This window comes from Rosa rugosa, chromosome 4, assembly GCF_958449725.1.
Source record: "Rosa rugosa chromosome 4, drRosRugo1.1, whole genome shotgun sequence".
In the NCBI taxonomy this organism is placed as follows: Eukaryota; Viridiplantae; Streptophyta; class Magnoliopsida; order Rosales; family Rosaceae; genus Rosa; species Rosa rugosa.
Window position 1 is genome coordinate 33123560 of NC_084823.1, and position 140572 is coordinate 33264131.

General features: G+C 38.4%; 16 protein-coding genes and 2 long non-coding RNA genes across 36 annotated transcripts in view; 7 read left to right on the forward strand and 11 right to left on the reverse strand.

Annotated features, from left to right (window-relative positions):
• The first annotated feature begins 2105 nt into the window (after window positions 1–2105).
• On the forward strand, window positions 2106–11504 carry LOC133742773 (uncharacterized). 8 transcript variants are annotated; one of them, XM_062170450.1, is made up of 9 exons: window positions 2106–2229; window positions 3429–3557; window positions 3631–3776; window positions 3905–3982; window positions 7294–7593; window positions 7683–7734; window positions 9824–9882; window positions 10593–10638; window positions 11203–11504. In XM_062170450.1, the coding sequence occupies exons 5-9, from the start codon at window positions 7474–7476 to the stop codon at window positions 11328–11330; spliced, it is 405 nt and encodes a 134-aa protein (XP_062026434.1). In that variant the 5' UTR covers window positions 2106–2229; window positions 3429–3557; window positions 3631–3776; window positions 3905–3982; window positions 7294–7473; the 3' UTR covers window positions 11331–11504. The 8 variants fall into 8 exon arrangements, with proteins under 8 accessions (XP_062026434.1, XP_062026432.1, XP_062026436.1 ...); XM_062170448.1 differs by having other exon boundaries at window positions 3694–3776; XM_062170451.1 differs by having other exon boundaries at window positions 2108–2229; window positions 3471–3557.
• A 3832-nt stretch (window positions 11505–15336) lies between these two features.
• LOC133743778 (MOB kinase activator-like 1B) lies at window positions 15337–21174 on the forward strand. Its single transcript, XM_062171809.1, has 7 exons — window positions 15337–15510; window positions 18065–18113; window positions 18644–18752; window positions 19362–19455; window positions 19971–20104; window positions 20198–20361; window positions 20755–21174. Exons 1-7 carry the CDS (start codon window positions 15488–15490, stop codon window positions 20827–20829), a joined length of 648 nt encoding a protein of 215 aa, XP_062027793.1. The 5' UTR covers window positions 15337–15487; the 3' UTR covers window positions 20830–21174.
• A 5471-nt stretch (window positions 21175–26645) lies between these two features.
• LOC133744036 (uncharacterized) lies at window positions 26646–32444 on the reverse strand. Of its 2 annotated transcripts, none has more exons than XM_062172163.1 (4): window positions 32262–32444; window positions 31192–31551; window positions 27131–27624; window positions 26646–26986 (listed from the first exon to the last, which is right to left on the reverse strand). In XM_062172163.1, exons 2-4 carry the CDS (start codon window positions 31536–31538, stop codon window positions 26979–26981), a joined length of 849 nt encoding a protein of 282 aa, XP_062028147.1. In that variant the 5' UTR covers window positions 31539–31551; window positions 32262–32444; the 3' UTR covers window positions 26646–26978. The 2 variants fall into 2 exon arrangements, with proteins under 2 accessions (XP_062028147.1, XP_062028146.1); XM_062172162.1 differs by having other exon boundaries at window positions 31192–31827.
• Window positions 32445–36806: 4362 nt separating this feature from the next.
• Window positions 36807–49273, forward strand: LOC133706930 (protein ENHANCED DISEASE RESISTANCE 2). 3 transcript variants are annotated; one of them, XR_009844800.1, is made up of 23 exons: window positions 36809–37580; window positions 37697–37771; window positions 38210–38263; window positions 39684–39749; window positions 39902–40005; window positions 40566–40633; window positions 40724–40840; window positions 40988–41028; window positions 41124–41224; window positions 42033–42128; window positions 42434–42498; window positions 42576–42647; window positions 42773–42928; window positions 43397–43605; window positions 43689–43728; window positions 43826–43980; window positions 44096–44197; window positions 45020–45064; window positions 45140–45280; window positions 46754–46849; window positions 46933–47034; window positions 47742–48028; window positions 48848–49273. XR_009844800.1 is itself a non-coding variant. In XM_062132482.1 (22 exons), the coding sequence occupies exons 1-22, from the start codon at window positions 37440–37442 to the stop codon at window positions 47853–47855; spliced, it is 2154 nt and encodes a 717-aa protein (XP_061988466.1). In that variant the 5' UTR covers window positions 36807–37439; the 3' UTR covers window positions 47856–48507. The 3 variants fall into 3 exon arrangements, 2 of the variants coding, with proteins under 2 accessions (XP_061988466.1, XP_061988465.1); XM_062132482.1 differs by lacking the exon at window positions 48848–49273 and having other exon boundaries at window positions 36807–37580; window positions 40566–40626; window positions 40723–40840; window positions 47742–48507; XM_062132481.1 differs by lacking the exon at window positions 48848–49273 and having other exon boundaries at window positions 47742–48507.
• Window positions 49274–49546: 273 nt separating this feature from the next.
• Window positions 49547–51174, reverse strand: LOC133706931 (probable UDP-glucosyl transferase 73B6). The gene has a single exon (XM_062132484.1). The coding sequence runs from the start codon at window positions 51085–51087 to the stop codon at window positions 49630–49632; it is 1458 nt and encodes a 485-aa protein (XP_061988468.1). The 5' UTR covers window positions 51088–51174; the 3' UTR covers window positions 49547–49629.
• A 1056-nt stretch (window positions 51175–52230) lies between these two features.
• On the forward strand, window positions 52231–53138 carry LOC133741816 (21 kDa protein-like). Its single transcript, XM_062169533.1, has one exon. The coding sequence runs from the start codon at window positions 52298–52300 to the stop codon at window positions 52907–52909; it is 612 nt and encodes a 203-aa protein (XP_062025517.1). The 5' UTR covers window positions 52231–52297; the 3' UTR covers window positions 52910–53138.
• Window positions 53139–53867: 729 nt separating this feature from the next.
• LOC133741815 (scopoletin glucosyltransferase-like) lies at window positions 53868–55681 on the reverse strand. The gene has a single exon (XM_062169532.1). It carries the CDS (start codon window positions 55454–55456, stop codon window positions 53975–53977), a length of 1482 nt encoding a protein of 493 aa, XP_062025516.1. The 5' UTR covers window positions 55457–55681; the 3' UTR covers window positions 53868–53974.
• A 183-nt stretch (window positions 55682–55864) lies between these two features.
• Window positions 55865–58094, reverse strand: LOC133741814 (scopoletin glucosyltransferase-like). The gene has a single exon (XM_062169530.1). It carries the CDS (start codon window positions 57488–57490, stop codon window positions 55952–55954), a length of 1539 nt encoding a protein of 512 aa, XP_062025514.1. The 5' UTR covers window positions 57491–58094; the 3' UTR covers window positions 55865–55951.
• A 4649-nt stretch (window positions 58095–62743) lies between these two features.
• On the reverse strand, window positions 62744–64521 carry LOC133742970 (UDP-glucosyl transferase 73B2-like). Its single transcript, XM_062170701.1, has one exon. The coding sequence runs from the start codon at window positions 64396–64398 to the stop codon at window positions 62839–62841; it is 1560 nt and encodes a 519-aa protein (XP_062026685.1). The 5' UTR covers window positions 64399–64521; the 3' UTR covers window positions 62744–62838.
• Window positions 64522–66388: 1867 nt separating this feature from the next.
• On the reverse strand, window positions 66389–67753 carry LOC133707444 (uncharacterized). Its single transcript, XM_062133014.1, has 4 exons — window positions 67632–67753; window positions 67495–67534; window positions 67304–67404; window positions 66389–66691 (listed from the first exon to the last, which is right to left on the reverse strand). The coding sequence occupies exons 1-4, from the start codon at window positions 67632–67634 to the stop codon at window positions 66434–66436; spliced, it is 402 nt and encodes a 133-aa protein (XP_061988998.1). The 5' UTR covers window positions 67635–67753; the 3' UTR covers window positions 66389–66433.
• Window positions 67754–71446: 3693 nt separating this feature from the next.
• Window positions 71447–72495, reverse strand: LOC133744680 (zinc finger BED domain-containing protein RICESLEEPER 3-like). Its single transcript, XM_062172749.1, has 2 exons — window positions 72299–72495; window positions 71447–72137 (listed from the first exon to the last, which is right to left on the reverse strand). Exons 1-2 carry the CDS (start codon window positions 72493–72495, stop codon window positions 71447–71449), a joined length of 888 nt encoding a protein of 295 aa, XP_062028733.1.
• A 1483-nt stretch (window positions 72496–73978) lies between these two features.
• Window positions 73979–75852, reverse strand: LOC133743391 (scopoletin glucosyltransferase-like). The gene has a single exon (XM_062171316.1). The coding sequence runs from the start codon at window positions 75613–75615 to the stop codon at window positions 74083–74085; it is 1533 nt and encodes a 510-aa protein (XP_062027300.1). The 5' UTR covers window positions 75616–75852; the 3' UTR covers window positions 73979–74082.
• Window positions 75853–77596: 1744 nt separating this feature from the next.
• LOC133743781 (protein LPA3-like) lies at window positions 77597–81095 on the reverse strand. Its single transcript, XM_062171812.1, has 9 exons — window positions 80939–81095; window positions 80683–80862; window positions 80349–80396; window positions 80212–80251; window positions 80021–80121; window positions 79216–79408; window positions 78601–78699; window positions 78265–78382; window positions 77597–78148 (listed from the first exon to the last, which is right to left on the reverse strand). Exons 1-9 carry the CDS (start codon window positions 81005–81007, stop codon window positions 78025–78027), a joined length of 972 nt encoding a protein of 323 aa, XP_062027796.1. The 5' UTR covers window positions 81008–81095; the 3' UTR covers window positions 77597–78024.
• Window positions 81096–81799: 704 nt separating this feature from the next.
• Window positions 81800–86877, forward strand: LOC133706574 (uncharacterized). 9 transcript variants are annotated; one of them, XR_009844618.1, is made up of 8 exons: window positions 81800–81995; window positions 82097–82181; window positions 82266–82363; window positions 82677–82765; window positions 83700–83801; window positions 83996–84258; window positions 85749–85855; window positions 86557–86877. It is a non-coding gene; the product is annotated as an uncharacterized LOC133706574 (long non-coding RNA). The 9 variants fall into 9 exon arrangements; XR_009844612.1 differs by adding an exon at window positions 84355–84938 and having other exon boundaries at window positions 82682–83801; XR_009844614.1 differs by adding an exon at window positions 84355–84934 and having other exon boundaries at window positions 82682–83801.
• A 279-nt stretch (window positions 86878–87156) lies between these two features.
• On the forward strand, window positions 87157–88316 carry LOC133707308 (uncharacterized). Its single transcript, XM_062132867.1, has one exon. The coding sequence runs from the start codon at window positions 87212–87214 to the stop codon at window positions 88232–88234; it is 1023 nt and encodes a 340-aa protein (XP_061988851.1). The 5' UTR covers window positions 87157–87211; the 3' UTR covers window positions 88235–88316.
• Window positions 88317–120658: 32342 nt separating this feature from the next.
• On the forward strand, window positions 120659–124443 carry LOC133746320 (uncharacterized). The gene is made up of 6 exons (XM_062174504.1): window positions 120659–121047; window positions 122406–122711; window positions 122929–122962; window positions 123045–123327; window positions 123540–123618; window positions 123805–124443. The coding sequence occupies exons 1-6, from the start codon at window positions 120742–120744 to the stop codon at window positions 123985–123987; spliced, it is 1191 nt and encodes a 396-aa protein (XP_062030488.1). The 5' UTR covers window positions 120659–120741; the 3' UTR covers window positions 123988–124443.
• Window positions 124444–139218: 14775 nt separating this feature from the next.
• LOC133743177 (uncharacterized) lies at window positions 139219–139930 on the reverse strand. The gene is made up of 3 exons (XR_009862992.1): window positions 139913–139930; window positions 139550–139601; window positions 139219–139425 (listed from the first exon to the last, which is right to left on the reverse strand). It is a non-coding gene; the product is annotated as an uncharacterized LOC133743177 (long non-coding RNA).
• Window positions 139931–140030: 100 nt separating this feature from the next.
• The window catches only part of LOC133744682 (serine/threonine-protein kinase Nek3-like), a 1113-nt gene continuing 571 nt past the window's right edge, over window positions 140031–140572 (reverse strand). The window contains exons 3-6 of the mRNA XM_062172751.1: window positions 140548–140572; window positions 140398–140440; window positions 140232–140281; window positions 140031–140144 (exon numbers count right to left, since the gene is read on the reverse strand). The exon at window positions 140548–140572 is cut by the window's right edge and continues 70 nt beyond it. Of these exons, the coding sequence (XP_062028735.1) occupies window positions 140031–140144; window positions 140232–140281; window positions 140398–140440; window positions 140548–140572 (232 nt within the window). The remainder of the gene's footprint in view (window positions 140145–140231; window positions 140282–140397; window positions 140441–140547) is intronic.

A 140572-nucleotide genomic window follows, 5' to 3' on the forward strand; every position in this document is an offset into this window, starting at 1 on the left:
TCCTATAGCTCATGAGCATCCAGGGACCCATATCATCTTTTAATACAACATCATGAGCACTAGAGGCATCCTTAATTAAGTCATGGGACATGTTCACATCAGAATTGTCAGCACCATCACAATTAGGAGCAGAAGTCCTAGTCACATCAACCACATGGGTTTTCTGTGGAGAAGTCCCATTAGAGTTAACTTTCAGAGTAGGACACTTATCTTTAGGGTGCCCAAAACAGCCACATTCAAAGCAAATAAGAGAGATGCCTTCATAAACCACTTGAAAAGCAGTGGACTCAACTTCAACATAAGGCCTCAAAGGTTTACTTAGGTCCACCTCAATGCAAACTCTAGCAAACTTACCACTAGATTGACCAACAGTAAGCTTATCAACTTTCACAACATCCCCAAGGATTTTTCCAATCTTTGCCACAGTAAACTCCTTAAAATATTTCACAGGCAGTCCAAAAATTCTAACCCACAAAGCCATTTTGCCAATTTGTTTAGTCATGGGATCAAAATCCGGTTTCCACTTTTTCACAATAAGAGTTTGGCCAGCCCAAAATCCAAGGGCCACCACATAGAGCATAATTCATATCTTCTTCAAGAGTAAATTTCACAATGAAAAAAATCATTGGGGAGATCAATTAGCTGCCAGCCACCTTTAACTTGCCATTTTCTTCTCAGACCTCTCAACATGAAATCAAAGGTGTTGGTGGAATTCGGCTTACCCATGAGTTTGACCACAACAGCACAGCGCCATTCATAATCAAGCTTATTATGAATCTTCTCAGAGAATGAAACATTCAGGCCGTGTTTACCCAGAGAGTAGGAGCAGTCCTCATCAGTAAATTCGAAGTCCTCAACCATAGTTTGTCGGAAACGATCCACCGGATTCTTGAGTGTACTAGCATAGGTCATCTGAGGTTGTAAACGAGACGAGGTCTGAACAGAAGCGTCCAAATCCTCCATGCACATGGCCTCCAAATCGAAACTGATATCATCACTGTTCTTCGCACGTTTGCGTTGAGTCGGCATTGAAACTTTATCCCCGCCGCTTCCCGATGGAAGGGCGGAGAAAACGAAGGCCGGCGTAGCCACCAGGGAGATCCGGCAGCCAAGAAAGGTCAGGGAGGAGGAGATCAGCGAAGGCCAATCGGAGTGAAGGTTAGGTAACGGCAAGGAATTTGGGGAAAGCGCGTGAGGCGCGTTCCAGCAAAAGCAGAAGAAAAAAAAAGGGCTGACGTTGCAAGTTTTGAAACTATTGGTGCATGAAATTTATTTTATTTGTTTAAGTATAATTCTTTGGACTAAATACTGTTTAGTCCTTGAGCTTTTGATCATAAAACACTTCAGTACCTGACCTTCTAATTTCACACGTTTAGTCCCTGTACTTCAAAATTTCAGACCAATAGGTCATTGCCGTCTAAAAGTCGCGGTAAAATGTCTATTATGCCCTCAGTTCTTTTTTTTTAAATAAATTTATTCCTTTCTCTAAGGGCATAATAGACATTTCGCCGCGACTTTTAGACGGCAAGGACCTATTGGTCTGAAATTTTGAAGTACAGGGACTAAACGTGTGAAATTAGAAGGTCAGGGACTGAAGTGTTTTATGGTCAAAAGCTCAAGGACTAAACAATATTTAGTCCTAATTCTTTATAAAGTGACTGTGATGTGGATATTTTTATTGACACTAAAGAATGTTGCTTTAAACAAAGAAGAACAATCATGTTAACTACTTTACTTTGTTTATGAAAAATAATAACAAGAGCCAATAGTGTAAGGAATTAATACTCAATATACGATAGTTTCGGGTTATGCATGAAAAAGAAAATTAATCGCACGGGCATAAGCGCGTGTAGGAAGGCTAGGGCGTGCGTAAAGGACACGTGATAGGGCGTTCTTAGTAGGGGGTATTTCACTTTAAAAAACAGGGACAGTTTCGGAATACATGTAAAGTTTGGTGGGTTTTGATTGGACAACCGTATGTAAGGAATTACAAAAAATTATTACCCATAGTATCTCCCCGTGAACAGTAACTCCCATATTGATTTACCCATTTGCCCCTATATTTGTCTTTATTACGAAGCTGCCATCTGGCCTAAGTAATCATCTTATTATTCCCCTTTCTCTCGCTCTCCTCGCTTCTCGCTCGGAATTGTTCGCGGTTTTCAGCCGAAGTTTGAGACTCTAATCGATTTCCCAAGTTTGAGACTTTTGTATTCGCCTTGACTGCGGGTATATTATCATTTAATTTTCTCCATCATTCTTTAATTGTTGTATTGTGTTAGGATTGTTGCATAAATTATTGCTGTGCTTGATTTGGATTTCTACAATTGGGGTTCGTTACATCAATATGAAATTTATTGATTTTAATTTCTTCAATTGGAGTGTTCGATCAGTAGGATTTGGATTTGTATATATGCGTTGGTTTGATTTGGATTTTGAAAGATTGTTCTTTTTGCTACTGATATAAATGGGTTCATTACACTCCTACTGATATATAACTGGGTTTGTTTGATTTGGATTTTGATTTCGATTTCCTCATAACTTACGTGCTCAATAAGGCTGAGAGATGTAGATGAAGCAAAGACATTGTTCTTTTTGCTACTCACAATCTCCAGCAGTAAAACTCCGAAGCTGTAAACATGTGGTTCCTGTGCTTAATCATTATGTATTTTCATGTTACAGGGCAATTGATTGCTTTTTGACTCTACATGACACCATGATATTATCATCTATGGAAAGAATGTTTAATTGCTTGCTAAATTATCAAGAGGGAAAGAAATAGAATGAATCATGTAATGTACTAATGTGACCATGTTCTGTATGGTTATTTGAAGTAGGGAGATAGTTTGTTGCTGTTTACACCTGTTCATTCGTATCTGCAGTTGTATTAGACTATTATTAGATATATCGCCTGGAAGTGTCTCTTCTTAGAAAAAATGTAGAACAAGAAAAAGGCTGGAAAAGTGTTCTTTTACTGCATCAGGCCACAGTTTGTGACGATTACCTTGGTGTAAGGGCAGTTGAATCCTTTTTCTGCCTCGATAGCTCTCTTATCTTCTGTCGCCAAAGCAAACTCTCTCTTTCTTTGTTAACTTTGTAAGAAAAGAAATAGAAATATGTTTCCTGCTCAAAGTCTCAAACTTGCTACTGCTCAGTTTAATCTTTTGAGGTATAGTTGGTAAATCTGGAACTTTTCTGTGAAATAGATGTTGTGCTTGATTATTAGTATGCAATTGGGCTTGCAAATTGTGTGCTATTGCTTTGTGTATTTCTCCTATTTCAAGTCTTTAATGAAGTCAGTGCTTGCAAATCACTGCTGGTTATGTAAATATTTGTACAATGAATGTATAAAGTTTAGCAAGTAAACAAACCCGCGGCATCGCGCGGGAGGCATTACCTAGTTCTAACTATACTAAAACGCAAATCAGATGAGAACAAAGAAAATGAATAGTGGACGGACTTTCTTTCAGTCTGTTGATCGATAGAGAAAGAGAGAGGGAGGAAGAAAGCCTGCTAAATTGGACTCCTAGGCATCTTCCAGCTCCCCCGATTCTAAGGTAAACTATTTCATTTTTTTGGGCAATTGATTGTTGGGTTCTTCAAAATTGAATCTTCCATGTATCAAACTAGGTATTTGCAGAGGTGACCTACTGCTTCTAATCTCATTCCATGACTCTGTTTATTCTCCGACAGTAAGAAGCAGAAAGCAGGCGAGAGAAAAAGAGAGAGAGAGAGTGATCAACCCTCAATCAGTCCTCTTCAATCCAGGACATCTGGTTCGTTCACTCTCTCTCTCACTCACTGAATTCCCCGTCAATTCTCTCGAATTCCGAGCCTTACCGATCTTCAATTTTTTGTAATCGAGTTTCGATTTTCTGACTCCCGAGAGTGTTGGTCTTTGCAGCAACAGAGCCCTCTGTTATTGGAGTTGCACAAGAATGTGGTGAAGGATTGTGATGCTTCAAGCTTACATCCTCAAAAGGTTTTTCTCCCATCATTTTCTTCAAATTTGAGCTACTATTCTTCTGCAGATTTATTAATTTTTTTTATTCACCAAATTTGTATAATTAGCTGATGAGAAACGTGGATTATACAAATTTAAACTCCTTTGTTCTAAAAACAAAGAAACAATCAACCTAAATAAAAGTACACGTTTCTATTAATCTATTATTACAATAAAATTTGGGAACAAACCTTACCAATATGCTATTGCTACAGTGAGTTAAAACCAGCATGTCATCTTTCTGTTTGAATTATAACTAACTCAAGTAGCAAAGATGTGTAATCTGTAGGTGAATTAAAATTTGAGAAAACTGGGGTGTAGATAAAGAGACGATTAATAAGCTTAGTAAGAGAGATGATGATGTAAATTACTTGGCTTTTGTGGGAGCAATTCAAGTATTCTTTATTCAGTTTGACTGTTCAGTATCTGCTTTAACAAACATCCTATCTGTTCCAAGGAAGCTATAGATCTTATATATATACACACATTCAGTTTATGAGGTCCACTGCCAATTTTAGGCTTCTGCATCTTTTGTGAATATTGGTCATTAAAATAGTTAAAGAGTAATTCCCCTGTACCTTGATATTGCATATACTAGCTTCAATTTTTCCTAGACTGAGTTTATAAATGAGTAGAGGAGAAGGAGTTTATTTTGTCTTTGTTACTAAGAATATAAAGTTTCCTAAACTAAAGTGCCATATAGCTTAAACTGGAAATGAGATTTTTCTTTTCAAAAAAATCAATCTTTATGTGTATGAATGGCAAGTTTTGATCAATGTACTTGGACTCTCTGATTTGATTAAATTTTTATACTATTAATTATATATGACTTAAATAACTGTTACTGCAATTTGACAAATATGGACCATTCATATTGGCCTTCACTTTGGTTATCTTTTGGAAGCCAGCATAAGAGCTCCTGGGTCATTTAGATACTGCTATGGAGTAACATTTGTAACCATAAATTTGCAAGAAAACTTGGGATTATGAGTTCAATTCCAAGTATTGTATACTTTTACAATATAAAGGATATTCCTAATTATGTTATGTAGGGAGAAACAAACAGTTTTATCTCATTACATACTTGAGCAAAAAACTTTAGGTTCTGTCAAAGTATATGGCTGCCATGAATTAACTAAGGAGGTGATTAACTAGCTTAGTGAGAGAGATGGTGATGCGAATTACTTGGCTGTTCTTATTGCAGAGCTGCAATGAACTGTTCGAATATAACTATCTCATACTTAACACTCTTCAATATCAAATGTTTCTTAACAAACATCCTATATCATGTACTTTTCACTTTTCTCTTTTTTTAACATTGTATAATGTAGTTTCACTATATGTAGTATATCTATAACGTAGTTTCACGTAGTTTTGATGTAAATTCAACGATATCAATAGTATACCCACAGCACCGCGTGGGCTTTTTGCCTAGTCAGTAGTCACAACTCACAACTCACAACGAACGAATCCACGCCTCCCTCTGCCATCAAAACAAACCTCTCTCTCTCTCGCAAAAATTAAAAATATCAAAATCAAAATTTCGAGAAATTTGTTCAGTATTATTTCATCATCAAGGAACCACTGTAAGTTGTTGCTTCAATCCTTTAATCTCCATCAAATTTGTTCAATATTATTTCTTTTGCCTGCCAATAATCTAATTCCATCATTGGCTTATATTCTCTCTCGTAAATTTCCCAATTTGATTCTGATTCTAACGGTTTGGGTATCTATAATTTTGTATGCATAGCATTTGCTTCAATCGTTTTGACTTTTTCCAGTTGGCTTGTTCTGAGCTTTCGACTAAGGAATGTTAAAATTTCCTCGTTTCTCTGTTTTATAAAAGTTTGATTTAGGGTTTATAGTTATTATCTGTACCTTTGTATCAGATAAACTTGGCCGGGATTTGGTTTTCGCAGACAATTTAGGTAATAAGTTTGTGATTATTTCAATAAATGTGCTCAGATAAAACTAAAGCCGCTTCTAAGTCAATCTTATGGTCCAGTGATTCAGGTCTTGCTTATTTGTGTTGTCTTTCATATGGCTATAGCCTGAAATACATTGTGAAAAGTTAGTGTGAAGAATACTTATCATCACATATAGCAACTTTTGGTTCTTCTGAGTACCCAATTTGTATTTTATTAAAAATAAATTTACCTTAACCTTAGTAAGACCAAAGAAGAATGAATAATACTGTGGGTCGTCCTTGTGTTTCTATACTCAGCTTGGTTAGCTAAACAGTTCGTATGTAATCATTCACTGGTTCTGTCTTTACACAGATCAATTAGATATTATGTTTTTAACAAGTGTCGTTGTCCATGGTATTTGTCCACATATCAGCCATATTGTTTAGCCTTTGTATTCTTTATTATGAGAACCCAGATCATAACCCCTTTTTCGTGATCCTTGAAGATGATTAGTGCACACACATCCTCTGCACTAGTTTCTTCACTGAATTTGCACCCCACTCTTATGAAGATGGCTTGACTTGACTAAAAGGCAACAAGTGTCGTTGTAAAGTTTGATTTCAGGTCATAGGGACAGACACTCTTAGTGTAGGGTTAAAACTACTGAAAAAGGCTGTGTGGATCTCCAAATGTCAGAATGAGATGAGGATGAAATGTGGTGGCCAGTTGGATGGGACAAGGCGAGAAGGGGAACAAGAGTCAAAATAGGCATGGTGCTTAGGGCAGCCTCCTTCATTTATTTCTGGTTCATTCGGGAACAAGACAAGTTTCACTAGGAGCCTCATTCTTGGCCAGCCCCCTAGCTACCTACCTACTTGTTCAATCAGAGGTTAAGAGTGTGGTCCGGCGGGTTTCTCAAATGAAAGAAGGAAGACCTATTGCTTTATAGTATTGTTCAGTTTTGTTTCATGTGTACTCTAATACATAAGAATAAATAAGAAGATTTATAAAAATGAAAGCACCTCCTTTTGGCAAACAAACAGTTTATAAACCTTTAAAAAACTGCTGTGGAGACAGCTAAACATAATTTGATTCTGTGTAGAAGTGTTAGTGATAGGAAGTGTACAATGCAAACGTGCTTCCTATGAAGCAGTCTCGGACAAACCTTACTGGGTTATATATATATAACTTCTTTTTTTCTAATCCTTACAATAAGAAGGTCACAGGTTTAGTTTGAATTCCCATTTATTAGACACACACACACACACGCATATATACGTATGTAATAATATAAGGATAAATATTCATTATTAATGAAGTGGACATAGAGCATGTACAGAGAGAGGCTCGTGACTATAAATTGACAGATTTATCTTCTCACAGGCTTTAGTTGCTGAGATCTGGTGCCTTAAAGCTCGCCACTGAAACCTTTTTACGGTTCTTCGGCCTACTATGGGCACCTGTAGAGATTAGTACGTCAGACTGCGATCCCAAACTGCCTGCTATACCATACATCAGTATACTTGAGGTTTCTTCTGAAGACTTAACCCAGAGTGATAGGGGATGGCTGGTTCCACTCCTAAAAATACCATTAGATGTCATCATTGTGCCGGTCCTCTTTCTAAGGAGATGGAAACTAGTGCATGGACAGTTCCACCTCTTATCAGGGATAGCTTCTCTATGGTATTTTTTCTTCTTTTACCAACCGCTTACATGTATTCAGAAGTTTTTTTGTTATACTGAAATGTGGACTACTGATTATCTTGGTGCAGATTGGCTCTGCTGTTGGTGGTACAGTAAGTGCTTTTTATGGATTCAATTATGGTAATCTATTTTATATTTGCTTCTCTTGCTTTCTCTATGTAGCTTGTGCATGGTTATGTTTTCTTATTTTAAAATGTCATTTAATTTTCTTTCACACCATGAAATTTTTATAAGCTTTTTGCAATGGTAGAAGCTGTGGGATATAAATTTCTTTTCTTACCTTTCTTTAATTTTCAGTATCAATAGGTTTTGTTGCAAAAGAGTTCTTGTCAACTCCAACTAATTGGACAGAGCATTGGCACACTAATGCTATTATTTTGTAATAAAAAGAAGAGTGATATTACACATTAGGTTTGCCTTGTTGTCTCATTGTGTAAGCTTAGTCAACTGTGTAAGCTTAGTTAACATTTCCCAGGCTACCTACCTATTAAACTTGAAAACAATCTTCCATCTAATTAGGTGCAATATTCCTCTTCAAATTTGTTGCTTCGTGCCACGCATCTTGGAATCTTAACAAAGAAAGATAATAAGTCGGGTCACTGAAAAGTAGCTTATCCTAGTTTACTGCCCAACGGCTGTTATAGGCCATCATATACCCACTAATGAACATTTATCTTCATATGTTTTACCCTGAGTCAACAGAAAAAATTCCAAATTGGATAAAGATTGATCCAACTAAGATCATTCCCTGCCAAAATTAATTAGGTAAGGGAACCGAGGCCCTATGTGTCGTATGTTAATAGGATGCTTGTTTTTATATTTGTTTGACTGTGGAAGGAGTTAAGGTCCCATGATTGGTATGACAGTGGAGCAATGAAGAATGTTATTTTTGCAGGTTGCTTGTTCGAAAAACGTATGAAACTTTGTGGATTTTGTAGAATGACTTGAGCATAAGTTAGAACATCATTAAAATCTGACTACTCAGGGATTACTCCTAAGTATGGCTTCAACCACAAGTTGTAAAAGCCACCCCAAGTGTGAGCTTGTCAAATCAACGACGACGAGTGCACTATTGGTATTGGCCAATAATGTACATTTGGACTACTGTCTGATAGTGATGGTATTGAACTTCTACGACGCAATGGTGGGCGATATGAGACTTTTAAGGATAGATGATGTTATGATGTCTAACATTTGGAGTTGTATTGGATGGGGGAGGAGTGGGGGTGGTGTAGTAATTAGGTGTAGTAATTAGGCTTCAGTATTAGGAAGGTAAATGGCTAGTAAAACTGCCAATTTCAACTTATCATTGCTGCTCGCCATTGGCTAGGATATCTGAGCTTTCTACAGACTTGGGATATTTGATGAATCCATAGGTGGTGCACAACCTTTACTGTCGGTTAGGAGGGTTCTCATAAATTCAACAACATAAAGAAATTTTGTAGAGGTTGCTATATTCGGGAAGGGTGAAACGTGGTACTACATAGATTAGAAACCATGTCAGTCAAGCGTGTATTTCAAGTATTTTAATCTTAGAAATTGATATTAAATCGAAGGGGGAATGACCCCAAATTCTGGCGACCAGGTTTTAGCCACTGCTTGTCTAGGACAATGAAAATTAAGGGGTGTTAGGATTCACGTATTAGGAAAAGGGTTTATGACATAGAACTGGAGTCTAGAATTTCAAGGACAACTTTTCATAAGGAGGTGAAATACAATCTTCCCATTACTCTTATTTTATAAAACTATTTCTAGACATTTTCTGTTCAAGTATCGGTCAATCATCATTAGAGAAAGTGAACCAGACAAAAGCTTAAGAATACAAATAGGGTTAAACTTACTCCGCCCACAGAATTCTCCACTCTGCAGCAGCTCAGTTTTAGGGTTTGCCAACAGGAACTCTCTTATATTCATTAGGTGTAAAGTAAAACTGAAGAAGGGCAGTTGCATACAATGTTTTTGCACCCAGCTAGCTGAAAAGTTAATTGCATCTGTGTTTCTTATCACCTTTCTACATTTCCATCTATTGCACTCGTCCTAAGATACATCATACATATATGTCTCCCTGTGTGCATGCACGCACGCTAACCTTTGGCATTTGATCTTTCATGAGCTAGATAGTGCGATCCTTGTTCTCAGGTGTGGTAGTGAGATTTATGAGAAATACTAATAACTCATTTTATCTTTATTGTTTTGTTTTTGGGTGCAGTGATGCCTATTGTTCAGAGACGGGTAAAAGGACCTATGTGGTTACATTTTTTCATTGGTGTAAGTTTTGCAATACTTTTACTATTGTAGGAATGTCCTTTGCATATGAAAATTTCTTTAAAAAAAATATCAAAATGGGAAATAATTATCCACTTAATCTTATATCTATTGAACATGTAAATTTGTAAATTTGAATGTCAAGGAGAAACATATGACATGTATGGTTTAAGCTTAGAACTATACATTGAGGATTGAAGTTAGTCAAGTATTGAACAAAAAAATAATAATGTAACTTGAAGGTACTGAAGTTTATAGGTTGTTATATCTGGTACAAACCCGTACTATGCAATTGGGCATCAACTGTAGTGGTAGACACTACAATTTTGAATTGAAAGAGTAATTAAATGACTAGTAAGGCACTAAGGCTTTTATAGGTTTCTTGTCTACCTTAAATTAGGGTAGTAAATTTATACACACAACAAAATTCACCAAAAAGAAGAGTGACAACTTAGTCTTTCCCTAGCCTTTATTGCTGAAAAGGATTGAAAATAGATTATACTTTCCCTAGCCTTTATTTTAGCAGTTAGAGGATGAATTCAATGTTGGATTCTCCATGCATGGATATGTTGTCTCTGTACAAGCCCTGAAGCTGTAGAGGGCTTATGTTGTTTCTGCTTTTCATTTTTATTTTTTGTGTTATTGGTATGCACTGAATTTTTACCATATACTTAATATGGTGAATGACATCAATCTTCCTTTTGCAACTGAAGGCTCCTCCCGTCATTGTATTCTCTTCAGCTTGTGCTGGTTTGGCAGGTTAGTTTGTCATTCTATATTTCTTGTGATAATAATTGGTGCGCTTTGATTAGTTTTCACCTAAAGTTATGGATGTGAAATTTGTTGTAGAAGTTATTGTTATGTGATCAAAATGAACTTCAATTTTGACTTGTTATGGTATCATCGAGGTAAAAGGTTAAAATTCACTTCAGTCTGCTTACCTTGACACTTACCACTCTGAAATGTCAGTAGTAGCTCCAATCAGAAATAACATGTAAATTTCCCATTAAATCAGACCTGTGTTTTGCTCAATAGAAAATGCCAACACAAAAGCACGCTAAATATTCTGGAGGTCTTATGTTGAATGGTTGACATTATATGACACTAGTTATTCCAGGTAAAGTCACTAATTTCCATGTGATATTTCTCGTAGAATATCTGCAATGTAGTGGCGGTACTGCATATTACTGGTGTAATTGACATGTTGCTTTTCAGCTATTTGATTTGATTGAATATATGTCGAATGGGAGAAGGTTATATCTTTCCATTTATCATGTTTTTTCATCAACTATATGGCATTAATTCCATGTCGAAAATATACAGGTGGTGCAATTCCAGCTGTGGCCCAACTTGCTTCGTCATCTTATCATGCAGCTGTCTCATCCTCGTTGCCTCCTGCGACTTCTCAAGATGAGAAGATGCACAAGTCCAGAAATTCCTCTACTCTGTGATCCAGAGTCAATTGTGTGCTTGTGTGCGCACATGAGGGAAGTCAATTGTCCACATCAGTCATGTGCAGCATGGGTTTGGTCATAGAGAGTTGCTTACTTTGGATGTAAAAGTTCTTATATAATGATTTGAGCCAACTTATTCGTGCTATTAATAAAACTTTATGTTTTCAGTAACTTCTTGTTGTGTTGGTAATGACCTGGTTCAGTTACTTTGTTTTTATTTTATTTTATTTATAATTTTTTGGGAAAATTTTGTAAATAGTACATCAACTAAAGGCCACTAATAATTTCTATACATAAAGTTCCAAACCAAGCATTTTGGTACACGGACTCTCGAGCCCGACCCACTATGTAGACACGACGTCAATGACGCTGTTAGTTTCAGTGCCACCTAGCCTAATTTGAGGGATAATTTGGTCTCTTCAGGTTTTTACTCTGAGCACCCGGTTTTTTCTTTCTTACTTTGGGCACCCAGCTCTCTCTCTCTCTCTCTCTCTCTCTCTCTCTCTCTCTCTCTCTCTCTCTCTCTCTCTCTCTCTCTCTCTCTCTCTCACTATGGGCACCCATCTCTCTTCTCCCCTCCCAATACCGATCACCTCTGCAATTCCAACCATTACCATCAATCTACACCCTTCAATTCTCAAGCTTCTCCACCGAAACCATCTAATCCCAATCCTGGTGTTCAATAACAACAACAACTCCGAGTTCTCGCTGTGCACAGCAAATCCTTCAAAGGCCCAATCCAGGCTATGTTCCTGGTACACTCATCGGGGGGCGGCGCAATCACCCTGAACTTCTCCTCAGCCAAATCGAACCTCAGAATCACACACCTAGCTGTTTGATGATCCTCAACCAGCCAATACAGCCCACCATTCACCTTAGTAGCCTAAAAAATATGCTCAACGAAATAAGGAGATATGTCCTCATTTGAGCGGAGTGTTGGTTTTGAGACTGGATTGGAATAACGATCGGTTTCGCTCCAGATGAGATTTGATGAAGGCGGGATCTGTGAGCAGAGAGCCCCATGGCTTGCACACGCACCTGAATCGAAACAGAGACTTCGCCGGCAGCCGTTTCAGGATGTCGGTGATGATATCCTCCGGAATCTCCAGATTCATGTTCTGGGTTGTTATTGTTTCATCTTCTTCTCTTCCATCAAACATGTTTTGGTTTATCACTCGATTCGGGTTTTGGGTTTGGTTTAGGGTCGATACATCTCCATCTTCTTCTTCTTGCAGAGGCATCGGCTTCTGGGTCCTTGTTCTCTTCGATTAGACATGTTTTGGGTATGTGGAAAGAGAGGAAGAGTATTCAAACAGAGGAGTTTTTTTTTTTTTTTAAAGTAGTCACAGTGAGAAAGTACTAAAATCCTCTTTAACAAATGAATAATGACAAAAAAGTTAACGGCGTCATTAACGTCATGTACGGATAGTGGGTCAGACTTCACATTTCGTGTACCAAAATGCTCGGTTTGGAAATTTATGTATATAAATTACTAGTGGCATCTATTTGGTGTACTGTTTGCAAAATTTTCCCTAATTTTTTATAATCTAGATCACACGGTCCTCAAAGGCTTCTTAGATCCAGAGACTAATCTGTGCTTGGGGGGGGGGGTGGAGTACGCTTCCTCCCCTCTGGCCACTAATAATAGATTGGGATTTAATTTCAATTAATTTCGGCGGGATTCGAACTCGGATGTTGGGGTTTCACATCTGGAGGGTCTTACCAACTCAATCACCTGTGGTGGTTAATTATTTAGTTATTTTCACTCATCATGGCTTTGCGGGCTTATAGGCTCCAAATTTACTTTTTCACATTACTCTTGGTGGGTTACTCATCATTATATATGTCATTTGCGTTTTTAGATTAATTGAATCAGTGGAGACAACAATAAACGTGTCCACCATCATCAATTATTGGTGGATAATGTTGTAAATATTATTATTTAATTTGATAGTCTATATGAACGCTCATTAGTCATTTTTATATTTATATAAAAACACTGTACACTTTTATTTCTTTTCAATTATTTCATCTATATTCTATAACAAACGCGTTATAAAGTCAAATAAATTAAATTGTCCATGCTACTTTAATGTTCGAGATGGAATAACACATTATATTGCAAAGTTTGTTTCATTGTTGAAAATACCAATTCTCTTGTGCAATTTTTTATTTTGTCTCATAGTAGACGATGATTTATTAGTATCACCAGAGATTCTTTTATCTTTTTTTATAAGTACTAGCAATTCACTCAAACTTTGATATGGTCATCAGTGGTAAAGAGACAGGTAATTAAGCAAGATGAAGTTTCGGGAAAGAAAGAAGAAAATCAAAGAAATTAAAAATGTCCATGCTACTTTTCTTGTTTTAATTAATTCTCCTCTCTAGCTTTAATGTTTGAGATGGAGGAACACATTGTATTGTAAAGTTTGTTTTTTTTGTTGAAAATACCAAAGTTTGGGAAAGATAGAGAGTAGGGGATTGGGGTTTTTAAGAATAACAGCATTTGGTATTCACCTTAGTAGCCTAAAAAATATGCTCAACGAAATAAGGAGATATGTCCTCATTTGAGCGGAGTGTTGGTTTTGAGACTGGATTGGAATAACGATCGGTTTCGCTCCAGATGAGATTTGATGAAGGCGGGATCTGTGAGCAGAGAGCCCCATGGCTTGCACACGCACCTGAATCGAAACAGAGACTTCGCCGGCAGCCGTTTCAGGATGTCGGTGATGATATCCTCCGGAATCTCCAGATTCATGTTCTGGGTTGTTATTGTTTCATCTTCTTCTCTTCCATCAAACATGTTTTGGTTTATCACTCGATTCGGGTTTTGGGTTTGGTTTAGGGTCGATACATCTCCATCTTCTTCTTCTTGCAGAGGCATCGGCTTCTGGGTCCTTGTTCTCTTCGATTAGACATGTTTTGGGTATGTGGAAAGAGAGGAAGAGTATTCAAACAGAGGAGTTTTTTTTTTTTTTTTAAAGTAGTCACAGTGAGAAAGTACTAAAATCCTCTTTAACAAATGAATAATGACAAAAAAGTTAACGGCGTCATTAACGTCATGTACGGATAGTGGGTCAGACTTCACATTTCGTGTACCAAAATGCTCGGTTTGGAAATTTATGTATATAAATTACTAGTGGCATCTATTTGGTGTACTGTTTGCAAAATTTTCCCTAATTTTTTATAATCTAGATCACACGGTCCTCAAAGGCTTCTTAGATCCAGAGACTAATCTGTGCTTGGGGGGGGGGGGTGGAGTACGCTTCCTCCCCTCTGGCCACTAATAATAGATTGGGATTTAATTTCAATTAATTTCGGCGGGATTCGAACTCGGATGTTGGGGTTTCACATCTGGAGGGTCTTACCAACTCAATCACCTGTGGTGGTTAATTATTTAGTTATTTTCACTCATCATGGCTTTGCGGGCTTATAGGCTCCAAATTTACTTTTTCACATTACTCTTGGTGGGTTACTCATCATTATATATGTCATTTGCGTTTTTAGATTAATTGAATCAGTGGAGACAACAATAAACGTGTCCACCATCATCAATTATTGGTGGATAATGTTGTAAATATTATTATTTAATTTGATAGTCTATATGAACGCTCATTAGTCATTTTTATATTTATATAAAAACACTGTACACTTTTATTTCTTTTCAATTATTTCATCTATATTCTATAACAAACGCGTTATAAAGTACAGATACCAACTTACTAGAGACAGGCGTGTGCCGGAAGGCATGAATAAGTATTAAGTATTAACGTTTAGTTTGTTATCAACTTATTAGAGACAGGCGCGTGTTGGAAGACATGAATAATTATTAACGTTTAGTTTGTTATCAACTGTGACGCGTGTCGAAAGACTTGAATAAGTATTAACGTTTAATTTGTTATCAACTTACTAGAGACAGATGCGTGCTGGAAGGCTAGTAAAAAATAAAAATAAAAATAAAATAACAAGAGGAGAAGAAAACAAAAGGAATCTAAATAAAAACTGTGTTTACAAAAAGTAGAGAGATGCCTTTGTCTTTTCTTTCTTTGGAGCCCGAAGTCGCCTGAAGAAGGAAAGAAAGACCAGAGGAAGGAAATCTCGACCGAGACTCCAATCCCGTCGTTCTTCTTCTCTCTCTCTCTCTCGGAAAAGCCATGAGTCTCTTTGGTCTCGGCAGGTTCCTCACTCAATCCTTCTTCTTCTTCTCTCTTTCAAATTTCTGGTTTCCTTCCTTCCTTGCTGGCTTATTGCTGTAATTTGGTTTTGCATGATATGGTTCCAAGTTTCTGTATTTTCTTTGCCTTTTTATGATCAGTGGATTGAGCTTTCGCCTTTAGATCTATGAAATGAGTGATCTTGATGTGCCTTTGACTTTTTCGAAGATGGGGGAACTCTTATTTAAATCGACGATTGATTACTACTCCATCTTTGTTAATTATTGAATGCTAATAATGGTTGTGAAGATCAAATGCTCTAGTTATGCTTGCATTCGTGATTTAATTTTATTAGCGCAAGTGTTGTTGTTTCGGATCAGATGCGTCACGTGAGAGATAAAAGGTGACTGGTCTTGTGAAAACAATAATGGAAAACAAGTATTGGCAGTAACGTACACTGAAACTGGATACTGAAATGATTTTCATTCATGACATAGCGGGTTGTTTTTTTTTTTTTCCTTGAAATATGACATAGCGGGTTGTATATGGTCGTTGAGTTGCTTTGAAGAACTTTTTGTTTCTCCTTGCCTTGTTGTTCAAGATGATGATTCAGTCCGTGTTTGGAACCCGTGGAGAATAGTAGCTGTTTTTTTAACAGGTTATCTTTCAGTTGTGATGGCATGAGATTGACATGTAGTGGCTCCTTATCTTATGATTTTGTTATGCAAAAGACGAGGATGATATTTTTTTGCTAGATTATGTAAAATTCCTCTTCTTTTCCCTCCAGTTGGGACTTTGGTTTAGGAGGACTATAAATTATCAGGAGGTTGGGGAGCTTACTTCGTTGTTATCCTATTTAGAGAATATAGTGCCGCACTCATGTAGGTAGGAGTTGGAAATTGGAGTCATAAGTGGTTTTCTTCTAAATCCTAATCGCAGCAGCAGATGCCGCCCCTCCCTTTCTCCTTTTCTGTTCTTTTGTGATGCAAAACTGCCTCCTAAGGTTAGGGTATGCTCTTTGATTACAGCTCATGGTAGGGTTGACACTTGTTGACATGGTTCAGAGGAAAAGACGTTGTATTTGTCTCTCTCCACTTGTTTTCTTTTGTGCAGAAGTGGAGCAGCTTCTGCAGCAGGAAGTGTGGATGACCTTTTTATTTGTCTTATGGTGAAGGCTATTTAGGGAGTCAAATCTAAGTTGTGTTATTCCAACTTCATATGCCACATTACTTTATGAGAGGAATAGGTTTTTTGCTGGAAGAGGGGGGTGATGCTGAGGAGATGTGCTTTGAGGGCAGTCTATTAGGTGATTAATATGAGATGTAATATGGTGATTCTTAAGGTAGCTATGGATGAGGAGATGGATTATTGTGGGACAAGGTTTGTTGAGTCTTCATCTTCATATCATCAAAGTTTAAGGCAAATTAGTCATGTCTTTATGTATACTTGTAATTCAAGAAATCAAGCAAAAGACCAGAAAGTGGTGAACAGATGCTAGATTCAAGCAAATGATCATCTTTCCCTCAGTTAGTTAATCCAGTGGCCCTACTTTGTATGTAGGGGAAAAATGGCATTGCCCCCCGAACTCTGGCACGAACGACACTTGGCTCCCTAAAAGAGAAACTTTGTCTTCAATGCCCCCAAATTTTTCGATTTGATTGCAATCCAGGGCCTACTGTCTTATTTTCTGTTAAATTGGTCTTGTAGCTGGCAGATGACCCTTTTTCGAGGTTATGTTCGTCACTGTCATTCTCCTTTCTCTCTCATATCTCTCTTCCTCTTTCTCAGCCATTACATCATGTTGTGTTAGATCAAAATCATACTGCAATATTGTGTTACTTGGTACAGGAAACAAGTTGGTCAATTCCCCGTTTTTCTTGTCTTTTTTCTTCTTCTTAGCGCCTTTATTTTTGGATGGTTCTTGATATACTCGGGGCATTCAGCAATTACTATTTTGAACAATAGGATCTTAAGTTATGATCCTATTGATTCATAAGCTCTGAGAACTGCTCCTTTGTTGCTCATATATATATATATATATATAAACATTTACCGTTTCTAATAGAACATTGGAAGGACGGTGTGCATGGCTGAGATAGAGATAGAAAGGTGAGAGAAACAAGAGATGGGAGTGGAGCAAAGAAGTGGTGAAAAGACCCTTTAAAAATGGTCACGTGCACGTGATGTGTCCAACTTAACAGAAAATTGGTTGAATCTGACAGTAGGCCCTGTATTGCAAGAAATTTAAAATTTAAATGGAATCCTTTTTTTTCAGAGGAGGGTCGAAGTTCAGAAGACATTGCTAAATTTCTCTGCTATAGATAAGCGACTAGAAAATTTGGGAAATATTCCACCTAATTTAGAAATAAAGATTGAGGATGATAAAAATTTCATGTTTGTCTGAGCCTCTTGGCTCATAATTTGAAAATGTATGACTTTTTAGTCTTTCTCTTTATCCTCGTTTTCCTTTCTACACATGTGCATGCATGTAAATGCCCTTTTGTTTGTTCATTATTATTGTATTATATGAATTTTTCAAAATGCTTCTAATCCAACTTAAGTCTGGTATTGATGCAGAAACCAGAGGACATTCCGCCCAAAAAAGAGCGCTCCTTCTGGGAGTAAGGTTGTATCCCTTAAGTAACCTTTAAAGCTAGTCATCTTTTGTGTTATTGTCTGAACGTGCTAAGCTTTGTATTGGGTTTGTACTTTTAGTGGTGATATATACATGTATCATGCTTTCTGTTTATGTTAGAGATGCAATATCATGTACTTTTAATGGTATAATAACTCATTTCAAAATTGATTCATCATGTTTTCTGGATGAAGTGATAGGTTTTATTCTTATGCAATCTTTACTGCAGTGGTATAAACTCCTTGCTTTAGACGATATTCGTATTCCCATGGTTCATCTTTGAGAATCTATATAAAACAAATAATCTTTAGGAAATGGAGCGAAAGAAATGTAGCTCCCAATAGATTTGCAAGATGGCCTTTGCCTTTTCAAGGCACTCTGTTCAATTATCTAGTTTCAGTTTCCAGCTGAAATTTAATGAGCTCCTTTTGTTATGGTCTGTGTATCGACCTTTTTGGATTTCTACTACAAGATAGGTATAACCATGTGATTTTATTAATGTATATTTTATCTTGATGCAGGGGGCTCAGCTGAGAAAGCACATTGACGCAACACTAGGCAGTGGGAACCTAAGAGAAGCAGTAAAGCTTCCAACTGGAGAAGATTTAAATGAGTGGCTTGCTGTCAACAGTAAATATCTTTTTCATCAGAATTTGAATTGCCTTTTAATTTGTTAGTTTGTTTGGTTTGATGAACTAGTATTTAGAGGGGAAATATGTTGGAGGCATAAGCAAGAGATGGCGACCCTTATACTAGCTATTTTCATACAGCAGCAAATGGGAAGAGAAACTGATGTTTGAGTGGGAGGAGAGTAGTGATCAAGATCTGATTAAGCAGGAGATTATTGTTTGTTTAAAGAAGTTATACCTCCAACTGGGGGAGAAGCATTGAGAAGTTGAAGGGATGACCTGGTAGGATAAATGTGGTAACTAAGAAACTGATGTTTTTATGTCTTATACCAAAGAAGGTGCCGCTAAAGATTGGGGATTATAGAGTATGATGTTTCTATCAGATAGTCGCAGAAGTGTCGCCTTCATGATGCATTTTTAATGGCTAGATATATTTCAAACAATTTTATAGACGTTTAGTGGTCAATAAGTAGTGGAAGAGGTCAGAGGTGAGTAGGAAAACTATATAAGGTTCTCGTAAACAATAAAGCAAACTAAGACAAAAAGTTCAAGTACCTCTTTAACCTATTTCTGGCGTATATCTGAAATGTGGTTGACCTTTCAATTTCAGCTGTGGATTTCTTCAACCAAGTCAACTTGTTATTTGGTACCCTCACAGAGTTCTGCACTCCAGAGAACTGTCCTACAATGACTGCAGGCCCCAAGTATGGCAGTCTATCAGTTACACTGTTATTTTGTTTCTCTCTTTGATGTTAGTTTATGGTAGTCTAATTGTTTTAGCTTTTATTGCATTATGTACTCCAACTTCTTTCTCAAAGCATATTTGTCAAGTAATTCCGACATCTATCATCTATTAAAAGGTTTAGTGATGCCTGAAGAGAATATGGAAAGTTTACTGGCTTGCTGTCAATGCTGACGTGTTTGTTTATACAATTATTCATAACTACTGTGAAAGGCAAAAGGACATAAGATACAGCAAAATGAAGCATCAAGGTCCTCCCATTTGCCTACTCAAAATCCATTTGATATTTGTCAGCAAATCTTGATGCTTTTTTCAGTGAAATTGTGAAATAGTAATTTTTTCTTCCAAAGTTCTTTTTATCTGTTGGCTTAGAGACTACTTTGTTGATTGATCAATGTACCTTCTATGCCTGACTGTGCACTTAAGTCCAGCTTCTGGTTTTATCAACTTTCTTTGTTTTTATTTGTACCCTGACAGGTATGAGTATAGATGGGCAGATGGTGTACAAATTAAGAAACCTATTGAGGTTTCTGCTCCAAAATATGTTGAATATCTGATGGACTGGATTGAATCCCAACTTGATGATGAATCCATATTTCCTCAAAAGCTTGGTAATAATTACTAATGTTTTTTTTTTAGATAATGTAGTTCCCTTCATTTGATTATTATGTAATTTATTTCCTGTTGGTCTTGATCTTTTTCAGGCGCACCATTCCCCCCTAATTTCAGGGAGGTTGTGAAGACAATATTCAAAAGACTGTTCCGTGTATATGCTCACATATACCACTCTCATTTTCAGAAAATTGTGAGCCTTAAGGAGGAGGCCCATCTAAATACTTGCTTCAAGCATTTCATACTATTTACCTGTGTAAGTAGTTTTTCATGCAATGACTGATTCTTTTTTCCTTAATACTTAAAATAGAAAGGAGCTTCCCTAGGTATTTCATTATCTGGTTGGATTACCTATTAACAATTCAGGATGACACGGGACTGTTGGATCAAGTGTCTAATTATCAATATGCAAGCCAAGTAAGGCTATAAATATATTGCCCTAAAGTAGCCGATAAAGAGGTATTCAGATGCATCAATGAAAAAAATCAGTTGTCTAGGCAAATATACATAAAAAAGAATAAGACACAAACTGTTCAAACATTTGGTTTTATCACTTTATGTAAACTATCAAGACGAAGTCTTACTTGATGCACAAGGTTGCTAAATTACTATTAGTTGTTGGCTGAACCACTATACTGTGTTTTTGCAGGAATTTGCGCTAATCGACAAGAAGGAGCTAGCTCCACTTCAAGAGCTTATAGAATCCATCATTGTTCCTTATTGAACTGGGTATCGATATCCCAATAGGGATGCATACTTAATTGAATAAATCACTCTCTTCTTTACAGCGTTATACGTTGCATATTGTAAAAGCTTCTTGTGCATATGCTGTGTGCTTTAGATTTTAAGTTCTGTCAAATTTATATGGAACAAAAATCTGTGGAAAGCGAACGGGTTGCTGGGTTAATCGCTGTCAGCAGAAATAGCTGAAGTTTTACTGAGCTGGTTTAACATGTACAAACATATAATGAATATGGCATTTGTTTTTGTGTGCTGTATGTCAAAACTAGTGACACCAAATTCAGTTTCAAACTGGTTTGGAAATAAATTCTCAAGTGTTTTAAGGCCTCGTTTGGGATTGCTTTGCTTTTAAATGAAATCATCTTTTGTCTAAATTTTTAGATTTTATTGTGTTTGATAAATAAATAAAAGCAGTTTTAATTGAAAATTTAGGTAATTGGCAGCAGATTTTAGAAGCAATCCAAATGTTATTTTTAGGGCAAATGCTCATACACCCCAATTTCACTTAGGGGTCGTCAACGGGGCGGGCCGGGCCGAGCCCGGCCCATTCATAGCGGGCTTGGGCTGGGCCTTGCTATATTTTTAAATAATAGCGGGCCGGGCTTTATTAAAAATAGACGGATCCAAGCCCGTCCATATAAAGCGGGTTTTGCGGGCCTGGCCGGGCTTGGCCTTGCGGGCTTTTTTTGGCCGGGCCTTGCGGGTTTTATGTATAAATAAATATTTAAAGACACAAATATTTTTTTTTTTTAATCAAGCTTTGGAAATTCATTGGATAATGATCAAATACAATCAAAGATAACATATCTATAATTCTATATTGTACCAAAAAAAATCTTTATTTATATATAGATACTAATTTATTGATAAATAAATTTTTAAAGGCACTAATTTTTTATAAATCTATATTTATACATCATACACTCCAAAGAGCAACATATAGCAATTCAAAGAAAATGAGAAAACTGACCGTTGGATGTGATTATTACAATAAAATAAGAGTGTGGTTAAAAATTTAGTCAATTTCACCATAGTTTCAAACCCGATCGGATTGGTCAACTGTAGTCACTTGCATGTTTTCTTGGTTGACCGATAGCGTGATGAACACAAAACTTGCTTATTTTTTTACATCACGTTTGTAAATATTTCATCGATGGATGTGTGTGGACATAAGATAAAAATTTCAATTTTTAATTACAAATACGTTGGCCTATACTAATTTGTCTCCTAAAGTTGTATGACTTATACATTGTATTTAAATTGTTGAGGTCCATTCTAAAACAACCGTGAAGTGGAAGATGAATTTGGAGAAATCAACCGCTCGATTGAGAGATTGTAATATTTTATGGTGGTTGTAAAAAATCTAGCCAATTTGGTTATCGTTTCGAATTCGATCAACTAGGTCAAACGTAATTACTCTTATAAACCTATATTTATATATCATACACTCCAAAGAGCAACCCCTATCAATTCAAAGAAAATGAAAAAACCGACCGTTGGATGAGTTTATTACAATAAATTATGAGTGTGATAAAAAATTTAGCCAATTTCACCATATTTTCGAATTCGATCGGATTGGTCAACCGTAGTCACTTATGTGTTTTCTTGGTTGACCGATGGCGTGACAACCGCGAAACGTGCTTATTTTTTTTACATCACGTTTGTATTCATTCCATCGATGGATGTGCATGGACATAAGATAAAAAAAATTAATTTTAATTACAAACATATTGGCCTATACCAATTTTCTTCCTAAAGTTGTATGACTTATTCATTGCATTTAAATTGTTGAGGTCCATTCTAAAACAACCATGAAGTGGAAGATGAATTTGGAGAAACCAACCGCTCGATTGAGATATTGTAATATTTTATGTTGGTTGTAAAAAATACAGCCAATTTGGTTTTCGTTTCGAATTCGATCAACTAGGTCAAACCTAGTTACTCTTCTAAACCTATATTTATATCACACTCTCCAAAGAGCAACCCCTATCAATTCAAAGAAAATGGGAAAACCGACCGTTGGATGTGATTATTACAATAAATTATGAGTATGGTTAAAAATTTAGTCAATTTCACCATAGTTTCGAACTCGATCGGATTGGTCAACTGTAGTCACTTGCATGTTTTCTTGGTTGACCGATGGCGTGATGAATGCAAAACTTGTTTATTTTTTTACATCACGCTTGTAAATAATTAATCGATGGATGTGTGTGGACATAAGATAAAAATTTCAATTTTTAATTACAAATACGTTAGCCTATACTAATTTGTCTCCTAAAGTTGTATGACTTGTACATTGCATTTAAATTGTTGAGGTCCATTCTAAAACAACCATGAAGTGGAAGATGAATTTGGAGAAACCAACCGCTCGATTGAGAGATTGTAATATTTTATGGTGGTTGTAAAAAATCTAGCAAATTTGGTTATCGTTTCGAATTCGATCAACTAGGTCAAACGTAGTTACTCTTATAAACCTATATTTATATATCATACACTCCTAAGAGCAACCCCTATCAATTCAAAGAAAATGGAAAAACCGACCGTTGGATGAGTTTATTACAATAAATTATGAGTGTGGTAAAACATTTAGCCAATTTCACCATATTTTCGAATCCGATCGAATTGGTCAACCGATATTTAGAATATATATATATATATATATATATATATATATATATATATATGCACATATTTTATATATATAGAAGTATAAGAACTTCCACACACACACACACACATATATATATATATATATATATATCTCTATATATATATAAACACACACACACATACATGATATATTGATATATATATATATATATCTCTCTATATCTCTCTCTCTATATATATATATAAACACACACATATTATATATATTTATAAACACACACACATATATAGATATATCTATATAACACACACACACACACACACACACATATATATATATATATATATAAACACACACAAATATATATCTATATGTGTGTATATATATATTTATAAACACACACACACATATCTACATATATATAAAATATTTTATGGGTTTTTACGGGCCGGGCCGGGCTTTTGTGGGCTTTTTGCGGGCCGGCCCACTACCCACCCGAGGCGGGCTTTGCGGGCTTTTTAACGGGCCGGGCCGGGCTTTTAGCCCTCAGGGCCGGCGGGCCTCCATCGGCCCACTTGATCCGCGGGCTTTTTGATGAGGCCTAATTATTTTCACTAATATACTTTTCATACACCCCACCAACTTATTTTTATTCTCACTCACACAAAACTTTCTACTTTTTCTCCATACTTTTCAAAACCACTCACTATTCATCCCACTAATACCATTTTCCATATCATCAACCTTTTCTCTCTCTTAAAATTAATTATATTTGATAAAGCGTGGTGGGCCCATATCTTGAAATTATCTGTTTAAATGTTAATTACAGCTAAGCTTCATCCTCTGTTTTCAAAGGTAAACAGTTAAAACTTTATTATCCATAATCGCACATTTAGATATTATTCTGTCTAGATTAGACTTACTTGCAAATTGTAGAAAATTCGAAAAAGAACTAGAAGAAGAACGAGAAAAGCTAAGAAGAGCAAAAGACTACAGAGCTAGACTCAGTCGAGCCACTCCTGATTACTGGGATAGAATATTCCTAGTACAGAAAATCATCTACAAGATCGAGAAAAATATCAAAGAATTAAAATTCATTGTTACAGAGGAACAAAAACCTCTTAACTATTTGAGCATTGGTTAGATCCGCAAATCACTGGTATCAGAGCTTGCAAAGAGCTCAAAAGGGGAATCCCCAATGGGGACAATGTCTGAATTGATATTAGAGAAGTTGAATTCTCTACTAAAATCTTATGATGAGAAACATCAGAACCTGTTACAAGAAGTATCTAGATATCAAGATCATCTAGAAAAGGTACCAGGTATAATCGCCCAATTAGAAAAATTGAAGCAAAAAATAGATTATATCAAAGAACTTCCAAAAACGGAAGAAGAAAAGCTAACAAGTGTTAGTAGAAAAATCAATGAACAGCAAAAAACGCTAGATTCTATGAAGAATATACTGAAGGACAAGAAAGTGCCTACAGTAAAAACAAAGAAAGCTAATGGATTCAAACCATTAGAAAAGCCAGACAAGAATCTTGTTCCAAACATGATTTTTCTGGAAGCACCTACTAGTCTGACTAGTATTCGGTATGAAAAACCAAAACAGTTGGAAACGAGAGATGTCAAGATGATGAGCATCTTCGGGAAAAAGAAAGGAGTACAACTCCTAAACGCTGAAGAATTTGAATACAATGAAATAGAACATGAGGTAAAAAACTCCTCAATTCCAAAGTTAGATTTTAAACAAATCTACAAAAGGAGAAAGTTCGATCTGATGGATAGCCATCATTTCAAACTACTGGAATTTACAACCCCCTCTACAACAGGAGAAACAGATCTTCTGATGATTACTCCTGATGAAGTTGCCAGAGCAAGAACAAAGAATAACTGCAATTTACACAAACGAACCGAATTTGTCGAACCGGAACCGTTCGTGTTTATAATGGTAAATTGCAGTTTTGGATGCCTTAATGATCATCAAATTGGCTGAAAATTTCCAGAAGTGATCTATACATTAGGATCTAAAAACTGAACAGTTAAGATGTGAAAATATGATCGGAAAGTAGGGAAAAACTAGAAATCCGCACCTTTTGCTTAGGTGCGGATATCCGCAGCCAAGAAGGGCTGTATATATATATATATATATCAGTTCGGCTACACTAAGGACGTCCTTACCTAGCCTTAGATACGGATTTCCAGTTTTCACCCACTTTCCAATCACATTTTCACATATTAACCGTTCAGTTTTTAGGTCCTAATGTATAGATCACCTCTGCAAATTTTCAGCCAATTTGGTGATCGTTAAGGCATCAAAAACTGCAATTTACCATTATAAATACGAACGGTTCCGGTTCGACAGATTCGGTCCGTTCGTGTAAATTGCAGTTTTGGACGCCTTAACGATCACCAATTTGGCTGAAATTTTGCAAAGGTGATCTATACATTAGGACCTAAAAACTGAACGGTTAAGATGTGAAAATGTGATCGAAAAGTGGGTGAAAACACCAAATCCGTACCTAAACCTTAGGTAAGGACATCCTTACCTGAGAAAAATCCTATATATATATATAACTGTTTTAGTCCTCAGCTGATTATTCTCACAATACAATAACAGCAGTGTTTTTTTAAAAGTCACAGCAATTCCAAACTAGCTCCAGCATATCACTTAATTTAATTAGGTTTGTTTTAACATTGGCAGGCGGCAATCTATTCCTATTGTGGTCTCTGGGTTTGACATGGTTTTGTAGGCAGTTGTATGGTTGGAATTCCTTAATCTAAAGACACCTGTGGTGAATTTGGAATTGAAAATGTGCCAAATCGCCAGTAACTCTTAATTTCCACTTCCTTTTTATGTCTGCAACTGCAACCGTTGAGAATGTTTGCTCTTATCTGAGGGGAACCAAAGGCGAATTCCTTCAACGATACTTGTAGTAGAAGATGAGTACTGTTCTTGCATCTCATCCATTTTAGAAGCTGAACACGGGCTTGGCTTTTGCATTTGCATTAGATCCCCCGGGTTGGCTGTTCAATGAAAAACACAAATTTTCTTCATTTACATTGTTGAGCTGTGCTGATGAAGTTGAAGAAAGGAATTGCTAGATACTTTTGAGTAGTTCAATGTTGGCCGACTGTATACCAAGACCCACCCCAAAAATGATATTATGAACTAGAGAGAGTAGTCCTGGAGTAACGATTTTGCATAGAAGTAAAAAAAAATTGTATGTATAAAAGTCATATTTTCCACTGTTCTATTGGTTATAACAGAAGTCAATCTCCTGTGTTTTCTCTTTGGACCAAGCACAAACCCATTCAAACAGGGTTACTATTTTCAGCATTAAAAAACTAACATGACATTGAACTAACGTCTCTACATAATTGACAAAATTAATCTTCCTATAAATGCCACTATCTCTTTTGAATATATCTGATGAACTCCACCTACTGTAGACAACCCCGCAAGTAAATCCATTTCTCAGTTTTTCCTCCAGTATATATTAGATTTTCTCAGATGTGCGCTAGAAACCTGTAAAATCATAAAAGTGATCTGGTCAGCATTGGTCTATAATGCAAAATCCAGCTTATAATCAAATTGCTTTCTACTTGGGAAAAAATGGGGAGCCAGAGTTCATTTGACACGAAATCATGTTAAAAATTAATCTAAACATACCCCTCATTTGATCGTCAACCAATACAGGTACTGCATGCAAACGGCTAAGATCTGAATGCCCAAATCTTGAAGCAATGAAACCATATGCTCCCACAACTGCAACAAGTACACCAAGAACTATGGAGAAGAACTGGAAGTTTGCAAGTAACTCTCCCCGGACCTCATTGTCTGCAGAATGACATGAGATCATTCCTTCCTTCAACTGACAACCATCTGGCATCATCGGACCATAGAGGGTGAATGCAGTCTGATAAAACCAGATGCCTTGGAGAGTTAAGGCAATACCATTGCATAAATCAACTGGAAAGCTGGTTGGTAGGAGCGCTCCTGTAACAGTTGATAATATACAGAGCCCAATTAGAAGGACAAGGATGATGTGGTAATACCCCTCGAGGCCTTTATGAGTTGTTGAGTGAAAGTAGAACAAGAGATACTCTGCAGAGAATGCCGTGGCAGCTATCAGACAAAGAGCTCCTTCAGGCAATGGAAGAAATCTAAATGCAAGAAATTAAAAGAGCAAAAGAAGAATTAGCCATACTTACAAGATCATATAACCCAGTAAAATAAATCTAGCCATACTTACAAAGTAAGCATATAACCCAGTTAAACAAAACAAAGGTATAGCACAGATGAGTGATGGATGGTCAAAATGATCACTTAATTAAGAATTTCTGAATACAGGATGATAGTGGTACTGTGATATTGTAAAAGCACCAATCCTGTGATAAAAATGTGGACATGGCGTTCACCATCTTTTAACTATAGTCTCCAACGTTAAGAGTTCAAGCACAAGGAAGCCTAAAGCAATGCTTCAGGAAAAGATCCTGTACCAACAAATGAGGTACTTAAACTTAAAAACCTGAGCCCATAGTGTGCAGCAATAAATGAACTTTTCTGAACTGAATCATTGAAGCAAAATTTAAGACCATCTCTTAACTTGGTTTAATCTACATGCTAACTAGTTGGTCCCTAATGTTAAAACTTCAAGTGCATCGAACAAGAAAAAGCTTAAAACCTAATGTGTGGCAATGCTTCAGGGAAGATCCTGAACCAACTAATAGGTGCTTAAACTTTAAGCCCTGGCCTGAAGCTATCAATACTGAGCAGCAATAAATGAACATCATCACAATAAATTAGTTTTAATCTACATACTAGAATATCCCAGATTCCCCATTCAACAAATATTTAATCAGTTTTCATAATAGACTTTCATGTAAATAGATGTAAGATAGTTGTGCAACTATTTCCGAGATATTTCTAACTACATGAGTCAAACTGCCCGCATAAGCAGGCTTGTACAGACAAAACATATTATGTGATAATTCTTTCAGGCAATTAGCATTACCGGCCACTACATTTTGATCACGAAACCAGGAAAATCATTTCAAACTCCACACATTATAGAAAATTCTTTCACTTTGGAATGGGGAGTGATGTTCAATTACGTACTATATAAAATTAACTAAAAGGATACTAATTTGCAAGGGGCATGTGACCCATGAAAAAAACAACACTCAAATGTTAAAAAGAAGGAAAAAGCCTAAGGATCCTATAAACACAACCCAAACGGTCCAGCAAGGAAACCAAACAAAATCACAATGGTGAATCATCAAATAAGACTGAACCCAGCCCAGAGCTAAAAAGCAAAAGGGGAAAAAAAACAAACGCAACCAGAAATTCACAAAAGCCCGAAACCAAGGTTAGGGGAGAAGTTTGAACTAGCAACAAGAAGCAAAAATAATAATAACAATAATAAAAAAGCAATTCCATCTAAGCATGTATCGGGGACGCTCCACTCTACCATCACAGTTGTGATGAGAGACTTCAGGATTAACAGCACTTTCCCTTTCCCCCAAAGAAGCTTCAACAGAGAGAGAGAGGCAAAGCTTAGCTCTAAAAGTGAGCTGTTTCACCTTCAAAATGAGAGACAGCCCACCTTATGCTTTAGGACCAAGAGAGACCAGGCCAAGGGAAGTCACATTTCCTCATAAGCTTCAGCTGAATACTACTATAAGTGCAATCAAAATGGAAGTATTCATGGGCCCCATGGCTGAGGACCAGAGATCATGGTTGTCAGAATGAGGAGCAATGTGACAAACCAAGTCTCCCCCAAACTTCAAGCCACACGTATCATCTTATGAATGTCTTGCGCAAACAAACCAGCCTAGCCCATATAACCACCACTCTAGCACCCCTAAGTGTGTCCTAACTCCTTTAAAAAAAGCTGAATAGGCTGCCTCACCAACAAATCTGAATCATACCTGAAAAGATTACACGCCAAGCAAGGCAGTCATTATCTCCAAAAGCCAGGTGGCTGACATGTCAAAATCATAATTACCCCAGCGTTCAATTGGTTGGTCCTATAGAGAAGAGTGAGTATCTCTCTGCAGTTGACTGAAATCACAGAAAACCCAACTGCTATCATCAGAAATTGGCTTCTAATTTAAACAAAAAAAACTCAAAGCTCATCGCTCTAGAGTTTACTGGTGGTACAGGACCCTATCTCTTGCACCATGTCCTAAGTTCACGGGTGAAAAGTGATCTATACATTAGTCTGTGATGCATAGAGGGAGTAAAATAACCAATGTCAGATCCATATTGAAAAATCATAGAAATACCCAATTCTCAAGAGGGAGCATCTCTCCAGTTGACTGAAATCAAATCTCAACTAAAATCGTCGGATATTAGACTCTTAATGTATACGCAAAATTCCAAAGCTCTTTGATCTGAAGTTTTCCTGGTGAACGAATACAAACCCTTATCTCTTACATTATGTTCTAAGCTTCATGGGTGCAAAATGATATGCACATCAGTCAATGATCAATTCTTAGGAATTCAAACTACCCAATGTCCGAAAATATCGAGAAATCCCAGAAAAGTACTTTAGCTGCTTTCCAATTGTATGCTCTCTATCTCTTTAACTGCAATTTACAAAACCTTCACAATTCCTTTCAGATTCAGCAATCATAATATGACAGTGTCAGGAGTTTCAAAAGATTTCACAAAGTAGTTTACAGTCTGATACTGGGTGTCTAATACTGCAGCAATTAAAACTCCAATCATACGATTTACTTTTAAGGAGTTTGCAAAAACACAAATATAACAAGCAAAAACCTGGAGCAAAAGGAAATGTCCAGATGCACCAGCCTTATATATCTCTACAAAAGCTTCTACCTTTTTAGGTATAAAAACTTAGTGATATACTGATATATATTGATCTGACACTCTGACATTTCTCATGGACTGCTGGTGATCTCTTTCATAAGAAAACTGCTGGTAGTCTTCACACTATGACAGGTCTTATGAACTGTGGCCACCACAAACACTAGGACATTTGACTTAAATTCACAGATTTCGAATGATTGTGAATGAAATCCATCCAATTAGAATGTGAACTAATTTTCATTTGCTTCTAGTCATATTACATCATTGCACGTATGCAATTACTGTGGGACATCATGAAACAGAAATCAAATATGCTAATACCATTTGCCAAAAAATACACACACACACACACACACGGTAACACCAAATACTGTGCAAAGCAAGCGAAACTTTGCATGAGATAATCGCACTTTAGCAATAAATAAACCTTTGGAAATGAGGATCCAAACTGTTAGAGTTTCACAAAATTGAGGTGGGCATTTAAGATCTACTGAAATCCAAAATAAAGAAACCACTACCCACATGGAAGTTTTTATTGGTATAAGTTCTATAATTAGCATCAAACTTAAAATCCTAACATTCCTAGAGAAACAGAGGAAACTAGATACAGATGTCTCTGAACTTAAACAGCCAATAAGTAGTATTTGGATCTGTATTCTTTTTATTAATTCGTTTCTGGTACAATGAAACTACCCAATTGAGCAGGTTAAAGTTGCCATACTCTCAACAGAATAAAACATTTTACTTCATCAATCACAAGCATAAATAGGAAATTCATGCCTTCGTCTCTATTAATGTCCTATATTTTTCTTGAAAATCAAACAGATAGTTATCAACCCACAAAGGAAGGAAACAAAAATATAGCAATGAACATATTCAAATGACAATGACCATACCTTGTCTCCTGTGAGAGCAGAGCAATTACACCGAAGATAAAGAACATAAGAAGCATCCCCGAGTGCTCAAAATCATTCATGTGAGCAGGGTTCAAAACTCCATTAACAAAGAACTTGAGATGGGGCGAATACAAAAGCTCGATACACAGATCAATAAAAGCACCAACGGCTATAACATAAAGCTCCAAGTACTTGATCCTCCCATCAAAACCCGGCACAGGATTCCAAACCCGGACCCGAAATGACTTGGGGTCGGATACATATCTGACCAACGCGCTCCATATATGCCACAACCCAACTACAAGAAACAACGTCCCTGGCACAGCATGACCCTTGAAAGAACCCATCTTGGTTATATATCTGTAACAATCACAGCTCTTAAATCTCCGAAGATTAAAATCTATTAAAACTCTTCAACTTCTTTGCCTCTAGAATAAAACCACTATATTTCCCGTTTCAAATAGAGGCAGCTTCAGGGTTCACACTATGAACATTCCATTTGTATTAACAATTCCTGATGCTGAACTTTTTCGGCTTCTTGCCTTGAATTTTTGGTTCCTACAGTAATCTTTTGCCGGCTTTCTATAGAAAAATGTATCCAATTACCTATCAGCTCTCTTCAGTAGCTAGAACAAACTGGAAAAAAGAAAAGAAAAAAAAAATTCAGACCCAACTGAGTATATTACTCAAGTAAAAGATTCATACCCACAGTTTCTGACTACGTTTACATTACCAGTGTTAACAGGAAGCAAACTAATAAAGATTAATCTGATAAAAAGAACCAGTGGGAACCATTCTTGAAAGTCAAAGTCTTTTTCAGGTGATGGAAAGTTACAGATGACATAAATGTTTGATGAGCAAGTCAAAGTTGAATGGCTGATAAAACTAAGAACAGCCCAGTACAGATTTGAACACGGAGACAATAGGGTTCTATCTTATCTTCTATAAACAAATCTTATTGAATATAATTTAGTGGTATAAAGTAATTGATTATGAGTTGTAAAAGAGCAAAGAGCAATCATAAATATAAAAATCGAAAAGAAGAAAAAGAGAGAAGCAGAAGTACGTACTGGGAATACTCATAAGCGTATGATTGACGATCAGAGAGCCCTTCTCTTTCTTTTTTGGGTCTCAAAAGAAAGAGAGAGAGAGAGAGTGATGATGGTGGCCTGGTGGGGATCGCAGAGCCCAGCAATGGCCAAAATCGCAGAAAAGCCAAACAAAGCGGAACTTGCAAAGATAATGAGTCACGTACTCGCGTGTCTCCTTCAAAGGCTTTAACGAGTTTGACTTCTCGTATAACATGGGGCCACGTGGGATCGACACCTCCACCACCATTTGCATCTTCCAATTGTAATAAGTTATAATGAGGCACCTTATCAATGTTCGGATTCAACATTTTTATCATGTTTCGGAGAATGTGATAAATATTGAGATTTATATTAGGTACTGCGTGTAGTTGTGTAGCGATGGAAAAAAAAAAACGTAAAGTATTATAAATGATTTCTTTTTATGAAAGATACTAACAGATGTTAATAGCAATGTACATGCACAAAATGTAAAACAAAGAGAAATAAAAAAAAAATTCAAGTTTGTTCGTTCAAACATATCCAAAAATGAATTTTCATGTAATGTTTATGCAAATTGAAAGATGGCATGCTCTTTAAAAAAACAAAAATTAAAAATTTGAAACCCAACTTAGCTGGAAGGTTCAATCACACGCCCGTTGTTATTAATAAATAAAAGATTATTATACAGCGAGGGGGACATTAGGCCTAAACCTCGAGTACTAGTACAATAATCCCCATAGAGTGCATATTGGATAATTACAGGAGTTTCATCTAACCAATAATCATCTAGGTAAAAAACCCTAGCAAGGTGAGCCAATTTATGAGCTACACTATTTGCTTCACGAAAAATATATCGTAAAGTAATTAAAAGAAAGAATAGAGCTCAAATAGGCTTTGCAATCTTCCACAATACAACCTACCTCAAATAAGTCCTCCATCTCACTTTTGAGCGCTGTAACCACCGCGACACAGTCAGTTTCAATGTCCACATTGGTCATGCCTTGATGTATAAGTAGTAGCGACCTGCTCTCATCGCCTCCAACTCCATATGGAAGGCCGATCTAACATGGAAAAAGGGGTGTGCAATAGCTGCTAAACACACACCACTCTCATCTCTAATGACACCCCCTGATTCCCCTTTTACTCATTTCAACATGGAACGCTCCATCAATGTTAAGCTTGAGTCGACCACTCAAAGGGAGTTGTCATTTAGTTTGAAGCATGTTCTTTGTGGTAGTCACTTAGGAGCGCGCTTTGATGCCCATCCAACCAATTTAAGATGGTTGAAAATCATCCCCCTCCACCGCACACAATTACTTTCAGACCACAAAATAAATGTGAAATATGAGGCGCATCTGTACTGATTCGATACAAACATTATTGCTTTCTACCTTCAGCATAAGTCTTGAGATGACCTCTGCACATAATAAAAACAGATATAACAAAAGGGAAAATCTTACAAACAGTACTTGACCTATCGGCCACTAATAACTTTCGTACCTCAAGTTCAAAAAATATCAGATTGGTACATGAACTTCTGACCCCTACCCAATATCAGTACCTAGGAACAGTAAAATCGTTGACGGGGTTAATTTTTGAAGGGTAAATCTGTCATTTCACTGTTCATCATCTCCAAAACTCTCCCCTCTCTCTGCAATACCAGATTTCTTCTTCTTCTTCTTCTTCATACCTCATCACCACTATCAACCAACCTTTCACTTCTTCAATAGCCACTGTCCCATCCACCACCAACTCCTCTCACCTCTCACCTCTCATTTGGTCGATTTGGGTTTGTGTGTGTGAGGTATGAAGAAGATAATGAAAAATCTGGGTTTGTAGAGAGAGATGGGAGAGTTTTGGAGATGATGAACAGTGAAATGACAGATTTATCCTTCAAAAATTAACTTCGTTAACGATTTCACTGTTCCCAGATACTGATATTGGGTCGGGGTCAGAAGTTCAGGTACCAATATGATATTTTTTGAACTTGAGGTACGAAAGTTATTAGTGGCTTGAAGTTCAGGTACTGTTTGTGAGTTTTTCCCATAACAAAATTGAATCAGTACTGAAAAGATTGAGACCAAGCTTAACTTTGTTGTGAAAAAGAGAAAGAAAAAAAAAAAGTGAAAACTTTCTTTCTCATCTTTATGTGATGCATGTGTTGCCTGTGAAAATCGTGGAAGGCAATATGGAAAAGATTGAGACCAAACTTAACTTTATTGTGAAAAAGAGAAAGAAGAAAAATAGTGAAAAACTTTCTTTCTTATATTTTTGTGATGTGTTGCCTATGAAAATCATTTGGGCCAAGATAGCTGAGGGGCCTGGGAAACAATTTACTTCCCTTCTTCAGTAGATTAAGGGGGTATGCCAACAGACGGCCGAGAGGTCAAGTGTGCAATTATAAATATGATGCGCGTTTTCTAACTTATCAAACGATTGTTGGTCGAGGAAATAACTGATTCTTGGTCAAAGATTTGCTACCTTGATATTTAAGAACTTGGTGGCTGATGGTCAAGTGAATCAGGTGTACTGGTAATTGTGTGAGGGAATCTGAATTCTTTTTTAACTGAGATTAGTTCAATTCGATTGAAGTAAAAATACTTGACAATAAATAAAAATTCGTAACTAATGAAATTATTGAGATTATATGTGTACAACGGTAAATAACATTATAAGACAAACAAAGCAATCAATAACAGAAGCATAAAAAGTAAGAAAGTAAAAGCAATAATTAACAACAGCAAAGAAAAGCTTGAAAACAAAATACTTTTTTTTTTTTTGAATAAATGGTAATTCCATTGATAATAGCGCATGCCAAGAAGGCCATTACATACCCATCCGCTGACACATAACAATGGCCAGACAAGACTTTGTGGAGGATCCACCGTGGTACATAGGATAGACCAACTATATTTGAACTTATCGCTCACATAAAAGCGAGCCTATAAGCTATGAAAAAAAACATAGCGACATAGACAAGCCAAACTACACTCGTTAGACTCCTAATACAAGGAAACATATTGTAATTAGACAAAAGCTAAAAACATAGGTTTGGGCCAAGAGCCTAAACCCTAGCCCAAATTTAGAAGCTAATGGACTAGGGTAGGACCCCAGCCCAACAACTCGAAGCCCAATAGGGTAGTCACCCAGGAGATCCCTTCAGGCCCATCATCTGGTTCAGTCCAAACCAACCATCTGCTCTCATCCCCTTCGTTGTACGTCACAATCCGGCCGAGCTCCGGCTGACCCAAGCCGTTCGACTCGTCTAGTTGCGATCCCCACCGCCACGACATCTCTCCGAGCGATTCAACCGTCTCTAGCCACGCCGCTAACCTGCGTCATCACGGAACAAAAAACCATCCCCGATCCGGGTCCTCACAGCCCCACGCACAGCCACCGATAGAAACCCATGGCGCTGCTGGTCCAAAAAACTCTTCACGGAGATCAATTTTCGGTTTGTAACACCACGACCACCTCCTCACCACCAGCCCAGCCAAACCTTCTGACAAAACCCGAGAAAAAACTCCCTTCGACAGAGTCCTATGGGAAGTAGAGATTGATCTCCCGTCCGGCAGCAAAGCCCAAGACGACGGCGAGGCCGGAGGCCAGCCCGGAAGTCCAGGCGCCGCCGGACGAGAACAAGTTTGCAGAAAACGGAGTCCCCGGTCTTAGGGTTTCTAAAATTCTTGAATTTATGGACTATCTGTTGAGAAAGTAAGTTTGGAAACAAATCGATTCTAAGTTACTAGGGACTGACTTGAAACTTAACAAAGCTAAAAAGTAATAAATTGGAAAAAAAACATTCTACCTAACTAGAAAGTAAAATGAGAATGAAAAAGCTACAGGCTTGAGTTTATGGAGTCATGTGTCAAATATGAGTTGACTTGTATTATTTGGCATGATAGAGTTAAGAGATCGTTGAGCAGAACTTGATTTTCTTTTTGCTTAAAGACTCTGTCTCTAGCAGCTGCCACTAGTTTAATATAAAATTCTATCTTGATCAACTTCGATTGTCATCTCAATGACAGGAATTGATCTTGAGTCTAACTGTCTTGAATGAGACTCTCTTTAGAGCAAGTTCATCCGTTGGTTCACTGGGTTATTGGTTAGACATTGTTCACTGATTTTTGAAATTGATTCAAAGAGTGACCCAGAGTGACTCAGGTCTATTTGAAAACTAACCTAGTGACCCAAACCCAACGGGTGGAAATAAACATAAAAAAACAGTGAACATGGTCCAACTCAATACCCAGTAACCCAACAGTTGAACTTGCTCTTATTGGATAATGTTATCTTCAAGTTGAGTAAAATACTATCTTAGAGTAATTTATATCCTTGTCACTTACTAACTCCATACATCGATTACTTATTTCTAAAGTTGTTTGAGTTGGATTTGTAAACTAATACGAATGACTTCTAGTTTAGACAAATAAACTTCTCTTCTCAATTATTGATTATGAGCCCGGCCATAACCAACGGCCTAAACATTGAAACAGCCAATTAATCAGTCTTAACTTGTATCGAACAAAAAGTAATGTAATTTTTGCCGTGTGGGAAGTCGGTAGAAAGTTTCCAATTCTCCTCGTTCTTCTTCTTCCCTCACGCGATTAGCAGGCGCATCATAGTCGTACAACCCAACGCCCAAAAGGACCGCACTATCTCCTTTTTCAAAATTTAGCGAAAGCTTTCACGGCGCCAACACCCCCCTTGGCTATCGTCAGATTCCTCCACGTGGCGCACTCCTCCCGAGGCACACAAAACTTTCTCACCTTACGTGGGATCTCCCACCTTTCGGCCGTCACAAATCCCTCCCTCAACTTCGCTGTCGTCTGATCACTCCCCCTCGCTGACCTTATACGTCGTCGTTTCTCTCTCTCTCTCTGATCCCGGGCATTTCCATCCTGAGTTTCATCTCCACCTGTTCTCTTTCAAACTCCAATTCCAAAGCGTTTCTCTGGCAATGTGGAATTTCCAGGACTAGGTCTGCGATTCGCCGACGACTGGTCTCTCCGGCTCCGACAGTTTCTGCTTTTCGCGCCATGACCGATCCTCAGGTCACTTAGGGGTCTCTGCGCCGAGTGGTCTTGCTGGAAGGAAGCGGAGATTTCGATCCGAGCTTCCGAGTCGGTGAGACTTTGCGTTTCGATTTCCGGCTCGGATTGCACTCGATTCGAAACGATGTCGTCTAAAGTTGTCTACGAAGGTTGGATGGTGCGTTACGGCCGGAGGAAGATCGGCCGATCCTTCATTCACATGCGCTATTTCGTCCTCGAGTCTCGCCTTCTCGCTTACTACAAGAGGAAGCCGCAAGTTAATCAGGTCATCTCAGTTCTTCAGTTTTAGTACAAGTAGTAGAATCTTGCCTTTTTTTTTTTTTTTTTTTTTCCAGTTTGTTTTGATAATTGTGGACGGAAATTGGTGTTGTGGTTGATTAGGTTCCGATCAAGACGTTGTTAATTGATGGGAATTGTAGAGTGGAGGACCGAGGCTTGAAGACTCACCATGGGCATGTGAGTTCATTAATGCTCTCAAGTAATTTGCATTTGTAATTCTTGCCTGTAGAAGCATTGTATGAATATGTTCTGTAATTTTCGGGTTTGCTTGTGGGACTGTCGGTTAGGGTTCATTTGAGTTCTTCAACTTACTAACTTCCGACCCTGGCAATTCACAAACATTGCCACCTTTCAAAGTAAACTAAATGTTTCTTATAATTAAGTTGCTTTTGAGGTTAAAATCTTGTGATTTGATTGTGTAATTTCTATCCAAAAGTTATGCTACTAAGACGCTTGATGGAGTTTTAAATGTCTGCTTGTGGGTTGAAGCTTCACAAACAAAAGTTTGTTTTTGAGCTGAATTGGTTTGTTCATCAGGCTATGGTGGTGTGCAGTGCTTTCTATACTTTTGTTGGTGATGGTCCTGATATTTTGTTTATATATCTTTTGGTGCAGATGGTATATGTTTTATCTGTTTACAACAAGAAAGATAAGTACCTTCGAATTACGGTGAGTGGTTTTTCCTTTGCTCTCTTTGGAATTATATGAAGATACTGCCTTTGATGTTCTTCCAAACTTATATGACATGTATGGGCAGTTCGAAAAATTTAGACAATTTGCATACCGTTAGATTTGACCATTTATTCTCTGTCAACTTGACTTGCATTTTCATACTATTTACAAGCTCTTGTGTGACAAATGCTGGCTTTATGATTTATTTGCTAAAACAATGTTTTTAAAATGAAACACTTTGGTTAGAAGGGCTAATAAGTTCTCAAGTATCAGGTTCTGCCATTTTTCGTAGTCATTAGGGCTGTTCATATATGCCTGTTTATTTTGTTATTGGCCTTATTATGGTGCACATGCAGCCACCATGTAATAAGGTGAAGTAATAAGCTTTAGATTACTACCTCCCCAGTTCTAGCTTCAGCATGTTATGTGCAGAGGCATGCTGTACTCTCTTTTTTAGGCACTAATCTACCGATGAGATAAAACTCCTCATTAAAGTGCTACCTATATAGTTTGTAGGACTTCCATCTGTTCATTTTGGGCTCTAAGGGCTTGAGTCGGAGTCTGATTTATAGAGCACAGGATGGTGCTTAGTATTAATTGTAAATTGTAAATATTATATTTTTATATATTTTATATTAAGGAGAACGAGATTTTGTCTCCCTTTTTGCCTGCTTTTTTCTTTTTTATTTACTTCCGTTTCAAAGCTGGTTACATTTGGTTACAAAGGATAGTTGTTGTAACAGAAAACATTGTATTACCTAAAAATATCTGAAGCATCTGGGCTCGTCAGTGTTTTCTTATTTTTCATTTTATTATAATTAGGAGGGGATAATGATAAAGTAAAAATGTACATAATCGTCTGTTCCACTTCCATTCACTTTAATTATCAAACCAGTCAAGACAAGGTATTACCTTTTCTATTGAATCATTCAATTAAGAGAGAGAACACGTACATTTATCTTTTTCCTAGGGATTACACTCTGGCTGACTGTAAAGTGAACAAGTATCTGAGCATTTTCTGTTAATAACTTTATCAACAGTTTTTCATATACTGTCTACTACACAATGGGTACTTGGTTTTTTCGTGGTGTTCTTGTTGATCTATATTCAAGCAATCATATATGTATATATATTGTCTACAACACAATGGGCACTTGGTGCTCTTGGTTTTTGGTAAATGTTTTGAACTCTTGGGGTTGAAATTATATCGCTTTCTCTGGGAATTATCTATTTGTGAAGTTATGTCATACTCATACATAGTAGCTGTGTAAGAAATCTTGATACACTCACACACATACGTTCTTCTTCTGTTAACTGCTTTGAACTCCTGAGTGCTGAAGTTAATTCTGCTCAACTAGTTGCCTTCTTTTCTTGTTGTGCGGAATATTTATGTATTTGGGTTATGTTCTTGCTTCAGATGGCAGCATTTAACATCCAGGAGGCACTAGTATGGAAGGAAAAAATTGAATATGTCATTGATCAGGTAATTGTTTTTGGACTGGTGCTTATTAGTATGATAACATTCTTCCTCCCCTTCACCCTCCATATCTTGTTATTTGAAGTAGAGACAACTTATGCTTTCTCGCATGTCATGAGCTAATGGGTACATGATCGATTCCACATTGATTTGTGCAGCATCAAGGTTCACAAGCTGCAAATGGGAACAAATATGTTTCTTTTGAATACAAATCTGGAATGGATAATGGGAGGACGGCTTCCTCATCAGACCGTGAAAGTCAGTAAGTATATGAATTTGTTTGGGGGAAAAGAAACAGAATTTAACTGATATGTACATGATAAATTTATCGTACACAGCCACATATTGCATGATTTTGGATATTGATAGACGATGATCTGTGATCTTTCTTCTTTTTGATTGTCCTTCACATGCTCTTCAATGTTACATTTAAATTTTGAAAGGAAGAAACAGAGAAGGGGAAAATATGCAAGTAGGAAAAGCACTTCTTGAACCTAGTTTTGAGCATTGGAGAGCGTACTGGTTGACATACTAGTTGAACCATGAAGGAATAAACTAAAAGATGCTACTAGTTGTAAAATAACTGTCTTCTTATTATCTCATGTTGTCCAGTATTTCAAAATTTATCTATGCTTCTATCGTCTTATGTCAGGCCATTAAATGTGCAGTTCAGAAATGACTGTTGTCTTATTTTTTTGTTTACTGCTTCAAAGTCTACCTATTTTGCAGTGACATACTAAAATATGATTTTTCATTTTTGTCTATGCGGTCTAGGTTTTTGACACAAGTACTATCTTAATCTGTTCTATAATTTCTATGCAGGTTTAGTGCCCAGGAAGATGAAGATGACACTCATCCAAATTTGTTACGAAGAACAACAATTGGAAATGGTCTAAACTGAGATTTCTTTTTCTCATTGAATTCTAGATAGAAGATAGGTGCAGTCTCTCCCCGATCTTACTGTCGTTGATAATGTACAGGTCCTCCAGAATCAATATTTGACTGGACAAGAGAACTAGACTCGGAGCTGTCTAACCAGAGCAACAATAATCAAGCATTTTCCCGGAAGCACTGGCGTCTTCTTCAATGCCAAAACGGTGAAGCACCCCTTACACCCCACCCCCCGTATACTGCTTTTATTAAAGCTAGAGATGTGACTTGACAACATAATTGTTAACTATTTGATAATGGCATTGATGAGAATCTATTTATCATTTTTTTTTTCTATTTTTGGATTTTGGCAGGACTACGCATTTTCGAAGAGCTTCTTGAAGTAGACTACCTTGTATGGAATTCTTTCTTTGTTTAGCTTTTCAATTATGCCATTTTTTTATGTCAGGTTGTCTTAGGTTGCAAACTCATTTTGTTATTTATTTGCAGCCAAGGAGTTGTAGTAGAGCCATGAAAGCTGTGGGAGTGGTTGAGGCTACTTGTGAAGAAATTTTCGAGCTTGTTATGAGCATGGATGGAACACGGTTTGAGTAGGTGTTTCCTTTTACAATTTTACATTTTATAGAGTTTCCCCGATGATGTTTATGTGGGTTTATGTGCATCCGAATTCAAATTTATTTTTCTATGCCACGAAAGTACCAAGTACATCATTGGTTAATCTTATTTGTAAAAATAAAGAGAAGTGCAAATTGAAATCATTCATAGGAGTATCAGTTGTGGTCCAGGGATAGGGCTTATTACTGACAATGTGTGTGTATGTGTGTGCATTGACAGAGGTGTTCCAAATTTAATCCAAAATGTCAGTTTTATCTTATATGGCATGACTTGTTGATTGTCATGGGCATGCGATTTGTGGCCAATGGGCCCCATATTGTATATGCATACTGAAATTGAAATTTCTGAATTCGGTGCTTGTATTGCTACCATTTATCACCAATATTTCTTGTGTAAGAATGTTTTTATATTCCTAAATGAACGCATCTTCATAGATTTTTTTTTTTTCGTTGGCTATTTCATTTGGATTTTTATCTTGAGTGTGCATGCGGGCAGGATGTGTTGCAACATTTCTTTAATTGAATGGATCCTGTATTTAAGATATGGTTCTGTGGTCTATCTATATACGCTTGGGATTCCATCAGTTTCTTTCCTTGGATAATGTATCATGACACACCCATTTGAATCTATTAACCTGAGCCATTTGCACTCCTCCGGAATTACCCATGCTGGATGAGTGGACACTTCATGGATCTTATGGTCCAATCTGTAGTTTTCTATGGGTTATGCTGTTATATTTTTATCTTAAATGGTATGATTATTGATTTTGTCTTTCCATTGCAGGTGGGATTGTAGTTTCCAGTACGGTAGCTTAGTTGAGGAAGTAGATGGACATACAGCAGTACTTTATCATAGGCTTCAGCTAGACTGGTTCCCAATGTAATTCCTTCACCATGATCCTGATTGTAGTTTCATATTCTTCTAACCAATCTAGTCGGATATAGTATCTACTTGTTATAGATTTTTCTTTGAGCTTCAATTGTCCTATTTGCTCGAGAAGTGTATTTTGGAGAATATGCTACAATTTTTACGTGGTTTCAGACTTTAGTTATGGCTTCTCTTGCTTACGGCAATTAGAAATGTGTAGTCATGTCCTGTCTACCATTCTACCTAGCTCTAAGACGAGAATGGGTATGACTTATGCATTTCTCAATTTTGTTGCTCAAGGATTGTTTGTGTTTCAGGGTTGTGTGGCCCCGTGACCTGTGCTATGTGCGGTATTGGCGTCGAAATGATGATGGGAGCTATGGTAATTTGTACTGCTTGCATGACTGTCATTAATTGGTGGAGATAATTTGCCAATCATCTTTTCTTTTCATGGTGCAGTTGTGTTATTTCGTTCTAGGGAGCATGAGAACTGTGGCCCACAGCCAGGTTATGTGCGGGCACATATTGAAAGTAAGTTCTTTTCTTCTCTAGAGGTAGAAGCATTCATGGGATGAGAATTAGTTGGGATTGTTTGTCTTCTCTTTTAGTTTATAGTAAACCATATAAGGAACAACATTTTTACTTCTTCTTTTAAGGTGGGGGATTCAACATTTCCCCTCTAAAACCTCGAAATGGGAGGCCCAGAACTCAGGTGCAGCATCTGATGCAGATTGATCTAAAAGGATGGGGTGTGGGTTATGTATCATCCTTTCAGCAGCATTGTCTCCTTCAGGTGTTAAATAGTGTTGCCGGTAAGTTCCTTATTTACTTTTATAACAGCTTTCAATCTTCAATGCTACGTAAAAAGTTCTGTGTTAGTTCTATGATTGATCACCATGCATTGCACAATGTACCTCTGTGTGCTTCACTTTCTGTTTTCTTTGAATGTTTGTAGCTCAGCAGATGGCCTTGAGGCAAATTTTCTTTTGTCACATAGTATTTGGAAATCTGAGTGAACTTTTGGCACCGCAGTAAAAACAGTTGAATATAAGAAATTACGTCTTCAATACATTAATGAATTTGAAATCTTTTCTCAATCAGCTACTCCATGTTGTGATTTCACATGGTTGTTTTGTTTTTATTTTTATTTTTATTTTATTATTATTTTTTAATTTTTTTTCTCTTTACTGATTTTCAGTAGTTTAGTCAAATTCTTTCATTCAACATCTCACTGGAGCACCGAGAGATTCTATGCTTATTTTCTTTGCTTTTTATTAAAGGGCTGCGTGAGTGGTTTTCTCAGACGGATGAAAGGAATGCTCCTCCTAGGATCCCTGTTATGGTCAATATGTCCTCAGCTTCTGTTTCTTCTCGCAAGGGTCAAAAGATGCTTGATTCTTCTGTTAGTTCTGCAAATAGAAATTCGGTGATGATGGATGAATACTCGGATGAGGATGAAGAATTTCAAATCGCCGAGGCTGAACAAGAGGTTAGATCTGGATTCAAGACTTGTGCTCGTATGCTTTCTGTATATAAAGGAATACAAATTATAGTTTTTTGCTCCTTTTCCAGGCATACCAGAATGGGATTCAGAGTGATGTCAAGAGAACAGGTAGATAATTACTATCTCAGTCTCATTCTAGTGGTCTTGATCCTTGTTTAATGAATTGATTGGAGCAACTAATTACAATGTCTCTCATGATATGAAGCCGTAGAAGAAGAACCAGCCGACCAAATTGATTTGTCCTGTTTTTCGGGTAATCTACGGCGTGATAATAATGACAAAGGCCGTGATTGCTGGACAATTTCGGACGGAAACAACTTCAGAGTTCGTAGCAAGCATTTTTGTTATGACAAGACGAAGGTTCTTTTACTTGACCTGCTTTTTATGTAGTTTCTGATTCATTTATTTATTTTTAAATTATGAACCAACATTTATTGGTTAATGACTGATACCCTTGTCGGCATGCTATCTGAAGATTCCTGCAGGAAAACATCTAATGGATCTCGTTGCTGTTGATTGGTTTAAAGACACAAAGAGAATGGACCATGTTGTAAGGCGTCAAGGATGTGCAGCACAAGTATGTATTCAAGTCCTATCCTACTTAGATGGAATAAAAAGCAGTTGCTGCTTTGCATATTACTTTGCTTCTCTTAGAAGTTCTAATCCCCTTTTCTACGGAAGGTGTTTCTATACTATTTTCTGAACAATACCAAGAGCCTCTTTTGGATTCGAATTTGTACAGTCTTAATGGAGAATCACAAAACTTGAATGTACTTTAGGTTAAAATGTATATTTCGTTGTCATTTGTCAAGATCCAATAGGACTTGCACTTATCAAATATTCGATTGAACTTTAGGTGAGAATGGATGATATGTATGAGTTTGTTGGCAACTTGGTGTTAATATGATATAAAAAACTGCACAATTAAATTTTATACCCGATGTTTGGACTTTAGCAGTAGTCAGATGAACTGTAGTGGTGGAATTGACGAGTGCTATAGGTTAAACCAGTTTGTATAATCAGATGCCATTTTAGTAATGATGACTGTGTTTTGGGTAGTGTGGGGCTTAGGAAAAAAAGGGATTTTGACAACAGACTTGGACGGAGGAGTTAGGTAATGGTATTATGTGATATATTGATAATCCGGTTCTTCTTCTACTTCCTCTTTTTTTTTTTTTTTTTTTTTTTTTTTGCATTGTGAAATTACAAATCATTTTAGTAGGACTGTAAACTGTTACCGTAATTGAGCATTGTTGTCCTAGTTAGGACTTGATGGATTTCTCTCTTTGTTTGGTTGATACGTTTTGAGCTGATAGGTTCATTGATCCTAATGAGTTCCTTCTTTGCTTCATTTTCTTAACATTTGTAATATCTGAATATTGTTTGTATATTTGTGTAGGTTGCCACAGAAAAAGGTCTTTTCTCTATAGTCTTCAATCTCCAAGTAAGTTGCTTTACTTTTCTGTCTCAACGAGTCTTGATGTTTGAGGAGTTAGGAATTGATGATTCCTGTTTACAGGTTCCTGGGTCAACACATTACAGTATGGTATTCTATTTTGTGACAAAGCAATTAGTACCTGGATCTCTCCTGCAACGTTTTGTTGACGGTGATGATGAATTCCGTACTAGTAGACTGAAGCTTATTCCATCAGTTCCTAAGGTATTGATCTCAGTTTCTATAAATTCCGTACTAGTCGACTGAAGCTTATTTATCAGTTCATAAGGTATTGACTCAGTTTTTTATACGATTAAAAATAAAAAATATAGAAGTCCAATTTCAGGAATTTGGCCTTCTAGTTTATATGGAAACATATATATATTGAAAGTATTGTTCTTTTTTGTTGTTTTGGGCTTTTTAAGCCCCCATTTATCAAAAAATATACACATTCATACACAGACACACGCGCACACACACACACACACACACACATATGTAATAAGTATCTTTCTTTTGGAATGTTAGTATTATCTAAAAGGATCTACAGATATCATAGTGTAGGTTCATAGTGTTGGCGATACTTTGGGATTTTAGAATGATCACTACAGAAATGGGATGCAAATTTCTGTGCCATATCTGCTCCAAATCATTTTGGCTACTTCCAATCTTTGTTTGAAAGAAAGGAAAAGGAAAAGAACAATACAACACAATCAAGATTGGCTAGAAGGAAGAACTAGACAATACCAAGAAGAATCATCAATAGCAGGATTAAAGATCAAACCCCATATTAGGCTTAACATGCTAGCAATTCAACTGCCTAACTTAAATCAGAAACACTTGACAAAAGGCTTATGCATCATATCACAACTCATATAAAGGTGCCAGTCAACCACACAATGACATGAGCACCAGCCAACAAAATTGAATCAGTGAGCTTCCATTGCCTAGTAACATGGCAATGAATAGGGAATGCCCCAAATTAAGAGGCACTGAACTAAGTTGATATTGATGTTTAAAAGTCCTTGACCATTTCCCCAAGGAAATGCAGTGGCCAAAAGCTTCTCAAAGATTTAGGGAGATGCATTCTTTCTAACTTACAATGACAGATTCAATGAAGTCTAGTCAAGGTGTAATATTCCAGAACTCAATCCAGGAGTTTTAACTTCCAAGCAGAATATAGTATAAAGGCCAGTAGGAGATGGAAGCCAGAATCCTCTCTAGTTCAACTCTTTTTCCTTATATTTCCTAGTCTCCATTTGCAACTCTATACAAAGCTAAGAATGCACAAATTTCACTAAAAGAAAAACCAAATCATAAGAATTGATTGGCAGTCTCCCATACCATCGAGTACGTGCCTTCATGGTTTAGAATGGAAACCCATGATTACAGAGAGAGCGCTTGAGTGGCCTTCTGAGGAAGATCTGAATGAACCATCTAACAAAGCATTGACATCCAGTTTAGCTAATGAAACCTTAACTGCAGGTTTGTTCAGATGAAGAATTTCCCATTCTTATATGCTTATTGTGGTGGTATTTTCTTTGATTTTCCTGCAGAAGCTCTGTTTTTTTTATATTTTTTATTTTTTTTATAACTCTATTTCTGTATGTTTTATCTTCTTCTCTTATTCTCTGTTATATAATAGAAACAGGGTATGTTTCATATATGTCATTGAGTATTATTTATGGAACCATGCAGGGTTCATGGATTGTTCGCCAGAGTGTTGGAAGCACCCCTTGTTTGTTGGGAAAAGCTGTTGATTGCAATTACATCCGCGGTCCTAAGTACTTAGAAGTAATATAAAGCTCCCTTTTTGGGCCTGGACTTTGGACCTGTTTTTGTTATATCTGTTATTAAGGGTTTTCATATTTCTGCAGATTGATGTGGATATTGGTTCCTCTACTGTTGCTAATGGTGTTTTGGGGCTTGTAACTGGTGTAATTACAACATTGGTGGTTGACATGGCTTTTCTTGTACAGGTATGTTTTCTTACCTAATCCAAAAATCTTAATAAACTGTGATCTGGAATCAATCCAAAACAGATGGTATGTTTTTTGTTCTAGCACACAACTTATGGCAATCCTGATCTTTTGTTCTACTGAATCGTTATTTCTTGTTCGTTTTTCTTATTCAGAATGGAAAATTAATAATTGATACCAACTAGGACGCTTTCGCCCTTTCACTGTAATGGCAAAAATGGCAAATACTCTGCATAAGATATCAGATGAAATGAAGAAGTTTTTGTAATTTGATTTAAGATAGCATACAGTATACATGTTCCATTGTCATCTTTGGTATGATGTCATTTACTGACATAGAAACTGGCTTATTTATGATTACAGCATGCATTGTTAAAAGACCAATTTGATCTCAATTTAACTGGTTCCATGCATTGTTTAGAAAGTTCATTTCTTTTTTCTATTTCGCATTGAGAGATGTGGATAGTTGGATACGGCTTTTATGTCTGATAGTCAAGCTTTCATCAATTTGTAATTAAAGCGCTAGTGCTACTGTCGTAAAGTGTTGTTATTAACGTCTTAGATCTTTATTAATGTATAATTGTGCTCGAGTAATCAGCAATGCTTAGGGTATGAAACTCTTTTCCTTGCATGGTTTTATTCATATGAGCAATGGTTGGCAAATGTTATGTTACTTTGTAAGTTGACTAAGAAATGGTTTCCTACAGGCAAATACTACAGATGAATTGCCAGAGCGGCTAATTGGTGCAGTCCGTGTTTCTCATATAGAACTCAAATCTGCCATAACTCCAAAGCTGGAGGTGGATCCATCTACATCATGACAGAAAGACAATTAACCCTTCTGGTTTTATACAAAATCATTGGTTCAGATATGCTTGTAATTCATCTCCTTATATCATTGCCATATCTCACTTCAGGAATGAAGATAGTCAATATCTCAAGTGCAGTTTTTGCACAAAATAGTGACGGGACTTTTATAATAAGTACAGTCCAGGTAAATTGTTTTGTTCAATATTTTTTCGTTCAATTCAAGGTATATTCTTCTTTTCCAGCCTTTGGGGACTGTCAAGTTTGGGTCCATGCTGAGTATTAGGTGTTTTTAGTGGTTCTCATTGGTAATAGCAGGATGGTTTGTAGTTACTTCGTACCAAGTTTTGTAAGACATTTTATAGAATGGGAATGGCATAGGGCTATTGGTTCGATATAGAGTAATAGCAACCTTGCATCTGGAATGAACCATGGGTTGGCCCGTGTTCCTATGCATATGACCCAGTTTTGCATCTACAGTATTTGTTGCATGACTATATGTCAGCGACTACATATTTATGAAGCAGCTGGCCCTTATAGTAGTACCCCTCCAAATTGCATGTTCTTTTTGTACCTGCTGAAAGAATTGGCAAGCCAGCAGATTTGTTTATTTGTAAACTTTGGATATCTATAAAGAAAGAATTGTCCCTCTGTGGGATGGGAGTCTGTCTTTCTGTTTTGTACCAAGTATTATCAAGTTGGTTCATCTTTTAAAAGATTAATCTGACCTGCTTACGAATTGCGTTGCGACATCAGTGTCCGAACTTTTTTTTTGTTTTTTGGTGAAATAAGTGTCCGAACTTTCTGTGAATTAGATTTTGTTGCTAATATATTTCTATGAAAAAATTGCATGATGAGATTACTATGTTAAACCATTATACAACATTCATACAGAAATTAGTTTTCATGTTTTAAGCAAACTTAAGAACCAAGGGGATTTGTCTTAAATGCTTGAAAGACTTGATCATCCATAATTTTGCTTACTCTTGTCACGTTTCTCATTTAGAGCAAGTCCACCGGTTTGTTTTTGACCGGTCAGGAGCTACATCTTACTGAGGTGGTGACCTTGAACCTGCAAATCTGGTTTCCAGCGGTTTGTTTGTGACCAGCCAAAAACTTGGCTTTCTTGACCGAAGTCAAGAATTTAGTCATGGCCATGACTAAATCCATGACACAGGCAAGAAATCAGCCAGCAAGGCCCAGCCCGAAAACGTGGGCGACGTCAACAAATGAGGGGAGAAGGAGACGAGCCAGCAACGGAAGTGAAGGACAACTGCTTGACACGTGGCGCCGCAACTCCCACACGCGTTGCTTCAGTCGCTTACGCGACATGGAATGGGCCGGAGTAGGAGCACGTGGAAGAGAGCCGTTGGAGGGCTTTGAATTCTGATCCCAACGGTCATGAAATCCCAGCCCTTGGTTTCAATTAATTTCCGGATCCAACGGTAAACAATAATTATATTTGTACTATATATATACATAACATTAATAAACGGTAACAAAAATAAATTATAAACAATTTTTATATAAATACCTACCATTTAAAAGCAAAAAAAAAAAAGAATTAAGTGAACATTAAAAATGAACAGTCTTGACTGGTCAAGAAAAAAAATGGTGGAAACTCATGTCTAGTGGTAGTGAACAGTAACTTGACTGGTCGAATTCTTGACTTTTCGATTTTAACATTTCTTGACTACGGGTGAACTTGCTCTTAAGAATGATCTTTATTATTTGAGAGGAAATGTCAAACTGTACATGTAAATATCCTCCGCGAAGGAGAGATATGCATTACTTGACAAATTTTTTGTTGACAAAATCACAAAAAGCATCCAGTGAGGCCACCGAGCTTGCCGGATAGCCATTCTCGAACTTGTCCCGGATCGCCGCCGATCGTGTCCTTATCTCTTCATCTTCCAAAACCCTGTCCAAGCCAACCATTATGTCGTCCTTGGTAACCTTATCAGCCGGATAGCCCTCGGACACCATGCTCCCTACTTTGAGATAGCTCACCACCAGCTTCGCATTGTAGTACTGATCGCCCCTAATTGGCCACGCCAATAGCGGCACGCCACGTACAACTGCCTCCAGCGTAGAATTCCACCCGCAGTGAGATATAAACCCGCCGGCCGATTGATGGCTGAGGATCAATAGCTGTGGGGCCCAGCCGTGAATTATTAGACCTCTCTTTCCGACTTTAGCATCCAACCCGTTTGGAAAATAGCTCTCTTCCGGTGGACCACCCGGACCCGGACGCCCCGAACCGGGACCCGGTTTTCCGGACTTGCGTTGGATGACCCATATGAACGGCCGGGTCGACTCCTCCAGTGCTTTGGTCAGCTCCGGGTACTCCTCGTTTGTGGGATTCACCTCGCTGCCGAATGACACGTAGACGACGGATCCACGTGGCTTGGAATCGAGCCATTGGATGATCTCGTCCTCTGTGTAGTTGGATTCGCGCTTGGGTCGGATCTCCGGGTCGTGGAGCAGGGACTCGAACGACTTCCAGTACTGCTCCGGCAGTAAGGGACCCACTCCCCAAACGGGTTTTCCGGTCAAGTCGGAAACGTAGTCCAGAAATGGACGTTCGAGATCGTCACACGTGTTGATCAGTATCGCGGAGGAGCTCTTCACCTCCTCCACCCACGGCGCCGGTTCGCCCGGGAGAGGCGGTCCTCGCGGCGGCTTCATTCCGCCAGGACCGCCGGAGTGGGAGGGTGTTTTATGCGGTGGCGGTGACGGAATCCAAGGACGCCGTTGTTTGAGATCCGAGTACGTAATGACCATGTTTTCGGGTAACCCGGGAAGGGCTCTGGCCTCGCCGGGTTTCATGTCGTCGGGTCGGACCACCCACACGGCGTGCTGGATGGCGGCCCAGGCGGCCCCGGAGGTGATGAAGACCACCGTGGGAATCCCGAACTTCCAAAACACCTCCTGCGTCTTGCTCATAATGTGGTCTATGACGGCGAAAACGGGTCGGGTCGGATCCCGGTGCGGCTGGGCCAAGAACGCCTCGAGGCCCTGAAGCATGTGGTGGCTGGGGAAAGGCGACGGCGGTGAGGAGGAGGAGATGTTGGTGAGTTTGAAGAGGGGAGATTGGAGGAGAGAGGAGGGGATGGAGGAGGTGAGATCAGATTCGAGGATGAGGGTGATATGGTAATTTCGGGCAATGAGGTGGTTGCAGAGCTCGAGGCATGGGAAGAGGTGGCCCTTGCCATCTTTGGGCACTACTAGAATCTCAGCAGTCATTGGGTTTAGTAGGAGCACAAAGAGAGAGAGAGAGAGGCTAGAGGAAGAAGAAGGCTCTTTTATAACTACTGACCGAGGTCTCTCACTCTTGGACAGTTTGGTATAAAGGAGACTGTTTGGTCTAAAAGGTGTTGTGTGATATTTTTGGGTAAAAAATTATTTGTGCCAATTTCACTTTCCTGTTTTTAGTGTCAGTAAAAGTTAATAATAATGCCGTTATGTTGTTCGACCGTTTCGGGTCGGGTTATAGTAGAGGTTCTGATTTGTAATTTAATTTTTCTTACAAAAAAAGAAAATAGAGAGATAGTCACAAGACGACTTGCTGTAAAAGGTAACTTAATTTCGTTCTTGTTTCTTTATGAAGACATGAAGATTTATCCTTGATTCCAAGCTCTGTTCTTCGTCATGCCTCTAGAGAAGTGTGAATGCAGTTGCGCACTCTCTAGCTAATTATGCTATGCAAACATGCTTGAGATTCTAACCCCCTTGTTTTTATTCATGATGTATAAGCTTCTGATTGTATAAGCATGCTCATAAGTTGCATTCTCCTATAAATTTGTTTTAATTTTATACATACCATATTTGTATTCTCCTCATTTTACACTCTCTCTTGATTTTGTTATATAAGAGCATCAAATCAGCATGGTCGATCCAATATTTTTTTATTTTCTTTTTTTTCTAAATCTTTACGTGAGACCTTATTTAATGACTTCATTAGAAATGTTCTAGGTGATAAATTGTGCATTGACATGCCTAATTTTAAGCCAACTTTTGATGGTTTTGCGAGAATGAAATGTACTAAATTAAACTTGCCGGTATATGTTGAAATTATAGCATTTCAACCTCATTCTGGAATGATTGTTATGTAAGTTCGAATTTGATAGTTGAAGTTAACTTAGTCTACAATTATGCTGATCGATTTCTTTATTAGTTGAAGTTATCCTATTCATTTTCTTGGCTGCATTTGCTGTATTAATTAGTTCGGTATTTCCTTGGAAGTTTACCAAATAGGTTTTTCTAACTATATGCCGAGTGATTCTCCAACTACCCTTTAAATCCGGCTCATCCTTAGCAACTGATTACCTAATCAGATTAAGTTTTTCCGTATACCAAGGCACCATTTCCTCTACAAATTCATCAAGCTCTGAAACTCACCTTCCTTAATATCCATCTCTCAAAGAACAAAAAAAAATCTAACAGAGACGGAGAGATGGAAGGCTATCTTGTACGTACACTACTAGCTTTCGCCATTCTCTCGTTGTTTAACCACATAAACCCCTGCACAGCAACCTTGCTTCCTAATGAACCAAACACCGACTTCATAAGAACTTCTTGCAAAGTCACATTACATCCCATTTTGTGCTATAATTCTCTCAAGGATTACGCATGCAAAATCCAGACTGATCCGAAATTGCTAGCTTATACTGCTATCAATGTGACTCTTGAGTTCACCAAACAATCTCTAGCGACAGTGAAGCGGTTTCAAGAGATTGGTGGTTTGAATCCTGTTTTAGCTTCAACAATGGAGGCATGTGCAAATGAACTTACTGTCGCTATGGACGACATCCAGAATTCCAAAGAGGGATTGGAGGATCATGTAACAGAAGGCTCTGATCCCAAGCTTGAAATGGGTGAAACTCAGGCGTGGCTTAATGCCGGACTAACAATAGAGCAGAAATGCTTTGATGGCTTTGCTGTAGGTCATCTTGATGGGAAAGTGGAGACCCTTACTCGCAGAAATATTATGAAAGTCGCGCATTTAACAAGCAATGCCGTGCAACTCCTCAACCACTATGCATTATCTAAAGTTATATATCCTTAGATTTTTTTTTCATATTTGCTCTTATGGGAGACTTGTGAAATATACATGTAACACGTACTATACCTAAATGTATATCTAAGGTGTAGTTATCTGGGAATCAATTGATTTAAGGATGTAATATAAAGAAAAAAGCTGACAATATTGGAATATTAGAGTAGATTGCCTGTAAGTGTGTGTATACCCTTATTTTTCTTATGAAGTGAATTTGATTTCCTTGTTCTAGAATCTAGATAGAGGCATCAAAATGCACAAGTTAGGAGGCACATTATACATAGTAATCCACCTCGTAATTAAAGGATAAAGACGCACTGCGTACGCAATACTATCAATCATGTACTGCAACTTGTTGAAGCTCATATATACGATATCAAGCAAAACAGGACTTGAAAACATGGAGCCTTCATATTAAAACAAAATCAACAGCCTTGCATTGACCACAAGATCAACCTAATTAAAACAAAATAAACCAACATGTCTATAGGTTCCACGGTTTGTTGCCCGTGAGGAATTAACCACTCATATAGGTTGGGGGTGGCCATGTTGGAGGATCAACATAGATACGAGGAAAGTGTGTTTCAATTCAATCGTCATGCTCAGGCTGGAGCTGGATCAAGCTGATACACCTGGAGGGTTAGGACTCGTCAGAATTGGAGAAGGTACCACAGCCTTGCATTGACCACAAGATTGTGAGATGCGACTTGATCGTCTCGACATATCCATCAATGTACAAGTCTCCAACAAAGAAGAACCAATCTGCGAAACACCATATGTTTACCCTGCCTCTTCCCATGATCCCATCTGCAAGTTTCCAGACTTCTCTGCTTTGGGGACACATCCATAGGGTATGCATGATAGATTCTTCCTTAGCACCACAGTAAAGACAACTTGGGGTTGAGATGACTCTTCTTTTGCAGAGATTTTGAGCACAGGGAAGAATATTATGAATAGTCTCCATCAATTTTGGCAATAACAAGCAATAGATTGACGATAAGAAAAGAGGCCTCTAGGAGTAGTAAACACATTAAGGATTCACGATATCCTGCTAATTACCATACAAGAACAAAGTCAATGAGCTAAAGTTGCTTTGCCTTTCTGTCTAATGAAGTCCCCAAAGGCATCTAAAGCAGCCACAGAACTTGTTGGAAAACCATGCTTAAACTTAGCACTAAGCTTCACAGCTCGTTGCTTCATGTCTTCATCACTCAGTAGCTTCTCAATTCCTCTCGTTATATCCTCCTCCTTTATTGTCTGTGAGAAATCCTCAGAAATCAGATACCCAACTTTGAGATAGCTCGCTACCAATTTAGCGTCCGAGTATTGATCCCCTCTAATTGGCCACGCCAAGAATGGAACTCCACGACCAATTGCCTCCACAGTTGAATTCCACCCACAATGCGACAAGAATCCTCCTGTTGATGGATGACTTAGAATCAAGAGCTGTGGCGACCACCCGTGTATGATCAAGCCTCTTTTTCCGACACGAGCATTCAGCTCGTGCGGAAAATAGGCTTCTTCAGGGTCAGAACCGGACTGTGGAGGACCCCGCGAGAGGCCTGCATTGGTTTGGACCACCCATATGAATGGCCGGGTTGACGCTTCCAACGCCTTGGCTAGTATCTCGTACTCCTCCTTAGCGGGACCCCCCACAGTTCCAAATGAAATGTACAACACCGATCCATGTGGTTTCGTATCTAGCCACACATTTACCTCTTCTTCGGTGACATTTGATTTCCGATTGGTTCGAATTTTGTGGTCGTGGAAAACCGAACCGGCCGATTTCCAATATTGTTCGGGCAAGAGCGGGCCCACGCCCCAAACTGGTTTTCCGATGTTATTGGAGACGTACTCGATGAATGGATACTCCAGATCGTTGCACGTGTTGATCAAGACTCCCATACACGGTTCGATTTCTTCTAGCCACGGTGGTTTATCACCGGGATTGGTTGGGTGATGTCTCTCCGCCCCAAACTTTTTTCGAGGTGGTTCAGGAGGAAATCTCTGTCGCTTGAGATCTGAAACCGTAATAGCCATTTCTTGGGGTAACCCGGGTAGTAAGCGAGTCTCACCGGCTTTGATATCTAAAGGTTGGGCCTTCCACATGGCATACTCCATGGCGGCGGAGCAAGAACCGGAGGTGAAGAAGCTGACTGCCGGAATTTCATATCTGTTGAAAATCTCGAAAGTCCAGCTCATCTTCATGTCAACAACCGCATAAAGGGGTCGGACTGAATCCGGATCATGGAGGAGTTTCTCAAGCCCGACTGCTATCTGGCTGTGGTGTGCGTGGTGGCAGTGAAGTGGCTGAGAACTCGGCTCCTGCGGCGGAGGAGAAGAATCAGAATCAGAATCAGATGGTGGGGTTTCAGAAACCTCAGCGATTTCAACGAGTGGGTATTGGCGGAGAGATGAGGGTATGGAGGAGGAGACTTTGGAAGAGATAACCATAACGGCTTTGAAGTTTCTGGAGGCCAAGTGCTTGCAGAGCTCCATTGAAGGGAAGAGATGGCCCTGACCAAAAAAGGGAACGATCCATATCTCATTTGCCATATTTGCAGAGTTGGGTTTGGCTTAGAGTTCTGCAATACGGCTCGGGATTATATAGATAGCGTAGTGATCCAAGAATGGAGAAGAAGAAAGGAGGAAGAAAGCTTAACTGAGAAGTTATGGATCAATGAAATAGAGGTAGGAAGAATGGTTTCGAGTTTCGACTTAGGTACGTGAATGAAAGATTTGCTGATTGCTAGTTGTGTTTGAAATAATAGCAGACCGACGTGCTGTACTTATAAGATCAATATTTCTCAAATTTTAAATTTTTTTCTCTAAGCGAATTATAACTTTGATTGAAAAAATGTAATGCCATATGTCATTGTCTATGTCACATGGTGTTATCTTGACATCATTCTATCCAATGTTTTTAAATCTAGCCACTCAGAAGAGGTGTACGAGTTGTGTAAATTGAGGCATCAAGATTCAGATCTATAGTCTTATTAATTATACATTAGTACGAAGAGGAGAAAAGAAGTCAAACAGAAACTCTTCTGATTAACCTACCAAGACAAAAGGCAAATGACAAGATGCTTTGTTTTTATGTCCAAGATAGTCTCCAAAGGCATCTAAAGCTGCAACAGAACTTGTTGGAAAGCCATGCTCAAACTTACCACTAAGCTTCACTGCTCGTTGCTTCATGTCTTCATCACTCAGTAGCTTCTCAATTCCTCTCGTTATATCCTCCTCCTTTATTGTCCGTGATAAGTCCTCAGAAATCAGGTACCCAACTTTGAGATGGCTCACTACTAATTTAGCATTGGGGTATTGGTCCCCTCTAAATGGCCACGCCAAGAATGGGACTCCCCGACCAATTGCCTCCACAGTTGAATTCCACCCACAGTGCGATAAGAATCCTCCTGTTGATGGATGGCTCAGAATCAACAGCTGTGGGGCCCAACCATGTATGATCAAGCCTCTTTTTCCGACTCGAGCATCTAACCCGTGCGGAAAATAAGCCTCTTCGGGTAGTGCGGGGCGACGAGGACCCGGCGGCCAGAGGCCCGCATTCGCTTGGACCACCCATATGAATGGCCGTGCTGACGCTTCTAACGCCTCGGCTAGTATCTCGTGCTCCTCCTTGTTGGGACCCACCAAGCTTCCGAACGATATGTACAGCACGGATCCACTTGGCTTCGTATCCAGCCACTGATTCACCTCGTCTTCGGTGAGGTTTGATTTTCGGTTGGTTCGAATTTCGCGGTCGTGAAGAACCGAACCGACCGATTTCCAATATTGTTCCGGCAAGAGTGGGCCCACGCCCCAAACTGGTTTTTCAATCTCATCGGAGACGTATTTGATAAAAGGATGCTCTAGATCATCGCACGTGTTGATCATGACTCCTACACATGGTTCAACTTCTTCCACCCACGGTGGTTTGTCACCGGGGTAGGCTGGGTGATGTCTCGGCGGCCCAAACTTAGTTCGAGGTGGCTGAAGAGGAGGAAAGAAGGATTTCGAGCCTCCTTGTGGGCCGTCACGAGACTGTCGCTTAAGATCCGAAACCGTAATAGCCATTTCTTCGGGTAACCCGGATAGTAAACGGGTCTCACCAGCTTTGATATCATCCAACGGGTGGCTCTTCCACATGGCATAGTCCATGGCGGCAGAGCAAGCACCGGAGGTGAAGAAGTTGACTGCCGGAATTTCGTATCTGTTAAAAACCTCGGAAGTCCAGCTCATCATCATGTCAACAACGGCACAAAGGGGTCGACGTCGGACTGAATCCGGATCATGGAGGAGTTTGTCAAGCCCGACTGCTATCTGGCTGTAGCGTGCGTGGTGTTTGTGAAGCGGCTGAGAACTCGGCTCCTGCGGTGGAGAAGACGAATCAGACGGTGGTGCTGCTGCTTCAGAAATTTCAGCGATTTCGACGAGTGGGTATTGGCGGAGAGATGAGGGTATGGAGGAGGAGAATTCGGAAGAGATAACTAAAACGGCTTTGAAGTTTCTGGAGGCCAAGTGCTTGCAGAGCTCCATTAAAGGAAACAGATGGCTCTGGCCGAAAAACGGAACGATCCATATCTCATTTGCCATATTTGCACAGTTGGGTTTGTCTTAGAGTACGTTCTGCAATACGGCTCGGGAATATATATATATAGCGTAGTGATCCCAGAATGGAGAAGAAGAAACGAGGAAGAAAGCTTAGCTGGAAAGGAAAAATGAAAATAGAGGTGGAAAGAATGGAGTCTTTGACTGCTGGATAAGTGTGAATGAAAGACTTGCTGATTGCTAGTAGTGTTTGAAATAACAGACCGACCTTTCTGAAATGCTGGACATCTTTGGCATTCTATAGCAAAATGCCAAAATCTGATCTGTTATATTTCAATTGACAATTATTCTATTTCAAAATTGGGCCAAGTGATATGGGCTGGAATAATCCAAGCACAGGTTGCAAATCAAATCAAAATGGGAGGTGTGATGTTAATGTTGCAGCGCCCAATCATTTGGTTGCCACCTCCTGTGGACCATGTCAAGCTTAATTGTGATGCTGCTGTACTCCGGAATGGTAATCAAGTTGGTGTGCAGTGTGCACAGATAATAGGGGCTCTTCGGTGGGACTGGGAGCTATGGGAGAAAGACTATTGTATAGGTTGCAACCTCGAGCTGCGGAACTGATGGCTATATTGAAGGGTCTAGAGTGAAGCATCGGTCAAGGATGGAGCCATGGAGGGGTTTGATCGTTTGAACTGATTACCTTGAGGCCGTGCACTTTGGTTAATGGTACTAAGGATTCAAATTTCTTTAAAATTACTGAAATTTTCATAATTTGGAAGTACTGAAACGAAACTCATATGTTATATCCAAAGACTGAAAAATCGATAATATCTTCGAAATTTCCACGATATTTCCGTTTTTTTAGGGTCTCGATATATCTTTGACTTACCAATAGTATATCGGGAGAAATTCCTGATATTCTCCCGAAATTTCGAGATTATCGTCACTTCTCGCGATATGTGAAAATTAGTCTTTGTTCTTATCCAATCCGACTAAAATGAATAACATCTAAAGAGGAAAACTTTAAAAATTTATAGGGTCATGAATCGCTCTTTGAGTCTTTTCCCTCCATGCTTATAATTCTTCTAATTACTAATTTGCTAACTAGTAAACATTTGGCTCTATTAAAAAAAAAAATTCTATGTATTTCTAAGGACCATTTTCTACTTCTTTTTCTGTTTATTTGAAGACCGACGTTTTTTTTAACATATATATTTAATTATAAAATATTATTATAATTAATAATTAACTCTCCTAATCTCCTATTTAAATCATTTTTGAAATTTCTCATGTAGAATCTCATACATTTGTCATGTCAGTGTATCTTGTTATACTTCAAATTACTACAATAATTATACAATTAAGTTTATCAAACATTTTTTTTTGAAATACTATAGGTAACTAATCATGTAAACATTTCATGAAAATTCATTAATGATTTCCATGTTACTTTCTAAATTTCCATTATTTTTTTTCAAAAATTTACTTAGATCGAAATTTCCTCGATATTCGATATTTTAGTCATTGGACATGATGACCAAGACTTCCACTGGGTTCCAACTATAAAAAAAAAAAAAGTAAATCACATTCACATTATCAATATACAGCAAAATTATAATGGGAAGTTCTATTCATACCTCCTAAAATGGTATTTGGACCTCTAACAATTTTTGGAAGTTTTTAAATCCAACTTTGCCCTTCTAAAAATTGAACAAAATGAAAGATAAAAATAAATAAATAAAATCTGCACCTTCTCTTCTCCCCCTTCCCCCTCCCTCATTCTCTTACAGCAGCCATACATGAGGATTATTGGGCAACTTTGATTAAGGTAGAATGTTAAAGATTGCAAAATGGAATAAAGGACAAAAAATATAGAGAAGAACAATCGAGAAAATAATGATCGAAAAGCAATTTCTATTTCCTATTCTTTTTGTTTCTTTTTAGTTTGGCTTAATTGCTTCACTTCATGGAGTTGATCGTTAATTGTTATCTTGGTCTCTTTTTATGGTGTTTTTTTTTTTTTTTGCTAGAGTAGACTATGTTGCTAGCCTGATTTGGGTTTAGGGAAATTGATTTTGATAATAGTTCTCCTGTGGTATTGTAAATTGCACGATTATTAAGAAATAGAAGGATGTTCATAAGAGTATCCAAGCTTATAAGGTGAATGGTGTTAAGTCATGGCTATGAACTGAGTTTTAAGTGATGAAAAAAAAAGATATTACTAGTAGATTTGTATTGAAAAAAATTGTGTGGATACAAAAAAGGGCAAGATTGGAAATTTTGTGTAAATTTGGGAAGGGGAGGTCCAAATACCAATTTAAGAGGTATGAATAGAAGCTCCCAAGTATAATTACATATAGATAAAAACATTAGTTTAGCAACCTACTACAGTACTAGTTAATTACTCGTACATATTAAATATCACAATTCTATTATAAATGTATAATTTTAGAGAGGCTACATTGTAAATAGGTTTATTATAGGTTAGTTTAGTCTATGTAAAAGTTTCATTTAAAAATATCATTTTATAAATGCAATTAATATAATTCTTCATTTTTAACTAAAATCGAAATTGTCTTTGAAATTTCCTTAAATTTGAAGTACCGAAATCGAAACCGAAACTGAAATTTGAAACCTTAGGTAAGACTAGCATTACTCAAACGGTGCTTTTATATGCATTGTCCGAATTCAGCTTGTACACCATTTAGTGTGGAATAATGACAATTTAACTTGTACGCCATCTAGTCAAGGTTGAGTGATTTATGTATTGTGGAACAATGACGATTCAACTTGAACGCCATTGACAATTCAACTTGTACGCTATTTAGTCAAGGTTGAGTGATCTATATATTGTGGAACAAAGACAATTCAACTTGTACGCCATTCAGTCAGGTTTGAGTTAATCAAGGTTGAGTGATCTATATATTATGAAACAATGGCAATTCAACTGGGTTCCAGCCATCAAAAAAAAAAAAAGTAAATCACATTCACATTATCAATATACAGCACAATTATAATTATAATTATAATTATAATTACATAGATTAGTTTAATCTGATCTGTTATATTTTAATTGACAATTCTTCTATTTCAAAATTGGGCCAAGTGATATGGGCTGGAATAATGCAAGCACAGGTTGGCAGGTTGCAAATCAAAATGGGAGGTGTGATGTTAATGTTGCCGCGCCCAATCATTGGTTGCCGCCTCCTGTGGACCATGTGAAGCTTAATTGTGATGCTGCTGTACTCCAGAAATAGAATGGTAATCAAGTTGGTGTAGGTGTGGCGTGCAGAGATAGTAGGGGCTCTTTGGCGGGAGCTATGGGAGAAAGACTCTTGTATAGGTTGCAACCTCGTGCTGCGGAGCTGATGGCTATATTGAAGGGTCTAGAGTGGAGTATCGGTCTAGAGTGGAGGGGTTTGATTGTTGAAACTGATTACCTTGAGGCCGTACACTTGGTTAATGGTAATAAGGAGTGTCTTGCAGATGAAGGACTATTGGTGGATAGAATTAGATTTCTAATTCAATCTATGGGCATTCAAGGCATTCGATTTGTTCTTAGAGTGGTTAATGGGGCGGCTCATGTAGTGGCAGGATTTGTAGCTCGTGATAATGGGCGACATGTTTGGTTAGGGGTTGGACCCTCTTGGCTCATGGATGTTATTGTTGGTGACGGACGCGTAACTGATTTAGGTAATAGGGAAGAGAGTGGGGAGTTTATGTCCACCACCGGTCATTCACATGTTTTGTAATTTGACCTTCTTTGAATAAATGAATAATTCATTCTAAAAAAAAAATGGAGACATTGATTCTAAGAACAACAATTAAAGTAACCATTATACATAATTAATATTATACATTTTCCGCTAAAAAGTAATTACACATATTCCTTTTATTTTATTTTTTGAAAGGGACATATTCCTTTTATTTGGAAGTGGTGGTTGTTTAGTTCCAACCTGTGGGGAGAATGAGATGAGAGCTTGGTGAGTTGGTGTTGGAGAATACAATCTTCTCTTTGGCGTTTGACTTTTGTTCTTTTGTTTTTTTGTTTTTGGTTTTTCCTTCTTTTGATCCTGTATTGTACATATAAGAGCAGTATGTTTCAAATTTTGATTCTATTTTTTTTAATAAAGAAAAGTTTAAATTAATTATAACTTTTAATCAGAAATATATAATATCATGTCATTGTCCATATCACTTGGTGTTGTGTTGACATCATTCAACCAAAAAATTAAAACAGTTTTGTAATAGTCTTATTGACGAGGAGGGTAAACAGTACTGAATCTCTCAAAGAGGAGGAGGGTCTCGCTTGGGTTTCTTGGCTGCAGCGCTGAAATTTTGGCTGGTAGAGTTGGGGTTTCTCTCTTATCTGGTTACTTTGAGGATGATGGTAAATGGTAATGGGGCTCTCCTTCGTCGGCTTCATCTTGCACCTTTCGAAACTTGCTTCCAATTCTTTTTTTAGTTGTTGCTTCTCGAAGGTATTGTCATGACATTTGGTAGTGCGACAATCCTTCGTCTTCGAAGTTTGCGGGAGATAGATATAGGAAGACAGGTTGCTTAGTTGCGCAGCTCTGTGAGCACTTTTGGTGCTCTACAAGTGGCTCTGGGCATTGGGTTTGAAGGGTTGTTGGAGGCGGACGGGACAACTGATTCTGACCTGCATATGGTTGTGGAAGCAGCTGTGGTTTGGGTACGAGGTGCCTGGGCTTCAACGGGCAGGTGGAAAGATCTTAGGGGTGCCAACAACTAGTGGTGTTATCTGTGTCAGTTCGAGTTATGCTCGTGGTGGAGGTTGACGGTGACGCGCAGTGGCTTCATGTGTTCTGCTTTGGGGAAGTCGATTGGTGGCCGAGGCTGGGATGGTGCAAGTAGTGGGTTGCTGGCATGGGTTGGCTGTGCAGATGGTTAGGGTTTCTCCAAGTTTATAAGCTGGAACTCTTTAGATTTGGACTTGAACTTCTTTGTTGGGGCTTGGGCTACAATTTTAGTGCTTTATTTTTATTTTATCAGAATTTCTCCTCTTTTGTGGAAGAAGTTTGTACTTTGTAGGGCCTCAGGTTTGAAAAATGTCACCAAGAGTCCCCATGTTGTCTGTGCCTTTTGAGTTTATTCATGGGTGTATTGTAGTTTTTTTTTGGATTAATTTCACTTTACCCCCCTGAGGTTTGGGGGTGTCATCATTTCACTCCCCAAACTCTCAATTTCACTTTTTTACCCCCTGAACTTTCCAATTTCAATCAGTCGTGTCCAATTTCTACTATTCCGTCCAAATTGGACTTTGACTCTGACTTTTGAGGGGTAAAATGGTCATTTCAAGACAAAAAATTAATACAAAGAAAAAAGAGTCAAAACAGAAACTCTTCCTATTAACATCAAGACTAAAATCAATGAGAAGATGCTTTGTTTTTATGTCTAAGGAAGTCTCCAAAGGCATCTAAAGCCGCGACAGAACTTGTTGGAAAGCCATGCTCAAACTTAGCACTAAGCTTCACAGCTCGTTGCTTCATCTCTTCGTCACTCAGTAGCTTCTCAATTCCTCTTGTTATATCCTCCCCCTTTATTGTCTCTGATAAATCCTCAGAAATCAGATACCCAACTTTGAGATAGCTCGCTACCAATTTAGCGTTCATGTGTTGATCCCCTCTAATTGGCCACGCCAAGAATGGGACTCCACGCCCAATTGCCTCCACCGTTGAATTCCACCCACAGTGCGAAAGGAATCCCCCCGTTGATGGGTGGCTCAGTATCAAGAGCTGCGGGGCCCACCCGTGTATGATCAAGCCTCTTTTTCCGACACGCGTATCTAGCCCGTGTGGAAAATAGGCCTCTGATCCGGGTTGTGACAGGCCGGGAGGACCCGGAGGTCTTCCTGCAGTGACTTGGACCGCCCATATGAATGGCCGGGTCGACGCTTCCAGTGCCTCGGCTAGTATTTCGTACTCCTCTTTGGTAGGACCAACCTCGCTTCCAAATGAAACGTACAACACGGATCCACGTGGTTTTGAATCTAGCCACTCATTTACCTCGTATTCGGTGAAGTTCGACTTCCGATCGGTTCGAACTTCGTGATCATGGAGAACCGAACCGGCCGATTTCCAATATTGCTCGGGTAACATCGGGCCCACTCCCCAAACGGGTTTTTCAATCTTGTTGGAGATGTATTCGATAAACGGATGCTCTAGCTCGTCACAAGTGTTGATCATCACTCCAATAGACGGCTCGATCTCCTCTAACCATAGTGGTTGGTCACCGAGCTTTGGCGGACCCATTCTTCTCGGGCGAGGCCCAACATGTGGTGGTCCATGAGGAGGAAAGCCTGCTCCCTGACCTCCTGGCGGGCCGCCTCCACCAATAGGGAATGATGGCCCTCCTGGCGGGCCGCCTCCATCAATAGGGAATGGTGGCCGACGAGACTGCCGTTTAATATCCGAAACCGTCACAGCCATCTCTTCGGGTAACCCGGGTAGCAAACGGGTCTCCCCCGGTTTGACATCTATCGAGTGGGCCTTCCACAGGCCATACTCCATGGCGGCGGAGCAAGCTCCGGAAGTGAAAAAGGTGACCGCCGGAATCTCGAACTTGTGAAAAGTCTCGGAAGTCCAGCTCATCATGTTGTCAAGAACTGCACAAAGGGGTCGGACTGAATCCGGACTCTCGTTTCGGGTCGAGAGGAGCTTCTCAAGCCCGACTGCCATCTGGCCGTGGTGGCGGTGATGCGGCTGAGAACTCGGCTCCTGCGGCGGACCAGACGGTGGCGCTTCAGAAATCTCAGCGATTTCGACGAGTGGGTATTGGCGGAGAGATGAGGGTATGGAGGAGGAGAGGTTGGAAGAGATGACCAAAACGGCTTTGAAGTTTCTGGAGGCCAAGTGCTTGCAGAGCTCCATTACAGGGAAGAGATGGCCCTGACCAAAAAACGGAACGATCCATATCTCATTTGCCATATTTGCACAGTTGGGTTTGTGTTAAGAGTCTTGCAGTAGAGCTGGGGAATATATAGATAGCGTAGTGGAAGAATGGAGAAGAAGAAAGCTTAACTGAGAAGGAATGAATAATGAAAAGAGAGGTAGGACTTCGGTGAAATGGTGACTGACTGTTAGGTATGGGACTGAAAATCTAGTTGTGTGGGAACAGCGTACCGACACGCGAAGAGGATAGCGTGTACCGACCTCGTTGAGATATTTGATGAGTGGCTATGGGCGACTCGGAAGCTATGAAATAATTAATTCTTCTTTTGTCTTTCTTCATTAGCAAGAAAACTTGAGAATTTGCATGTCCACTTTTGGGTATAGTTTTTTATATCTTTGATATTGTCAATGGGTGGTGAACTTGTTTATGAAGGGGTGATAGATTTAGTTATTTGATGTAGGGTTTATGTTGTTTTCCTCTGACATTCAAGGTTTGTTAGGGTCATGGGCGTTCTTATTATTCATTTAATTAGTTAAGGCAAGTAAAAAGGTTACTGGGAGGCGAGCACATAGCGCACGTCTATTATATTTTTTATAGTTCTTCTCGATCTAATTGATAAACAAATAATGCAGAAAAATTAAATAAGTAAAAACATTACTAGCACGCGCATAGCGCAGGCAGTAATACTACTTTTCATGAATGGATAAGTTGCGAATTGGTGGGAGGAAATCAGCTGTTCCTAATAAATTTATCATAATTCTGTCACTACTCCCATATTGCGACACATGTCCATTAATTTAATAGAGATTAACACCGTTAATTTTATTCTTTATCAATTTTTATTTTTTTATCGGTATTTTCCCTCTCTTCTTCTTTCTCTATATCTCTGCAAAAAAACCCAGCACCCTGTGTTCCATCAGTCCAACAATCTCCTCGTTTTTTCTTTGAAAAATCTAACTTCTCATGAAAAACGCAAAGAGCACAAGAACAATGGCATACCCCATTCCCACCCTGCTTTGTTTCTTCATTCTCAGAAAAAAAGATTGAATTTTGAGTCCGACCCAGAATCCAAAATCTAAAACCCAGAAAGAGGAACCAATCCAATGGCGAAGTTTGATTCTGATCTGGCGGTGGTGGCCAAAGCAACAAAGTTGAAAGAGTTGCAGAGACGATGAGGATGCGGATTGCAGCACTATTGATCGGGATAAGGAGACTCTTAGTGCTCTCAAGGAATTGAAGCCGAGGAAGAGATCGCTGTCTCTGAAGCAGCGGGAATGGGGTGTGTAATTGCAATGAAATTCTTCAATTTTATCGTACAGCTCTCAAAAGGTACGAAAGCTGGGGAGATGAATCGCTCAGAAAAACTTGATTTCCTCGAGAAGGAATTATCGAGAATTGGCATATGGGGAGATGAGTTGATCTGATTTATTCAAAGGGAAATTATCGTTTAATTTTTAATTTTCAGTAACAATAACGGTGTTAGAGTTCAGTTAAAGGCAAGTACATGTGGCAATAAATCAAAGCAGTGACATAATCGGAATGAAAAATGCTTGAGATCCCAAATTTATATACAAAATTTGGATCTCAAATGATGTGGCAGCCGCCATGTCAGCGTTTGGCCTTGAAAAGATATTAATAAATTGGAATTTATCTATTTTTATTTTATAATTAATATTACATTAGTCTAAATTAAATATTAAAATCTAATTTCTTCACCTTTTTCTGAGAATCTCCTCTCTCTCTCTCTCTCTCTCCCCCCCCCCCCCCCTCCTCCTCTCTCCCTCCTCCTTCCCTCTTTCTCCCCATTTGAAATTTTCTGTTGCAAATCTAGGCCATTAAACGTAACATCTTTACCTTCTTCCTCTTTCTCTTTCGCAATCCCCTAATCATGAACTCATTTTTATTTTAAGAGCAATAAAAAAAGAAAAATTGTTGCAGGGATCATGGACCACGTACATAAATGAACTTCATTTTAAGAGCAATAGAAGAAAGAGAATCAAAATTTGAAACTACACACAGACAGACACACACACACGTCAAATTTCTTGGTTATAATCACATACCATACTCTTAATATGTGTTTCTGCAGCATTCAACTTTTCCTAACAATGATAAGAAGGGATACTTGGACTTACCGGAGACATTAAAATATGGATATGCAGCCAAGAATAGTTCATCTTCTGGCTTCACACGGTCCGACATTTTCACTTTCTCAGTAAAACCAAAATCCTCGAAAAACGATGGCTTAGTCAGATAGTCCAACTTGAAGGATGCTCCTTCGAATGCTGATTTCCTTGCAAATTCAACTTCATTGGCCTCAAGAAAAAACTGAAAGCTTTCGTTCAAAGATTAATATACATCATTAGGTGCTAAACTAAAAAGTTAATTAAGGTAAAAGAACAAAGAGAGTAGCTAGATTAGCTACAGAGTCATGCATCACAGAAAAGTACAACGCAGTCTATGAAGGTATCTGCAAACATATGATTCAACAAGACAGACCAACATCTTCTGGATTAAAGATAAAGCTGTTGGAACCAACTAGCCAGTGAAACCTTCGACTGCAATGCTGACGTACAGTAAGCTTTTCAGGAAATTTGAAACTTTTTAGATTAACAAAATTCGAGGAAATCTAGGCTCAACACTGAATCTCTGATCATATGTTTTTTCAGGTTGCAAGGAAAAGATAGCCAGGAAAAAATCAGAATTTCATAACAGAGTGATTAGTTTCAACTATTTATACAGAGTAAAACATGTTGCAATGTAACAAACTATAACTTCTTTATAACAATTCAATCTTATTTTCTTGGGGATTATGTACTCTTCAGTTAGTTAAAACTTTGCACCTTCTCTTTTAGTATAGTATAAGGGATCCATCAGAAGCCCCTACATTTAAAACTACAGCCATTTATCTTCAAAAAGGTGAAAATTTGAGAAAATTACTATTCTGGTCCGCGTGGCTTTCTCTGGAGATATTAAGATGTCACAAAATTCTCGAATGAGCTGTATACTTCCAGTCATTTCTATTCCTCCTTCACCGTCCCCTGAAATGTGTTTCGTGGACTCAGAAGAAACTATATATACTCAATCGGAACAAACTGTAAATATTTTTCAGCTGGTGGAAGGGAATTAACCTGGTACAGAGTCAAGTCCAGCAGTAGGAAACTCGATCTCCTGCAAAAAAAAAAAGACGTGTATGTCAGTGTCAAATTCTTTGCATATGTTGACGATATCAAAGAACTGAAGCTACTAGATACTAGTACTAGCTTACCATCAACTGTTTGTTATCCTTCAAAGCCAATTGAGTTGCTTTACTGGCCTATATATCAATTGTCAAGAAGCCCAAGACAAAACTTAGCACCAAATAGCTGTAAACTAGAATACAAAGTCACACGGATACCTAAGACATGAAGTTTCTAGAAAACGTTAACCCCTTGTTTTTAGTTTTTCCTTCTTTTGATCCTGTATTGTACATATAAGAGCAGTATGTTTCAAATTTTGATTCTATTTTTTTTAATAAAGAAAAGTTTAAATTAATTATAACTTTTAATCGGAAATATGTAATACCATGTTATTGTCCATATCACTTGGTGTTGTGTTGACATCATTCAAACAAAAAATTAAAACAGTTTTGTAATAGTCTTATTGACGAAGAAGGTAAACAATAATGAATCTCTCAAAGAGGAGGAGGGTCTGCTGAAATTTTGGCTGGTGGAGTTGGGGTTTCTCTCTTATCTGGTTACTTTGAGGATGATGGTAAATGGTAATGGGGCTCCCCTTCATCGGTTTCATCTTGCACCTTTTGAAACTTGCTTCCAATTCTTTTTTTAGTTTTTGCTTCTCGAAGGTTTGTCATGACATTTGGTAGCGCGACAATCCTTCGTCTTCGAAGTTTGCGGGAGATAGATATAGGAAGACAGGTTGCTTAGTTGTGCAGCTATGTGAGGACTTTTGGTGCTCTACAGGTGGCTCTAGGCATTGGGTTTGAAGGGCTGTTGAAGGCGGACGGGACAACTGATTTTGAACTACATATGGTTGTGGAAGTAGCTGTGGTTTGGGTACGAGCTGCCTGGGCTTCAACGGGCAGGTGGAAAGATCTCTGGGCAACACCAACAACTAGTGGTGCTATCTGTGTCAGTTTGGGTTGTGGTCGTGGTGGAGGTTGACGGTGACGCGCAGTGGCTTCATGTGTTCTGCTTTGGGGAAGTTGACTGGTGGCTGAGGCTGGGATGGTGCAAGCCTAGTTAGTTAAAACGCGTATAAAACTTCAGTACGCGTATAATTGAAAAAAACTTCAATACGGCGTATTGAGATTGTAGACTTGGTTTTTTCCGCGTATTATTGAGTTCAACCTTTTTAAACACGTTTAATATGCGTACCCGTTTTATATAGGCCTGGGCACGGTCTCGGACCGCCACCGTTTTTTCAGGGACCGAGACCGGACCGACAACATCCAATTCGGGTCGGGCCATCAGTTTTAGAGACTAGGGACCAGACTGAGCCTGGACCGCCATTGAACGGGCCGGTCCAAACGGGCTTTCGGTCCTCTTCTGCTGCTGTTCTGCACTCCTGCAGTTGCACTCTTGTACAGACTATAGTCCTATACTCCTATAAGCTATAACATCACAAACTCATAATCTCTGAATCTCATTGCAATCAAGTGATCAACTCATCCAAGTTCCAACAATGGAGCACAAAGCCACAAGTCCACAACCCACAAAGGCACAAACAATTAAATGTAAGTATGTAACCAAACCCAATTGCTGCAAAGTGCAAACTGCAAAGCTACCAAAGCATCAACCCCATTAAGCAATAAGCACAAAGCCACAAACAAAATGAAAATTTGTAGGCCAACCCAGGCTTGAGTTTCAATGCTTCACAATTCACAATTTCGTTTAACCAAAATGCAAATCTGCAGCACAACAGCAGTTCACAATTTCAATTTTCAAATTTCAAGTACATCAATTGCCGCAATTTGTTATGAATCAACTCCAACTAGTCAACTACAATCATTCAAATTCACCATTACAGAAAAGTTCAAAACTGGAGCAAAACTGAACAGCAACAAGTCAATAACAGTCCAACACTCAACATTCAAGTATTCAACCATTCAACTCTCAAGTCTCAACAAATTAAAAACAAAGATAACAAACTGAACTGATAGGAAAAAAAAAATTGAAGTAAAACAAATAACAACTCTGAGATCAAATGATTCAAATCATCAAACACTTCATCGAAAGGTCACAACTCCCAACTCACAACTTCCAAGCAGCTGCTCTTCATTTTTTTCGTACACAAGTCATGAAGCAAAATAGGCAAAGTCACAGACTGATTACTGATTTACACTTTAGAGTACAATTGTACAAATTGCAATAGGCAAAGATTGAATTTGTAGTTTCAAAGTTCAAAATTGCTAACACAGTTAGTAAATTAACTAATTAAGTACCTTTAGATTTCTTTGCTGCCACTTTACTGGCTTTATCAGCTTTTGAGGTTCCAGCTGCAGAAGCTGCACTTGTCTTTGAAGGAGCAGCAGCCACACTTTTCTTGGAAAGTGAAGCAGACTTTGAGGTTCCAGCTGCATTTGCTGGAACATCATCAGATTCAACCACCACTTGTTTTCCCTTCTCTTGTATATGATCTACAGAAAACAATGAGAGATTTATATTATGGTTAGAAATATAGAATGTCAGCCATCAAATTAACAAGTGAAATGTGGTAAATGAGAAGGAAAAAAAACAACGATTCATAACAAATAAACTGCTGTACCTCTTTCCATTTTCTCATAAAATTCAAGCTCTTCTATGCTTGGATAATATTCAATGTCCGATTGATCTTTCTTTCTAATCCAATTTTGCAAACAAATTAATGCCTCCACACTTTTAGGAGTTAAAGAACTCCTAAAAGGGTCAATCACTCTCCCACCCGTACTGAAGCAAGACTCCGATGCAACTATGCTGACTTGGATTGCCAGTACATCCTTTGCAACAGCTGCAAGGATTGGATATTTGCAGCCATTGATCTTCCACCATGTAAGAAGCTGCCAATCTTCATCTTCTTTGGGCTTCTCCATTGGATCAAGGAGGTACATATCCACTTCACTCTCAACAACAACTTCCTCAGATTCTGCTAGGGCTCGCTGCCACCATTCTAACATCTCAGCCATTTTCCCGGACATTTTCTTGTTCTTAGACTTCGAAGATGTTGCTGTTGCTTTCGTGCTGGTGGAAACCACACAACTTGTTGCACTACTGCTTTTGGACTTCGAAGTGGCACTGTTTGATGTTGCATACAAATCTGTTAGGGACAGCAGCAGCTCCTTAACTTCACTGGTTTTTGCCTTCACTGTCTCAACATCATAATTGAGCATTTCAATACAAAGATGGCTTATATTTTTAAGCTTGAACCTGGGATCCAAGACAAGAGCTACCAATAACAATTGATTCATATCATCAGTGCTTCCAAAATACTTTCTAAATTTTGACCTCATCTTCACTGCCATCTCAAACATTATTTTTTCTGTTTCACTTCCATCACTCATCTCAGGCTGCACAAAGAGTGCATCAATCTCAGCTTGTATTGCGACAACGTCATGAAAGGCTTTGTGAGCTGTGGGGTGTTTGGTTGCACTTATTCTCATTGTGACATCATAAAAAACCCTCAAGAACTTAACAAAGATTTCAGCTTTATCCCAATCTGCATCAACTGGTGGTCCCACTCTTTTTCTTGGAGTTTTTGATTTTTTCTGAACTTGGACCTCAACCTCTTCTTCCTCCTCAACCTCTTCATCTTCATCAAAATATCCCAAATACTTTTGCTCTTCCTCCTCAGACAACCTATCAAAGGCTGCCCTCAACTCTAAAGCTGTGTCAAGCATTAAAAATGTCGAATTCCATCGTGTTGTAACATCCAACACAGGAATTTTTTGACCTTCCAGCACCTCCTTTTCAATGCATGACTTGAAACAGTCCAATCTGTTGGAACTGCTTCTAATATACTTCACAGCATTCCTAATTGCTGCACAGCTTCTGTCCATAATAAACAAACCAGCACGAACAATAATGTTCAAGATGTGAGCTAAACACCTCACATGCATGAACTTGCCACCAAACATTGGGGGTTCTTCCATCCTGCCATTTTCCTTTTCAGATAATCGATTGCCACCTTATTTGCACTTGCATTATCAACTGACACAGTCAAAACTTTATCTATCTTCCACTGCACCAAACAATTTTCTAAAATCTTTCCTATTGTTGTCCCTTTGTGATTCGAGATTACACAAAAATTCAGGATTCTCTTGTGCAATTGCCAACCATGATCTATGAAGTGTGCTGTTAACACCATGTAGTTGATGTTCTGTACAGATGTCCAAGTATCTGTAGTTAAGCACACTCTGTGGCTACGTAAATGCATCATAAGCTCCTCTTTATTCCTCTCATACAGCTCCAAGAAAGTCCTAACTATTTTTCTCCTAGAAGGCACCTCAAATCGAGGAATAGCTACCTTGTAGAACCACCTAAACCCCTCATTCTCAATGTGGCTAAATGGTAGTTCATCTATAACTATCATTTCACAAGCAGCTTGAACACAAGCTTCTTGTGACCAGCCTTTGTTAACATTTAAGGTAGGTAAAGTTTGACCATCACTAACTAACACCTGCTGTGTGTCTTCTAAATCCTCCCTACCCGGATACTTCTTACAAACCTTTTCCACATGTCTACGCAAAGTGCTGGTTCCATTAAAAGAAGAATCAGCAGCAAGGTCAGTGCCACAATACCTGCATTTTGCTCGTTTCTCAAATCCAACTTGCTATTTGATCCCATCTTTCTCTTTGAACAATGGACGGTCATACTTGTCATAATGCTCCCACACCCACGACCTTGGAGCCTTCTTAGTTTTACTTTCTCTTTTTCTCTTTTTCGGCTCGCCCCGAGATGCCTGAGTTGCTGCACGGCCTGCACCTTCTTCTCCACCTTGTACTTTTTCTTTTTTTCAGCTTCTATTTCCTTATTCTCACCTTGTTCGGAGACAGGAACAATCTCATTAGTTTCACCAGCTGTGTCAGCTTCTGAATGTTGAGATTGAGAACTAGCAGGTGATGATGGAGCCAAGCTCGAACTCGATGAGCTTGCCATCGAAGAGAGAGGAGCAACCGAGCTTGATGAACTGAATCTCCGAATCTCTGATTACTTAACCCCTGTTCAAAAGTTTGTAAAAATTAAAACATCGATTACCACAACCACAAGCAGCTCAAATTATTGAATTTGGTATCAAACAGCTCGAAAAATGAAACTGAACATTCATAAATGTTAGGTTGCTTACCAGGGGGTTTGGAATTTGGAACCGAGAAATGGAGATGACCCAATTTTTGGTCGGAGAAATGGAGAAGTTAAGCCGTCCAATCGTCCACAGCCCAGACGCGGAGAGGAGAGAAGAAGGGTTAGAGCCTTAGAGGGGAATTCGATTTTCTGATTTAGGGATTGATTGTTATTATCTTGTATGAGTTGTATCAGCTGTGGTCGTGTCTATGGGAAGAGCATAGACTCAGAAAAGGGACCTATAAATGGGAAACACGTGTAATAGTTCGGGTTTTCCGGTCCACAAAGTCATCCAAAGCCAAGGACCGGGACCGGACCGGCATACAAACACACTAGGACCGAACCAGCCCAAACACACTCATTTTTCACTAAAAACCCGGACCGAACCGGCTGGTCCGGATCGGGTCAGTGCGGGTTTACGGGTTTTCGGTCATTTCTGCCCACCCTTAGTTTTATACGGAGTAAAAATACTTGGAAGTTAAAAAAAAAACTAAAGCAATAGTTAGTTAAAACGCGTACAAAACTTCAATACGCGTATAATTAAAAAAACTTTCAATATGGAGTATTATAATTCAAGTGCCTGATTATATTATAATTGGGTGTCATATTCTTTTCTTCATGTTTTGTCACATTTCAGAAATGTTATAAAGTAAAAGCAAGAGTCGAGAGTAGATTATTAGTTATTTTCTTACAAAAATAGTGTTTTATTTATCCGTATTTTTGATTTTTTTTACTACTTGCGGAATTATACACGTATAATTCAAACTTAAAAATGTGCCGTATTACGTTTATTTGACCGTATTATTAGATAAGGTAAACCGAATAATACACGTACGTATTTTTACCGAATTATACGCGACCCGTTTTTTACTATGGGGGCAAGTAGTGGTCGCTGGCCTGGGTTGGCTGTGCAGATGGTTAGGGTTTCTCCAAGTTTATAAGCTGGAACTCTTTAGATTTGGACTTGGACTTCTTTGTTGGGGCTTGGGCTACAATTTTAGTGCTTTATTTGTATTTTCTTAGAATTTCTCCTCTTTAGTGGAAGAAGTTTGTAGGGCCTCAAGTTTGAAAAATGTCACCAAGAGTCCCCATGTTGTCTGTGCCATTTGAGTTTATTCATGGGTAGTGTATTGTAGTTTTTGATGAGCTTCATTGTTTTAAAAATGGTGAATTGATTATGTGTAATAAAAAACTTTTCCTAACACCGGAGTAAGTCATTATGTGTAATAAAAAACAAAAAACAAAAAATTCAAATTATTAAACATTTTAAATTTAATGACTTAGAAAATGTGTAAAAAAATTGTGTATGTCCAAGATGCAAACCAACAATCTTATTAATTATACATTAATACAAAGAAAAAAAGAGTCAAACAGAAACTCTTCCAATTAACATCAAGACTAAAATCAATGAGAAGATGCTTTGTTTTTATGTCTAAGGAAGTCTCCAAAGGCATCTAAAGCCGCGACAGAACTTGTTGGAAATCCATGCTCAAACTTAGCACTAAGCTTCACAGCTCGTTGCTTCATCTCTTCGTCACTCAGTAACTTCTCAATTCCTCTTGTTATATCCTCCTTCTTTATTGTCTCTGATATATCCTCAGAAATCAGATACCCAACTTTGAGATAGCTTACTACCAATTTAGCGTCCAAGTGTTGATCCCCTCTAATTGGCCACGCCAAGAATGGGACTCCACGCCCAATTGCTTCCACCGTTGAATTCCACCCACAGTGCGAAAGGAATCCTCCCGTTGATGGGTGGCTCAGTATCAAGAGCTGCGGGGCCCACCCATGTATGATCATGCCTCTTTTTCCGACACGCGTATCTAGCCCGTGTGGAAAATAGGCCTCTGATCCGGGTTGTGACGAGCCGGGAGGACCCGGAGGAGGACCCGGAGGTCTTCCTGCGGTGACTTGGACCACCCATATGAATGGCTGGGTCGACGCTTCCAGTGCCTCGGCTAGTATCTCATACTCCTCTTTTGTAGGACCAACCTCGCTTCCAAATGAAACGTATAGCACCGATCCACGTGGTTTTGAATCTAGCCACTCATTTACCTCGTCTTCGGTGAAGTTCGACTTCCGATTGGTTCGAACTTCGCGATCATGGAGAACCGAACCGGCCGATTTCCAATATTGCTCTGGTAACAGCGGGCCCACACCCCAAACGGGTTTTTCAATCTTGTTGGAGACGTATTCGATAAACGGATGCTCTAGCTCGTCACAAGTGTTGATCATCACTCCAATAGACTGCTCGATCTCCTCTAACCACATTGGTTGGTCACTGAGCTTTGGCGGACCCATTCTTCGCGGGCCAGGCCCACCATGTGGTGGTCCTTGAGGAGGAAAGCCCGCTCCCGGACCTCCTGGCGGGCCGCCTCCACCAATAGGGAATGGTGGCGGACGAGACTGCCCTTTAATATCCGAAACCGTCAGAGCCATCTCTTCGGGTAACCCGGGTAGCAAACGGGTCTCCCCCGGTTTGATATCTATCGGGTGGGCCTTCCACACGGCATACTCCATGGCCGCGGTGCAAGCTCCGGAAGTGAAAAAGCTGACCACCGGAATCTCGAACTTGTGAAAAGTCTCGTAAGTCCAGCTCATCATGTTGTCAAGAACTGCACAAAGGGGTCGGACTGAATCCGGACTCTCGTTTCGGGTCGAGATGAGCTTCTCAAGCCCGACTGCCATCTGGCCGAAGGGGCGGTGATGCGGCTGAGAACTCGGCTCCTGCGGCGGACCAGACGGTGGCGCTTCAGAAATCTCAGCGATTTCGACGAGTGGGTATTGGCGGAGAGATGAGGGTATGGAGGAGGAGAGGTTGGAAGAGATGACCAAAACGGCTTTGAAGTTTCTGGAGGCCAAGTGCTTGCAGAGCTCCATTAAAGGCAAGAGATGGCCCTGACCAAAAAACGGAACGATCCATATCTCATTTGCCATATTTGCACAGTTGGGTTTGTGTTAAGAGTCTTGCAGTAGAGCTGGGGAATATATAGATAGCGTAGTGGAAGAATGGAGAATAAGAAAGCCTAACTGAGAAGGAATGAATACTGAAAAGAGAGGTAGGACTCAGGTGAAATGGTGATTGACTGTTAGGTATGGGACTGAAAATCTAGTTGTGTACGTGGGATTTGGGAACAGCGTACCGACACTTCTGAAACGCTGGAAATGAGCGAAGAGGACAGCGTGTACCGACCTCGTTGAGATCTTTGATAAGTGACTATGGGCTTAGTCACTCGGAAGCTATTATATATTAATGAAATATCTTCTTTTGTCTTTCTTCATTAGCAAGAAAACTGAGAATTTTTTTTGTTTTTTGTGTGATCTGTTTTTGTTTATTGCATGTCCACTTTTGGGTATAGATTTTTATATCTTTGATATTGTCAATGGGTGGTGAACTTGTTTATGAAGGGGTGATAGATTTAGTTCTTTGATGTAGGGTTTATGCAATTTCAGCTATCGTTGTTTTGCTCTGCCATTCAAGGTTTGTTTAATTAGTTAGGTTCACGGGCGTTCTTATTATTCATTTAATTAGTTGAGGCAAGTAAAAAGGTTACAACCCATGCTCATCATTTAGACCTTTAAAGTTAGCACATAACGCACGGCTATTATATTTTAAAGGTTAGCACATAGCGCACGTCTATTACATTGTCAATTACTTGAGTCACCCAATGAATATATTTTTTTAATGAAAAAAATTAACAAAGTGACTAAAGTGATTGACAGTGTAATAGTTGAGTGACCAAAGTGATATATTTAAAACTTGAGTGACCAAAGTGTCAAATGAGTTATAGTTGAGTGACCATTTGTGGAATTCTCCTTAAAAATAGTATAATAAAATCGATAAGTAAATAATGCAGAAAAATTAAATAAATAAAAACATTACTAGCACGCGCATAGCGCATGGAGTAATACTACTTTTCATAAATGGATAAGTTGCGAATTGTTGAGAGGAAATCAGCTGTTTCTAATAAACCTATCCTGAGGAGGATAATTTCTCGGAGGTAAGTCGGGTTTTAGATGATTGCAAAGACTATCTCTCTGCTTTTCAATCAGTTAGAATCCGACATATTTTTCGTGAAGCAAATGGTGTTGCACATAGGCTTGCACACCTTGCTAGTATTTCTGGCTTAGATGATGTTTGGTTAGATGAGACTCCTGCTATTATTCAGGATGTACTCTACGAGGATTATTGTAATTGTTTCTCTGTAGCACGGGGTTCAGGTTTTATGTCCCCCCCCGTTGCAAAATTCTACTATTAATATAATAAATGGAACCGGGCGTGGGGCTGAGCCTCCCAGCTAGGCTGGGTTCCAAACCCCTTTCAAAAAAAAATAAACCTATCCTAATTTTGTGATTTTTGTCACTACTCCCATATCCATTAATTTAACAGAGATTAACACCGTTAATTTTATTCTTTATCAATTTTATTTTATTTATCGGTATTCTTCCTCTCTTCTTCTTTCTCTACATCTCTGCAAAAAACCCAGCACCCTTTGTTCCATCAGTCCAACAATCTCCTCGTTTTTTCTTTGAAAAATCTAACTTCTCATGAAAAACGCAAAGAGCACAAGAACAATGGCATACCCCATTCCCACCCTGCTTTGTTTCTCCATTCTCAGAAACAAAGATTGAATTTTGAGTCCGACCCAGAATCCAAAATCTAAAACCCAGAAAGAGGAAACTAATCCAATGGCGAAGTTTGATTCTGATCCGGCGGTGGTGGCCAAAGCAACAATGTTGAAGGAGTTGCAGAGACGATGAGGATGGGGATTGCAGCACCCAAACTATTGATCGGGATAAGGAGACTCTTAGTGCTCTCAAGGAAATGAAGCCGAGGAAGAGATCGCTGTCTCTGAAGCAGCGGGAATGGGGAGTTTGAAATCGTAGGCGGTCATGAGCATACAACAATGAGCTATGATAAGCTTCAACACATAATTCCGTTAATAACTTTTCGAACCTCTTGATGGAACGACTTGGGATCCACATCAAAATACATGGTACTCGTCACATAAATCCCATTAGTCCTGTCCTGTAAACCTAGGAAGCTTTCATTGGAGTATTTTAAGAAGCACACATCGTACCCAAATTATAGCTCTTCTTTGCTCAAGAGGGCATTTTTTGACAATCTCTTGGCTTGCTACCTCGATACAACTTCTAGTCTTCTACAATGTGTGCTAGAGATATTATTCCAACATTGAGCTATTCCATGTACAAATTCACGAATTAGTATTCATCCATTACGTTTCCCTCCTATGAAACTTTCATAATCATTCTTAATAGCTGAAGTGCCTCAATACAAGAGCCGTACACGTTTATTGTATTTAATAGAATTTTGGCCGATTTGTGCTAGAGTTTACCTGGAAGAATTTCCAAGGCAACTTCCTTGAGAGATGGCATAGCTTCCTGCTGATGCAAACAAATGTATCTATTCCTCACTTTTCTGAAGACTTTCCATGGACCTGGGTAGCACCTACATATATAATAATAAAATCATCACATTGCTGTTTAAAGCAAGAAAAAAGAAGAAGACGATTTCTTGATTATTAGATATCACTGAGATAACATTATCAGTAGTAGTTATTGAACCTGAAAAGGGTCCCTCCAGAGCGTCCTTTAAAATTGTGAATGTAGTATACAGTCTCCATACTTGGAAACAGGGTCTTCAAAAGTGCAGCGAGCTTTGGGTAGAAGAAAGATGGATAATCTTATTTCATCAAGAAAAAACTGTCATATGTCTCTAAAGAGGTTACTAATTGTTTGAAGATAATGCTAAATAAACTTGCTTCATGTGCAGAACTTATTTGAACCTTCCAATTCTATTTATTATAATAGAAATGTTAGGAAATCGCCATATATGAGCAAATAACCATGTATATTAAACTGAAGGGAGATAAAGCACATCTAGTAACTAACAAAGGATACACCCAGATCTTATTCGGTCAAGTTCTCCGTTGAAAATAATTAGCTTTCTGGAAGTGTTCACAACAGCTTCTCTGTACAGCTCTTCGACTACAAGCATTTCTGAATTGCAAGAAAATCAGAGATAGATATTACAAATTGATAAATGATTTGTGGGAAATGAATGGACATTAAGTCAACTAATGTATCTTAGTTAGGATGAGTTCTAGAAAAATGTAGTGGTGACTGTGAAGTGATGTGAACCAAATTAGTCATAGAAAAATGAGAATAGAAAATTTTTGGGCAAACATCCGAGTGCTGTGCAGGTTTCTATTAGGCATGACCATACAAGAGAAGGGAATAAAACTGTGAAGAAAAAGGAAAAAAAAAAAAAATCAAAGGCCAAAGGAACAAAGCCTAAAAAAAAGAAAAATTGTTGCAGGGATCATGGACCACATAAATGAACTTCATTTTAAGAGCAATAGAAGAAAGAGAATCAAAATTTGAAACTACACACAGACACACACACACACACACGCGTCAAATTTCTTGGTTATAATCACATACCATATTCTTAATATGTGTTTCTGCAGCATTCAACTTTTCCTAACAATGATAAGAAGGGATACTTGGAGTTACCGGAGACATTAAAATATGGATACGCAGCCAAGAATAGTTCATCTTCTGGCTTCACACGGTCCGTCATTTTCACTTTCTCAGTAAAACCAAAATCCTCGAAAAATGATGGCTTAGTCAGATAGTCCAGCTTGAAGGACGCTCCTTCGAATGATGATTTCCTTGCAAATTCAACTTCATTGGCCTCAGGAAAAAACTGAAAGCTTTCGTTCAAAGATTAATATACATCATTAGGTGCTAAACTAAAAAGTTAATTAAGGTAAAAGAACAAAGAGAGTAGCTAGATTAGCTACAGAGTCATGCATCACAGAAAAGTACAACGCAGTCTATGAAGGTATCTGCAAACATATGATTCAACAAGACAGACCAACATCTTCTGGATTAAAGATAAAGCTGTTGGAACCAACTACCCGGTGAAACCTTCAACTGCAATGCTGACGTACAGTAAGCTTTTAAGGAAATTTGAAACTTTTTAGATTAACAAAATTCGAGGAAATCTAGGCTCAACACTGAATCTCTGATCATATGTTTTTTCAGGTTGCAAGGAAAAGATAGCCAGGAAAAAATCAGAATTTCATAACAGAGTGATTAGTTTCAACTATTTATACAGTGTAAAACATGTTGCAATGTAACAAACTATAACTTCTTTATAACAATTCAATCTTATTTTCTTGGGGATTATGTACTCTTCAGTTAGTTAAAACTTTGCACCTTCTCTTTTAGTATAGTATAAGGGATCCATCAGAAGCCCCTACATTTAAAACTACAGCCATTTATCTTCAAAAAGGTGAAAATTTGAGAAAATTACTATTCTGGTCCGCGTGGCTTTCTCTGGAGATATTAAGATGTCACAAAATTCTCGAATGAGCTGTATACTTCCAGTCATTTCTATTCCTCCTTCACCGTCTCCTGAAATGTGTTTCGTGGACTCAGAAGAAACTATATATACTCAATCGGAACAAACTGTAAATATTTTTCAGCTGGTGCAAGGGAATTAACCTGGTACAGAGTCAAGTCCAGCAGTAGGAAACTCGATCTCCTGCAAAAAAAAATAGACGTGTATGTCAGTGTCAAATTCTTTGCATATGTTGACGATATCAAAGAACTGAAGCTACTAGATACTAGTACTAGCTTACCATCAACTGTTTGTTATCCTTCAAAGCCAATTGAGTTGCTTTACTGGCCTATATATCAATTGTCAAGAAGCCCAAGGCAAAACTTAGCACCAAATAGCTGTAAACTAGAATACAAAGTCACACGGATACCTAAGACATGAAGTGAAATGAGAGCTAGAGAGAGTTGGTAGCATGGAGAATTACAAATTTCTAGAAAATCGTTAACCCCCTTTCATCAAATCAATTCAAGTAGTTATAAATTTGAACTACACTGCAGCAGATTACATTCCATTCAAAGCTTAAAAGTTGGGATATCAGAAACTAGAAATGGAATAACAGTACAAGCTCTAGTTACTTGTTCAAGGAGTTCATCATAGTCTCTAGGAATTGACACATCAAAGGCAACCGAAGTGTCGTCCCCGGAAGCCGAACTTGCCACAAGTTTGAGATTTCTTGACAAATGAGATGCAGCCCATTTTGGGGTACTCAAATTCCCATAAGAATTCAATGGCAAATATTTGCAGGCAGTTGCAACCTGCAAGTTGAGTCGGGTCGATGAGTGATCATTTCTGAGGTAATGGAATGAAAGTAGGAGATTGGTTAGTCTTTACCTGGCGACTTGGAAGAGAAGGAATAGCAAACGGAACCCTGGAAGCAGTTCCCGCGTCGGAGATGGGCATTTTTGATTGGTCAGAGATCGAGAGAGAGGCGCGTATTTCAGTTTGGAGTCGGAGTAGCCACAAAGTTACATGCGGCGGGGATGATCCAATCACCCTTATATCAAATGACGATTCTGTCCTCTGATCCAACCACATGTGATTTTTTTGTTGTTATAATCTCGGCAAAATACTACGCAAACCAAAAAAAAAAAAAAAACACTCGAAGATTTTGATTTTTGGACCTTGGTCTTTAATTCATTTTTGTTTTGCAGCATTGGTGGATGATGATTCTACGCCTTCTTCCACTTAAGAAGATCATCACAGTCAAGCGTTGGTTTTTTTTCTTTTTTTTTGGGTCAATGATATATAAGACTACTTTTAATGAAAAAAATTTCAGTGCTACGGTCAAATATCTCATACTTGACCACCTACCTCACATTTTTGCATGAAAAGCTATTAACAATGAATGTTTGGAAGTAATTAACGATGATTCTACTATATGTTTCTTATTTTGTCATTTATTAGAGGTATTTTTTGTTTTCAATAATTCTCTAGATTAATCAGAATCTAACATAGAAAGCTTCAACAGGCTATGTTTCCATGTTGGACAAGGAAATAAAAAAACTTCCTTTCCGAAACCGCCTATTATCTATTATCTAAAACGCGTTAACTGTTCACTGGGGCGTCACTATTCATTCGAGCCCGAAGTAAATGACGCTTTTGTCCTTAATTTTTTCTTAAATTACATCCCTGCCATTCAGTCTGTTATAAACACCCGCCGACAATAAAATGTTAGAACTCCAAAAGGTTCAGGTTTTTTCGCTCTCTCGCTTCTCCTTAGATACGCGGCAAGGATTGATTTCTATGGCAAAGGGATTGATTTTTGATAAATTACAGATTTGCCTGATAAGGTTGGGTATAATCCTCGGCTCTTCCTCTTTCTGGAAGTATCAATCTGCACTAACATCTCTACACCGACATGCATCAACTCTTCTTGCAGACTATCAAGGTTAGCCACTAAGATCAACAGCGATAAAATTATACGGTAAGATGATCAGTTTTAGTCCTCGATAAAGGCTTGATAGAGGTTGGGTTTCTGTTTCATTACAGCTAATAAAACCTCTTTTCTGTTGAAACGGAAGAAAAGAAGAGAAGAAGAAGAAGAGGTACTTTACCTGTAAATTGATCATCCCAGGTACTTTACCATGGCATCTAATTTTGTTTGATTTTTTTCATTTACCATGGCTTCTAATTTGTTTCATTTATTCTTTGAAAGTAGTTGATTCCTTTCATCTTCGGTGAGCCGCTACTACCATCTAGATTCACTGTTAGTCAAGGTCAACCTGAACAATCGAAATCAAGAACAGTGAAAGCTTGGTAAGATTTCAGTTAAGTAAAATCAAGATGAATATCATAGTTGTTCATCTTCTGTTCATATACCCAAAGTGATTACCTTTAATTCACTTTCCGTTTTTATGTTTTCAGCTGTAGTAACTGATTTGTCAGCTTTTATTTTCTTTCAAGACAAAACTTTTTATTGTTTCTTTGTTTTGTTAATCAAAGTTAGCTAACGATTGGATCTAAGAGGGATGTGGGTTTGGGTTTGTTTTGGATTGCTCATCTATCCTTTTTTTTTTTTTTTCCTGTCTGATATTGGGTTTTTGTTTTGAAATGCTCCTGGAATTGCAAGTTTAGTCATCATGTTGGAAGGGAGTGTGAAAAGAGAAGAGGTAATCGTTCACAGCGACCGTTGCGTTATCATTTATCTACTCAAAAAAGGTAATCGTTGGTGACTTCCTCTTCCGTCTTAATATGGTGTTTGAATGATTGATTACTGATTCGCTGTTTCATTGTCTTATGTTTGATGCTCGGGTTGGACTGAAAGTCAGTAAGAGAGTTGGTTGTTGAAGTTTTAGATTAAAATCCGTGTATACATATGTATATAATATTTTATGTATGTATATATATGATTGTTGTCATCATCAATCCAGTAGTTCTGATATTTTTTGATGAAATTTGCCAATTTTTCATTCTCTATACAAAATTGATCTACTATTTCATATGTTGAAGTAGAAATAAAATGCCTAATTTGTAATACAGTTTATGATGTTCGAAAGAAGAAGTTATTGAGAAAATAAAGTTTTATACATGACTCATTGCCTTTGCTGCCATCCCTTTGGTTTATTTCCATGTAGAATTTGCGGTAGTTACATAATTACCTTTGTATGGGCTGCCTTTCCATAGGTATTTCCTACACACTAACTATTGAATTTGAAGTTTGTATACATATATATACACACAAAATTTTATATGTGTGTGTGTTATAATAATAATCATCATCATCAACTCATTCCTTTTGGTGTTTATTGATGATACTTGCCAACTCTTTGTTTTCTAAACAAAATTGACGATCGAAAGATAGACAGGGAAAAAAAGAGAGAGAGAGAACAGTTTTTCTTCTCTTTGTTAAATCTGAAATTTTAGAGTCTGTGATTTTGATCTGTTGTTGGGCATCTGTCCCACCTTCTTCTTCATGAGCAGAGTTTCAATGCTGAAGAAGGTATAACTAATGATGAGATTGACGACTTATACAGTATACTTAATGGACTACTTTGTTTATTCGTCTCCTGTGATGATGAAGTCATATGGTTTGTTTCTTTGTGAATGGTTTCTATGCCTTTGTTGTGTGATCAAACTGCTTTGGTGGAAACAGAAAGTGCCTTCTAGGTGATTGAGCAAACAAGAAAAAGACAATTTTGTGTCTTTCTTTGTTTGGGCATCGTTACTCAGACACATTGCTGTCTAAGTTAATCAGGTAATTAAATCTGTCTTTCTCTTGGATTTATGGTTTTTCTTCTCAGTTCAGATGAATTTCTTTTTTCAAATTCAGTGGTCTTTAGACACATATTTTCATTTTTTTTGTTTTCGATTATATGTGATTTTGTAAAATTTGTTCTTAGTTTGTTACACTATTCTGCACCTTCTTACATATTATACTATATACTAAAGGGCGTCGCACTGTGCAACTGTTCATTCGAGGCGCTACTGTTCATTCGAGCCTGAATTGAATGACGATTTTGCCCTTGGTGGTTACGTGAATTACAGTTGCCCAATTTTTATATTTTTAGCGTCGTGTCGTTCAGCAGAAGAGACTGGAAACGCAAAGGGGATAGGTGGTGGTTGGTCCTTTCACTAATCGAAAGAAAGACTGAAGCGAGTAGATCTTGCGTTCTTGGAATCGAAAGAAGAATAGAAAAGGTTTTTGATTGAAGGTGTGTTTTCGGTCGATGCATATGCTATTGGCTATTTGAATTGGTGGTTTTTGTTGTGGTTAGGTTTTGATTTATTTGGGGTTTTCTATGTTTTAGGGGTGGTTGAGGATAGCTGGTATTGCGCTTGAAAGAAAGATTGAGGGGAGTAGATTTCTTTTCTATTATATATGTTTTCAGAAAATGGTGGCATGATGTTTTGGAATAGGTAGATTCAAGTGTACCTTCTTTAGGAGCAGAAAGTACATACAATTTAGAAAAATGGAGATTAATAGTTTATAGTGGTCAACATGACCATTGAATCTGGATTTTTTTTCTTCAGAGATCCCTCTTAGCTGTGGGATATGCAGTTTCTCTTTTCATTTGCGGATTGATTTGACTGTACTGACTACAATTGGAACAATTTTTTTTAACACAAAACTCATAAACTTAAATAAAAATACCAGTACATATGTATAAATAGAAACATCTATTAGTTCATTTACCAGTGGGCAATATTTGATTCTATCTGGGTGTACATTTGATTCTGTCTGGGTTCTTTTATTTAATAATATCATAGAGCTCTAGCTTTATTAAATCGACAGTTAACTTCTCTTAGAGGAAAGACAGAGAGTTCAAGGTCTGCATCAAGTTGGCAAACAAGCCCGACCTTTATCAAGCAATTTAATTCCTAGATGCTGTATGTACGTCTTGGTTCCTTTCAATAATAACATATACAAATTGGTTTGGTTCTAACTTGATATCCTTTGTACATATATTGTGTATTCGGTAGGTCATTTTTTAACACTGATCTGGTCCCCAAGGTGACCTTGAATATGGCCGGCTTGGAATACTGGAGAGGATGTTACCAATTTGTTCTGAATAATAATAATATGTTTGAAAATATTTATTTTTTGCTGCTTCCTTTTGATATCTTGGAAGTCGTTGCCTTTGTTTTGTGCTTGCTCAGTTCCTCTGAGCTCTAATTTTCCCTCGCTTGGAAGGGTTTGGCAAGCTATATTATAAGTCTAAGTACATAATGGTAAGTCAACTTATCCTCTGTGGTCTAATGGGAAAGAAGCAATCAAGCTATATACTATATTACATTTTCAGTGTCCCACATTGCGTTTGAAGTATTAACTTATCCTCCGTGGTCTAATGGAAAATAAGCTGACAATCAGCCATAATAGTTTTAAGTATAACCATAAGGTGGTCAACAAATATTATATCGTTCCCCATTTTTTAGTTGTCTTAGGTACTAAAACATAGATAAGCAGGTTGGGAACATCTATTTTTCAGTTGGCTTAGGTACTAAACTAATGGTCTTCATTATTTAATTTCACAAGTACAAAATGCTTGGGTAGAAAGTCAATTGCTGTGATATTGGAATGAAGTACAGAATATCTGTAGGCATTTCATTTGGTTTCTCATACAACTGCTAATTATGTTCACTGCCTAGCACACAGAGTATAGTCATATATGTCTTGATTTTAACTCTGATTATTTCTGTGCAGTTTCAAGCAAAGGGAATGAATTTGATTTGGAGAAATACTGATGGACCAAGGGATATTGTTTAATGTTTATGAGCCAAACAATAACAATCTGAAGTTTGGACTGAAAGGTCAGCCTCTTATAATTGATGCAATTCTGCTGAATTATTATTCGTATCATTACTCTGCCATAGAACAGAAACCACTAGATGTAATGTGAAAGCATAGAGTAGTTAACTTCATGGTAAAACCTAAAGAGGCATAATGGAAGATTTAGTCTGTCATGTAACAAATCTGCTTTGCTGATGCTGTAATTGTGTGTTTTAGTCCTTTTTTGAGAATTTTCATTTCATCAGCTGAATGCCAATTTACTATTGCCTAGGACAGTTTCATGTGGAGAATGGTAAATTCTCAATTCAAATTAAGCTTTGATTTCAACCATGTGTGTGATTTTTTTTTTTTTTTGCATTTTAATGAATGGCTAAGATCTTGATTGAACGTGATTAATCTTTTTTCTTGGAAAAAGTATGTCTGTCAGTTTGAGTGGATAATGCAGTTATTCTTTTCTTATACAAAATTCAATTATATATGCAAACTTTTGGTTATCGAGTGTGTTCAAGTAACAGAATGTAACATAAATACTGTATCGATAGATTGATAGGAAGTATTGACTGCAAGTTTATCTTCATATGATAGCTTATATGTTGGAGTTGAAGTAATGTAAAAATTTTACTTGAAACTTTGCTCTTGCATGATAAAATCAGATTCCAAATATAAGAAAACAAAGGTAAGCACACTGATATTGTGATTTTTGTGATGTAATCTAACGCAGACTCAAAAGAAATTGTAGACCAGCTCCAATGGCATGGGTTCTCTCAAGAAGAATGTGGTAACATTGATAGAGTTAACATTGTGAAAAAACTTCAAAAAGCAATATGGTGAAGATAATGAAACTACTGGAGAGCAGATAAAGACTCTAGATATAGCAGTACCTGAAGGTGGGATTCACATGAAGATGGCATTCATTTATGGGAATGATAGAGAACTTTTTGTTGCATGCGATTATTTAGCTATTTCACATTCTTCTGTACACTGGATTTGAATAGCTTGAATTCACTTTCAGATTTAATATATTATGATCCTGTTGATGTTCGTTCTCTTTGGTATAGAAAATTGAAATTAGGTCTTACAGTTGCAGCATGTTTTGGAGACTTGGAATGGTTCTTAGATCAAAGATAAAGTTTTTTTTTTTTTTTTTTCATTAGATTATGAATTACTCTATTACGTATAAACTTCAGGAAAACATATCAATCCCGCAGTATCGCGCGGGTTTCCTTGCTAGTATTTCCTAATACAAAGTGGTTTCCAAGTGTACAAGTTTCTTGGCACCCTTATAAATGCAACACAATGCATAGTATTCTTTCAATTCCGCTATCAATTCTACTTCCTAACATCTTTCCAACAGATTCACAAGCAAGCTTTTTTAGATGGCTTCTTTAAACATAGATCAGAATTTGGTACGTCAACGGATGATGGAGATTGATATGGAGCGTCGGCCGTCTCTCGATCGAAGCTATCGCTGCTATTCTGCAGCTTTCTTGGACAAAAACCAAGCTGCGAAACTCGAAACCGGTGACAAAATCTTTATGCCACCCTCAGCCCTCAGAGTCCTTTTGTCTCGGCCCAGCAGTAACCCGATGCTCTTCCAGCTACGAAACCCGAATGCTGCCGAGAGAGAGTTGGTTTCACACTGTGGGGTTTTGGAGTTCACTGCATTAGAAGACACCATTTATATGCCTTCCTGGAAGATGAAGAGCCTGGACTTGGAAGAGGGAGAGTTTGTTCAAGTCAAGAATGTGACTCTTCCAAAAGGCAAATTCGTTAAATTGCAACCCCACACCAAAAACTTCTTGGACATTGCAAATCCGAGAGCTGTGTTGGAGACAACACTGAGGAGTTTTACATGTTTCACAACTGGTGATACTATTAAGCTGCCTTATAATGGCAAGGAATACTATGTGGATATCGTAGAAACAAAGCCTGGTAAGGCCATAAGTATCGTTGACATAGACTGTGAAGTTGACTTTGCGCCTCCTCGCGACTATAAGGAACCCGAGATGCCTGTTGCTGCAGCTTCTCCTCCGACAAACAAGGCGGCATTGGTGGCAGCTGATCAGATTGAAGAACCTAAATTCAACCCTTTTACCGGAGCTGGAAGGCGTTTGGATGGAAAACCTTTGTCCGCTGCCCCAGTTTCTTCTTCCTCATTAGTTGCAGCAGCCAATAATGGTAAGGGAAATGCACAGCCATCGAATACAGGATCCAGCTCACAAGGGACCAGTCGTCGGGCTCAGGGGAAGCTTGTTTTCGGATCAAATGCTGCCAACCGTACTACTACTCCTCCAAAGGAAACAGAAAAGGAAGCTTCAAAAGAGCAGGCTAAGCCAGAAAAGAAAGAAGATCCAAAGTTCCAGCCCTTTACAGGGAAAAGGTACTCATTAAAAGGTTGATTGATTGGAGTAATAATCTGGAACTCTTAACTACTTGTATCTTTCTGTTATGTGTCATGTTGGCATATGAACAGAGGAAAAAAGCCAATGTCATTTTCTGGTATAAATTTGTCTACTGAGATCAAGAGTTGAACTCTCTGTCTATCGTTTTTATATAATCAAAGTTTTTCCCTAGAGTAAGCCAAGGAGCACTGAGATCAAAAGTTGAACTCTCTGTCTATCGTTTTTATATAATCAAAGTTTTTCCCTTGAGTAAGCCAAGGAGCACATCAATCAAAGACCCTTCAAAGGCTGCAGAAAAATATATATTATAGGTGATCATTGATTATAAGTCTGTTATTGGAGTCTGTAACCTGTTTGTTTTTGACCCTTCAACTTTTCTCTCCTTTTATTTTAATTAAAATCTGGAACCTGTTTGTTTTTGCAGTTTAGGTTATTGGATGTTATATTTGTGTTTACTCTTTTTTCATTTTTTGTTGTTGGTCTGAATAGAAACTTCATTAAGCCACAAGGGTAAAGAAAGAGCGAAATACAGGAAACCAGAAAGCAAAGATCACACCAGTACAACAACTAACTTGAGAGCTAAGAAACAGATCAGCAGCTAAAAGATCCACTAAACATTTTTTTTCTATTTCTCCCAACATGGTTGATTTGTTAAGGGATAGTAAAACCTTGAAATTAAGGGCCTAAACCTGTTTGGAGGGCCTCCAAACTGGCATTGTTATATATATTCTCCAGTTTGGAGAAGAAGATTAATACAATTATATCATAGATCTCTATAATTGACATGGTATCTGAGCAATTTTGCTCTCGAGAGTCGAGACCGATACCTATTTCTAGAAATCTAGATTAGCCATACTCATATTCCGATGCCAGAAATACCATGAGAAGAACTTAGGCCTCGTTTGGTTCACGGAAGGGAAATCAATTCCCTTGTCTTTCCCATGGGGAAGGAAAACTAAAGTTCATGTCAGGTTTCCTTTCCTCTGTTTGGTAAAGCAGGGAAAGTATTCTCTATTTAATTGATTTCCCTTCCGGTGCTTGATTGGTGCAAGAAAGGAAAGTAACAATATATCAATGTTTCAATAATAACCTTGTATTTTAAAATAAAAACAACATCATAAACATTCAAAAGTACACCAATTTTTTATGCAAGAGAGGGTATTGTTGTCTAAAACTTTTGTAATAAATGCTGGGAAATGGGAAGGGAAAATTAATCCTATGGGGTCTGAGTGGAATGATTTCCCCCCCTACTTTCCCCTCTGTCAGGAAAATATTTCTGGAGTTTGTGATTACCAAACAAAGGAAAGTAATGACTTTTCTTTCCTAAGTCCTCAATTCTGCGAACTAAACGATGCCTTAGTTTCTTCATCCTACCCAGTACCAGAAACAATACAAATACCTAAGAACTTTATGTTCTTCGCCGTATCCATATTCTAAGAAAAATTCAACTGATCAAAAATTGCCTTGATTCCTTTCTACCATACTCAGACCAGACTCATACCAAGAAAAGAAGGAAAGAGCTGCAACAATTTCTTTTTTTTGCCGTACTTTTCCACCATATCCAGACCACCAAAAAATATACCCAAACCACATCAGTTTGGAATTTCATTAACAGATTTGTTTTGAAGCCATTGCTTCATCAGACGCTTACTAGACTATCGATCTCTGACATTCCAAACGAGATCATCATACTCAGGAAGTGGCGACAAACATTTCTGTTGGAGAGGAAAGATCCCACATTAGAAAAGTAACAAATAAAATATAACTTATATGTAAGTGGATCACACCTCATTGTACCGAGGTCTTTTGTGATTAAAACCCAACACCTATCGGGTGATTAAGTTGGGACAGTATCGGTACAATGGTGGTCCACGAACCATGCTTGTCGCTGTTTAACACAATATCAGAGCAGGTCCCTCTTCAATTACGTCGCCATCATAAACCTAGCGGATTTGGGTTCATTAATTGATTCACCAGTCTTTTCTCCAATCATGGACCCGATTTGGGTTCATTAAATTGGCCATCGAAAGATTCCAATTAGATTAGTACCAAGTGTCAAATGTGGGCCTTAAATTATTATGTGATTGACCAAGTCTCTACTGTGGGACTTGTGACCCGATTTCCAATGTGGAATTGGGTTTGTCAATTAATTGCACGTGCATACCTAGAGTTAGGTTGCACGTGAGGGGGCGTGCTAGAGAGAAAAGATCCCACATTAGAAAAGTAACAAATAAAATATAATTTATATGTGAGTGGATCACACCCAATTGTACTGAGACCTTTTGTGATTAAAACCCAACACCTATCGGGTGCTTAAGTTGGGATAGTATCAGTACAATGGTCAATGGTGGGCCACGAGCCATGCTTGTCACTGTTTAACAATCTCGTAGCTCACCTCCATAAGACTAGAGTGCATGTCCGTCGATCTCAGACCGCAGCCCCGTTGATCCTAGACTGCACTTGACAAAACTCAATTTTGACCACCAAAGAAATCTTATTACTGAGGCCCAATCAGCTCGGCTCAACTCGTTCTAGTACCAAGCTGAAAACAATAACTGAACCATGGTTCTCAATGAAGTACCCACTAATTCATCACACACATCAACAACGAACTTCGAAACTTCTTCTTAAATAAAGGGTGATCTTCAGCCAATGACCATGGCCCCCTCGATGAAGTACTCACTAATTCATCACACACATCAGCAACGAACTCCGTAACTTCTTCTTAAATAAAGGGTGACCGTCATCCAATGACCATGGCCCCCTATTGCTCCAAAAAAATTGGATAGCACCAATTTTATTTCTTGGTCTAAACATGCCAAGTTGAACATCACCGACCGAGGCAAACTTGGCTATCCCACTGGCAAGAAGAAAGCACCATCTGAAGAAGAAGATGAAGAGGGTTATGAAATTTGGGTTCTTCACGCATGGCTCCTCAACTCTATGCACAAATATAGCAGAGGAAATTATGAAGGCTTGGAGACAACTAAGATATTTGAGATGTTGTCAAATCTATTTTTTCAGTAGCCCAAGATGATACAAGAAACTATGAGCTGCAAATTGCTTATGTTTCACTAAACAGAATGGAGCTCCTCTTCATGGCTATTAGTCTATTACAACAATATGAAGAAAATATGGCAGGAGCTTGACATATTGGATCCCAAATGACGTGGCAAATGACACATCATGACTTTTGATTTCATATTTTCAATCTGTCATCAAAATAATTAATTTCTTTTCAGAAAAATAATTAACATAAATTGCAATTAAAGTCAATACTCATCCACATCTAACTATCTCTTAATTGTATCTCATCGTTAATCTTATTTTTTTTCCTTAAAAATTCATCAACCATCTTATACTTGCAACGATAAAAAAAAAAAAAGACTAAATATTGTTTAGTCCTTGAGCTTTTGACCATAAAACACTTCAGTCCCTGACCTTCTAATTTCACACGTTTAGTCCCTGTACTTCAAAATTTAAGACCAATAGGTCATTGCCGTCTAAAAGTCGCGGCGAAATGTCTATTATGCCCTCAGTTTTTTTTTATAATAAATTTATTCCTTTCTCTTTTTTTTATTTATTATTTTTTCTTTATTTTATTCTTTTTTTTCAAACAGAAAGAAAGAAAGGAAAAAAAATTCCTTTTCCAAATAAAATAAAATAATTAATTAATTAAAAAAAAAGAACTAAGGGCATAATAGACATTTCGCCGCGACTTTTAGACGGCAAAGACCTATTGGTCTGAAATTTTGAAGTACAAGGACTAAACTTGTGAAATTAGAAGGTCAGGGACTGAAGTGTTTTATGGTCAAAAGCTCAAGGACTAAACAGTATTTAGTCCTAAAAAAAAATAGTTGTTATCTTGATGCTTAGTTTCTTTTGATTCTTTTATGATTATATTCATAGTCTAAGTTGCTCGCTATTCACAAATGTATATTTTTTCATCAAACCCTAAAGGCCTAAACATATTGTTAGAGACAATCAATTATCCTCCACTGATTAGTCTGTCTACAGCTGATTTACAGTTTCCTATGATTATGCATCAGTTTAGATATTGTTGTTAATGTAATATTATTGATTTATGTAACTGTCAATACTCACAGCTATATAATGCATAGAATGTAATAGCCAAAGAAATTAAGGGAAATCAATTTTTACATGGTATCAGCCTAGGTCTAGTATCCATACCTGTGTCTTATCTTTTTCTCACGTCTCTCCTTTCTCTTGTGTCTCTTCTTCCCCATGGCTGCCTTTCCTCCCTCTTCTGCTCCCTCACAAGCTACTGCCCCATTCACCACGCCTAATGACTCCTACTATCTCACTTGGCGTCGTCATATCAACCGCGGTCATCATTTCCAGCCGCCACATTCTCCACAGATCACGTATTCTTTCAACGCACACCAGCACCTTTTTAATTCAGCTGGCCCTTACACCTCTCCCTCTTGGGCTGCCCGCCCTCCCCCATCCAATGGACTCGGTCCAGCCCCAACTTGGTGTCCAAATTGCCACACCAGTCATCATGGGCTGCTTCTATGCCCTCACCGATTTTCTGGATCATCCACTGCTGCACCGTTTGCTGGTGCTCACTCCGCTGCTGCTCCATCTTGGTACCTGGATACAGGAGCTACCCATCACATGACCTCCATGCCTGTCAATAATCCTCACTCATACGATGGTCCTCATACCGTTTTTATGGGTAATGGGGACTCAATGCCCATTTCCCATACTGGTACTCTTCCTTTTTCCTTGGGCTCCACCCATTTTTCCTTACAAAATGTCTTTCAAATTCCGTCTATTCGTAAAAATCTCCTATCCGTTGCTCGCTTCACTAAGGATAATAAAGTTTGTTTCCTTTTTGCTCCTGATTTTTACCAAATATATTGCTTACTTTCTGGTCGTCTCTTGTTTCACGGTCCCTGTACAGATGGCCTGTATCCGCTCAATCTGTCTAGCGTCTCCACCACTCCTCAAGCTCTCGCCTCTATTCACTCCTCTATCTGGCACAATCGCCTAGGTCATCCATCATCTGATGTTTTGTCTCGTTTAGGTTCTTCACTCGGTTCAAAGTTGTCTTTCCGTACTTTTTGTCGTGAGTGTGCCCTTAGCAAGTCTCATAAATTGCCTTTTAAATCTAATCATGAGTCTGCGACTTCTCCATTTTATATTATTCATAGTGATGTATGGGCATCCTCTACTTGCTCTGTTAGTGGCTTCAAATATTATGTTCTCTTTACTGATGAATTTTCCCGCTATACATGGCTTTACCCCATGCGTCGCAAAAATGAAGTTCTTACCCATTTTCAAACTTTGGTTGCCTTGATTCAAAATTTCTTTAACACAACCATCAAGTTTCTTCAGAGTGACAATGGGACTGAATATGTCAATAATGCCTTCTCTCTTTATTGTAAATCCTTGGGAATTCAACAGAGATTTTCTTGCCCACATACACCACAACAGAATGGACTTGCCGAGCGCAAACATCGTCATATTTCCACAATGTGTCGTAGTCTTCTCCTTACCTCTGGTGCTCCCCATAATCTTTGGGTCGAAGCGGTTTTGACCTTGGTTTATCTAATTAATCTCCTTCCCACACCCACTCTCAATTGGGATACACCCCACAACCGTCTTTATGGTAGTCCGCCTTCCTACTCGTCTCTTCGAGTTTTTGGTTGCTCTTGTTTTCCCTATCTTGGGTCATATGTCTCTGATAAACTCTCCAGTCGTAGTATCGAGTGTGTGTTTTTAGGTTACAGTCCTCAACACAAAGGTTACCGTTGCCTCGATCCATCCACCGGTCGTGTCTATGTCTCTAGGCATGTTATTTTTAACGAGTCAATTTTTCCCTACAAGAGTTTACAGGTACCTTCAGTTTCGGACACTGGCTCATTGGAATTCACCCTCTTGTCTAGCCCGGGTGTTAATCGCTCACAGCCCAACACACCTGGCCCAATTCAACATGAAGAGCTGATCCCTTCTCCTGCTGTCAACACCTACAACTCGAGTTCTTCTGTCGTTGACCTTGCTGCCCACAACCCAGCACCCAGCATCGCTTCACCACCCCGCGCGCCTCCGCCATCCACAGCCTCTCCGTTGCCGCCTCTAGCGCCCAGCGCCGCTTCACCGCCCGCCCCCATCCGGACCTACCAGCGCCGCCGACCCGTGGTTCCAGATCCATCTCCGACGTCGGCCCCTGCCGACCCATCATCTGGCTCTGGCCCAGACTCTCCTCAGTCGCCGCCGGCTACACTTGCTCCTCTATCGCCGCCATCTTCCAGTGGTCCCCCACTTCTCCAGTACATTCGCCGTCATCCTCATCCACTGCCGACGGCATCCCAGGCTCATACAACTGCCGCACCAGGTCCAACTCTTGTCGCCCAACCACTGGCGTCTTCTCCTGCCCCAGTCACATCCCCATCCGGATCTTCTCAAATTGAAGCTTCTGTCGACCCGCCTCCTCTAGTTCTCGCCCCGCCCATCGTCACAGCTGACAGGCCAGCCCCGGTTGGTCCCCCTCCACCTGTTCATCCCATGACTACTCGGCTTCGAGATGGCACTCGTCAGCTCCGACAACTCACTGATGGTACTGTTCGGTATCCTCTGCCTCGGGCTCTTCTCACCTTCCTTGACACTGTTGAACCCACCTGCTACTCTCAGGCGTGTCAGAAAGCCGAATGGCGTGCTGCAATGACAGAAGAGATCAATGCCCTGTTGAAGAACAACACATGGACTCTGGTGCCTTCCTCCCCCACACAGAATACAGTAGGCTGTAAGTGGGTGTTTCGGGTAAAGCGGAAGTCTGATGGGTCAATCGAGCGCTACAAGGCTCGTCTAGTAGCCAAGGGATTCCACCAACAGCAAGGTATCGATTATGATGAAACCTTTAGCCCTGTGATTAAACCTGCAACTATTCGTACTGTGATTACACTTGCTGTGTCTCGAGGTTGGTCCCTACGCCAATTGGATGTGAAGAATGCCTTCCTCCACGGCATTCTCAAGGAAGATGTCTATATGGTGCAACCTCCAGGCTTCATTGATCCGGCACGGCCTTCCCATGTCTGCAAGCTAAACAAAGCCCTTTACGGACTGAAGCAGGCTCCCCGTGCCTGGTTTCTTCGCATGAGTACCTTCCTTCTATCAGTTGGGTTCATTCAGAGTATTGCTGATCCCTCCTTGTTCATTTATCGACAAGGGCTTCACACAATTTATTTCCTCCTCTATGTTGATGATATTGTGGTGACGGGTAGCGATAATCAGATTCTCCAAAGTTTCATTGATACTCTTGGGCGTGGTTTTGACATCAAGGATTTAGGCCCTCTCCATTATTTCCTTGGTCTACAGGCCACTCCTCATTCTCAGGGACTGCACATCAATCAAATTAAGTATGCACATGATATCCTATCCAAGCATGATCTACTGTTCAGTAAGCCTGTGAGTACACCTATGTCTGCTAAGTCTGATCTCCATGCCACTGATGATGTCGTCCTTGAGAATCCGACAACATTCCGTCAACTTGTTGGGTCCTTGCAATATCTCACCATCACACGCCCAGACATTGCCTTTGCAGTTAACACGGTTTCCCAATTTATGAGCCAGCCACATGTGTCTCATCTTGTTGCTGTCAAACGCATCCTCTGTTACATCAAAGGCACTCTCGCTCATGGTTTACTGTTCACACCACAGCGTCAACCGGTTACTCTTTCTGCGTACTCTGATGCTGATTGGGCCGGTTGTCCCAACACTCGTCGCTCCACATCAGGCTACCTTGTGTATCTAGGCTCGAACCTCATCTCTTGGTGTTCTAAAAAGCAGCCTACCATTGCTCGCTCTAGTGCCGAATCCGAGTATCGTTCTCTTGCTCATGCTAGTGCCGAAACAACTTGGTTGGGGTATTTACTATATGAGCTTGGTGCCCGGATTCAGTTCCCCATTTTGTTACATTGTGATAATCTGAGTGCCACTTATATGGCTTCCAATCCTGTTTTCCATGCACGCACCAAGCATATCGAGCTTGATTATCACTATGTTAGAGAAAAGGTTGCTCGTGGTAGTCATCGAGTATGTTTCATTCCATCCAAGGATCAGCCAGCAGATTTACTAACAAAGGCACTTCACAAGTCTCGCCATCTTCTCTTTTCCGGCAAACTTGTCCATCCAGGACCGCCAAGTTTGAGGGGGGCTGTTAGAGACAATCAATTATCCTCCACTGATTAGTCTGTCTACAGCTGATTTACAGTTTCCTATGATTATGCATCAGTTTAGATATTGTTGTTAATGTAATATTATTGATTTATGTAACTGTCAATACTCACAGCTATATAATGCATAGAATGTAATAGCCAAAGAAATTAAGGGAAATCAATTTTTACACATATCAAACATGCATAAAATCAATTTTTATGGTAATTCATAAAAGAGATGTTGAGTTTTGCCTTACGTTTAGGATAATCAATTTTTAGCCCTGATCCTTGCAATACATAGCTTATGCCAATGCCAACGCTAATCTAACAAGCATATGAGCTACCAGATTGAGTCGTTTCTTCACATGCTTCCAAGAGACTAACTCAAACTCACTCATTAGCAATCTGACTGCATCTAACATTCCTCCAATTAATCATTGTTCAGACAATTTTAGATAAATATTCTATCTTCTTTTAAATTATATTGTATATTGTTAGTTTTACTGATATTACGGTGGAGGTAAGTTTCTTAAGACATGACCTAAAAGAATTATAACGTATTATAATGTGAAATTTATTCTTATTTATAACGTGCCCAAGTTGGGACCAAAATCTTCTATGAATAAATGGAGATTATTTTTGTATAGAAAATCACTATATAGAGATTTTACCGCACAAATGTTTTTCAAAACCGCACAATGGTTTTCAATTAGCGCACTGTATTTCAAAACCACAACAACTTTCCAAACAACGTAGCACATTGTTTTTTTTTTTTTTTTTGAAAGAAGGGCTGGTATTGCTGCCCTCAAGCCTTGATTAACGAAACTGCCAAATACAAGGGGGGGACATTGAGCCTAAACCCCTGATTACAATAAGCATCTAGAGCACATTCCGAAATGATATTGGGAGTCTCTATAAAGTACATGTATTATAACAAGCATCAATTAGCAAAGAGTGCTCTATTGGCTAATCCATTTGCTTTGACATAGCGGTGACATACCGGAAAGATAACTCGATTACAACGAAGCATAATTACCAAACTCACAGTTTTCTTACTATGTTGCCGCCAGAAAATAGATCTGGCTCCACTTAGTTTCATTCTGCCACTAGGAGGTTGCACATTGTTTTTAAAGCGTATAGAATTTTTTGATGTACGTGGACACATTTTCCACAATTTTAGAAGTATTATTTTTCAAAATCGTACATTGGATTTCTATTATCAGATTGCATTTTCAAAACTACGACAACTTTCCAAACAACCTAGCACATTGTTTTTTTTTTTTTTTTTTTCTAAAACCTCCATTCTATTCCTTGGGCGCTTCATCTATAAAATGGACGTAGACTAATGAAATGAAAAACGCATATACAATTAGATATTGTTCTAATACTCAATTATAGTTAAGGTTTTCAAGTCCATCAAGGCCACGACGAAGAAGAAGAGAGTGCAGTGGAGAGTCAGATACACTATTCTCATTGAATCAACGATTTACCAAATTCGACTTCTTTTTCTTTTTTCATTCTATTAGTGTGAAATGCGCAACCAGGAGCTGATCTACTGGTTCTTTGATTCCAGTTGATAAGAGGGATCTTGAACTAAGAATAAAATCTTTAGATTGAATTTTACTACATGGAAAACGATCATTATAGGTTTGCCAGAAGAAAAAGGGAAAATTTCGCAAACAGTACACCAAGTAAAGGCCACTAATTATTCTTATACATAAAGTTCTAAACCAAACATTTCGGTACACGAAATCTGAAACTCGACCCACTATCAGTACACGACATCAATTTTTGACACCAAAATATCCATTATGCCCTCAGTTTTTTTTTTAATAATTTTTTTTTTCTGTTATTTTTTTTCCTTCGTTTTTTCTGTTATTTTTTTTTCCTTCGTTTTTTCTGTTATTTTTTTTTCTTCCTTCGTTTTTATCTCTTTCTTTCTTTTCACATGACTAAATATAAGCTGTAGGACCATAAATCTCACCAATTGGAGGGCAAGGGCGGCGTTGGAAGCGAGGGAGTGAGCCCGGAAGAAGGAAGAAGAAAGAGATAAAAACGAAGGAAAAAAAAATAACAGAAAAAACGAAGGAAAAAAAAAACAGAAAAAAAGAAAGGAAAAAAAAAATAACAGAAAAAAAAAAATTATTAAAAAAAAAAAGAACTGAGGGCATAATGGACATTTTGGTGTCAAAAATTGACGTCGTGTACTGATAGTGGGTCGAGTTTCAAATTTCGTGTACCGAAATATTTGGTTTGGAACTTTATGTATAAGAATTATTAGTGGCCTTTACTTGGTGTACTGTTTGCGAAATTTTCCCGAAGAAAAAACCCAAGGAGATACACAGTAGACCAAAGTTAGGTCAATGGCCAGGTGGAGACTACAAAATTTATTAGAGTCGAGTTGATCAGCAGTTGAGCCCATATGGGTGTCCAAAGCAGAAAACACCAGTTAGGTGTACAAACATACATCAACATGGTGGGCTTCCTTATCTCTTAACCATAACCCAATAAGCATCCACAATTGATGAGGCAAGAAGCGCAACTTGTACCATTCATCAACACCTCCAATTTCGAGTAGAAAATAACGTTCTAAAAGAGGGCAATAACGGCACGAGACTGTGATATTTTATTATTTGTAATACCAATCAATTGCCACAATGTAATAGGTTATATTTTCTGCTGCAAGAGCATTTTGAAACTCGTTGTTCATATGTTTGCTACATGTTTTTCTTTTTTGGAAAGAGATGAAAATTTATATAATTGCACAATTGTATTGAGTCATCGTCAGGAAATTACACACATGAGAGCCTTACTAGACCCCAAAAAAACATACAACCATACCTTTATGTGGTCTAAATGGAAAAAATTCCTAACCAGTAAATTTCATTATAGAATTGTCTACACACTTGTTACAAAAAAAAAAATAATAGAAGAAATTCTCTTATTAAAATAATTTCAAACCACAGACCTTGGTACATGCATAACGTTCCTCGAGGCACACAACTGTTGTACCAGAAATTATGTAATTTCTGAGGTGGTTTGCCTGAGAGATTGATGAAGGAAAGGCTACTAGGATATATGCTCCTACTCGGCTCATCTTTCTCTGGAGGCCCAGATAAAACCAAAGGATAAAACACTAGAAGAACATGAAGAAGGCTCAATGGCCCAAGACAAATTCCTCCTTCCTTGTCTATAGGTTTTGCAAGTTATAAATTGTTAGGCAATCGATCTTGCCATTCACCCAAGACCTGTCAAGGTCAACGGTGCCACCCATCTTCCGGCGAGCACCCTTGCAAATCTTGGCCACACAAGAGACATGGATGCTGACTCGGATGGATCTTACCCTCCTCAGATCAGGAATGCAGTTCTATTCGACTGTTTAGGGTCGGGCTGTATTAGAGTTTCTAGTTTGTAATGTTAAATTTCGTATTAAAAAAAAAAAGATGCACCACCCATCAAATAACTGTCAACCCGCTCCACCTCAGTGCCTAAATCCCAAACAAGGTTTTAAATATCTGCGATATATCCGATATCTCCCCCGATGTCTCCTTTTTTTCGACGGACCGATATATTTAGGGGGGTAAATATCTTATCTTTCACCGTTTCTGCGAAATTTCTCCGACATTGTCAAATATCCCCGATATATTAGATATTTACGATATATCCCCGATAAAGTGAAGAAATATCTGTAAAATTTGAGATAAAAATATGGCTGTTTTTTTTTTTTTTTTTTTCTTTCCCTTTGGGGCTTATAGTCTTTGATTGCTGACTAGTGAGTAGTGACTATTGTTTATTTACACTCATTCGGACAAGAGGGGCAGATAGATGCTTATGTTTGTCTCTTTTTATTGATTTTAAATTATGGTGAAGCCTTAGAAAGCTGGTTCATGCCTAATTGCCTAGACAATCTCTATTGGTGATAATAATGATGATAAAAAAGCTCCAATTATTTAAAAGTAGTAATGGATGGTGACCTAATTCCCCAATCCCTAGTTCCCTACTCTTGTTGTCTGGTCCTAACTGACTCCAGAGCCCAAGTTCAATTATTTGAAAAGAGACCAAGGTGAATACCATATATGGATGACATGATGAGAAGAGAGCAGAATAACAAAGCTTCTATGTAGCCTGTGAGTGTATAGTATGTAGTTGAATAGTATAAAGAAGCTAAAAGTTCAAATGCTAAAGTAACTATCAAATAGAATAGGTGAATAACATGCATAAAGAGACTCAGAGCAAGCCGGTCAATTATTCAAAAGTGGCCAAGTTCAATTATTTGAAAAGAGACCAAGTTCAATTATTTCAAAAGAGGTTCGGCTGAGTGAGTTTGCAGAAGAAACAATATATTAATGAAAAACAGAGTGACTATGCATCTTGAAGAAGTGAGGAATCTATATAAGAGTTTATCATATATTTCAATTTACGCATCGAAGCAGTCTTGCAGTCGTTTTAAAGAAAAGAAGTTCTACATTTCTGGTATAAATAGTTCTTCTTAATATTACACGTTATGTTTTAGATCTAATCTGCAAGTTACAATAAATATTTACTTGTTTTAGTACATTTTTATATGCTAGATTAAAAATGGCAAACATCGGTGGAGGTGGAAATGATCCAGCATGGAAGTACGCAATTTCCGTCGAAGGAAATCGATATGGTACAACATGTATATTTTGTTTTGCCACTTTTAAAAGTGGAGGGATTACAAGATTGAAGAGTCATTTATCTGGTTATGATCCTCACAAGAGTGTAAAGAAATGTGATAAGGTGCCACCGGAGATCAAAACAGAGGTGATAGCATGGATAAAGAAAAAAGAATCTATTAAGCAAGAAAAGGCAGCTGTTCAAGATGATATTAGAGAAGAACTCCGCAATGATTATCTTGGCAATCAAACAAGTCTGTACAATGACGACGACAATACTGATGATGATGGATTTCAGTATCCACCAGACATGCACCCAACAGAACGACAAGATTATCGTGCTGCAGTAAGACGATCAACCGTAGATCGTGATAAGAACTCTCAATTTAGTAGAAGTGCAAGATTTCAATTTCCAAAACAATCGAGAGGTGGTAGTAGCAGTCAACAACCGCAACAAGTTGATCGATCAAAAACCTATCGGTACTCATTTCCTGAGCCTCCAGTAGCAATGCCATCAAAAGATAGTCGATCAAAACAAGGCACAATTAAATCATTACTAAAAGGTGGTAGAGAACTATTGGCAACAATGGTGTCCAAATACCACATATATGATGCTGTCCCTTTTAACAAAGTTGATTCTCCACATTTTCAAAACATGTTGACTACAGCTGGAAATCTAGGTAAATTATATTGTATTTACATATTTCTTCATGGACAATTATGTTAAGTAGAATTTATATAATGAGCATTCCTATAAAATAAATCATTTTCTTGTTTAGGTCCTGGTGTAAACTTCCTAGCTCCTATGAAATTCAGACTCGTTACTTAGAGAATGAGTACACAGAAATGAAAAGGTATGTGGATACTCACAGAGAAACCTGGAAAATATATGGATGCACTATCATGTGTGATGGATGGACTGGCCCAACCAAAATGTCCATTTTAAATTTCATGGTGTATTCAAAAGGTTCAACTGTGTTTTTGAAGTCTGTAGATGCTTCACATATGAAAAAAAAATGCTCAGTACATAGAACTATTATTAGATGAGATTATCCAAGATGTTGGACCAGAAAATGTTGTACAGATTGTCACTGACAATGCATCAACATTTAAAAAGGCTGGAAGGGAACTACAGAAAAAATATCCGTTGTTCTGGATCCCGTGTGCTGCCCACTGCATCGATTTGATATTTGAAGATATCGGGAAGCAAGAGACTGTTTCCACTGTCGTCAAATGGGCTCAAAGTGTAACTAACTACATCTACAATCATGGTTGGGTACTGGCTGAAATGAGGAGCATCACGAAGGGAGATTTGATTCAACCAGGTAAAACTCGATTTGCGACAAATCACATTGCCATCGACAGTATCTTGAAGAAGAAATCTGATTTGAGAAAATTGTTTACAAGTAGCGCATGGAATGAGAATGCACCGAGCAGGACCAGAGATGGCAAAAGGATAGAAAAAAGAGTCCTCGATGGGACATTTTGGGATGGCATGGAAGCTGTCCATAAAATTTATAAGCCATTGTATGAGATTCTTCGAATTGTTGACACAGAAATTCAGCCAACCATGCCCATATTATATGATATGTTTGAAAGAGTGAAACAACAAATATCACAGATGAGAGGAAAGAAATGGGTGCTTAAAATCATCAATGATCGATGTGATAACACATTAAGTCAACCATTGCATGCAGCAGGTATTATTTCTCTATCTTGAAATACGTTTGTATCTTGATAATTACTTAGTTAGATGAAGATCTATACTATATAACTTTTTGGTTTCTTGTTTGTAGCACATTTCTTAAACCCAAATTTTCATTATCGACCTGATGTTGGTCATAGCACACGTTTCACAAACTCTCTGGCAACAGTTGTCGAACAATTTAACATAAATGGAGAAATTGTAAATACGTTTGTGGATGAGGTAACTTCTTATTGATGACAACCTTAAAAAAGTTTGGGATTATAAATGACCAATTTTCAAATGGTTAATGCAGATTGTATGCTTTAGAGATGCAAAGGAATCATTTGGGTCAACCATAGCAAGAAATACAAGAGAAACCAGAAAAACAGGTTTGTGGTATATGTATACATTAAAACACACACACACACACACATATAATTTCTTTAATAGAAAATGTTGATCTACTATAGCAGTAACTCATTGTAGTAGCTTTACAGCTGATTGGTGGGCACAATGGGGGTATTCTGCACCAAACATGCAGAAAATTGCAATGCGTATTTTGGCACAAACGGCTTCTTCTTCTGCGTGTGAGAGAAATTGGAGTACATTTGCTATTATTCATACCAAGCAAAGGAACCGTTTGGCATATCAGAAGTTGGAAAAGCTTGTATACTGCTACTACAACATGAAGCTGCGGCTGCGAGATAAACAGGCAAAGAATAATGTGGTCAATGAAAACAACTATATAGATCTACTTCATGTTGCAAGCGAGCCGCTTGATAATGGCATTGATCCACTTCATGATTGGATTATGCCGGCACACCTCGATGATGAAACTGGAAGACCTCTTCCACAAGTTGTAGAAACTGCAACTAATGCTGGAATCAACGTAGAGAGAGTCTTATCTGAAGAAGTTGTTAAAAACCCAGAAGATAATTCAGATAGTGATGATGCGTGGGGTGGTACAGCAACTCCAGATAGTTATGATGATGGTGGAGAGGGTGGAAGCGGAACAGGTGGTGGAGGTGAAAGACATGACTATGGAGAATCTTCTGTGGATGGAGGATTCCAATTTACATGTGAAGGTAATTTTGATCATACCACCCAAGATGAAGACCACGGAGTGAGAACAGCTGGCCATGGTGCTCAAGAGAAGACCCGATATGGGAGGAGGACAAGAGGTGCAACTGATGATCAAAATACCCCATCTGATGTTTCTTCAATTGCCTTCAGTTTTGACTCAATCAGTTTAAGCACAGAGCGCAGTGGGATCTCAAATGAATCTCATGAAGGCAACAATCAATTTGGTTATGATGCTTATGGATATAATCAATATGGAGAAGTATATGATCAGTCATCTAGTTGGGTTCATCCTTATTATCCCCTTATAGGAGAAACAGTCGGCAGCTCTAAAGAGATCTATAACTATCATGTTCATCACTACAATTCGCACTATATGGGTCATATGTCTTGGTCTGATTATTGCATTTTCGTAGACCAGCGAGCGGCTTTTCAACCGCCTAGAGTCTCTTTTTGGATGTAGATGAAGTTGACATTCATATGTATTTATATGTAGTTCTAAATTTCTAATAAATTTATTTTTTTCAAAAACGACATTTTCTTACCCTGTATCCCCAATATATCCCTGATATTTCCGACATCTCCCTTTTTCAAAGTACCGATATATACAATGATACCGATATTTAAAACCTTGATCCCAAACTTGTTTGAAGCATGGAATATCCAGACTCCAAAACCAACGAAAACGGCAATCGCCAGCAGTGTACATCAATCTATGATATTTTTAGTCTTCAGCAAACCCAAAGAACACCACAGATTAGTCGACCGACATCTCATGATTAATAGAGAAAACCCCAATCACTACGATCAAATCTTGATCATGTCTGTAACTTGTTGTCACCAGTAAACACAAACTTCAGAAATAAACGAAGCTTAAGGACTTAGCCTCCTACTCGACACCACATAGTGGTTCAACAAGACCAATTGCATGGGGCGATTAATAACAAAAAAAAAACAATTTCACACCCTATCCCACGAAAATCTGATTTTTTTTTTTTTCTGAGTGAGGATGTAAATAGCTCTTATTTTTCAAAGATAAGAAACACTTTGGCAAATAAAAACTATATAGAAATAGGAATCAAAGGTAACTTGGTTGTGAAACACTTTATTACTGTACATACATGTACATTTGCAAGCATAATTAGCTATAATGGGCCACGCTCATTGTACCGCCAAAGGTACTAATTCCAACCAAAGGAGTGACATACAGATACACCGCCAGGCGGGCTACAACCTCAGCGTCGGATCACCCCCAGGTCACAGCCGACGCGCCGCCACGCGCCGTGCCAAAATGGCATCAGTAGCTCCCAGAGCTGGGAACTGAAGCACATCAGTCCCACATCGAAAACAAGGAGGAGGTTAGTCTCCTCCTCACCTATAAAAGGTTCTCTCCTCTCTCCTCATTAATTACGCATTCAATACTTACCTACTGTTACTTTGTCAACATAAATACATTGACTAACTTAGGCATCAGAGAGTTGAAGACCGCCCGGCGCGGTCTCCCTCTGACGCCCCTTTGTATTTTACTTGACAGGTAGCGGAAGCTTTGAGAACATCACAAGTATCGATCCGCCCACCGGATCAGCGTTAACAAAGGTTCAGCTACCGCCGAACTTTTAGACATTAACAATTACAAAAGTCTATTCTTACAATATAAAAGAAAGCAAAGCTTAAGAAATAAGCTTTATTGTACAAAGATAAGTTAAAACAGCAAGCTACAGTTTATTTCTCCTTCTCCTAGATCTAGATCTCCAGAATTTAGGTTCTAACCCTCAAGAGTATCATCTGCACAATTTCATAAAAGGGGTGAGCTTAAAGCTCAGTAGAGCAAACCTCATAAATATAATTTAATGATTGTAAAAACATAAAATGACTCCTTAATCTCTAGTTGTTACAACTTTTGTACTAATCTCGGTCACCAGTGTCATCTTGTCAAAAATACGATCATTTTATCAAAAATAATAGAAGGGGCTTTTCTCCCCAAGTGTATATACAATAGGCTGACATAGTTGGTCCCTTGCGAGTATTAATTAGACTCAACTACACTACTTTTTTTCATTCTTTCTTATATTGAGGCGTGAAAGGAAAGGAATCATGTAATAGTATTTTACCAAGTTTAGTACTCTAGCATAGAATAATCTAGAATGGAATAGCCTTGCTTGGAGAGCAATCTGTCTCTCCTATATATTTATAATTGTTTTAGGGAAACGAGAATTGAGAGAAAATTGCTGTGTGTTCTCATTGATAATATGGGCCTCTTTATATAGAGGATTACAATGCATAGAATCTGAATTGTACAAGAAAAGGTAATCATACAATTAATGGATATCTCTAAGATATTCATTTGAGATTCTCTCTAATTAAGACCCTATTACCACTAGGTCAAGTAACCTAGAGTTTGGGCCAGACACACAAATAGGGATTTACTTGAACACTCCCCCTTGTGTCGCCCAAACGCGGTGCTTCTCTCGTTGTCTCGCTAAAAACCTTGCCGAGTAACAAAAACCCAGTGGGACAAAAATAACCTTGGTCGAAGGGGAAAAAGAGGACAACACACCCTTCACGTTTCGAGACCATACGCAGACATCTCCCCCTGATGTCTGCATCTCCCCCCGATGACTACGGTAATGGGAGTTCGGATAACTTCCGTAAATGATGCTACCAACACGTTTCTCGAAAGTGAAATTTAGGCAATGACTTAGTGAGCAAGTCTGCCACACTGTCCTCAGATTGAACCTAGTTCACTTTGATCTTGAGGAGAGTTTGTCGTTGCTGATTATCCTTGGTGTTATCGCTTTTGATGTAGCCTTGCTTCATTTGTTCAAAACAAGCAGTATTACCCTAAATGCTCACAGACTCATCTGTGGTAGACTTCAAACCACAATTTTTCGAACATGCGTAATTATGGATCCAATCCATATACATTCAAGAACCACTTCGTGAAGAGCAACGATTTCTGCATTGTTCGAAGATATATCGACTAGGGCCTGTTCTGTAAACCTCCAAGATATCATGGTCTTTACCCATGGTGAACACTTAACCAATTTGGGAATGACCTTTGTGTGGGTCAGAGAGATACCCAATATCAGCAAAACCTTCCAAAACGCTTATCGTTTGGGGTGGGGATAGTGGACGCAGGCCAGTGTTGGCGGCGTTCCTAGTGTGTGATGGGTCCGAATCCATTGTCTCTCTGTAGGGATAGAACAAACCCATATCAATCATACATCTCAAGTATCGAAAGATATCTTTTACACCAATCCAATGGCGTCGCATTGGTGCAAAGCTATACCTTAGCTAACAAGTTCATTGCAAATGAGATGTCCGGTCATGTGCATTGAGCTAAGTACAATAATGCGCCTATTGTACTCAAGTAAGGCACTCTTGCCTCTAGCAAATCTTCGTCATCATCCTTTTAACAAAGAAAATCCTTTTCAGGATCAAGACTACGAACGATCATGGGGGTGCTTGAAGGCTTGACCTTGTCAAAATGCCTAAGCATCTATCAACACAATGCTAAAGTTCCAAACCAAGACATAATTGTGTTCTCCCAAAATCCTTCATCTCAAACTCGGATTTCAAGTGTTCAGCGGTTTCCCTTAACTCTTTAAGGGCTTCTAATGAAGATCATGTCCAACATGAACTGCGATAGAATCCGAAACTTGTTATGGAAACGCGCGGGCATATCCCTTCCCAATCAAGTAGTCACTTTAGTGAGCGTTTCAATCTTATTGTAAATGCGCTCCGTGGTCTAGAGCCACTTGACTTGGGTAAATGCAGTTTACCATGAACCTTCATGTATATTCCGTATCTAGATCCCTATAGAGATACGTAGTGACCACATTCGTAAGCTGCATGTTCAGTTATTCAGAAACTACTAAACTGACAGGGTAGTGGAGTGCAATGACATCCATTACGAGAGAATATGACTCATCGTAGTCGAGTCCAGGGCGTTTTGTGAGAAGCCTTGCACCATAAGGCGAGATTGCCATATCTTTTTCTCATCACGCTTTCTAACGAATACCCATTAGTCAACAGGTTTTATGTTAGGAGGTGTTGTCATCACTGGCTCAAAAACCTTCCTCTTCATTAGAGAATCTATCTTAACCTAGATCGTATCTTTCCATTTAGGCCAAATTTCTCTACGTTGGCATTCATTCATCAACGGAGCGTGGTTCGATATCATCGGACTCAACAAACTCATGCGCAACTAAATGCGTGACTACATCATCAATTATGATGGAGTTTCTATCCCACGTCTCATGTACACTAGTGTAATTTTCAAAGAGCTCTATATTTTCAAGAATAGGTTCTAACGTTGAGGCGTCCCCCAACAATAACCATAACCCGGAAGATTCTCAGGAGACCGATTTTGAGTGTCGATGATCGAAGGATTAATTAGGTTGTGCCAAAGCATCCTTCGAACCCACGGGCCTCCCACGCTTCCTAGCTGGGGCCATGGCCTGTAATGCCAAAGTGCCACTCTCTTTGGCGTTGGCGCCATGCCTACCTCTGTGTAGGGTGGCGCTACGTCCTCTCGTAGGAACATACTTCCTTGCAGGCATATTTGCAGCAGATGTGTGATCTTGTCACTTTAGTAGGGATCGAGATGAGACATAGTGGGGACAGACCACGACAATTCCTGTCGTTCCTACTGAACATCTGTGTTCTTATTTCCCCCTAACGACGGGAAGACGGTCTCATCAAAGTGACATCGGCAAATCTAGCCGTAGGGAGATCGCCTTGCAAGGGCATGAAGTGGAGGACGATTGTTGGAGTCGAAAATCCAATTGAGTTTCCCACTCGTCTGTAAGGACCCATCATAGAGCGCTGTGGCGGCGCAATTGGCACACTCAAATATGCGTAAGTACGATACTTATACCCAGTCACTAGCTGTAACGCAGAGGTAGATTGAGTGGCGGTGGGTCGTAGACGAATTAGCATAGCTGCATGCGATATTGCATCACCCCAAGCGGATATAAGGAGATTGATGCGCATTACCAATGTCCGGACTACCATCGTAGTCGTTTCCGTGAGACCATTTGGGTATGTACATGGGAATGTGATGTCCAACATCAGTCCCATTGCAATATCCATCGAAAGTCGTCGATGTAAACTCTCTAGCATAGTCAAATCCAATTGACTGAATAGGATGATCTGGGGAGTGAGCCCGTTGTCATATGATGTGCTAGGAGTGTAACATAAGCAGCATTACAAGTGGACAATGGCAGTCTAACTTCTTTCGGTAATTCCAAAATGAATGTGACCAGGTGAGTAAAGAGATGTCGGAGGAGCAAGGCTCGCTTAAGTACCACTAATCTTAGAACCTTCCTAGACATCACACTTACTTTGGGGTGATCCTACTTTGAAGAAAAACTAAACCATTGGCATTTACTACAAAAATATATGACATTTACTTAAACAGAATTGGCGATCTATTGATCCCAGCCAGATTTGTAGTCTTCAACCCTTCACTCTAGATCATCTTCTTGATCTTCTTGTTCCACATATTGAGCTTCTCTTGCTTCACAATATGCTTTGTAGGCGGTGACAATTTCTCCATGAGTTCTACAAATGTGTGCCCAATGACCAGATACTCCACATCGAGAACATACATCTCTTTGCTCAGACTCCATTGATTGAGGCGCTTTGAAAGCGTCATTTAGATGGCTCTTAGTGTTGGTGGTGCCACCAACATGGCCAGAGACGTTGCCTTCCTCTCTCTTTCCACGTTGACCTCTTCGGTTCCGTGTTCGCCTATTTTGGCGGTTACCTTCCTAAGTAGAGCGATTATATGGACCAGAACGTCCAGAAGTATCCCTAAGATTAGGGTTTCGCTCTTGGCGCCTTCTCTTAGTGGCGCGACTATAATTGGATTCCGGAATATGCTCTATTTCCACGGATCTCGAATTATAGTTCTTCACAAGGATGTTGTCATGCTTTTCAGCGACATTCATAGCTCCAATAAGCTCATGAAACCTTGTGATCCGTCCTGCAACAACATCGATTCGATAGTTCTTAGCAACCATCAATGCAGAGACGGGGAAGGTAGAGAGAGTCTTCTCAATCAACATCGCATCTGTGATCTCTTTACCACAGAATTCCATTAAGGATTTCATGCGAAGTGCTTCCGAGTTATAGTCAAGAACTGACTTGAAATCACAGAAGCGAAGGCTATGCCATCTCACTTCTAGGTCAGGAAGCAGGGAGTCACGGACGTTGCCAAATCTTTCTTCGAGTGAGACCCACAGCCTTCTAGGGTCTTCTTCATTCATACACTCGTACTGGAGCGAATCATCCATATGACGAGTCATTAGGATGATGGCTTTCGCCTTATTTGCCTCTAAGGATGCTCTATTTGCTTCCAAAGCTTGAGTTTGCTCAACAGTTAGCACGTCCTGGTAGGCTCGAGAATCGTATCCAGGATTCCATCGGCCTTGAGATGCTGGCGGACATCACAAACCCACCTGTGATATTCAGAGCCAGTTGTTCCCAATGGAGCAAAGTCCAATTTGTTCAGGTTACTCATCCTGAAAGAGAACAAGAAATTAGGGTTAGTTTCGGAGCGTAAAAGGCTACCACGAAAACATATAAGATTTCTGAGCGTAGTTGCTCCCAAGAAATTATGAATTTCTGAGCTTAATCGCTTCCAAGAATTTCAATTCCAAGAGGTATTGGATTAGATCGAAACAATGACGTAAGTGGTCGATCATAAATTCTCTACAAACTCTAAGTTTGGAGATCTCAATAAGCTCCAACCTTGGAGTGAGCACGAACCTCCACCGTTCGGCTTAATTAGGTCTCTCCTATGATGAAGAAAGGGGGGTAGAAGAAGGGAGTTTGCATGTCCCCGAAAAAGAAGAGAAATTGAATTTAAAAACTCTAAAAAACGGGAACTTTTAGAAAAAAAGACCTCAAAATAGGTCGCCGGAAAATTTGACAGAAAAAAATTGCCGGAAAAAGTGCCCAGAAAGTGGCAGGAAAAGTCGTTCGCAGTCGTTGACCAGGAGCTGACGTGGCAGTGGGTTCTAGTGCTGACGTGGCAGTGGGGTCCCCCGGATGCTAACGTGGCAGTGATGACGTGGCAGTGGGTCCCCCCAGATACTGACGTGGCGGCTGACTGTTTTGCTGACGTGGCTTGCGGACCGCGGCTTGGGCTCGATTTATGCTCGACTTGGGTTCGGCTTGGGCCTCTGGGCTGCAACTTCTCCTTCCTCTTTTTTTTTTCTTTTCCTTCTGCCGGTTTTTCCACCGGACGTTCAGTCGGCCGGTTCGGCAAGTTTTTGGCCCATTTTTATGATATTTCTTCCTGTTCCGGAATCTTCAGATGGAGAAGCTTCTTGTGTCAAAATTTGGTGGAAATTGGAGGACCGGAAGTTGGTGAACCGGTGAAATATTTGCTGTGGGTTGTATGGAGCTTCTGGTGGCCGGTTCGGTAGGTTTCCGGCCAGTTCTGGTGGTTCTGCCGCCGGTTCTGGATTTCTGGGGTCGAGTGCTTCAAGTTGTGTGGCGGAGGCAGAAAAGGGTTCAAGGTTTTGTATTCGGATTTAAGGTTTTAGCTTCTTGAATCAGGATTTGGCTATTTGTTTCAGGGTTAGGACGTCGTGCTGATAACGTGTTTTAGGGAAACGAAAATTGAGAGAAAATTGTTGTGTGTTCTCATTGATACTAGGGGCCTCTTTATATAGAGGATTTCAATGCATAGAATCTGAATTGTACAAGGAAAAGTAATCATACAATGAATGGATATCTCTAAGATATTCATTCGAGATTCTCTCTAATTAAGACCCTATTACCACTAGGTCAAGTAACCTAGAGTTTGGGCCAGACACACAAATAGGGATTTACTTGAACAATAATATCTTATTTAATCAATACAACAATATCTTTCATACCAAATTTAACATGGTATCAGAGTCGATTTTGGCTCTTACCACACATCCTTCAACAAACCCTAGCCTTCATTCACAATATTGAAATCTTATCTTGATTTAAGCAAGTTTTCAACCATAATCAAATTACCCTATCATGGTGGTGATAACAAAGACACTTGTTAGAGATAACTACGGAACTTGGAGATCACTCAAGTTCCTACTTCATCCAAACAACAAAAGTTGTAATTGTCAGCATAAATCAAGATTGATACAAGTGCTTCAATCCCAGAGTCGTCAGCAGCAAAATAAACCAGTCCATAAAATCAAGTAAGACTCATGTTTTGAACAGATAAAGTCCATTGTGCCAGGACTTACAGCTGATCAATACAAAAGAATCGTTGAAGTAGTGCAACATTAAGATGGCTCTCAAAAACGACACGAACAAGATTTTCCTTTTTGCTCATTTTCTCAATGCCAATCTAATATGTCAAATGCTTGGATACTCGATAGTGGCGCTACTGACCATCACATGTACACCCTCCATTTTATCAAAAAAAAAGTTGTCCAACCACGCCATCTGGGCATCTTCTTAACGGTGCACAAACCCATATTGATTCCATTGGTTCTATTTCTTTCAACTCTAACCTCAATCTTACAAATGTCCTTTGTGTACCATCATTTAATGTTAATTTGGCATCCGTTGGAAAACTTACCCTCTCACTAAACTGTTGTGCAATCTTCTTTCCCGATTTTTGTCTTTTGCAGGAGACCCAGGAGTTGGACTTGAAGAAGATTATTGGATTGGGTGAACGATGTGGTGATCTATAATTCCTTTCCCCTACCATGACCAAATCTCCATTCTCAATCTCCCAGCCACCAATTTCTCATAGCATATCTCTCCAACATGATGTTTAGCATAAACAGCTTGGACATCCCTCCGCTGCTACCCTTAGTCTTTTGTCCAAAAATGTCCCATAAATTTTCTTTGATTCTAACATGAAATGTGATTTTTGCCCTTTGGCTAAACAGAGCATGTTGCCCTTCAATCCAAGTAAGACTTTAAGTGAGAAACCTTTTGAAATAATTCATTGTGACATTTGGGGACCCTATAAAGTTCCTTCTCATTCTGGAGCAAGCTATTTTTTGACCATTATAGATGATTTTACACGTTGCACTTGGGTATATTTGATGAGTTTTAAATTTGAGACTCAAAATCTCCTAAAATCTTTCTTTGCCTTTGTTGCTAACCAGTTCAATCGTCAAGTCAAAAATATCCGTGTTGATAACGGTGTTGAATTTGTCTCCATGAGAAGTGTTTTTTTTTTTTTGTAGATAATGGCATAATTTTCCAAAAACTTGTATCTACACCTCTTAACAAAATGGGGTGGTTGAGCGTAAACATCAACATCTTCTTGAAATGGCACGAGCACTTTGGTTTCACGCTTATGTTCCTCGTTCTTTTTGGGGGGAATGTGTTCTCACTGCAACCTATTTGATCAATCGTTTACTCACACAAGTTTTGTCTGGTAAATCGCCTTATGAATTGCTTTTTAACTGTCCTCCCACATATACACACTTACTTGTTTTTGGTTGTCTTTGTTATGCCACTAATCTTACACCTTCCCACAAATTTGATCATAGAGCACGAAAATGTATTTTTGTTGGTTATCCTTTTGGACAGAAAGCTTATCGTTTGTATGATTTAACCACTCACAAATTTTTTTCTAGTAGAGATGTTGTTTTCCATGAAGATACATTTCCATTTCAAACAGATAATCATGTCCCTACATCAGAAGGCACAGTCCTACTGTTACCCCTCCTTGAATAGCCAACTTCAAATTCCTCTTCACCACCCACAATACCCTCTTCTCAGTAAAACATTCAGCCATTACTCCCGTCATCACCATAAGGATTGAAAGCCCTCTTTCGATCCCAGTTGCAAGTCCTCCTTCTTCATTACCCACAGAAGGAATTGCAATATCATAAACAATCCCAGCATCAGACGGGATTGCAATATCATCTCCTATCCTACCATCTCCATTACCACCACCACTAGAACCAACTCGTCGTTCTGAGAGAGTTCACCATTAGTATGTTCTTCTTAAGAATTTCATTTGTTATAAGACTTCTTCCAATCTAATATCTTCATTGGGTTCCACTTCTGCAAAAGGTAAAAGCACTCGTTACCCACTTTCTGATTTTCTTAACTATCAGAAACTATCTTCCACTCACGGGTATTTTGTAGCCACTATTTCTCAAAATATAGAGCCGACTTCTTTTTCCCAAGCTGAGACAGATCCTAAATGGCGTGAGGCAATGAACATGGAGATACAGGCCCTTGAGCAAAATCAGACTTGGACACTCACATCTTTGCCTGTTGGAAAGAAAGCTATTGTTTGCAAATGGGTCTACAAAATCAAATACACAACTCTGATGGTTCAATTGAGTGCTATAAGGCACGGCTCGTTGCAAAAAGTTATACTTAAAAAGAAGGCTTGGACTACAAAGAGACTTTTTCCCCTACAACAAAGTTAGTCACTTTCAGGTGTTTGCTTGCCATTGCAGCTGGGCGTCATTGGCCTCTTCATCAACTTGATGTTCAAAATGCATTCCTCCATGGTGATTTGGATGAAGAAGTTTACATCCTCCCACCTCTTGGATTTAGTCGACAGGGGGAGAATTTGGTGTGTCGACTAAATAAATCATTACATGGCTTAAAACAAGCATCTAGCAATTAGTTTGAGAAATTTACTACTGCCCTTCAAGAAGCTGGTTTTAAGAAAGCGTTAGCAGATTATTCATTATTTACCAGGTCCACTAACTCCTCATTTACTGCCATCTTGATTTATGTGGATGACATTGTAATTACAGGAAATAATCCTACGACTATCCAGTCTCTGAAGGATTTCCTCATCAACGATTTCGCATCAAAGACCTTAGCAATTCAAAGTATTTTTTGGGCATAGAAGTGGCACGTTCCAAGAAAGGGATTTTTATTTCTCAAAGAAAGTATGCCTTGGAGATAATTGATGATGCAGGACTTCTTGGAACACGTCCAGCTGCATTTCCTATGGAGCAGCACTTGAAACTTTCTCCCACTAATGGGGAATTGCTACATGATCCTTCACGACCTGATATTGTGTTTTCAGTTCATGTATTAAGTCGTTTCATGCATCAACCACGAAAACCACACATGAAAGCTACACTTCGTGTCTTACGCTATTTGAAAGGAACACCAGGGCAAGGACTCTTTTTTCCTGTGGATAGTTCTCTTAAGCTCAAAGCATATTGTGATTCAAACTGGGCTAGTTGTCCAATTACAAGAAGGTCAGTCACTGGTTATTGTACATTCTTTGGGAATTCCTTAATCTCTTGGAAAACCAAAAAGCAAGACACATTTGCATGACCAACTGTAGAAGCTGAGTATCGATCCATGGCAGAGGCTAGTTGTGAACTAGTTTAGCTGCAATTTATTTTGAAAGATCTTGGTATTATCAACTCAGAACCAGCAAAGTTGCATTGTGATAATCAATCAGCCCTCTACATTGCAGCAAATTCAGTATTCCATGAGAGGACTAAACACATTGACTTGGATTGCCATGTGGTGAGACAATACATAAAGTCTGGAAAGATTGAAACGGCCTACACACCCACTTCTCAACAGATTGCAAATGTTTTTACAAAACCATTAGGCAAGGCATCCTTTGAATTTCTTGTTAACAAGTTGGGAGTTCACAATATCCACTCTCCAACTTGAGGGGGAGTATTGAGGAACGGAAATGAATCATGTAATAGTATTTTACCAAGTTTAGTACTCTAGCATAGGATAATCTAGAATGGAATATCCTTGCTCGGAGAGCAATCTGTCTCTCCTATATCTTATTCAATCAATACAACAATATCTTTCATACCAAATTTAACAAACTATGATCAGATAAAATAAATGTAATGATGAACCAAGCATATATTTTACATATCATAAATATTCACAACAGAAAATATCATTCAAAAGATATCAATAAGTATATAAAATCATACTTGAGATTCCCTAGAACTTCCCCTACCTTAAACTTGGTTTAGTGATGATGAGACTTTTTGTTTCCAGACCTCTAACAAGCTTGCTTATGAATTCTGATGTTTTCAAAGTCTTTGTTTCTCTCTCTCTCTCTCTATCTCTATTTTTTTGTTATGTGTTTTCTTTCTGTCTTATGTTTTCTTATTTCAGGTGAAACTCCTTTTATACTAGAAAATCTAATCATGAACATCTATAGGTAGACTATGCACCTCCTGTTAGTATAGTTTAGCTTACTCAAATAGATAAACACTTGAGAATAACTTACTGCCAGCTCCTGCTAGAAAAATCACCTGAAAGTTATCCCAAATTACCAGCTCTTGTTTTAAACCATACTACCAGGAGGTGCATAGTCTCTACTTCATGTTTTCTTTTTTTTAGTATTTTAACATCTCATGGTTTACAATCCATACTATAGAAAGAGAAAACTTAATATACTAAAAAAAGAAAAATAAAGTATGTATCCAACAACTTCCCTGTCATTTTTGTATTATAGGGAAGCAAAAGTCAAAGCTTTAGCCTTTTTTTCATCTCCAACTCCAACAGATTCCCTATTTTACAACAATCTCTAAAATCTCCATAATTTTTCCTTAAAATTTTAGAGATTGTTGTAAATTTAGGAAATTTGGTTTTCTCTTTCGTCACTATCCCTAAAATGAGGATAGTTATAGGGGTTCTGTTGGAGCAAAAGATGCTCATTTTTCCCTAAAATAGAGAAAAATTAAAATATGGGGAACTGTTGGAGTTGCTCTAAAATGGGAAGTGTGAATTTCACTACCCTAAAACTTTCCTAATAATAACAGTCGGGTTGTTCTATTTATACTTATAAATTTGATATTTAGACCTCTCCATCAAATTTTCACATAAAACTTCCAATTTTACCCATCTTTTTTCTTTTTTAATTTCTCTCTACAATCTTCGTTTCTTCCACACCTAAGAACACCCAAGCCATCTAGCATAAATCTGGTTTCATATCAATTGGACAAAAATTTGATGGGATGTGTTGTAATCTATTATAAATCTTGGTTTATTTCATGTTATGGATCTTATGGAGAAATGGATTTGAGTTTATTTAGTCCATAGATAAGAAGCCTATTATTTGATATAAGATTATTCTAGCGACCAGATCATCTTGCAGCTTCAAACACCCACTCACCAACAATATATTTCTTCTTCCTACACCTTAATTTTTGTCCAAGTTCAAAGATTCATGAATCATAATCGATATATTACTAGTCTACTGCGCTCTCTCACCCCTGAATTAATCCAATATCACTGATGTGGAGCAACAACATGGAGTTGATCCATTCATTAAGAGAATTTTTTTTTTTATTAAAACATTAGTGGGTGAGGCTATTGCCACCCTATAATTTTCTTTGTTCACCCTACTTGCTCATTACACCCTACATTTTAATTTCAATTATTAGATTTACTTATTCAACCCATTTCTCTTTCCAGGAATATCCTCCATCATATGACATATCAAATTAAAAAAGAAATTTTGTTTAACGAAAATTTCTCATTTAATTTATATTAATTAAAAAGACGTCCTAAAATATATTAAAGTTTCCTAATAAAATCATAATTTGATTTACTTCCATTTTTTTATTTTTTCCATTCAGTTTCAATGTTCGTTTTTTTCAATCCATATTAAAAAATTAGTAAGTGCTAGTATGAGCAATGAAAAAAAGATTGATTTTTTTTTTCGTGTTTTAAATTTTTTACTTTCGGTGTTTATAAAAGTATTATAAAGATTTTGATGAAGTTAACACTAATGGTTTTGTGAATTAAATAACGAATTAACGATGAGGACGCAACAAAAAAAAGAAAAAAGAAAGAGAAAATTGTAATAAATTGAAATTTGGATGGAGAAGATGAAGATTAATGTTATCAGAAGAGAAATTAAGTAGTTTTGTATTTAATTAGTTATGTATTTAGTTTTCCTTAAAGATTGAAATTTTAGAAAATTAGTGTACTTATTAGTCATTTTGCATTTGGGTAATATAGTCTTTCAATAATTTAAATATTTGTAGGGTGAACAAAGAAAATGGTAGGGTGGCAATAGCCGCACCCAAACATTAAAGGGTAAAATTATATTTTAAAAGTTATAAAAAATATTAGAGGTCAAAATATCAAATTTAGAGGTATGAATAGAATTACCCATAACAGTCTTTTAAAAAAAAATTTCTCATTTTTGAAAATGTCAAGACATTAACTTTTGCTTATAATTTGGCCGTAGTATCAATTAACATCTCCGGTGAACTAGCCAAAATGATCACTACCTTCCATGTTTTCTTATTCCATAATTAAATTTACTTGTACATTTTAGTTTTAACAAATTACATATAAGTTATTGACAAAAGATGACTTAACAAATACATCATTTAAAAATTGAATTAAACATATAAGGACTAAATCTTACAAATAAGGACAATGACTTCTCCACTTGCCACATGTCATGGGTTAATTTATTTTTTTACCTTTAATTACTTCTTTTAACTTGTAATCCCTTTATAAAGATTAAATTTTATAAATAAGGACAATCTGCTCTTCACTTACCATATGTCATCAGTTAATTTACTTTTTTACCCTTAGCTACTTCTTTTGACTTCAAATCCCTTTATGTTACTTTTTTAGAATAATCCATTTATGTTACTTTTTTTTTCTAAGAATAATCACATAAAACTTTTTTTTTTTTAGAATAATCCCTTTATGTTACTTTTTTTTTTTCCTGAAAATAATCCGTTTATGTTACTTTTTTTTTTCCTTGAGAATAATTCCTTTATGTTGCTTCACAAAACCTCACTCTTCTACGACTCTTATCTCGTCGCCTAATCCTGCTACTGCACTCATACTCGTCCAATTCTGCTACTACACTTGTACTCGTTTTCTGCTACTGCACTCGTCATCGCCTAATCCTGCTACTGTACTCGTCATCGCCTAATCCTGCTACGGCACTCGCTGCACTCATACTCGTCCAGTTCTGCTACTCGTGTTCTGCTACTGCACTCGTCATCGCCTAATCCTGCTACTGCACTCGTCCAATCTTGCTACTGCACTCGCTGCACCTATTGTACTTGTACTCGTGTTCTGCTACTGCACTCGTCATCACCTAATCCTGCTACTGCACTTGTCCAATCCGGCTACTGCACTCATACTTGTCCAGTTCTGCTATTGCAATTGTACTCGTGTTTTGCTACTGCACTCGTCATCGCCTAATCCTGCTACTGCATTCGTCCAATCCTGCTACTGTACTCGCTGCAGTCATATTCATCTAGTTTTGCTACTGCCCTCGTACTCGTGTTTTGTCTTGCATCTACAATGTGCATATTAAAACAATTTCAATAAATACACAGACAGTCATAAAAAAAAAAAATACATCGACATAAATTAGTGCGGCAAATTGGTGTGGTTATGCATCGTACCTTTAACGAAATGCAATGACAGACACATTGGCATTGAAGGGTCAAGTTTTTGAATATTCAACAGCTGATTTCCCTGAAGCACTCTATGTGTTTAACTTCTCATCAACTAAAAGATCAATATTCTGTTACTAAAGACAATAATGCAACCCCATAAACCAAAATACTCCTTGCACGAAATCAATGCAATGAAATAACATTCCTTCATTCTATCTCTAAAGAACTTGATTGCATTAGTCACAGACCAGTACAAACCCGATAATCATATAACTGCAACTACTTCACCAAAGCATCATCCAATCGAAATCACCAAAGCTACAAAGATAAACAAACAACATTTCAACCAAAAGAATCTATCTTTCCCTTAATTCTACAGTTCCTCAGTCACCAGACGCAAAATGCAAGCACATTCAAATACACCTCCTCATCAAAATTAACATCCAACATAGCCAAGCCCATAGCACAAAACAATAACACAACCTCTCAAAAAGCAATAATCAAAATAAAAAACCAGGACAAGAAGCACTAAGCAAGTAAGCGACGGGGCAATGCAGGTGAACTAGGAAGAGAGAGAGAGGACTGATTGCTCGGCCGTCGTCTGAAGCAAGCAATCGCCGTGAATCCGCAGTGAAATTGACGTCACTGCTGACAGCAGCGTCTTCAGCACTAGCAGCTCCATCTGATCGTCCTCCAAATCGTGGCATTTACAAACGGACTCGATCAATTTCGTCAGCAACTTCGCTACGCCGTGCAGGTAGCCATGCGCGATTAGCTTTTGGATGCAATCGACGACGGGATCGGTGATCTTCACCACTCCTGATACGACGGCGCTGATGATTGGGCTGAGAATCTACTCGGCGTCGGCGAGGGAGTACTGATCGGAGCCTTTGTCGTGGAGTGGGCCGGGCTCGGAGGCGTTGGGTTCGGGGTGAGAGCAGCCACGGTTCCGTCCATTTTGCAAAGGCAAGTCGGGGATTTGGCGGGTCGGACTTGGATGAGGCTGCGAATGGGTAAAACGGCAGAGAGAAAAATAGAGATTTTGGTCAGTGGCATACGAGTAAATATTTCATCAGATTAAGTATTTTGGTCATTTTTCATTAAAATTAGGAGTCAGGCTTGCATCATTTAACATTTGGGCCTGAGCTCATGTCTTTATTTGTCTAAATTTTTTTGAAAGTGAGTAAATTAACTTTGGTCATGTGCTACCAGGTAATTTTCTATTTTAGTTTTCATCTGATACAAAATTTGGCATGAAATTAATGATTTTGACTTTGACTACAGTTTTCCAGAGAAGCACAAAAAGAGCGTGAAAGGATGGGACAGCTGAATTGGGGTATCCAAAAGACATTTGCCTTGTTCTCAAAAAAAAAAAAAAAAAAGACATTTGCCTTGATCAGACCAAACTACCCTTCACATCATTTTCATCATATAAAAGAAACAGAAGTGCGGAACCGACGCGGGTCACCATTAGAAAAACACAAGAAAAGGACCAGAGGAAACTTGAGACTAGTGAGCGAGTACCGTCCGGCGGTGGTCTTCATTTCCGACGGCGGCGATGGATTTGGAGTTCAGGTCGTGCGTGGACGACGCGTGGTACCACGTCCGAATAGAGACGGACGGTGACGGCGGGGATCGACTGAGAATCAAGTTCGTCGGCTTCTCCGACGATCACGACGAGGTTTATGACACCGAGGAGTTGACGTCGTTTAGAGACGTGGAGGAGTTTAGGTCGAGGTTCAGGCGTATGTCGATTCAGGTTCAAGACTGGGAGTGCAGAAAGGTGGTGAAGGGGACGGTCGTGTGTGCCGCCATTTCAATTGACCCCGACGACTGCCGCTTCTACGACGCCGTTGTTGATCGGGTAGGTTCTCCTTCGTTCTTTTTCTAATTGTTTCTCTCTCGAGTTTGTTGTGTGGGGGAAATAAATGAATTTTTCCTTGTTTTTCTTAATAAACGAATACAATTTTACCTCTATATGGCAGACATATAGGTAGGAAATTAAAAGTTTAAAACCAAAAAAAAAATAATAATAAAATTGAAATGCTAAAAAGAAGAAGAAGAAAAAAAAATCTCCCTTTGTAAGTAGGAGGTCGTGAGTTCGATTCACAATAGGTTAGTTGTTGTATATGAGTTGTTGATTTGATAAAAAAAATAAAATAAAAAATAAAAAGAAGAAGAAGAAAAGGAAATGCTAAAAACAAAACCCACTCGTTATGCATGTATGTTACGTTATGGTTTGTTGGAAAATGTTTTGTAAAGAGAAAAAGGAAGAAAGAATTAATTTGAAAATGGTAGAGATGGTGGCGTAAATGTCATCAATTTAAAAGTGGGAGGAGGTCATGAGTTGATCGTTGGTGAAGATTTTTGGCTGGCATATAGCAGTGGTAGACTATTGGTCAGTTAAGATATATGTGGTACTAGAATTGTAGTGAGGTGGGGATAGCGGGTTAGTTCGGTCGATGGTGGATTTGTTGGCCGGTTGGTTGATGGAAGGTTGTAGATCGATCATTTCATCTGGGGGATTAGTGGATTCATAACAATGTATGAGTAATTAATCTGTGGTTTCGGACTACTACATGACAGTGTCATATGGTGGTCTTGACATTATAAATTTGAGTTGTTTACATGGGAACTATAATAAAAAAAAAAAGATTATATTAAATGATCAATTAACATCGTTCGCTTTACATGTGACAAATAATATTAATCCGGACCACATTAAACATGAAGGTACTAGACTATACAATATTTTTTGATGAAGTAATTGTGAGGTTGCTATTATTCTGTAAAATTATAAATTAGTCTTGGGTGGAGTCGTCGTCGCTCAATAATCGATATTAGCGTTGTCCTTAAGTCATTGGTGTGATTTCTATAATTGATTATTGGCTTGTTCATTTGTGTCCAATCTCACAAGTATATCACTTATGGTATACACCTTGAGTTACATTGATGTAGGTTGAAAGTGACAATTACAATGGATAGTTCCTTTCAGTTATAAGTAAGTTATAATTGCAATAAATACAAAATAGAAGCATAAGATGAAGTACGTGTTGCAAAGTTATAATTAAATGTTTATGTTTTAAAAGTTATAAACTAACTTATAATTTAGTGATATTTTTATTCCGTCTGCAATCCAAATCTCTCATTTATTCTATCTAAAAGAAATAATTTTTCCCCCTAAATTACCATTGTCCATTGATTGTGACTTCTAATCATTAGGTGGTACATAAGGAACATCGGCTCGTAAAAGGAAAAGAAGAATGCTCATGCAACTTCATTCTATTTTGGAGACATGGTCCAAAAGCTCGATCATTAACTGCTCAAACTCTTGAAAACATTTGCAGAGTGCAACCTCCTGTGGACAAATTAGATCCGCTGCTGACCACTTTTCTTGACACAGCAACGGAAAAAATAGAAACCATTCTTTCCAGTATTTTCAAAGTTCCTCATGAAGCTTCTCATCACAGAGAACCTTGTACACCCAACTGCAGGGAAGAGCTAAGCTTTTCTAAACGTCTAAACAAGGCAAGTCTATTCTCTACATAAAGATGTGGAGTATCAAAAATTATTATCAAGATTTAGTATTTTAAATTTAGTCTTGGAAATTGCATTCATACGGGGAATTTCTTATTATCCAAGTATATTTCTGTTTAGTCTTTCTCTCTGTTTTATATTATCATTTGAATAATTCTGCTGTTATGTGTCTTTAGTCAATATTTTTTTTGCTGATCTTCTTTTGTAGGATACAAGCCTTTCCAGGCGATCTTTAAGTAAAGGTCTGTATCTTGTACATTTGTTCTTGAACCTTTTCACAAATGCTTTAATTTCTTAGCTAGACCTTTAAAATTACGAATGCAGAAATGATTGACAATCCTTTGGAAAAGGATGAACATGACATGGACATAGGAGGTGTTCCTTATATGTTACTGGTTGAGAACCTTGAGAAGGGGATATCACCATTTACAATTATGGAATTCATACACCAGCAAGCTACAATCTCATGTCAAGCATCTGTTTGGCCAAGTAAGTCATCAGAGGCATATACAAGAGGAACCATCATAGTTGACAGCAAAAGAAATCTGGAAAAGATATCTGACTTTTTAGAGAATCCAGATCACGTTATCATTTCCTCAAAAGGAAGGTATGTAAATGTCGTCTGTGTAATTATAATTTTGCAAACTGGACAATCTGAAAATGGTTTTGAACTTGAATGGTGTTAAGCAAAAGATCTTACAGCCTCTTGTAGCTTAAACAGCTATCCAGCTGGAACATGAATGAGACTTTTGGGATTCTGAACCTTTAGCTTTATTCATTGATTTGTTAGTAGTCTTCATCTATTTGTAATCTTTGCAGGCCGTGGGTAATGACTGAGAAATCCGCATTACATGAGACACCAGGGGCATCGATACAAAGCTTCATGCTCATGTCTCAGGTTTATTTCCTTCGTTCATTTTTATTTTTTATTTTTATTTATTTTTGAGTTTATTTTTTTGTCGCTGTAAGGGTAAAGTGCTACTATTGCATGCTCTGTTTTTGAGCATGCCAAACTTGATAGGATATGAAATAGCTAGCATAAGGCAATACCTTACTGAAGGTACTATTTTTATCGATTGTTCAGACAATATTACAGAATAGAAGCCCTACAACGAACAATGGATTGAAGGTTGTCATTTCTGGAACTAAAGAGTATGAGACAGCTAAGTTGCTGAAGGATTTGTTTTTGGCATTTGTAAAGCATCAAAGTCGACTTCACAGGAGGTTACTTATAGTAGAGGGAAAGATCTCGCATTTGATGCTCTGAAGAGGTGAACGCTTAAAGCTTAGTTTCTTCTACATGTTAGCGTAGGATCATACAAAGATATCATCTCTGATGAAGGGTATGAAAATGATAAATGATATTGTCTGTGTGGACTCCACGAAAAGCCAACTGCAAGTCTGTAACAACTAAATGAGACTTCTGATTGTAGACTGAGCCGGGATACCGTTGGATATTTTGTCTGTGTATTCAAATCTAAGGGTACGTGTAGGTATATGTTTATATCCAAATATCGCTGGAGAGTCAACTGTGAAACAGAGTTATCAGGCTAGGAAGATATACTGCCTTGGACCCGAGTAGAAAACAATCTTGTGTTTGTTGTAACTAGTTGTGTGTATCCAATGTTCCAATCCATCTCTCTGCGGATTATAGTTGGTTGTATTTTCTGCAACTAATTCTGTATCCATTTGCAAAATTATGATCAATTGTGAAATGTGAGTGATTTTCTGTAACTAATTTATTCAAGTAACATATTGCTAGTTCTAGCCACAGCTAAATTTATTTAACGTCCACAAGTATATGATTGAAGTGTTTTGTATTGCAAGTGAAAATTGATGTTGAATGGAGAGTTACTATAGATTTAAGTTAGATGTCTAAACATGCATTTAGAACCGAGTATGGTACAATATGAACTAGAGCCAAGTTTGGTAGGTACAATATGCATGAACAAGATACCATGTATTTCATGAACAATATAGTAATATACCCGTCTCGAAACAGATGCCTTGACAAGAGTGTAAGCATGCATTTAGAACCGATTCAATTTTGTGAGTGAAAATACTCGTAAAGATGCAATTTCACGAATCTGATAAATATTCTGTTTTTCAAGATGATATTTGTGAGTGAAAAGACTGAAAACTAAATGAGTGCATCTGGTAATTCTGCTATAAATATTTTTATCTTACTTTTGTAGATCATGGGATGGGGAACATGGAAGGGAGGGTGGGTTATGCCTACCTTTCTATTTGGGGTTGCCGACAGTGGCGGTGGGGATGCTGAGCTCCAAGGTGGTGCAAGGTTCCTATTCTCACAATATCGATCACTTGCTAAACATACCCCATACATTTTCTACGATTTCTATGAAACTCTATTGCATACGTTGTTGGACCTATGCAAGAGTTGGTTTCCTAACAAATCCAGCCATTTCAAACATACTGCCTCCCATTTTCTTGTGGTCTAAGTGTGTGGTGAAAAATCCGCTTTTAGCTGGTGAATGCTTGAGAGAGAGAGAGAGAGAGAGAGAGAGAGCAGCTTAGATTTCAAGGCAAAGGAAGTACAAAACTCTGGTTTCACTCTCACCTACCTCCAAGCTAATTAAACAGCTAGCATTCGGATCAAACTTGGTGAAAATTGAAAGCAAAAGCAAGAACACCTCTACACTCAAAGTCTCGTAAATACATACCTACATGTATACTGTATACATGGTCCATCGTTTGGCAAGCTGTTGGATAAAAAGGACAAATCAAATTATTATTATTCTCAGTCTATTCTATTAAGTTCATTTGGTAATTAGACAATCCTAATTAATTTACTTTTTGAACTTTTGATGATTATTGCATTCATTTCTTTGAAAATTGAAATTGAAAATTATATTTTTCATGTTCATACACGAAATGATTTGGCAAAAACTTTATTAAGTGCCTTCAAATAGGTATGACAAACATATCAGCCACGTGGTACACTCAGCCAATCAGGTCTCTTTATTTTTTAATTGTATTCCAAAACTATCCATGTTTAGTTATAATGAAATACCCAAAATACCCTCCTGCACTTTAGGTGCACCGTCACATGGCACGCTTGCCCTACCTAAGAATCTCTCTTTCAGATAATAGCGTACTTTGCTAATGAAAAGAAAATTGTCAATTTTTGCATGAAAACATGCTATTATTTTGCATATGGCAGCACTAATTTAATTGAGACTCATAGCCAACCATCAACATTCCTCATAACAACTTGCTTATAAAAGCCAGCAAAATATATCTCATCTTTTTGTTGCTTGAGAGGGAATGCTACTTATCATTATAAGGATACATATCATTAGTTTTGAGTGGGATTTGGATATTAATAATTAACAAGTATGACTTTTATATATATTGAGTAATATAAGGTGAATTATTTTCAAGTACCACGTCACATAAATCCCACTCTAATAGTCAAAGAAGTGGTTGGTTCAAATTAGCCGTCACATAACATTAATTGTTTGTAAGTTGTGACTAAAACGACAATTTATCGACTGTCTATAATATTTCTATAACTTATACTTGTCAAAAGATGTCACGATGGATTAGGTGACAACCAGCAACTTGCGAATAATACAAGGAGACCTCCCATTATTGGCAAAAATGTAAATTAAGGAGAACAATAGTTTAAATTAAAGAATATAACACTCCATTCGTACCTACTTATATAAATTCATCAACTAATAAGCAGTTGGAGTTAATCCAAGTATTTATTAAGTATTCTTTTCTCCAAAAAAAAAAAAAGTATTATACTTAATAAGACCAATCAGTCTTTGTAATGTTGCTTATAAGGTCATAACGAAGATTATGATAAACAGGCTTCGTCCCTTACTAGTTAAATGCATCTCTCCTAATCAAGGAGCCTTTGCTCCCGGTAAATCTATACAAGATAACATTCTTATTGCACATGAATTGTTTTCGACGTTCAATAAGAAGCGAGGTAGAACCGGCTCCATGGCAATCAAAATAGATTGCTAGAAAATACTTGAAACACCATCATTTGTTTACTGTACAGAAAAAAGCATCCAATTCCCTGGCCTGGATGGGCATTCTTGATGCTCGAGATTTACTGTCACAGGGTATTATGTGGATTGTTAGGGATGGTCATACTATATTATTTTGATATTTTAATTGGATTTTTCCTGTTCCGCTTTTCCTAATGCTGCCAGAAGATCAACGTTCTCATTTAAACTGGAATCTTTCAGTGGCACAGTTTATCACTGATCATACTTGGGATATCCATGCTCTTCACACTGTTCTGCCTCCTGATATTTTCCAACAAATTACAGCAATCCCTATTCCAATACATTCTACTCTGGATACGTTTGTTTGGGGCCCTTCATCTTATGGGGAATTTTCTATCAAATCTGCTTCTTGGATTCAGACCCAAAATATTCCTAGCCATTCAAGATCTTTATTTTTATCAAAAATGTGGAAGCTCAACATTGCTCCTAAGGTTAAAATTTTTGCATGGAATTTAATTGGTAATGCACTTAAAACGCGAGATAAACTCTCTATCTATAACCATAACATTGCTCCACTTTGTCCTTTCTGTGCTAATGCTATTGAATCCATTGACCATTTATTTATGCGGTGTTCTTTTGCTGTTCAAGTGTGGTCTTTGGTTCCTACTTTAAATCCTCTGTCTTGGAATTGATCTTTTTTAGATTGGCTTGACCATATTGGAAACAATTCTTCTTGTTCTTTAGATCATTTGGCTTCCAGTCTCTACACTCCTTGGGCCATTTGGCATGGCAAGAATAAATTAATTTTTAAGAACATCAATGTCTGTCCTGGTTCTTGCGTGTTTCAAGCTTATGTAATGAGCTCTAGTTAGTTGAAGGCCAATCCCAGATTCTCCCGCCCAAAAATTTCAAATTTTTTTTTTATCAAGTGGCAACCTCCCAACATAATTTGACCTGATTTGAATTTTGATGGTTCTGTCAGGAATGGTTTGGCTATTATTGGCTTTGTTATTCGCAATGAGTACGGTAACCCTGTTTTTGCAGCGGATAGAAAGATTGAAAATGAGTCAGTGCTTGTTGTGGAAGCCATGACTCTTAGAGATGGACTACATACTGCCCTTCATCATCATTTCAACATTATTGTAGAAGGTGATTCCAAGTTATTAATTGATTGTGTTCGAGGCCATTGCCAGACTCCTTGGCGCATTAAAACATTACTACAGGATATCAAGGAGAGAAACTTGCGTGGGGCACCCGCACCACGTGTCCCTACGGCAGACCAATCACCTCCCAGCAGGGGGGTGTTTTGGGTATTGTATATTTAAGGAGCAGGGGTGTTTTCGAAAAAGACAAAAAAATTTCTTCCTCCTGATTGGGCTGCCGTAGGGACACGTGGTGGGGAAACCCCCACCTAAGTATTTGCCGATATCAAGGCGCTTACACTTCAATTCCAGTCAATAATCTTTCGACATGTCTATCGTGAGGCTAATTTTGTTGTAGACTGTTTAGCTTCGGAAAAGCGCATACTGCTTCATAATTCATCTGTTTGCCCCTTTCTATGTCCCCAGTGTTCCATTTGGATCAGCTAGGAGGGGGAGTTTCCCGTGGTTTTTTTTTTTAGTTTTCATTTGGTTTTTCAATCATAAAAAAACGGGTCCGGCATGGAAATGTAACAGGGTTTCGATCCCCAATATTAGAGAAAAGATAATAATAAAACCCTAAATTTAATTAGCCTACCTGTTGCATCCTTTGGGTCTTTGTTTGTGGCTTCTGAACTTCTGTGCTTTGCAGCAGGTATTATATAGCTTGAAAATTGATTGGTGTTAATCAGTTTTATTTGATGTTTGATCGAGAGCATCTCACTTGAGTAATGTTGTATGCGGCAGTTAATGTGGTATGGAAACCACCTTAATTATCAGAAACTTTTATTCAATGAATATATATATCTCATCAATTGCCATATAAAATAGTTTCTATAATATCATCTTATATCATCGTGATTTAGTATCAAAATAAATATGAGTAAAGCACTAAAGAAAGAAACGAGTTTCTCTCTCACCTAGGGAAACCCTAAGGCCTACTCTGGTGGCAAATTTGTTCTCGTCCGGCGGCGTCCGGATGATAGGACCCGCTCCGAAATTTCACCATAAAATCTAAGGTGGCTTGCGGGGCCCCACTTGTAAAGAAGATTTTACTGAAAATTTAGTAAAACCTCCCCTAAAAGTAGGTAACCCAAAACCTATAAGAACACATTTACACTTCTAACAATCCAGCCTTATTCTCCTGAGCCATCTGCTCCTCAAATCACAACAACTCCACAATAAGCAATAGAAATCCGAAATACAACATGTTCTAAATCTACAAATTCTATAACAATTTCCCCACAGGTTATCAGAGCAAACTAAAAGAGGAAAATAATTCAAGATACAAGTAGGTTCAATAAATAACCTAAAATATAGAAAACAACATCAGCAGATGCTATGCCCCGAATCCTATTATGTCGAACCAGCTACTCTGCAAACTGGGCATTTGAAACCGAAGGGCCCAGGGGAAAAAACATATAAAAACGTTAGCGTGAGTGGACCAAAAAAAGAAGATAATTTAAATGAAACAAGCTTTAATACTTTCCCACAATTTGAATTATTTACAAAACCTCGATGTATGTAACCTTTAGAAAACACATTTCTTTAAACTCGAAATCTCGTCAAAACAACCAACCCCGCTGGTTAGGCACAAATATATATATATATATATATATATATATATATATAGTTGGGGAAGATGTTTGTCACCATACAATAAAGGAGCCTCCCAGGCTCTGTGCTCAACTGCAACTCACAAACACAAAGTAAGTGAGGAGAATGCCTATACAAAACACTCAACTGCAACCCACGTGAGGAGGAGCCTAAACGAATAATTTCTATCAACCCAAGTATGGTGAAGAAAACATCTGAAAACCATAAAATCCATAAAGCTTCCCCACAATTTCGCAAATGAAGTCATGAGTACGATTCCTAACCGTACTCGGAAAATCTCAAGAGAAAAATCAAATAAATTCAATGACGTGTCCCACACACCAAAATATTCTCTAATCGATAACAAATAAGCAAGAATAAATTATAAATTGTAAATCATAAACAATAACTCAAAACCGAAATCATTGCTTAAGGCATTCCCAATGCCAAAACCGAAAGTCGATGAATAATCGAGAAATATAAATCCATTGAAAATCCCATTTTCAAAAAGCTTTCAAAAATCTCAATAACAACGAATACACATATAAACAATTCCGGAAATCACCTCGGAAACTAAATTGTTGAAAATCGTTATAAATCAAAAATCAATTTAATATGCTCAACAAATATTATGATAATTAAGTAAAGCATTAATTTGAGAAATAAACGCATGCATAATTACTTAAGACAAAAGTCCACTCACAGTATACAACTAACGTGGCCAAGTGTATGGATCCTCGTCAAGCGATGGGTCAATACCTCATCCTGTACAAAATTACAATTCGTAAACAACGATCCGAAAATTAAATATAATTCTAAAATGAAACCCGAAAACCCTTCGTAAACCAACATCTCCATTTCTTCTCGGATTCAACCCAAACTCCACCACTAACACCAGTTCGTAAATTTAAAGGTTCTAGGGTAGAATCAAGAGAAATCCGACGGTCGGATTCTCATAAATCGATGACCAAAACTCCACACTTCGGAAAAATCACAATCGATACTAAACCTTCTCCAATCTTTACAAAACACACACCAACATGCTCCACAAGTTACAAGGAAAGCAACCAGCCAATTTAGGAGGCCATAATCGGCCCCCACGCTCCCCCAAGCGCCACCAACAGTAGTTGCACATGGGCCCCACGCGCCGCCAGCCAACCCCGAAACCGAGTATCAACACCTATGCCAAAATCTTCCTCTCAACAAGCCCAACAACTTTTCCAACTACAACAAAGTCTAGAATTACCTTGATTGGTCCGAATTTGGCCCGAAAGAAAAGAGGCTGAAATTCAAACCCTGAAATTTCAAATCTTCGATTCTTCCTCCACACTTCAAATTGGATCAAGAGACTTGTAAGAGTTGAAGTACACCTCAAGAGCTTCAAAACAGGACTGGTTTCGTCGCCGGAAGTGACCGGAATTAGGATAAATTGCCGGCGACCCCAAATCTGCTACAGTACACTGTTTTGCTTATATTCTCTCTCCTCTGGCCAAATCGCCACAAACTACTGCCGCAAACTTCGAGAAGAGGAGGAGGCGGTCCTAACCGTACAGGTGGCCGGACGGCGGAGAATGGCAGGAAAATCGATATGGGTCGGAGAGGGAGAGAGAGAGAGAAATGTCGGGGGTAAGTTTTTGAAAATAGAAACTTACTACAGTAACTCCTCCTTTTATAGAAAACTTACCATGAACAGTAACCTTTACGTGTCCACAGACTCGGTTTTGACATCCTCTATATCTTTCGTGATGAAAATTTTCTTAAATTAGGAACGAAACAAAAGGTCAAATTTTAGGGCCCCTAAAAGTACCGAAACGAAAGTAAAAGTAAAAGAAATTTTCGTTTACCGTCCAAATGACTAGTAAACTGGTAAATTGAGGTACGAAACGTAACATCGGACGTTGGGGCTGACCTCTGGCCTCGCTACCGTCATGGAGTTTGCTGTCAGATGGGAAATCTACTACCCATGGGACTCCGTTGGAGGGATTTTTTCAGGTTTTGTCAAATGGTTCGGTTGGGATGGTGGCGAAGGCGGTGGTCGTACAGTACGGGCCTCGCTACCGTCATGGGGTTTGCTGTCAAATGGGAAATCTACTGCCCATAGGACTCCGTTTGAGGGATTTTTTCGGGTTTTGTCAGATGGTTCGGCTGGGATGGTGGCGAAGGCGGTGGTCGTACAGTACGGGCCGATAATCGATCCCTGTTGATGGGTTTCTTGGATCAACAGTGTCATGGATCTCGATCGATGGCGGTGTCGGGTTGCGAGGCCTGGATCGGGGATGAGTTTTTTCCGTGGTGATGCAGGTCATGGCGGTTTAGATCAGGCGACGTGGGTCGACCGGACGGTGACGTATGATGGGGGTGATGGGAGGAGACGGTTGAATGGCCCGAACCAGGATGATGGGCCTGGGGCGATTTCCTTGGTGACTACCCTATTAGACCGCAAAATGTTGGGCTAGGGTTCTGCCCTAGTCCATTGTTCATTTGGGCTAGGGTTTAAGCCCTTGGCCCAACCCTATATTTTTAGCTTTTTTGTCTAATTACAATAATTTTCCTTGCATTAGGAGCCTAGATATTTAGCGCCTCCGGCGTAATACTAATGGAGAATCACCGCTATTTCTACATATTTGATTATATAGTGAGTATGTCTAATTCTATATACCACTATGGGTACTACCACTATCTTCTTGTCTACCTATGTCCTTAAATAGCAGCGGAAGGGTATGTAACGGCCTATTCTAGCTTCTGATGAATATATTATTTCGCCCCCGGGGCTTGACTAAATAAAAAATAAAAAATCAAATATGAGTAAAATAATAAGAAATCTATCTAAAGCGACAAAACCATAGTGAATTACATATATAATATATATGTGTGTACATGTATATAATAATTTTTTAGGACTAAATTCAGTTTGCCTCTCCAACTTTGGGGCAAACATTAGTTTGGTCCCTAATTTTTTTTTTTTTAATCATGATCGTCCTTACACTTTTAATTTTCACCAAATTTCAAAATTGACTCTAAACATGACGTCACAAGTTGAGTTGGCCCCGACATGAGGGCCCACCTTTTAGTTTTTCAACCCTCTCTTTTACATAATCCCCAAAATAACCCTTGACACAGTCTCTCTCTCTTTCACTCTTTCAGTGGTACCTCGCTGACCTCCTTCAGATTGGACCCAGCCTCAATTCTGGAAAAGCAAATCCAATTTCCAAAACCTCTGCATCTGTCATTAAACCCCCCCCCCCCCCTTAATCATGAAGTATAATGCCCAAAACCCATAAACATGTTCATGATCTAATTCTCAATCATCTTCATCTGAGTATGCTTGCTACCATCCACAAACACATCATCTGCACCCAATTTCAGTGCTCTCGAAGTTATTCTGCAGCTTATGCAATCAGTCTTCAAAACAGCTCCAAAAATTGGCAACAACTCAAAAGAAGAAAAGCTGACCGCAAGAGGGTCTGCCCCTGGCAAGAGAAGATCGAAGCAGTTAAGTCGTTTTCCGATAACCTATCTACCTCCTGGAGTAATGTCAAAGAGGAAGAAGCTCTCGGAGTACTGGAGATCAAGTGCCCATTTTTTTACTGTGGAAGAGCAGGACGTCGTCGTTTGTGGTGGTTCGGGTGGTCTTAGTTTGCCTTCTTTCTGCTTACCTTCTTCTTCCTCTACCCACCTAAGGCTGTCAATTCCGACACGACCTGATAACACGACTTGAAACTCGCATGAAATAAAGCAGGTTAAACCCGCACAATTAAAAAGCGGCCAACTCGCCATGACCCATTTAATAAATGGGTCGGCCATGGGTCAACCCGCCAACACGAAGTGAACCCGTATAAACCGATTATGCTATACTTTTTCTTGAAATTTTGGACGTTGGGAGTATTTGATCACAGATTAGACAATTTGAAATATTTTTCGTTATAATTATTGGATTTAATTATTTATGAATTATATATAATTATTTATATTCTTCATCTTGTGGAGTTTTTAGTGAATTTAATCAATTTATGCATTTTCTTAGTTAAATAGGTCGCATGGTTAACCCTTAAATGAGTCATTTTGTCTAACACGACACGACCTATTCATTAAATGGGTTAAGTGGGTTGGAAACGGGTAATCCGTTTAATAAATAGGTTGGGTTTGAGTTTAAATTTTTGACACGATTATTAAATGGGTTGGGTTTGGGTTTGTCTCTTGCGACACGACAAATACCTTGACCCAACACAAACCCAACCCGACACGACCCATTGACAGCCCTATACCCACCTCGCTCTTTGCCTTCTTCTTCAACTCAACCCATTGAATCACAACTACCCTCTGTAAATTCAGTTACTTCAACAATTTAATTTCTTACTCTATATATAATTTTCTTCAGAGGCCCATATACTTTTCTTCATATCTATTTTCTGTCTCTCATACAATTGCTTCTCTCTCCATGAACTAAATCTAGATGCAAGATGGTTTGGATTGCAGATGTAAAGAAGATGAGAAATGGTGGTGTGGAGAGAGAAGGGAAAGCTGCAAGCTGCCAGTCGCATCAAAAAAGGACGCGCTGGAGAAGGATGCTGTGAAGAGAAAGAAAGAGGGCGGCGGGTGTCCAGAGTAAATATGGGTTTGCTATGGTTGTGTGGTGGGTGTCGATTATATTTGTGTCTTCCATGGTTGTGTGGTGTTTGATTTGGGTTCAAGAGAAGAGTAACTTCTAGCTATTTTTGTTTGTTCTCTGAATTGGGTTAAGAACATAAAAACTTGCTGGGTTTACTGAGATTGAAACCTCCGAGGACGTGAGGCGGAGGACTAGCAGCAGATTGATCTTTGAAGAAAAAGACCGCCAAGGGTTAGTTTGGGAATTATGTAAAAGAGAGGGTTGAAAAGCTGAAAGGTAGGCTCTTATGTCGAAGCCAACTTAGCTTGTGACATTATATTTAGAGTCAATTTTGAAATTTGGACGTCGGTGATGAAAATTAGAAATGTAAAGACGATCATGATTAAAAAAAAAAAATCAGGGACCAAACTGATGTTTGCCTCAAAAGTTGGAGGGGCAAACTGAATTTAGTCCTTAATTTTATGTACACTCACTTAACTACTTTTATATATACTTAATAAACATGCATTTGTGTTATAATCTATAATGTGTGTTATAAACAAGATAACATGCAGGCAACGACTTCAAGTAATAATACAGTTTGCTTCCCATAAATATAGAACTAATACAACCATGCCGGCCGGAAAGTATTGGCAATACATGTTAGGTACTGTGTCAACCGGCCCTCACTTTTTTGAATTATACACAACTGGCATCTTTCTCTTCTATACTACTATATGTTCTCACAATGACTCGTATTCATTTTCTCATATGTTGTAAGAATTCATATATGATAGTCATCTTTAATTATTTACTCTTTGCATGATCTACCTCAAAAACCTTTATATAAAAACAGTTCCTCCACTTTTGACATATACATAAACTGCTCGAAAAATTGAGAGTATAGATATCACTCATTTCCTTCATTTGTCTTCTGAGTTGAGTCGCTCGTGGTCGATCTCTAGACAACTGTTGTTTCTTGTTTAATTTCTAGCCAATTAGTTTCTCTAGGTTTTACATTGGAAGTTTGGTTATTGCAACAACCTTCTTCACTGGAGCAACCTTTTCTGGTTTCCTTTGTCTCAAATTAGAAAAGCCGAACAAGACACAAGTACGGACCAAAAAAAAAAAAAAAGATTTACACCCGTTATTGGACCAACCTTTCTTTTCTGGTTTCCTTTGTATCAAATCAGAAAAGTCAAACAAGATAAACAGACACCAAAAACAGAAAGAAAAAAAAAATTCACCCGTTATTATATTACAGCAATCTTCTTTGTTAGAGCAACATTCTCTGGTTTTCCTTTGTGTAGGTACAAGTTTTGATCAACTTGGTGTGTTGGCATTCCATACAAAACGGGAAAGTATCTTTAGGGTTAATGGGTTTAATATCTTTTGGCTATTTAAAGATATTTTTCTGTGTGCCATATTGGATTATTGATTTCCCATATATTTTAGGGTTTGGTGTCCTTAATTATGTATATTTTTTATTAACACAAAAAGATTTGTTTTTCCTTGTAGAAGGCGGATTAGGGTAAATAGCTGTTTTTTGGTTGTTTTGGTGTACACGGCAGCTAACCTTAGAAGGTGGAAAAACAGACGACATATATGCAGAACCTAGAGACGCAAGAATACTTGTAGAGTCTTGCATGTTTGCTTGAGATTGAGTCTTCACAAAGAGTCAAAACTCTTGGTCCATGTATAAGTGTTGTTGATCATGGTTTCAAATGCATAAAACTCTCTTGAGATCAGTAGAGAGACTGTGAAGAAAGAAGAGCAAGATTTGGTGATCGTTCAAGTGAAGGAGTTCAAGAAGGAAGACAAATTTTGTGGTAGATTTTGTCTAATCATTGTAGCCGAGCTAGTGCTATTCAAGTCTGTAAAAGTACATATCCTTCATAATAAGATCATTCTTATTTTGGGCTCTCAAGAGTAAGAGCCCCGCAGTGTTTTTAATCTCATATTTGAGGTTTTCACTGCGTAACCAAAATCTGGTGTTCTGTTTATTAATTTTGGTTTCTGCTGCCCAGTAAGCATTGATCAGTGCACTGCAATCCCCATTTTCCAGAAAATCACATTCTGTCCTTGTATTTTCACTTTTTTCGTATTAGACACACATGCGAATTTAATCAATTTATGCATTTGTTTTAGTTAAATGGGTCGCATTGTTAACACTTAAATAAGTCATTTTGTCTAACACGACACGACCTATTTATTAAATGGGTTAAGCGGGTTGGAAACGAGTAACCCGTTTAATAAATAGGTTGGGTTTGGGTTTAAATTTTTGACACGATTATTAAATGGGTTGGGTTTGGGTTTGTCTCTTGCGACACGACAAATACCTTGACCCGATACGAACCCAATCCGACACGACCCATTGACAGCCCTACACACATCCCCAAAAGATAAAAAAAAAAAAAAAGTTTCACCGGTATTCCTTTGTCCCTTAATTTGATTGTGTTATTTTCACCTTCATTTTTCTTTTTCTCTCAATTTTTTTTTTTCCAACAGAACTCAAGAGCTAAAATACTTCACTTTTGCTCACATTCTCTTGGTTTCTTTCAGGTTATTTTCCTTTACGCGACAGATTGTATTCTAGTTAAGCAGAGGAATCAGTGAACAAGTAGCCTCCTTGCCTCCTTCTCAAGTCAAAACCAAATTAAGGGATATAGAAGGTACATTCTTGGGTACATATTATCTGCTTTTGATTTACTAAGTTTCCATCTCACCTTGTGTTATAATCGACTTGTTTTCTAGCCATACCAAATTTAACATTCGAGTGTATTTTAGATTTCTTTTTTTTTTTTTTTTTTTGAATAAAGGGCTGGTGCGGCTGCCCTCAAGCCTTGATTAATGAAACCGTCGAATACAAGGGGGGGACATTGAGCCTAAACCCCTGATTACAATAGGCACCTAGAGTACATCCTGAAATAATATCATGAGTCTCTACTAAACAATTGTATTCAAATACGCACCAGCTAGCAAAGAACGCGCTCCAGACGGTTCTATTTGCTTCCCAGCGGTGACACAACGGAAAGATAACTCGGTCTACAACTCGAAGACAGCATAGCATAATATCCATTCTCACAGCTTTCCCACCATGTTGCCACTGGAAAATACATCCAGTGACACCAAGTTTCACCCTGCCACTAGGAGGTAGCGACCATTTGACAAAGCAAGAAATTCGCCGCCTACCTAGAGCAGACACGTTACTGCCACTAGGAGGTTGCGACCATTTGCAAATGCAAGGAACTCGCCCCCTACCTAGAGCAGACAAGGCACACAAAGTGCATAAACCGGCACAAAGCCCATCTCGTCCTACCAACCTAAGGTAGAGACTTATTATAAACAGACAACAAACTATAAAAGAACAACAATTATTTATAAAACTAAAGTCAGCAGCCCACCAGAAAGGGCCCAACTCGCTAAGCCCAGCCCAACCTCCAATCTCCCCATGGAACGCCGAATCTGCAGAAATCCAGTCCCTCCTCCACCAACTCTGCCACCAACGAGCAGCAACCATGCAATCCCACCACCAAACCGGCGCCATCGACCCTGCAGCAACCCGCTGCCGACCAAAGGAAGAGCGGACGGGTCTGCGAGGTTGCTGTGAATACTAGAGGGGCTCTCTGGCTTGGGCATGGTCTAGGAAGGGCGGATGTGCAATGGATGGCGGTTTGGGCAGATCTGTTCCGATCTGACCTTCTCTGGTCGTGGGCGAGCACGGGTGCAGAGTGGCGTGGGGGTTTTGCTGGCCGGCATCAGGTTCTGAGATCACCGAAGCGGATCGGATCAGAGCCGTGGATGGGGCGTCGATCTCCTGGCAATGGCGATCCGGAATGGATCTGTAATACCTTGAGTTGGCCTCCGATATCAGCTGCGATTTAGATTTCTTTTAGTGCATAGAATTTTCCTTAATCTATATATTGCAATTAATTGAGAGTTACATCCCATAAACATTTGACTTAGTAACATGAGTCTTTCTTCTTAATTTTAATTCTAATGACCTTCTACTGGTTATTGTATAATAACATAAAAATAAAATAATTAAAAAACAGAATCGTACAACGTTGTTAAAGAGATGATTGATATTTGATATATTAATTGTTGGGTTCAATATGGATATTATATCTTTTTGATTGACTAAATTTCCATCTCAGCTTGTGTTGCTATGACATGGATGTCGAATTGTTTCATATAATTTTCCTTCATCTATCACAAGTGATGATAAACATCCTTAATAAGTCTCTGAAGCAAAACACATTCTTGGGCAGCAAGTGTAGCAGCCCTGTACGTACTCTTGCTAGAAAAAACACCAAGAAACATTTGTGGAATTGCATTGAAAAACATAGCCTGATGTTGATCTATTTTTCTCTAATTCTCCACCAAAAATCAGCATGTTTATAGCCATACATCTTACAAGAAAACACCACCTCCTCTTTTGTAAAAGTGTCTCAAATCAAGTGTATGATAAATATTGTTTCAAATCTTCTTTGTTGCCTCCAAACATAGTTTTATTTAGGGTTAAATACTGTTTAGTCCCTAGACTCACTACTAGCAAAACAACAATTACCCACGGATTTTAATCTGTGGGTAATAAGACTATCTCACACTGATTTCAGTGTGTGATAGCTTTTACACACAGTGCACGCACAGATTGGTGTTACCGTGCGGTTTGGAGGGGGGGGTAATGCTCATCTCACACGGATTATGTTGTCCGTGCGAAATACTAACGTGGGCCCCACTATAATTCCATAAATATAAATTACCAGAATGGAACGAAATCCGTGTGAACAACTCTATTTCACACGGATTTCTGTAGCAAATGTTTACCTATCTCACACGGATTTCTGTGTCAAATATGTACTTATCTCACACGGATTATTTTATCCATGTGAATATTAGACGTGGGGCCCACCATCTTTCCATGAATATAAATTACCGTAATGAAATGCAATCCGTGTGAATAACTTCCTATCTCACACGGATTTCTGTGGCAAATTCTTTTACCCTAACTCTCACTGATTTCTGTGTGTAAAAGTGATAGCATTTATAAAAAAAAAATTAAAAATAAATAAATCTGCTAATTAATTAGGAACCAATTTCGTTAATTTTCTTATTATGCTTTATGTTCTGTTTTACTTAATTAAAGTTGACACAATCAGATCAATAACTCATAAAATAACAATAAATTAAGAAAAGAATATGCGAACTTATATTCATAGTCATCATATACAAATAGTTTCTTAATTGCAAATCGAAAAGGAAATACAATATCCTAGAAGCTATTTATGGACATTAGTTCCTTCACCACATGTGCAAAAGAAACTTCCTAAAAACAATGAGCGGGTGTGTTGAGGTGCTGGTGTTGCATCTGAGAGTGGAGGAAGTCCAAGTAGCTTAAGAGACATTATGCAACACATGAAGTCAACTCATAATCAGACTGAATCCCCAATGACCTGGTATTACATGCAGGTACCAATAAAAGAATATATTGTCAAGAAAGCAAAGTAGATAACTTACACTTGGTCTAAGTTCTGGATTTTTGCGCAGCATGCTTTTAACAAGACCTCGACTGCAAAAGGAAGAAAGCAGGAGAATATATGAGGGAAACAACGTTATCGGTCAACAAATAGATTCATTGCCGAGCACATGCAAAGATGGATTGACAAAATTATCTCACAATTTCTATTGCATATCAAGAACAAAAAAATTATGAAAAAACAGTAGCAGCAACACCTCTCATTAATTGTAAAGAAAACATAATACACTAAAGTTTACAGTGCAAATGTCTAAACTCAACTCCAATTACTAACATTTGGTATGAAATTACAATCACAATAGAACTTGAGACTATGAGGCACATGAAGAGGGAAGTAAACTTACAATGCACAGCAGTAAACCCTGGAATATGCATTTCATTACATTTATGTGTTTCTTAAAAAGTAACACAGAAATTGTGGGCAGCAGAGGTGGGGAGGTATGCTGATTAAATCACCAAATGTTAAGAGCTGCCAAGGAAAAGGGGAAACTCACCTAGAGACCAAATATCTGACTTAGAACCATATGGTATGTCGGCAAGAAGCTCAGGGCACATATAACTCGGAGTTCCCACAACCTACATGTGAAGCAGAAAAATCACTTTAAGTCACACAAAAGGACAGCATGTAAATATAAAATTGTATGTATGAGCTGAGATACTCACAGAGGAAGCTAGATCATCTGAAGTCAACATTTTAGCAAGACCAAAATCACCTACATTTAGACATGTATTAATACTATTACACAACTACCAAAGGCTAACTAAAAGATGTGTAAACAAACTTGTAGTATCAATTAGCATGGGGGATACCCAATGAACAATAACTTACCTAGACGTATGTCTTGATCCTTTGTCAAAAATATGTTTGAACACTGAAGCAAAAAAGAACAGTCATGGAAAATTCTGGATTTTTTGTTTTTAGCAAAGCAATTCTGAAACTTTAAACAAGTAATTCAATTAATCTCTGCTTAACACTGACCTTGACATGACGATGAAGAATATGG

What these genes read in the sequence shown, in the direction of transcription:
- LOC133706931 (XM_062132484.1), bottom strand. Translation starts at nt 51,087, where the DNA reads ATGACTGCTGAGATTCTAGTAGTGCCCAAAGATGGCAAGGGCCACCTC.
- LOC133746320 (XM_062174504.1), top strand. Translation starts at nt 120,742, where the DNA reads ATGGATTTGGAGTTCAGGTCGTGCGTGGACGACGCGTGGTACCACGTC. An exon ending in ATCATTTCCTCAAAAGGAAG is followed by an intron (nt 123,328 to 123,539) that starts GTATGTAAATGT and finishes TAATCTTTGCAG; the next exon opens with GCCGTGGGTAATGACTGAGA. An exon ending in GCTTCATGCTCATGTCTCAG is followed by an intron (nt 123,619 to 123,804) that starts GTTTATTTCCTT and finishes TCGATTGTTCAG; the next exon opens with ACAATATTACAGAATAGAAG.
- LOC133741814 (XM_062169530.1), bottom strand. Translation starts at nt 57,490, where the DNA reads ATGGCAAATGAGATATGGATCGTTCCGTTTTTCGGCCAGAGCCATCTG.
- LOC133707308 (XM_062132867.1), top strand. Translation starts at nt 87,212, where the DNA reads ATGGCTTCTTTAAACATAGATCAGAATTTGGTACGTCAACGGATGATG.
- LOC133743781 (XM_062171812.1), bottom strand. Translation starts at nt 81,007, where the DNA reads ATGCCCATCTCCGACGCGGGAACTGCTTCCAGGGTTCCGTTTGCTATT. An exon ending in CTTCTCTTCCAAGTCGCCAG is followed by an intron (nt 80,863 to 80,938) that starts GTAAAGACTAAC and finishes CTCAACTTGCAG; the next exon opens with GTTGCAACTGCCTGCAAATA. An exon ending in TGGACTTGACTCTGTACCAG is followed by an intron (nt 80,122 to 80,211) that starts GTTAATTCCCTT and finishes AACACATTTCAG; the next exon opens with GAGACGGTGAAGGAGGAATA.
- LOC133743778 (XM_062171809.1), top strand. Translation starts at nt 15,488, where the DNA reads ATGAGTCTCTTTGGTCTCGGCAG. An exon ending in ACAATGACTGCAGGCCCCAA is followed by an intron (nt 19,456 to 19,970) that starts GTATGGCAGTCT and finishes GTACCCTGACAG; the next exon opens with GTATGAGTATAGATGGGCAG. An exon ending in CATATTTCCTCAAAAGCTTG is followed by an intron (nt 20,105 to 20,197) that starts GTAATAATTACT and finishes GATCTTTTTCAG; the next exon opens with GCGCACCATTCCCCCCTAAT.
- LOC133744036 (XM_062172163.1), bottom strand. Translation starts at nt 31,538, where the DNA reads ATGGGTTCTTTCAAGGGTCATGCTGTGCCAGGGACGTTGTTTCTTGTA. An exon ending in CTGCTCTCACAGGAGACAAG is followed by an intron (nt 27,625 to 31,191) that starts GTATGGTCATTG and finishes TCTTGCATTTAG; the next exon opens with ATTTCTTCCATTGCCTGAAG.
- LOC133741815 (XM_062169532.1), bottom strand. Translation starts at nt 55,456, where the DNA reads ATGGCAAATGAGATATGGATCGTTCCCTTTTTTGGTCAGGGCCATCTC.
- LOC133706930 (XM_062132481.1), top strand. Translation starts at nt 37,440, where the DNA reads ATGTCGTCTAAAGTTGTCTACGAAGGTTGGATGGTGCGTTACGGCCGG. An exon ending in GGAAGCCGCAAGTTAATCAG is followed by an intron (nt 37,581 to 37,696) that starts GTCATCTCAGTT and finishes GTGGTTGATTAG; the next exon opens with GTTCCGATCAAGACGTTGTT. An exon ending in CTATAGTCTTCAATCTCCAA is followed by an intron (nt 45,065 to 45,139) that starts GTAAGTTGCTTT and finishes TCCTGTTTACAG; the next exon opens with GTTCCTGGGTCAACACATTA.
- LOC133742970 (XM_062170701.1), bottom strand. Translation starts at nt 64,398, where the DNA reads ATGGCAAATGAGATATGGATCGTTCCGTTTTTTGGTCAGGGCCATCTC.
- LOC133743391 (XM_062171316.1), bottom strand. Translation starts at nt 75,615, where the DNA reads ATGGCAAATGAGATATGGATCGTTCCGTTTTTTGGTCAGGGCCATCTC.
- LOC133742773 (XM_062170450.1), top strand. Translation starts at nt 7,474, where the DNA reads ATGGCTGGTTCCACTCCTAAAAATACCATTAGATGTCATCATTGTGCC. An exon ending in GGTTACATTTTTTCATTGGT is followed by an intron (nt 9,883 to 10,592) that starts GTAAGTTTTGCA and finishes TTGCAACTGAAG; the next exon opens with GCTCCTCCCGTCATTGTATT. An exon ending in AGCTTGTGCTGGTTTGGCAG is followed by an intron (nt 10,639 to 11,202) that starts GTTAGTTTGTCA and finishes GAAAATATACAG; the next exon opens with GTGGTGCAATTCCAGCTGTG.
- LOC133744680 (XM_062172749.1), bottom strand. Translation starts at nt 72,495, where the DNA reads ATGGCAAGCTCATCGAGTTCGAGCTTGGCTCCATCATCACCTGCTAGT. An exon ending in CAGGCCGTGCAGCAACTCAG is followed by an intron (nt 72,138 to 72,298) that starts GCATCTCGGGGC and finishes AGCAAAATGCAG; the next exon opens with GTATTGTGGCACTGACCTTG.
- LOC133707444 (XM_062133014.1), bottom strand. An exon ending in TGGACTTGACTCTGTACCAG is followed by an intron (nt 67,405 to 67,494) that starts GTTAATTCCCTT and finishes AACACATTTCAG; the next exon opens with GGGACGGTGAAGGAGGAATA. An exon ending in AAGCCACGCGGACCAGAATA is followed by an intron (nt 66,692 to 67,303) that starts GTAATTTTCTCA and finishes GAAAGCTTTCAG; the next exon opens with TTTTTTCTTGAGGCCAATGA.
- LOC133741816 (XM_062169533.1), top strand. Translation starts at nt 52,298, where the DNA reads ATGGAAGGCTATCTTGTACGTACACTACTAGCTTTCGCCATTCTCTCG.